Source organism: Vanessa cardui, chromosome 30 (genome assembly GCF_905220365.1).
Source record: "Vanessa cardui chromosome 30, ilVanCard2.1, whole genome shotgun sequence".
NCBI classification, from domain to species: domain Eukaryota; kingdom Metazoa; phylum Arthropoda; class Insecta; order Lepidoptera; family Nymphalidae; genus Vanessa; species Vanessa cardui.
The window spans coordinates 3,867,610-4,007,768 of record NC_061152.1 but is presented as its reverse complement, the minus strand read 5'-3'; the positions used below and the strand labels follow the sequence as shown (position 1 = coordinate 4,007,768).

The window sequence follows — 140,159 nt, the reverse complement described above, 5'->3', positions numbered from 1 at the left end:
AGACAATAAGTAAAAGGGATAACTAGATGTTTTAATTACGCAAAACGTATTACTACGTAATTATGATGTATTATAACGTATTCCTACGTAAAACAACTAAAGGCAAACATCCCAATTAGGACGTTTTCTAGTCTTCACTTTTTGCGCGTTAATAACATATCTGTTTACTACAACATCATTGGGTAATTTAGAATTTATCGTAGTGTTCTCAGTTTTGTTACATTTATTTCTATTTTTATAGAAAACAAAACTGAGATCACTACAGTCGTTTTAAGATCGTTCTGTTTTCTTTGGGCACGGATAAACTTAAAAATCACTACAAGTAAAAAAATATATAAAAATTACTTTATTTATACCAAAACATTCTCATGACTTTACAAATTATGCGAATATGTATCTTTACAAATAAAATATCTGCAAGAACTCGTTTGAGTGATATTATTCACAGTTATAGAGTTTATTTGTATTCTGTGCCTTGTAAATAAATATCTACGGTCTTATTCACAATAAAAAGCATTGTCGAAGGTATACACTATACAGCATAGACCTATATAAGTTTAAGCTCACTTTATTTTTAACTCTCAAACATTCCATAAAAATCTTTATTCGTAATCAATAAACTTATTACTACAATGCCGTTATTGTGCATGATATTGAGCTAAAACCAATACAATCAACGCAACAAATTATTGATCGGAAGTTCTCAATTTGACAGAAATTCACCATCAGCTTCTGTTCTTCTGCAAAAGATGTAGGCATAATACAGCTAGTAAGTACAATAAGTAGCAGCTTATGAAAATCCATGAAGACTCCCGTATGTCATGATTTTTTAAATATACTTATTTTAATTAAAATAATAATATTAAGTACGGTTTTCTCTGCTTAAATAATGACTTATAAATCATTTGTTGTTTCACCTTCAGGAGCAATATTAAAAACTTGAACTAAACAATTATTTTAATAAAGCATAATTCTTAATTTAGCGATTATTTCTCGATAGGTCGTCATACTGAACATGCATCGTCGATCGACCTCTTTTTCAACGTTGTCCATGAAATAAATATGCAGGAACTCGGATTTTCTGCAGATACTGGAAGAAGTGAACCAATCTGATGATGTATTTTAATGTAGACGCGAAATTATTATATTGTACATTATTTGTTTGCATGATTTCATTTGAAATCATGAATTGCATTTTCTAATATGAAATGAGGAACGAAATATTTAGACTCCTTAGTAGTCCTAGTTACGTAGGTAAGAACAGGTTTTGGTGGTTCAACCGGTTGTGGTAGATATACTTTGCCAATTGAGCAGCACATATCAACAGGTTTTTTAAATACCATAGTATGACAATATGAACACTCTATATCCATTGAACCAATGCTCACAGTGGGTTGATAAAGTCAGTCATAATCATTGTATGTGCACTAGGAATAAGGATAAGCTTATAACGCCAAGTTTCCGACTCCGCAAAGTCAATGAATCCTTCTTGGAGCAAGGTATCCGTTTCTATAATAAAATTCCGCAGACATTTTGAACTTTGCCGTTTCGTAAATTCAAATCATTGTATTAACTAACATGACTGTATTTTTTAAATGTTGAAAAAGAGTAACTACTGAGTTTCTTGCCGGTTCTTCTCGGAAAATCTACTTTCCGAACCGGTGGTAGCTTCACTTAATTGTAAAATGACGATTCAAAAGTGCTTGTAAAAGCCTACTTCAATAAAGTTTATTTTGATTTTGAATTTTTGTTATGATAACCTTTATATACATGTTATTGATATAATCGTTAGACTAAGTCTGCTTTAATCGTTGATCATGTTGGACTCGCTCGTCAGATTTTTCAGTAGCTCTTGATGAAGATGCTCTTGTTCGAAGATCTGCAATTTGATCATTACGACTAACTGTTCCGGCTCTCAAAGATGAAATTTGGATTCTATTTGCTTTTAAACGTATTTCTTGTTGGTGTTTCAATGGCTTTTTCGCTACGACGCTGCGTATTTCTCGTCGATGTTTCGATATTTTCTCTGTTACAGATTTATGATCGTCAATGTTTACATATTTAATTAAGTTTTCAACCTTGATTTAGTATAGACAAATAAATAATAAATAAATATGAGACAACATCATATACATTACTCTGATCCCAATGTAAGTAGCTAAAGCATTTGTGTCATAACACGATATTCCATAGAATATCAGAAGTAACGACGGTACCACAAACACCCAGACCCAAGACAACATAGAAAACTAATGAACTTTCTACATCGACTCAGCCGGACGAACCCGGGAACTCGGGCTGGCGTACCCATGAAAATCTGTGTACATACTTCTCGACCACGGAGGTCGTCAGCAACAAAGGACTCTATTACCATACAGAGCTGAATCGTGACTCTAAATGACTCAAAGACTAGCTTAGATATTGATATGCTCATAATATTTCTATTCTGGTGTAAAGCTTTATCAAAAGTATAACACCTCGCCTCATTGCCTCCACTGGTGACAGGAGGGCTGTTACGTTTTGCCCAGAGGATCGGAATTGCGATTCAACGCGCAAATGCTGCTAGCATTCTTGCCACCATTCCACGCGGTCAAGATTTATACAGTAACTAGTTTTAGTTCATATTTTGCATAAATTTAAGCATTTAATGTTTTCAATTCTTATGTTAATAAATTATACTTATTTTCTGTTATATATCAATAAGCTTAATAATGATATCAGGTGTTCAATAAAAATAAATAACGAAAATTTCAAATTTTATTTATTTTATAATTAACATGTGTAAGTTTCATGGATATTGAAAATAATTCTAGTTTTCATTATGGCCATAACGATGTACTGCTGAATCTGCCGTCGAAAGTTTCACCATTTGCCGAACTGTTAAAAAGAAAATCTTACAGTATTAAAAATATATATTACAAGCGACCCTACCCGACTTCGCACGGAATATGTTATGGCCTAATTACATAAAATCATTATAAATTGTAGCGTATGTGTTATTCAGATGTATAACCTATATAACTGTAAAATTTCATCCAAATCCGTTCAGTAGTTTTTCCGTGAAAGAGTAACAAACACACATACATCTTCATCATCAAACTTTTGCATTTATAATATTAGTATTTTAGGATATTCATGTATATAATACCGTTCTGTTATATAATACAATATATATATATATATATATATATATATACCGAAAGCTATAGTACGACACAACTTAGATGTGTCATCGGCAAAATTCGTAAAACCGACCACATCCAAATTAAATACGCTATCCCAAATTATCAATATTTATTTCTCATGTGAATATGATCTTTACACAAACGTAATAACTTGTAATATCATATGACTTATATTCGTCGATTTGACGTCGCTTTACACGCACTCGCTGTCTCGGGTCGAACTGACGCGGGAATCTATAGCGACGAATAGCGTCGAGTTGCGCGATAGGGAGCTGTTTCTATTGGTTGTGTCATCAGTTATCGGTTTTATTTAATTTACTGATGTTACATCTAAGTTGTGTCGTACTATACTTCCAGCCAGGTACCCCACACATCTCCCTTATCGGAGACTAAAATACCAATCCTCGTCATCCTTTAAGAATAATAATTAAAAAAATAGATTACCACAGTGTCCTTGAACTTGGATATCGGTGTTTCAACGGTCTTGTTAAACATATCTTTCACTGAAAAAACAAAACACAAATGCTTAATTACATACAATAATATTTATAATTCATCTCGTTCTCGGCAGTGAAGGAAAACATCGTGAGGAAACCTGCATGTGTCTAATTTCATCGAAATTCTGTCACATTCGCATTGTAACAGCGTGGTGGAATATGTTCCAAACCCTCTCCATAGTGGAAGAGGAGGCCTTTTCTCAGCAGTGGAAAGTTTACAGGCTGTTACTTTACTTTAATTTCTACAAGACTATTTGTGATCGTTCGTATAGGAGGGAGGGGAGGCAAATAGAAATCCTTAGAAAGGCCAGGCCTCTACAAATTTAGGTTTGGATGTGTTTACTAGTCAATTTCTGGGTGGACCAAGCTTTCTTGGATCCTTACCCACACATATCCCTACTGGGATATGCTAATATAAAAATCAAAATCAAAATATATTTTTATGAATTAGGCTTTTACAAGCACTTTTGAATCGTCATTTAATAACTATTTTAAATGAAGCTACGACCGGTTCGGAATGTCGATTCAACCGAGAAGAACCGGCAATAAAATCAGTAGTTACTCTTTATGAACATTTAAAAATACAATCATGTTAGTTAATTACAATTACATATGTATGTTATGTATCCTGCCTGGATGTCAACAGGTATATTACGTATATTCACGCTTTTTTATCATCTATAAAATCTTGTATCGAATAATATGCCTTTTTTACCAATATTTTACATATAATTTAAATTTATGATACGGCAAAGTTAAAAATGTCTGCGGAATTTTATTATAGAAACGGATACCTTGCCCCAAGAAGGATTTATTGCGAAGTTGGAAACTTGGCGTTATAAGCTATCAATGTTACTATTAATATACATAATGTTGTTGTAAATATACTGTGACGCAACAGTGAATATTCCTACTTTGTTAAAAACATCCCGAAGAGAGTCTCTAGCTAAAAAAACAGGGAACATTATTTGAGTTATCAATTAAACAAGAAAACACTTACTAGGTTCGAATACATCGTTTGCGGCCACGAAGTTTTCCGCAAAAACCAACGCGAAAATTGCCTGAAAAGAATAATTAATAACACTGAAACTACTTATTTGTGTTTATAATTCATCTCGTGCTCGGCGGTAAAGGAAAACATCGTGAGGACATCTTCATGTGACCATAGAAATTCTGCCACATGATTATTGTACCAACCCGCATTGGAACGGCGTGGTGGAATCTGTTTCAAAACCTCCTCAAAGGGAGAGGAGTTTGCCCAGCACTGGGAAATTTACAGGCTGTTGTTCTTGTTGAAGCTACTACTATCCATCAGGATTGAAACAGGCTCTTAGTTGTAAACTATATATTATTATGCATATATATTATATATGAATTTATATCGAGTTATTTATGTAATTATGAAAGATATATAGCCCCCTCTTCTGCTTCTATTGGTGACACTACTGTTCCTATTTCTCTAAGAGAATCGGAATTGAGATTAGACGGGAAAATTCTGTTTGTATTTTGGTCACCATTACACTTAATTAAGATTACTGTATTATGTTTAAATGTTCTGTTAAAATATTCAAAAAAACTATATTAAACGTTTTGTAAATAGCCAATTTGCGAAGCAGATCTTTTAGGAACAGTTGAATTAAAAAAAAAAAACAATATAAAAATTAATATAATAATATAAACAGATAACTTCAAAACATGTTCTAAATTTAAAAAAAAACGCTCCAAATTTGATAAAGATCCAAAACAATAAGTCCAAATAAAAAACTTACCAAAACAGCGAGAAAAACAATTTCGTACTTCATTGTAATAAAAATTCTCTGAGAGTTTTGCTTGTTATGAGATGTGGCGATGTGTGGCGGCTTATATACACTTGTTCGAGTGACTTGACACTCGATCATTACAATTCTATACCATATTTAATGTTTTCGGAGACAATACATCGCTTCAGGGCCGGATTTGGGATTTACTTTTCTATTTCTGCTACTTTTTTATTTTTCTATCAAGGGGCGTTTAAGAAAACTATCATAATACCGGTACGGGGCTTAGACCTCATTAAAACTGGATGTGGTGTGATCGAATTCTATCTCTTCAATGTGGTACGTGTACAAAGTGCCCTTGTATTCTATATGCCCTATAGCATTCCTGGTCTTGCAGAGGTGAGCCTCCTGCTCGTTTGCAAACTATAACATAAATAAATTTGGAAGCCAGAATCTCTTAATTATTATCATCAAAATAATGCGGCTTTCCTAATAGGTTACTGCAGTACTAATTAAAGTCTTTAAACAGACAATTTTGCAGATTTCATATATTTATACTAGTTGCTGCCCGCTAGCATATTGGAGGTTGGTTGTCATATATCAGGCAAAAAAGTAAAGTCAAGTTTGTTTCATACCAAATATCATCAAATTCGGTGCAGTGGTTTGGCAGTGAAAGAGCGTAAGACACAGTGGCGGTTTTACAAATTACCGCTAGTAGGCTAGTAGGCTATTCAATTATTGCCGCCCCTTCTGACTTTTGAAATTCAATTAGTTAGTTTAGTTCATAATCCTGTTGATTACATTTATTCTGAAATTGCAGCTTTATGATTTCTGTTCTGTCCTCATTACATCGGCTTTTTCCCGTTATTAGTATGATTATGATCTAGGTGATATGATATGATTTTTTTTATTTCTGTAAGAAAATAAAAAATTTGGGCTAAATTTGCCGCCTTAGGCTTCAGCCTACTTAGCCTATTGGTAAATCCATCACTGGACAGCGTTTCTTTAACATTTATAATATTACCATAAATTTTATTTTAACAACACATATGTTTGATTGATATACTTAATTCGTCGAAATAATGATGACCTATTTTGTGGATTAGTGACTAAATCCGGCCCTGGGCCAGTTAAAATTTTTCGTGAATTATCTTTAAGCGTAATATAATTTCAGCTATATGTTAATTTAAATGTTGGGCATTATATGACATAACACTAGTTATGTCATAAGGTTTCCTCTTGGCATTTACCAAAATTTATGAAACCAAAAAGGTTTTATTTTAATAGGATGATTACAATGTCATTATGTATCTTTGTAATATGGTAAAAGTAAAGTAAAGGGTTTTGGAACATAATCCACCACGCTGTTCCAATGCGGGTTGGTGGAATGCACATGTGGCAGAATTTCGATGAAATTAGGCACATGCAGGTTTCCTCACGATGTTTTCCTTCACCGCCGAGCAAGAGATGAATTATAAACACAAATTAAGCATATATATATATATATATATATATTTATCCCGCAAACAATTGGCCGTCCACTGAAGGCGAAAATGCATTTAAACTGGCGTCCACCTGCTTTTGGCGTCCGTATACCGGACGCCACTTTTTTAGCCGGTGGCATTGAGGTCCTATACATCCTAGCTAGCCGTAGTACAAAAATCGACGGAAGCTAAAAATCGCTCTAAATAGTTGCAATAAAATATTGAGAAGTTCTCGAAGAAATCACCGCGCAGATGAGGCGCTGCCGCAGCGCGTATATCGCACACTGTATATCGAGGGGAATTCCTGTCTACGGATTCGCTTATTTGGCGTCCAAAATTGCGACGTTGCCATCTCGCTCATTACTTACGCGTTACATAATACCTATTCGGTGCTTGATTATTGTTTGTTTTACATCAGTCATTTAATTTTTATAAATAATGAATATATGAATTCCCGGGGACTTCGTGGAAGTTTTTTTTTAAATATATTACATTAATTAATATGTATATTAATTATTCATAATAATAATATAAAGTATGTCTGTCTGTCTGTTATCTTTACACGCTTAAGCTGCTGAACCGATTTAGATGAAATTTGGTATGTAGAGAAGAACATAGGATAATTTTGTCTCCAAAATTATACCCTAACGAGATAAAAAAGGAAAGTAGAAGTTTGTACAGGGAATCTATATCCGATAAACTAATTTAAATTAAATTTGGTATGAAGATAGGATAGTTTCCATCCACGAAATCATCCTCTAAGGGGATAAAAGGGGGTGAAAGTTTGTACAACATCTGTATCAATCGTGATTGGTATCTGTACTGTTAAATCTTCTGTTATCTGTCATTGGTTATTTTTATTATTCGGGGTAAACAAACCGGCGTAAAGCTTAGTAACTTTGTACAGGCGCCAAATAGCCATATACGGACGCCCAATAGCTGTATACGGACGCCCAATAGCTGTATACGGACGCCCAATAGCTGTATACGGACGCCCAATAGCCGTATACGGACGCCCAATAGCTGTATACGGACGCCCAATAGCTGTATACGGACGCCTAATAGCTGTATACGGACGCCTAATAGCTGTATACGGACGCCCAATAGCTTTATACGGACGCCTAATAGCTGCATACGGACACTCAATCAAAAAAAAAAAACAGAAATCAAAATAAAATTTATTCAAATAGGCTTAAACAAGCACTTTTGGATCGTCATTTTACAATTAAGTGAAGCTACCACCGGTTCGGAAAGTAGATTCTACCGAGAAGAACCGGCAAAAATCTCAGTACTTACTCTTTTTCAACACTTAAAAATACAAAGTCATGTTAATTAAATACAATTATTTTTTATTTATTTTTTTAATTTATTTATCAGAAAAAAAAAACAATATTATAGTACAATGTGTTGATTAGCACTATAAAAAACCACAAAGGTTTGTCCCTAATGCTAAAATTTCACTGCGCTTTATATAAATTAGGCAAGTATGATAAATAATTATTTAAAACGATCATTCTTAAGACTGTTGCAAATTATAACGACGATTATTTATATATTTAAATTAATATATTCAGCTTGGAAGTCAACAGATACCTCCACGCTTTTTTATCATCTATAAAATTTTGTTTCGAATAATATGATTTTTTTACCAATGTATTTTTTACAAACAATTTGAATTTACGAAATGGCAAAGTTAAAAATTTCTGCCGAATTTTATTATAGAATTAGATACCTTGCCCCAAGAAGGATTTATTGACTTTGGGGAGTTGGAAACTTGGTGTTATAAGCTTATCCTTACTTCTAGTGGACAAACAATGATGATCACTGATTTTATCAAAGTGATCAATGTTACTGTGAATATACATACTATTGTTGTAAATATACTGAGACGCAACAGTGAGTATTCCTACTTTTTTTAAAAACATCCCGAAGAGAGTATCTAGCTCCAAGATTATAAATAAACCGGATTGCTCTCTTTTGTAAAATAAAGACAGATTCAATACCTGCAGCGTTACCTCAAAGTAATACGCCATATGACAAATACTGTGAAAAAAACCAAAATATAATAGACGAGCGGTATCAACCTCAGTTAGTTGTCCAACTTTTCTAAACGCGTATGTTGCAGAGCTGAGTCTTCCTGTTGGGGATGATTAATGAGGACTCCACTAAAGTTTGGAATCCATTTCTATTCTTGAGAACACCGTAGTATCAGCTACATCAAGACGGTCACCGTTTAAAGACATCTTATAATTATGCTTTCTAACATTGAGTAGGGTAAAAACTACACATTTTGTTTTTTGAGCAATCAAAACTAAATTATTTACTGTTAAACAATTGTATATCTGTGATAATGCACCGTTCACATCGTCATAGTCAGTTTTTTTTGTCAACCCTAAAAATCGTCAGCAAACAACACTGTATCACAAATACCTTTAACATAAAAAGGAAGATCATTTATATATACCAGAAATAGAAAGGGACCCAAAATTGAACCTTGTACAATAGCCGAGCGATCGTGATCTTGAAGCATACAGTACTATTTTAGGTGGTACTATGTGGCTGTATGCTACCAAGTATAAAATGAAAGCACTGTTCCCAGTAATATCATTTTATTATCGTAAATATGAAATTTGGTAGGTAGATTTTATGACATACAGGAAAAATAAAACACAGGAGATAACAAATGCAACAACAAAGTAATATGATAGAAGTCATAATTATTCCGATGAAGTTTTATGGGCAGAACCACTTGTGCTAAGAGTGAAAATGAGAGACACGATCATATTTGCGCAAACCTAATATGAATCTAATATAAAAAATTTGAAATCGCTCAAGTTTTTCGCTGATCCTCCGTGAAATCTGGATAACAGTCGTCGGCGTAATCATGGGTAGGAAGCAAAAGATTCGTATTTCCACATTATAATATATCGGACATCCGTATATGTATAAGCCTTACGAATATTGGAACAAAATAAACGTTGAACTGTTTGTACAGAACAGCGATAGGAAAAGAAAGAGACAACAAACCTAAAGCTGGCAACGTCGCATTTCCAAATACAGTCCATCCTGTGAGGACGCTAAATAATCGATGCCATAGGTAAATTATGATCAATATATCTAGGATGCCTTAAATGTATCATCATGGTTAGGGGTTCAAAAGTGTTTGGGCACGACTGAAAGACGAATATCGTGGAATTTTTTTTTATCGGAAAACAACGTATCCCAAGGACCTGGAAATCAAAAAACTAAGCAGTATTCATTAAGACATGTTAAGTAAAGTAAGAGGAACTTGGGGACGTCGTAATGATGCACCACGTGCATGACGCCAAAAAGGTTGTAGGATGTATATATATATATATATATATATATATATATATATATATATATATATATATATATAGTGGTGCTTGCCTGTATTTGAACTCGCAATCATCGGTTAAGATGCACGTATTCTAACCACTGGGCCATCTCAGCTCTGGTAAAAATACATCTTCATTATGTACTGAATGATGATAATATGTTTTTAGTGACGTAAGGTATCGAACGGTTTTTATTTGTTATCTGTCAAAAAAAATATAAAAAAAAAATACAAAGAATATTCAAAATATTTATACTTTCAACAAAAGGAGACGTAGTATTGTACATATTAAATTATTAATATTGTATCAAGTTCTTTATTTTTATAATCCTCCATACAATTTACATTAATAGCTGAGGCAACACTATAAATAAATAAATATTAAAGGACAAACACGCTACAACTATAATTACGTATATATATTTAAATGAGATTCCACTGTTCGATATTTAAAGACGTCTTCGTACAATAAGTGATTGATTTCAGTTCAAAGAAAAATGACAAACTAATTTTTTCCTAATACAAATTGTTCAAAAACATTTTCTTTTAATCTGGACGAATAACAGACGTTCAGATTATAAAACAAAAGAAACAATAATTAATTGTAATTAAAGTGACAGCTACTTTGACGCACTAACAAGAAGACGCGTCATTTTACATTACCGGTAAAGATAAAAATTTGTATTTGTCTTTGCTGCTTCGCTATATGATTACGATCGTACAGTTTTGAAATCTGAGTAAAGACGTTTTATTTTAAAACATTGCACAAGAATTGTAGACTCCAATTTATGGCACCTCAATTACAGTTTTGGTTTTAAAAAGAATGTCGGTAGTTCTATGATGTGATATAATTTAAAAAAAAAAGAAAGCATCCTACTTTTTATGGATTAAGGTTACGCTATAGGCGGCAAATGGGCAGCATTCTAATTTTACAGTGTTATTGTAATGAGTGACTTTTGCATTTCACTTATTATTAATCAATTTCTTATATATTAACGAAAACTATAAAGTTTACAACCGATCAGATTCCATCATCTAATAAAACTATAAGTAAGTAGCTGAAAAATGGACACATATATTACAGAAATTGTTTTCAACAATTTTTTAGGTACCTTGTTATATTTGTTTTTTTTTAATGACTATTCAAAATGCAGAATAATTTCAGTCGTAGTTAGGTGCAAAAAATGAAAAAAGAAATCATTATTTGACAGCAATTGACGCGATATCATTGCTCGAGCTTGATTATTGTATAAAATTCACTACGGGTTTGCGAAAAAAATGCGTTTTGAACGACACCTAAACTTTTATTATAAAAATAAATCATCATTATCAACAGCCCTTTTTCGTCCACTGCTGGACATAGGCCTCTCCAATAGCACGCCATTGTGAATTGTGATCGATCTTCGGCTACTCGCATCCAGCTCCTGCCAGCCGCCTTGCGTAAATCGTCATGAAAATAAATTGTCGAGTGTAATAGTGCTTTAATAAAAAAGAAATATTGATCATAAACTCTTAATAGTGCACAATATTATTATTAACAAATCGCATAAAATACGTAAATTTTTAGATTTATTTATTTATTTATTTTTCCTACTTATAGATTTCGACTTTGGTACGGACTTTCGGATTTTCCCACCGAAACAAAATGATAATATTCCGCCGTCGTCGACGTCAGAAAAAATAATATTTAAATGTATAATATTTAAGTGTAATCGAACTTATTCGACATAAGTCGGTAGATGACAAATATATTTCACCTCACCTCTTTCGTTATTTTTTACTTACTTCTATCGTCATCAGACTACCTTTGTATGTATACCTATGTAACTTAATATTCATATATTAAAATGATTGTATAACTTCATCGGAAGAGACGCGTCGGAGACACAGACTCGGCCTAGTTCTGGCGCTTGTAGGTACTCATAGGTTAATTGTTCGTTCAATTTGTAATATTGTTCAACAACAACAACAGCCTGTAAATTTCCACTGCTGGGCTAAAGGCCTCCTCTCCCTTTGAGGAGAAGGTTTGGAACATATTCCTCCACGCTGTTCCAATGCGGGTTGGTGGAATGCACATGTGGCAGAATTTCTATGAAATTTGTCACACGCCGGTTCCTTCACGATGTTTTCCTTCACCGCCAAGTATGAGATGAATTATAAAGACAAATTTTTCACAGGTAGTAATACATGCATGTATATTATTTGGTTGTCATTTCTTATAATAATAATATTAAAGATTCTAAAAAAAAAGTGTACCAAGGAAACTTCGGAGGTTTAGAATAGCTTAACTTGATTTTATCAATCATAACAAAATTTCCGCTCCTCCATCTTCTAAAGGAGTAAAATTTGTACATGGTACGTAAAATGCGATTATATATATTTATTTGTTTTATATAAGGCTTTACAGTTAGATCGTATAAATATTTTATTTCCCATGAATTGTTCATGAGATATGGAAATAAGAAGACTAAAAAAATAAACTAGGTGAGGTGGATCCTTATGTGTAATCAGGTTTTTCTGCATTTATTTTTTTAAGTCTGGATCACATAGAAATAATTTATTTTAGAACCAGAAGTAGGTTAACCTCTAAAACAAATTTCTTTAATTTAAAATAACAATCAATCTACCACAAAAAAGAAACATTTAGTCTACAGTACCATTAACCATCAATAATCACCATGGCCGTAGGCAGGGGGAGGGTTTTGGGGGTTCAAACAAACTGCTCTCACCCTTGTGTGGGTGCTCCCCAGTACCAGCTCCTTCCATTTGACCGTATCCAATGGAGAGCGGTTCGAATTATCGACGATCAAACCCTTTCCGACCTGCTTGTTCCTTTCGTTTTGCGTAGAAATGTTGGATCATTCTGCATCTTTTTTTCACGGGGAATGTTCGCATTAATCCCGGTTGCCGATTTTCACCTTCGGATATCTCTTCAAAATTCAAGCAGTGTCACCCGCACCATTTTGATGTCCGAAAATTCACAACAGCGCGATTTTTAAGACATTTTCTACCTCACACAACCACTCTGTGGTTTTTCCGAACCGACACTATTTGGAACCTTAAAAAAGAAGCTTATTCCTTCCTTAAAGGCCCGCCATACACCAGCAAGACCCCGGTGTTGAAGATGTCTATGGGCGGTGGTAATCACTTTCCATCAAGTGAGCCTCCTGTTCGCTTGCCCTCTATATAATAAAAAGTCGTCGGTTGCCTTTTAAATAAATTTGTATAAACTATGTAAAGTTTTGATATATTTATGCTCATTTTAAAATAAACGTGGTACTTTTATTTCTGGAGCTCGAATCTGAAAGAAATGAAATTCTGGCTACGTAATCACATTACACAGTAATAATAATAATCATAATCGCGATCAAATGTGTCAGCCTCGCCCTTTTTTTTAAGGGAAGTTGTGTGACTTGACGCAGATGTTGCTTGATTCCAACAGTATTTTTTATTAGTGATCGATAATAGTGTTTTATATTTAAGTTAACGAACTAAATAATTCACTTTTTATTGCCAGACTTAAAAAATATTTTGACAAGACCAAGAGAACCGAGTCACTTGACATCAACATTATTATTTTATTTTGTTATTTGTTACGTTGTATCAATAACTTACATTACTTTAAGTTTATTCGTTTTTCTGTTATTATTTTGCATGTGTTCTTATTATTTTTTACTTAACAACAATCCTAGTATCATATGTGTTTACAAGTTAACTTAACAAATACACAATATTAATAGTGTTTATTAAAAATGACGAAAAAGAGTGAAAATTCGCCAAAAACCAAAAAAAGAAACTTTTGCAAATATTGTAACAAAACTGTGATCGGTAGCACGTATAAGTTTAAATCACATTTATTCAAACACGACGCCGTGAAACCCAGATTCAAGTGTAAATATTGTTCTAAAGAATATTTTCGTAACGATACATACACGCGCCACTTACAGAGTCACGCAGGCGAGAAAAATAAAAAGAAATACGTTTGCGATTATTGCGATCGAGGATTCGTCAATAAGTTTAACCTAATCGCTCATCTGAAAAATATACACGACGATATGATCAATCCCAACTTTGTACGCTTCACTTGCAAAGCGTGTGGAGTTGCGTTCTGCGAAAAGAGAATTTTAGATAATCATATCAGAAAATATCATTTCAATATCGAATTGAACGATGAACCATCTCATTTTAATAAACATCTAAACGAACGATGGATTGAGAAAGTTATAAGTACGGATGCTTGTGTTGAAATGACGAAAATCAACAATAACGTCATTATTATAAAGAAGTGTACGAAAGTCGAGGAAATGCCGGAAATCAAAAAGGAGGTTCAAATGAAAAAGTCTCTATATGGATCTCAGTTCATAGACCAATATTCGAAAGCAATTTGTGATTACTGTAAGAAAGAAATGATAAAAAAAAGTTTAAGATCACATATCAGAGAGAGACATTTAAATATAAGAAAATATAGTTGCTCGGAGTGTTGTAAAACATTTAAAAGACATTATCAATTGGTCGATCACAAGTGTGGACAAGTTCAAAGGAAACGAATTAAAAAGAATTAATTTAAACGGCAAACCTTCGTTGAAATTATCCAATACATTTCTGTTTTCTGTGTTAGACGCTTTTGTAAGTGCCAACGACATATATTTACTGTAAAACAAAATTAAACAACAGTTATTTTCTTATATTTACATTAAATGCTAACATATAATAAATAGGTGCAAGTATTCAGGGACTCAGGATTCAGGGACAGGACTTTTAAAGGATGTTATATCATAGTAATATTCATTATAACATAGCATGTACATATGTTTTAATGAATATATATATTTTTTTCAATGTTATTGACTGCCTTGGTCATAGTGTATTAACATATTAAAAAAATGCAGCCTTTAGCTGTTAAATATAAATGTATAAAAAAAGAAAGAAATTTATACATAATGTTAAAAGTTGACTAAATTTTTTTACTAAGAACGAAAATGATCAAAAAGAAAACTATATTTATATGAAAAGAAATAATAAATTGTTATTTACACGATTAAAAGTTAAAATATTAAATTAAAAAAAAAATATTGGCTGTCTTTTGTACATCTTTACATAACTAAAAAAAAAGTTTAAACAAAACTAAAAAAAATATATCTATTTTTATATGACTCAAAATTTAACAGCATTATTTAAATTGTTGCTTAATTCTCGTTTCTGGTAAGATCTGCTAAAGTCTGATTTCAAGTAAAGTTGTTCAAGACCTATATAATATGACAGATGACCAAAAAGAACCTTGGTCATCATTGTTACTTATTCTTTTTTAAATGACTGTTAATAATCAGGGCCAACTGAGAACTTTAGAGCCTAAGTGTATTTACAAAAACAATTGACAAACATTATTTATAATGCCAGGTTTGCCTTAACATATAGATCTTAACCTAAACAGTTTAAAATCCACTTCAACATACTTAATTTTTTTTTAATTTTATCTTGTACATTGAAAGATGTAATTGTGCTACATGGTGGAATGGCCTTTAAACCTTCTCAATGTTACTTAATTATAACAGGATATAAGTTGTGTTTAATGCATACATATAACATATAATTGAAAACATATGTAGGCAAAGATTTTTTTTGGCTTCAATTTAGGCAAAGATAAAGTAGTGCCTTTTTCTTCTCTATTTGTCAACTGTTTTTTTTTTAAATTGTTGCCTGTGTTGTGTTATGAAAGAAGTGGTATATCCACACATGAAAGTTAAACTTAATAATAAAACAATTTTCATTTGTTTATTCTTATTATGACACATTTTTGTTTTATAAATTTTTGAATCTATAGTTACACTTCATACATATTTGAATCGGAATAGAATTAAAAGTTCTCGAATGTCTTCCAAACTGTTTGCTGATATACATATTGAATACATAGTCTAAGTATAATTGTTATGAAAGAAATATCTTTGTATTTTTCACAATATTGTTACAGAAGATAGATTTGCATGTTTTTTTTTTAAATATCTGCTGTCATTTGAATATTTTTCCCGCCTTAAAAATATATGTTATTTTCATGTAAGATCATCTAGCTATGTCAACAGTACTATGTATAGCTGTTTACCGGTGTAATATTTTATCTGTGGGTAGTATTTACCCAGATGGGCTTACACAAAACCTTATACTAAGTTTTGTTATATAAAACAGATCTGTACTTATGACGCTTACTGAAATTAGCTTGAAGTACTCCAATGATGTTATTAAAGTAACAATGACTGTTTTTGACGTTAACATATTAATGTATAGAAATATTATTCATTCTGTAATTGTTACGTAATTTAGTGTTAGGAATAGCTCAAAATGTTTTACTATAAATTACGTTTAAGACTGAAAGTGCCTTACATATGCTTAAATTACTATTAAGTTTATAGATTATTATGTAAATTATATATGTAAACACGTATACTGATTCTTTTGTTAAAAATATTACACAAACTTGATAGAATTCGCTATCCCTTTTAACTGGACGCGTAAAAAAGTTAGAGCAATATATGTTTGACTTTAGTATTCTCCAATAAAAAAGTTGAGAAAAATGTTTGACGTGATGACATTTTATTGAATCTTGAATTATTTATGATATTCACTATGGATTAACAATAAAATAGCGATTCGAATGACGGCAAAGGTTTTATCCGAAGTTTAGAATTAAACTGAATATAATTATGGCGTATTCCAATCGAAATTGGAAACAAATCTAAGATTCTGTATCTAATATGATTAAAGCGTAACAAAACAATGGGCTATTTGACACTGCGAAAAATAAATTGTGAATTATTGTAATCAGTGTATATTATGAGTTTAAAAATGGTTATTTATTAACGAAAGTTGAAAACAATAATAAATTTATTTAAAAATCCATAAATAAAAATGCATTTTTTCAAACGTTTTTCACGTGACACAAAACGCTCCTAATTGGCCGGGCTTACGATGAAGTCACTTTCTTGTAAACTTTGCTTCTCTACTATATGTACCAGATTAAAATACAGCAAAGTGACGTCACCGACAACATTGCAGCGCCATATTGTCCAAGTAGCGTTTTTGCGCGCTATTTAAATATGGAATTTTTAATATGATATTTTTCGGCTAATATGTACTAGAAATAAAAAAACACAACTTTTACTGGGTTCCTTAACTTCTACTAAATAATATAATTTGGATTTTAAAAACCAGTCAAATAGCCTATTGTGTACTACTGATTACGTTTGAATGATAAGGTATATTAATTATTATTTATAATGCAACCCACTATTAACTTGTTATTTCCACTTAAATTACAAAATTCCGATGACCATAGTGAATATAGATTAATTCAGCTATCGACCAATGACATCGCGTCAATTTACTCGTTGTTTTTGTTTTTCTTATGGTTGGAATAGATTATAGTTAAGTGTAAATATGTCGTATTATAAATTCATACACATATATAATCAAGAACTGTTTGTAAAGCCTTGAACTCGTAAATTTAAGTTTGGTTTATTCCTTGACTCTCGATTAGAATCGGCTATTTGTATAATATATATTAATGTTAAGTGCTTCTATACAAAAATTCCGGCTCTATTGACATTATACATACACGTTTTGTACACCCAATAAATGACTTACTTAAACTAGTTGGTTTATTTTACATTTAGTGTAAATTTCGTCAATGTCGAATTAAGGTAATGCGCCGTTAGTATCCAGCTTGTAATAATGTGAATTGCTTGCCCTGAATAAGCATTCGATCGGCCACTAAGTAATATAAGGTTTTTCTGTTAAGGAATTCTGTGCCAGGAGTCCAATAGTCACATTGTGTAAATGACCCACTGCTGGGCTAAGACCTTTAAGGTTTTTATTTGGACTTGCACCAGAACCCACCTCCAATTAATGTACCTACATGAATTGTTGCAGAATTTAATTGAAATTAGAAACGATGTTTGTTTCATCGCGAAGCACGAGATGGATAAACACAAAATAAGCACACTAACATTTAGTGGTGGCTTGCTAGCTTAAACCTGCAACCATCGGTTAGGACGCCTTCTAACCACTGGGACATCTCTTTTGTTTAGGAGTTAAGTGTTTTGTTGAGTCTAAAATTCTTGGCGAGCAATGATTAATAAGATATGAGATATGACAATGATCATATTATAAGGTTCACCTATATACTTACGAAACTCTAAAAAGAATAAGTCGAGAAGTTTCTAGAAAAAATAGATGGATTTTGTTCGTTAAATAAAAAAAGAACCATCGAAAATTTTATTTAATATGCGCCCGAGACCCTAAATGCGTTTGAATTGTAACAAAATAAATATTATTGTAGCCTAATTTACTCCTTATTATGTTAGTTGTCAGTGAAAGTCCCATCAAAATCGGTTCGGCCGTTCCAGAGATAAGTCGGAACTAACAGACCGACAAAAATTGTAAAAAATGTTATTTTGGTATATGTACCGTGTATACGTACATATGCTGTTGAGTAAGAAAGTGCTATTTTAATATTACAAACAGACACTCCAATTTTATTATATATATAGACTAACATCACTAACAACTAGCGCGCACTGGTAACTTTTGTCACGGTGACTGTTTCGTCACACTTGTCAAGTCCGTGAATATGTACAGATGCAGACACAAATGTCACCCAATTGTCACGTCGTAACGTGCGCGCACCTCCATACATATTCATGGACTCAACAAGAGTGACGAAACAGTCACCGTGACTAAAGTTACCAGTGCGCGCTAGTTCTAATAGTCATAATAATCACTGTCATCAACATAGTCATTTAAATATTTCTCCTGTAATTTCATACAAGGAGATTTTAATGATTCTTTATTCGCTTCAGCAATATGTGATAAATTTGCTTGCAAGTTTCCATCTTCGTTCTGTCTTTGGTCTTTGTAATGAAGGACATTATTTAACAAATGAACCGACTTTGTGACCCCTTTAAAGTTTAATGGCGTACTCTTTTTCTTGTATTCTTTTTTAGGATTGACATATTTGTCATCTCTTTTATTTTTGTTGTTTTGTAACAAATCATAGACGAATGGACCTTCGCGTTTTTTTATTTCTTTAGTCACCGGATTGAATATACCGCAATCGTCATAGCATACGAAATTCTTGTTATCACTTTTCATAGCTCTTGAATAAAACACGTTATTTGTTGAATCGATAATTCTAAACACTATCGAATCGTTGTGTATCTAAAAAAACATATTTCTTATTATTGATTCTTACTTATAGTACGACGCAACTTAGATGTATTATCGGCAAATATCGTAAAACCGACCACACCCGAACTAAGTCCCACTGCTGGTCTAAGGCATCTTCTGCCTTTGAGGATACATATGTTGCAGAATTTAATTGAAAATAGACACATGAGGTTTCCTCACGATGTTTTCATTCACCGCCGAGCACGAGATGCATTATAAACACAAATTAAGCACACGTATAATGTATATTCAATGGTATTTGCCTGCATTTGAACCCGCGGTCATTAAGATGCACGCGTTCTAACCACTGGGCCATCTCAGTTAATAGACGTGAAGAGGTTAATTTGATCATCCCTTTTATCTCATTTAAAAAATAATTATACACATCCTATACAACTCATCGAAGAAGATAATCAAACTTTATATTTACGTATAGTACGACACAACTTATATGTCGCATCGCAAGGCTAAATTCGTAAAACCGATCACATCCGAACTAAGTACGCTATCTCAAATTATCAATATTCATTTCTTATGTGAATATGATCTTTACACAAACGTAATAAGTTGTAATATCATGTGACCTAATATATTCGTCAATTTGACACGTCGATTTACACGCACTCGCTGTCTCGGGTTGAACTGACGCGTGAATCTATAGCGACGAATATCGTCGAATGGCGCGATAGGGAGATATTTCTATTGATTGTGTAAATCAACTTAGATGCTACATCTAAGTTGCGTCGAACTTTGTGATTACAAATCTGAATTCAGTCAGTTTCTTTAAACATAGATAAATACATTTAACATCACAATATTATGCTTCAAATGTAACATTAAAAATTACCAACCGAATACAATGTTGAAACTTCACAGTTTTCCCGCCCTTGACAGATGACAGTTGTGCTCCGTTCAGGAACGTTGTATGTCTTCGTGATACGCCATACTGTTTCGATAAAATCTCCGCAGGATATTCTTAAATCTCTAACGGTTATGACTGATGGACAAACATCGAATGGATTGTAGTATTGTGCGTTATTGACAATACACAATTCCCAATTTGTTTTCAATGAAAGTATTTCATATGAGCACTTTGGTGGTTTTTCTTCAATAACCTGCATAGAATATTATGTAGCATCGATAAAATGATCAAAACATTAAATTAAAATATCCAATCCATCAACTCCGTCCATAGACTTACTGCCATAAACAGAATAATTATTATCTTTTAAAGGAACACACGAGACATACACCATTCGCCACTACGGTGGGTTTGAGGTCCTTAACTCATTATATCTCATAGGTTAGGCATATGAACACGTATAAATCACTGTTCATACGTTATTCCTGCCGCTCGACATAATATCCTACGCCTAAGTTAGTGATAGTGCAGCAAAAAAAAATTGTAGGATATTTAATTTCATTAAAAAAAGATATTTTCAAAAAGTACTTTACCCAATATCCGCCACTGCGGCATTTAGGACAAGTTTCATTGACAAAACTCTCACATTTGTAACAAATTATTGAAACATTTCCTGAATTATTTTCAATCATCCGCCATGTTCTCCAGAAGAAATCTCTCTTATAAATAAATTTGGACCCGTTCATAGTTAATATGTTTCTGAACGCACCTTCCATTTCATTTTTTAAATCGAAACCATTCGCTTCAAGAGAATGCATTATGCCATCAACAAATAAGGTTTTATTAGAATTAATTTTATCGAATAATTTAATTTTCATATCTTGATCGTGGATTTGTTTTTTTCGATTAAGGAATCTTTGACGTAAATCTATTTTCTCGGTGTCTACATTGGAGTCGTAATCCAAAAACATATCGAAATTGTTCGGATTCATTTTTTCAAATGAATTTTCAATATTGATTATTATTGTTAGACAAACTATTCTAAGCTTCATTACTTGAAATTAACGTTTTAACTGCGTTTATGGAACAATGGCATTTTAAACTATGATCAAAAAGAATGTTATATGTTTATCAACAACAACGCCGGCGGTTTCTTTTTTTTTATTTCGTCTTTTTGGAATATTTTACTTAAATTTTGACCCATAACTACTGGTTTGATATATGAATCGATTAAATATATAATATAATTCGATTAAATATAAGATTTTTTCATGAAAATTTGGCATTTCGATTGAGTTTTTAATTAACCAAAACTATGATAACTCCAGTAGTTATTACAAGAATTACCAGTAAAGAAATTAAAGTATATATAAATAAGTCTGAAATGTAAATATTAAGCTCCGGCCCGTAGCCTGTTATTCCGATGGAAGTAAAAATACATACAACAAACAAATCTTTGATTTACGTCCTTCGTACGATTTGCTAAGCTGTGAACAATTATACAACACTATTGCACTTAACCACTTTTGTCTACTTTAGTTTTAATTCCAAAATCGCGAAAACAGTTTCGTAGAATTTCAAAGCACATTTGTTTTTAAATTCCTTAGTCATAGATTAATCTAGCTCTCGCCCAATTATACAGTCAAATGTTTTTTATTTGGCTTTTTTTCCTGTTATGGTTGGAATAGAGTATAAAAAAAGGTTACAGCTAACGTCAAGTTTTAACATTAGTTGAATGTAACCTTCCTATTCCTATTTCCTACATTCATACGAAAATCTTGTAATTATTATTTATTTTTACTGAATTATAAAAATAAATTGACATATTTTTTATTTACGGTAAATTTATTATTGAACTGCTACCCATGTGTAGATCTGTCAGATCGAGAATGAATGAATTGAAATCTAATGACGTTTCGGTAGTATTCTGCTCAAATCTGCAATCACTATTCGTATTCACAACTCTCTGATTCATGGAGACAGCTCCATTCATTGTTAAACGTCGGGAAACAATGGTTGACTTCCATTGTATTTTGTTATGGAAATTCCCTTGTTTATAGTGCTATTAAAAAAACGTTTTTGTGTAATGTGCAAGTGATTTATGTGCTTATGTGTAATTTTAATTTGTGACGTTCATTTATTTTGAGAGCAAACATATCGGTGAGTAATAAAATAAATATATCGTATATATAAATTGTAATACAAATAATGATGTTATCGTTCGCTTTTAGATTAAATTTTAAGTAAGAACAGATGTTTCGAAATTATCTTTATGTTATTACAGAAATTTAGTTCTCTTTTAACTGTTTTATGTTGAAAGATATTGATACAATATATCTATCATTATTATATTTATGCAAGAATGGAACGTAATTATTTATTACATACTTTTTTTTTAATGGAATGTAATGTAGTCTTTGCCTATTAAAAAAAAAAGTGAATGTAAAAAAAAACTTGAGTTATTTGACTTATTTAAATAATTCTTTATGATTCAGCAATATATTGTAGACTTAAAAAATGTCTTAGAAGATATATTGACATTGTTTATTTTATATTCTGGAATATCATGTTATGGTTAAAATAATTATATATATTAAGTAACCTCCACTTTTGCTTTCATAAACGTTGTTTTATATGTTGTTTACTGTTTCTTTATACGAATAAACAAACAATGGCCAATTTCCTTATGTAAAACGTATGTTATCAAATTTATTAAACTAAAAATATTATACCCATATACTGAGTAAAATTTTTATATTTATATCAAGACACATAATTCAAATTTGTTATTTATTGCTAGTTATAAATTAGCGCTATTCCAAAAAACCTTATCAAATACCAATATACATAATACATATATTATGAATTAATTACTTGTAATAACTTCATATCATAAAAGCTAAAAATTATGCAGTTATAAATTAACTGTAACTTAGTTTGATTATACTGGTAATAAATTATTTAATCTAATCATACCTAATGTAATTTAGATAGTTTTTGTGCTGTTACTTACCTATCAATAATCAAATCGATATGGCTGAATAATTATGATATAATAGAAAATTGAAGATGTCTTAGGGGCATCATTTTGAAAAGAAAGAGCATGTACTTACATACTCACTTGATAAAATAGTCTTCATCATAATTAAAAACTTGATATATTAACTCTTACATGGTGCATAGGGGATCCCTAATCCCCGCCCAGTGACGCTGTAAAGGCCAGTAGGGCTTTACCCAGTTCGAAAAAAAAAAAGGTTTAGCGAGACACTCATCATGTACTTTTCATGTCTAAGTATGTGCATTTAACATAATGACTCAAGTTATTTTATCATTAAGGGTTCTACAGAAAATAAATTAAAAAAAAAAAAACATTTAAAAACAATATTATGTTTTAGAAACAATAGGACTTGCGAAAGAATAAAAACTGCTGTAAAATATTAACTATTAATGATAAATTACGAAACACATCATTTATATTTGAAAGTAGTGTATCAATAGTTTTATTTTGTAATTTATGCCAAAGCCACAGATAACACATCTGTTTAGATAAAAATGGCTAATAAAAATATTATTTATAAATAATTGGGTAAAATTTGGGTACATCGGATTTTTACCTTATAAGTACATATATGTAGGGCATTATAAGTCAAGTTTTTATTTGCTTATCATAGTATATTGCACATCTAACTGCTTCAGAAATTATAGAAAGAAAGATAAATAAAAAATATTAATAAATATTGTACAACATCATTACTCTGATCCCAATGGAAGTAGCTAAAGCACTTGTGTTTGGGAAAATCAGAAGTAATGACTGTACCATAGACATTAGACACCCAGTCCCATGACAACATAGACTCAAACTCAGACCTTGCAGTATGGGTACACCACCCATGAAAACCGGTGTACACACTACTCAACCATGGAGGTCAACAAGATAATATCTTAGTTACCAAGATTGCACATTGGCGATGTAAAGAATGGGTAATATGCCTTGGAATGCTGAGGGGCTCAAGAATATATAATATATAGCTTTACAATTGCAGCTAATACATGATACTCTCAAAACTGTAATATGTATAATTTTTAAATACATTATAGTCTTTTTTACGCCTGGATGATAAGAATATCACAACAAAGTTCTTTGTTATGGCACTGTGGTCTCATATTCAGGATGAGTAATGCTTACTAATTGGGAAACATTATATTTATCATGTTTCAAATGTATTTTATTTTTATTACTTTTTTTTTACTGACAACACTAAAGCTCGGTTATATGACAGTTAACAAAAAAAAAAACATATTTGTTGAGTAATATAGGAGATAGAATTACTGATTATTGTTTTGTCTTTGTCTATATTTGTATGTATACATAATAATAACAAAATATATTAATTTTATTTATGAAACTTTTTTAATCGGGGATATTTATTGACATTTTATTTCTTTTTGGTAGTCAATGGCAACGGTCCTGGTAAGAGAGAGCTAACCCAGGCAATCACCACTGTATATATGTACTTAATTTGTGGTTATAATTCATCTCGTGCTCGGCGGTGAAGGAAAACATCGTGAGGAAACCTGCATGTGTCTGATTTCATAGAAATTCTGCCGCATGTGTATCCTCAAAGGGAGAAGAGGCTAAAGACCAGCAGTGGGAAATTTAAAGGCTATGTAATGTAAAATGTACATCAATCTTAATAATCAGCGTTGTATTTGCGGTCGCCAAGCGTCGTCGGTGCGTCTGCGTTGCGGTTATGAAACGTAACCCCTAAGTATTGCTTTGATTATCGTGCTTTTACGCCATTCTAAACCTTATTCAATGTGTATTAAGGTGTCTTTTTGGTTAATCATGGGCTTGTTTGCGGTCTTATAATTATTTTTTTTAAGATGTAGGCAGACTATGGGAACTAAGATGTTATGTGCCTTGTGCCTGTAGTTATATAATAAAACATTTTTTTATGGTATAGTTTGGCGGACCAGCATATGGGCCACCTGATGGTAAGTGGTCACTATCACCCATAGACAATGACGCTATAAGAAATATTAACTATTCTTTACATCGTCAATGTACCACCAAACTTGGGAACTAAGATGTTATGTCCCTTGTGCCTGTAGTTACACTGGCTCACTCACCCTTCAAACCGGAACACAACAATACTGCGTACTGCTATTTGGCGGAAGAATAACTGATGAGTGGGTGGTACCAACCCAGACGGACTAGCACAAAGCCCTACCACCACGTAAACATAACATTATCTTTTATATAGTTATAAATAATTATATGTAGTGTGTTTGTGTGCGTTTGAATGAAACAAAAAGTTATTGATGTAGCCTAAGTCACTCCTTATTACATCAGCTATCTTCCAGTGAAAGTCCCATAAAAATCCGACCAGCCGTTTAGTAAAAAGTGGTTATTTTAATACTACAAACAGATACTATACTGTAATATTATAAATGTGAAAGTAACTCGATCTGTATGTTCGCCGTTCTTTCACGACCAAACCGCTGGACCGAATTCGATGAAATTTGTTATGAAGCAAACTTGAACTCCAAAGATAGAAATAGGCTACTTGTTTCCCCTAACACGTGACAACCAATCCTCTAAAACTCGAGCACTGCCGCGGGTAACAGTTAGTTTTATTATATGTATGGATATAGGGTTGTATGTACCCCCTCTTTCCTCCCCTTTTCACGAATCAGTCCAATCGTACAGTGACGTTGTAAAAACATTTTTGTTAATATTTTTGTAATTGGATATCTGCCAATCATAATGGTGCCATCCGTCACGTTCGATGAACTTTATGTACTTAAATATATATATGTTATATATCCTTATCATTACACAGTATAAAACAAAGTCGCTTACCGCTGTCTGTCTATGTATGCTTAGATCTTTAATACGCAACGGATTTTGATGAAGCTTTTTTAATAGAGTGATTCGAGAGGAAGGTTTTTGTATGTAATACATGGACTATATAGTTTACGATCACTGATAATTTTAGAAGTTTCTAATGTGATGTCGTAAATAAATTATTTGGTAGTATGTTTAGCATCAGTATTGCAACCGTGCGTAGCGGGGGCGATTCGCTAGTATATGTATACATATATATGTATATGTCATCGTAATTATAAGATATGTTCTAAGTTTGGCCCCTCATGATAAGTATTATCGCCAAATATTAACCTTTAATTGGGTCATCAATGCACCCCCAAATTTGAAGACTAATGATATACAATAGTCTGTAAATTTTCTCCTCTACCTTTGAGGAGAAGATTTGGAACATATTCCAACACGCTGTTCCAATGCGTGTTAGTGGAATACACATGTGGCAGAATTTCTATGAATTTAGACACATGCAAGTTTCCTCAGGATGTTTTCCTTCACCACCGAGCACGAGATGAATCATAAACACAAATTCTATATGTATATGTATAATACATGTACATTAGACTAGAAAAACATTGATCTTTTTTAGGTTTGAAATTTAAATTATTGTCTTAAATTTTTTTGCGCTAATTTGCACATTTCACCCGTGCAAAGCCGGGGCGGGTCGCTTGTGGATTTTAAATGTGAAAGTGGCTCTGTTTATCTGTCTGTTGATTTAAGATCAATATCTTAAACGCAAGCGAAGCCACAATTTATTTTTCACATTGTCGATAGCCTATTATAGGCTATCGACAATGTGAAAAATAAATTGTGAATTATTGTAATCAGTGTATATTATGAGTTTGAAAATGGTTATTTACTAATGAAACTTGAAAATAATACTTGATTTATTCAAAAATCAATAAATTAAAATGCATTTTTTCAAACGTTTGCCACGTGACACAAAACGTTCCTGATTGGCCGGGCTTATGATGAAGTCACTTTCTAGTAAACCTTGCTTTTCTACTATATGAACCACAGATTAAAATACAGCAAAGTGACGTCACCGACCCCATTGCAGCGCCATATTGACCAAGTAGCGTTTTCGCGCGTTATTTAAATATGGAATTTTTAATATGATATTATTCGGCAAATATGAACTACAGAAAAAAAATCTACTTTTACTGTGTTCCTTAACTTCTATTAAATAATATAAAATGGATTTAAAAAACTAGTTAAATAACCTATTAGTCGTTTATATGCACGTATAACCTCTGGGCTGATTCGGCATTGTATTGTAGTAAGTAGTGGTCAGTATTTAGTAGTAATGATCTACATAGAACAGGTTCGTGGCAATGACCTTTATCGCAAAAAAAGGGGAGGTCAATGAACGGAAGAGTACGAATAGAACAATGCTGTCTCTTTCTCGCTTCTAAATTTAAATTATAGTTGAGTATTTAAAGGTAATAAAACTTTTTCGTATTCGAAAGGTAAATTGTTTTATGCATTTATACAGATAATTAATTTTTTGTTGTTTTTTTTATTAGCAGTTCACTTTTTTTTAGTCAAAGGTGGAATGGTAAAGTGATTTTGTTTATTTAAATTATAATAATAATAATAAGAACAATTGAAATTGTATCAATACAATAACACAAATTGGAAAATCCAATAGTGGGTGCGTCATAAAACGAACGTCTGAAAATAATGCAATCCCACTAATTACCATATCAGAAAGGTCAACTTTTTTTTTATAGTATAGGTTGGCGGACGAGCATATGGGCCACTTGATGTTAAGTGGTCACCATCACCCATAGACATGACGCTGTAAGAAACATTAACTATTCTTTACATCGTCAATGTGTCACCAACCTTGGGAACTAAGATGTTATGTCCCTTGTGCCTGTAGTTACACTTTCTCACCCGTCAAACCGGAACACAACAATACTGAGTACTGTTGTTTAGCGGTAGAATAACTGGTGAGTGGGTGGTACCTACCCAGACGGGCTAGCACAAAGCTCTACCTCCAAGTGAAACTTAATATATATATATATATCCTTTCTAATGTATTAAAAGTGAAAGTTTGTATGTTTTTCGCTCTAGAACGCAAAAACTACTGAATGGATTTTAATGAAACTTTACTATGATATCATTATTATTATTTAATTTACGACACTGAGCAAGAAAGTCAAATTGTTGTATAATAAAGTAAAGTAACAGCCTGTAAATTTCCCACTGCTTGGCAAACGCCTCCTCACCCAATGCGGGTTGGTGGAATGCACATGTGGCAGAATTTCGATGAAATTAGACATATGCAGATTTCCTCACGATGTTTTCCTTCACCGAACACGAGATGAATTATAAAAACAAATTAAGCACATATATATAGTGGTGCTTGGGTTTGAATCCGAAAACATCGGTTAAGATGCACGCGTTCTAACCACTGGGCCATCTCGGCTCTTATATATTCTTATTGTTGATTTGATTTTACTACAAATACAACAACAAACAACAACAACAACAGTCTGTAATCCAATTGCTCAGCTAAAATCTCTGAAATCTACTGAAAAAAATGTAATCTCAGTAGTTCGGGATGGCCAAAATAATATTATCGTTTTACAAGCAAGTTTTGCTAGAATGCCCCACGCTATAGTCCAATTGTTTTATAATGACAGCTCAATCATATTTAAAATAAGAAATAGTGTTACATGCCAGTATTAAATGCTATGCCATATAAAATAATATTAATTACAGTTTTACAAATTATTGATCAATTAATTACAATAATAATTGTCTACACTAATATTATAAAGAGGAAAACTTTGTTTGTTTGGTTGTAATGAATAGGCTCAAAAACTACTGGACCGATTTTAATAATTCTTTCACCATTCGAAAGCTCAATCAATCCCGCATAACATAGGCTAAATTTTATTTTGAAAAAAAGTAGGGTTCCGTAAGATATTTTGGGTTTTTCGGACAAAAAAGGAAAAAATCTACCAAAAAAGTTGATTTTTTGCGTATGATGCCTAAACTATAAAAGATAGAACTATAAAATGTTCTAACTCCGGTCCTTAGAGGGCATAATGGCCTCCGACCCTAAGAACCTCATCAGATTCGTGGCTGATGTTGGTCTGGCTGAGGTGTTGTGATCACGAATTTGAGGTTTATCACAATAGATCCAAGCGCCGGTTGCAGTAATTCTTCAAATGTGACCGTGCCTCAGCAGTAGGGATATTAGAAGACTTATTATGAACCGTTATTTACGCGGGCGAAGCCGCGGGCGACCGCTAGTATATAATAAAGTAAATTCAATAGCCCCTGCTATATTAATAATATGCAATAATAATGTGATATAAATTATGATATAGAATCAAATGTCATAAAACCGTATTGAAGGCTCAGGTAACTCTCGTAACAAAAGCTTCATCAAAATCCGTTGCGTATTAAAGATCTAAGCATACATAGGGACAGACAGCGGTAAGCGACTTTGTTTTATACTGTGTGATGATGAAGATTGTCTGACAATCTGTTTTATAGTTTTCTAGATTACCTAAGAAGAACTACAGACATTGTTTTATGTTTAGTCGTATCGTTCTCGTCACGATTGTGTTCTGTAATGACATTCGAGTTCGCCGTTACAGAATAGTTCTGAATTGTACAGTACGACACAACTTAGATGTCATATCGGCAAAATCCGTAAAACCGATCACATCCGAATTGAGTAAACCATCCCGAATTATCAATATTTATTTCTCATGTGAATATGATCTTTACACAAACGTAATGACTTGTAATATCATATGACCGAATATATTCGTCAATTCGACGCGTCGATTTACACGCAATCGCTGTCTCGGGTCGAACTGACGCGGGAATCTATAGCGACGAATAGCGTCGAGTGGCGCGATAGGGAGCTGTTTCTGTTGGTTGTGTGAATCGACAGTAATCGGTTTTATTGAATTTGCTATGCTACGTCTATGTCGTGTCGTACTATACGCGTTAATTGCCGTCGTATATTAATTTAGGTCAATTAAGATGTGAAGATCTTGTTATTTCCTTCACGAGTTTTCATAATATACAAGGACTGGATCGTATATCTTAATCCCAACGATATAATACTGCTAGCCACTCGCCCCCGGCTTCACACTGCTATGCTGATACTACATATATCTACTACAGAATTTGTTTTTTACGACATCACATTAGAAACTTCCAAAATTGTCAGTGTTGTCGTTTCTTAACTACATTCTCAATATGTTATATACAAAAACTCGAATCGCTCTATCTATTGAAAAAACCGCATCAAAATCCGTTGCGAAATTTCAAAGATCTAAGCATACATGGAAACAGACAGCTGTAAGCGACTTTGTTTTATACTGTGTAACGATAACGAAGACTCGTCAGATTGTACTGGCAAACAGTCGGTGTTGTGTTCCGGTTTGAAGGGTGAGCCAGTGTAACTACAGGCACAAGGGACATAACATCTTAGTTCCCAAGGTTGGTGGCGCATTGACGATGTAAGGAATGGTTAATAATTCTTACAGCGCCGTTGTCTATGGGCGGTGGTGACCACTTACCATCAGGCCCATATGCTCATCTGCCAATGTAATAAATAAGCCAATGATATGATATAAATATAATTAATACTACTACAGCACTAGCAGTGGCGGATTTACCGATAGGCTAAGTAGGCTGGAGCCTAGGGCGGCAGATATAGAGGGGCGGAAAATTTAACCCAAATTTGTTATTATCTTACAGAAATTAAAAAAAAAAACTTATAATTATATGTATACACATTACGTCCGTAATCCGTATACTCGTCACAACATAGCGGGTTGGAAAAATAATCTAGTAACTGACAGAAATATCACCTAGTAACATAATCATACTAATAACGGGAATAAACCGATGTAATGAGGACGATAGAACACATGTCATATATTTTGCAAAAAAAAGTAGGGGCGGCAGAAATTGAATAGCCTACTAGCTTAGTAGCGGCAAATTTGTACCTAAATCCGCCACTGAGCACTAAGGATAATGTAGCTTTCTTTTTTCTGACATGTTATCGTATATAAACATATTCATTCTTCATAATAAAGTTATATGTGGTGGTTTGTTTGAAAAGTTTTCACTTTTTATAGATATAGGTTTTATTGCAGATTTTTGGCGGGTGAACATTTATAATATAAGTATGTATATAGTCAAAGTCAAAAACCTTTATTCAAAATAGAAGTGTTTACACTTTCTTATTGATTGGCGAAAATCTACCACCGGTTCGGAATATAATACCTCAGACTTGTGAAGAACCGGCGAAAGAAACTCAGCGGGATCTATTTCTTTTTCTCTTTTTGTAATGTCAATTTACAATATACAATAATAAACATATTTTTTTTATTTGAAACAGCCTGGAGGCGATCATCTCATTCCCAAGGTGTGCAGTCAACTAGAAAGTCATTAGTGCAGTAATATCCTTTCATACAAAAACATATACATACCTAAATATATATGACAATATGGTTATATAACAGTGCGTCTACGATCAATTGTCTGTTCATACGAAACAATTCCAAGTTGTTGTTTCGTTTGTATTAAGCGATATGCGCACGCGCAACTAGCTTGATTGATCCCGGTCAATTGACTCACCGGATGTTGTGCTGTGAGGGCAGAATGGTATATTGACCGCGATGTGTTTATTGTGAGTTTTATGTTTGTATCTTTATTGTGAGAAGTGAGAGATGAGAATCGAGATGTCTGCGTGGTTAGAACGCAACATTGAATATTCATGTGCTTAATTTGTGTAAAGGTTAAGGAAAACATCGTGAGGGAATTTGCATGTGTCTTATTTCATAGTAATTCTGCCACATGTGTATTCCAAATCGCATTGGAACAGCCTTATGGAATATGTTCCGAATCTTATCGAAGTAAGAGGAGGCCTTTGTCCGGCTGTGGGAAATTTACAGGCTGTTGTTGTTGTTGTTTTTATGTTCTGACAAATGTTCAGCTCGATCGTTTGTGGTCACCACTTGTCATAGACACGGGTTCTGCAAGAAATATTAATCAATAGTATTGGCCTGTGGTTTCACTCGCGTTTTTCGGATGTTATTTGTCATGTGTTAGGCAAAAAAAGTATGGAATACAATAACCTTCCTCTCGAGTCACTTTATCTATTAAAAAAAACTTCTCAAAATCTCTTGCGTAATTTCAAAGATCTAAGCATACATAGGGACAGACAGCGGTGAGCAACTTTGTTTTATATTATTGTAATGATGACGATGATGATGCTTGATTGGAATAGGGTATATTTATATGCCTTCCATCTTATAAGATGTCAAGAATCCATCCAAATGAAATGAAATGAAATCAAAATAATCTTGATTCAAGTAGGCTTTTACAAGCACTTTTGAATCGTCATTTAACAATTAAGTGAAGCTACCACCGGTTCGGAAAGTCGATTCAACCGAGAGAAAACGTCAAACTCAGTAGTTACTCTTTTTCAACATTTAAAAAATACGAAGTCAAGTTAGTTAATACAATTATTTAGATTAATATATCCTGCCTGGAAGTCAACAGGTATTAACTCCACGCTCTTCTATCATCTATAAAAGCTTGTATCGAATAACAAGTCTTTTTAACAATGTATTTTTTACAAAAGATTTAAATTTACGAAAAGGCAAAGTTAAAAATGTCTGCGGATCCAATTTTTTTTTCCATAAGCTACGTCCACTGTGCGTCATCTTCAACTTTCTTCATTATCTTTCTATTCAACTTTCCCAACCAAATTTATATCTTAACGCTAAAGCTACAAGGATTATTTTGTTATATGACATTTTCTGCCTCGCACAACCACTTTGTGGAACCAGCTTTCGCCGGCGGTTTTTCCGAACCGATACGACATTGGAACCTACAAGAAAAGAGCGTACTCCATTCTTATAGGCCGGCAACGCACCTGCAAGCCCCCTGGTGTTGCAGATGTCCATGGGCGGGGGTAGTCACTTTCCATCAGGTGAGCCTCCTGCTCGTATGCCACCTATGTCATAAAACAAAAAAAAAATGACGACCTCCGTGGTCGAGTAACGTGTACACCGGTTTTATGAGTGCGCCACACCGAGGTCCCGGGTTAGATTCCCGGCCGAGTCGATGTAGAAAAATTCATTAGTTTTCTATGTTGTCTTCGGTCCATTTGTGGTTCCGTCGTTGCTTCTGACTTTCCACAACACAAGTGCTTTAGCTACATACATTGGGATCATACTATATGTGATGTTGTTCGATATTAATCTATTTATTTATTAAGAATCACTTGCGGTCGTTATCGTATATTAAAGACGCGTTTATTACGTCTAGACTATTCTTAATACCCCCAGTACTAGAGTGCCGTGACGTAATCGGTGACGTCATCAAATGTACACGCGAACGGGTAGCGCATTTGTGATATTACCGACTTATTTAATACGCAGCCGAGATGGCTCAGTGGTTAGAACGGGTATATTATTTATATATAATACGTGAACAATATAGTAAAGAAACACTGATAATTTTAGAAGTTTCTAATGTGTTGTCGTAAACAAACAAATTCTGCCAGTGGCGGAATTACAAATTTGCCGCTAGTAGGCTATAAAATTTTTGCCGCCACTGACTTTTGAAATTCGATACATTAGTTTAGTTCACAATCATGTTGATTACATTTATTCTGAAATTGCAACTTTAGCATTTGTGTTCAATCGTCCTCATTACATCGGCTTTTTCCCGTTATTGTTTCTCGATTTAATTTTTATTTCTGTATGATAATAACGAATTTGGGCTAAACTTGCAGCCCCTCTAAATCTGCCGCCCTAGGCTCCAGCCTACTTAGCCTATTGGTAAATCCGCCACTGAATTCTGTAGTTTATCGCTATTGCACCCGTGCGAAGGCAAGACGGGTCGCTAGTGTATCTATACTAATAATTGTAACTGATTCCAATCAAATCGAAAACAATATTTTTTTGATTCATTAAAAGCAGTTATGAATTAAAATAAAAGCTAACACCAGTTAAAGAAGATTCTAACGAGGATCGGCAAGAAGCTCAGTACACTTTTGCACTATTTTAATAATATACGACAACAGCCTGTAAACATCCCACTGCTGGGCTAAGGCCTCCTCTCTCTTCGAGGAAAAGGTTCGGAACATATTCAGACACGATGTTCTATTGTGGGTTGGTGAAATACACATGTGGCGGAATTTCTGTGAAATTAGACACATGCATTCCTCACGATGATTTTCCTTCACCGCCGAGCACTAGATGAATTATAAACACAAATAAGGCACATGAATATTCAGTGCTTTTTGGTTGTGAACTCGTAATCATTGGTGCATGCACGCGTTCTAACCACTGGGCCATCTCGGCTCTTTTATTAATATATCATGGATTAATTATTTTTATATATATCCAGTCTAGAAGTCAATAAATTTTAAGTCCACGTATTTTTTTTTTAATTGCCTTGTTCAAAGGAAAACTTTGTTTTACAATTTCAAGATAAAATAAGTCGGTTAAGGTAAAACGAACTCGGCTGAGTAATTATATAATGAGTTAAATAATTTATCTAATGATTATTGTAACCTTCGCGACATTGCCGTGCTGTGCCATTGAACATACAATGTAATATCGAATGTTTAATTCATTTTGTGGATAACAGATGGCGCTGTGCCGTTAAAATTCAAGCATTACATTACAATACATACTAATATGTATGTTTGCCTCGCTTCCGTCCATTGCGTCCAATAGCGGTTCGTTCATTCGGATTGACACGCTTCCCCCTCTGGTTTTGGCCCTCGGTCCGCTACTCGCGGCAAGCCCCGAGGACCGAGCTGGCGGGTTGTTAGCGTGTGATGATACCGCTACTCCGACGCTACTTACTGTTCGGGTGAACTCCTTCTGTGTTCAATTGCAAAAGCGCGTTTACCATGCCTTCGACGATACAGGCACCGCTACCGCTGCGACGTGCGACGCGCCCTCGCCCACTGCGCCGCAGGGCTTATAGCCGATCCGTCGCCGCTGCTGAGGTTGGGCTGGACGCAATAATAGCGTCTGGCGAAGCCACCTTCACCGTTCGCGGTCGCAAGAAGGTCCCGGACTCTGCGCAAGGCAGCTCCTCATCGGGTGCTGGTAAAGAATCCTTCGCAGTCAGCCCTCTCACGCTCTCCTCTGCACCCTCAACGGATATGGTCTCCCTGACCGAAAAGCGTAGTGTGACACTAAATTCTTCCACGCCGGAGCCGACGTTGTCGCTGCAGACAACATCGAAACCTGCGCGCAGCTCACACATTCCCACCCCACCACAAATCGAAGTGGAGCGTTTCTCCTCTCCTCCACGGGGATTAAAGAAACAGACGCCAGTGGTACCACCTAGCATGCCACTCCTGTCTCTAGAATCCCCAGTGGAGACGAACTCCGCCACACCCGGACTGACATACGCGGCTGCAGCGGCATCCCCGGCGAGGAACACACCCGCCATGACTACAAAAACCGCAACCACGGCGGCTACCACTGCCACCTATGCTGCTTCGACCGGCTCAAACGCGCCGAAGACATCTGGCCGCTATCCGCCGCTTATAGTGGAAGCACTGCCAGATTGGCCAACACACTTCCGGGAGCTAAAGAAGCTGCTCGGACATACACCAAACGGACGCCCGTTCGGGAAAGGCGTCAGGTTTATCCCAAAGTCGGACCAGGAGTTCCGGTTAATCCAACGGTACTTGACCCAGCTGGAGAATACAGTCGGAATCTCCTGGTTCTGCTACTCGCTCCCGGCAGAGAGGAGCATCAAGGTAGCAATCCGCGGCCTACCGGCAAACACCGAGCCAGCACTAGTCGAGGCAGAGCTCCGAGAGCTTGGTTATGTCCCGGAGTATGTGCGGACGATTCCTGCGCGACCTGGCAGACCAGGCTGCCTCCTGTTTGCGCAACTACAACGGACACCAGACCTCATCCCGGGAATATACGAAGTGAATGAACTTTTATGCATGCCCGGGATCACCATCGAAGCATGGCGTGGCCGTAAGGGGCCCGCGCAATGCCACCGCTGTCAGCAGTTCCGGCATTCATCACATAACTGCCACAGACCTATTGCCTGTGTGCGCTGTGGAGAGAACCATGCGGCCAGGGACTGTCAGCGCCCCTTGGAGGAAACCCCGACATGCGCCAACTGTGGCGGCGCGCACACGGCAAATAACTCCTCCTGCCCAATATTCCATAAGGAAGCGAAGAACCGCCGAGTTGGAACCGTTGTACGTACCACAGCTGCGCGCGCTCCCTCAGCCCCTGTCCCCTCAGCCTCCACTCCTGCAGAGGTCAACGCGCCGGGTTCGCTCATGGCAGCAGCAAACCAGCCACAACAGCAACCGAGCCAAAAGCGCCGTCGTAAGCGCGCTAAGCGCACTCGACAAGATTCACGGCCTGAGGCCGTGCCTCCTCCAGCACCCCCAACCTCAAAAGAAACAGTGACGGCAACATCAGTGTCGCCTAACATACCGTCCAAGCGCACCGTGGTCGCTGCCCCTGTTACGGGGACGAAGGCGAAGCGGGTGGCTCCTATGGACCCAAGACTGACCAATATCATCGGCACCCTTAATCAGGTTCTGGTGGCCATCCAGGAGCAGCGTGATCCGATTCCGCTGATCCTAAAATGCATAATGGAGCTCTGTCATGGATGAGCTCCGTATTGCATTCTGGAATGCCGACGGGCTTTCATCACAAAAAGCCCAGCTCTTTAAAACTATGCTTGCCCAGCGTCGAGTGGACATCGGCCTGATTAGCGAGACTCACCTTAGACCAGTAGACAAGTTGAAGGTTTCCGGATACTACGTCTACCGGGAGGACCACGCCTCGCCGACCGGAACTGCTTATCGGGGATTAGCAGTCTTGGTCCGTCGAAAAATCATTCACCAACTCCTGCCAGTACAACAACTGCAGTCGTCGTACGCACTGGGCGTGGAGATATGCATCGATCGCCAGCCCTTCCGCGTGTTCGCCTTCTACAAGCCTCCGAATAACCGACTCGCAGTAGCTGACGTCCACACTCTGTTGAACTCGCCACTGCCCACGGTAATTGCTGGAGACTTCAACGCGAAACACACGGCGTGGAATTCAAGCACAGTGAGTCCGGATGGCAGACGCCTCCTGGATGATGCAGACCGCCACGGCTATTATGTGTTAGGACCAGAGGTACCGACGCACTACCCGTACTGCGCAGCCCACATGCCAGACGTCATCGACATTGCGATCACCCGCGGATTGCCCGCCGCACCGTCGATCGATGTAATGGATGACCACCTCATTTCCGACCACCAAACAGTCCTCTTAACATTGAATACCACGCCGATGACAGCAAGACCACCTTCTCCAAAACATCGCCAGGACTGGCGACTCTTCGCCGAATACCTGACTAAGCACTCGCCGTCCTACAGAGTTGAGTCGCCAACGGACGTCGACCGACTTGCCTTAGACCTCAGCGCGACTATGTCTGATGCGCTTCGTGAATCCAGAGTTGATGCTTCAACCACATGTAGACAACCCCAGCTACCCCCCTACATCAGAGCGATGTTAGAGGAGAAAAGGAAGCTACGCAGGAACTGGCAAAACCAGCGATGTCCAGCGATGAAGACGCTACTCAATGCTCTGGCTCTCAGGATCTCGGAAGCACTGGAAACTGTTGCAAACGAGTCTTGGCAAATTACCATCGAACAAGCTGGCGAAGACTGGAACGGTATCCACCGCCTTTGCCGACGTCTCTCCAGGAAGCTACCCCCGATTAGGCCCCTAATGGCCAGTGACGGTACCCCTCGTTACCGTGCCGAGGACCGAGCTGAGATTTTTGCAGATTTCCTGGAGACGCAGTTCAAACCGAACCCGACCACAGATGTACAGCATGTTGAAGCCATCGAGCGACACGTAAAAGCATACCTCGAATCATCGATAGCACCAGTCGAAGACCCCGTCGTGTTTTCTCCTGGACAAATCCAACGGATGATTCGGCGAACAAAACTGCGTAAAGCGCCTGGCCCTGATCGAGTCACCAATGAAGCCCTGCGGCACTTACCCCCGCGAACAATAGCAACTCTAACGCGACTTTTTAATAGCATCCTTCGCATCGGGCATTTTCCATCATCGTGGAAACTCGGTCGAGTTATCCTGGTTCCCAAGCAGGGGAAGAACATAATGCTTCCCGGGAGCTACCGTCCCATCACGCTGCTGTCATCGACTTCGAAAGTCTTCGAGAAACTACTTCTACTGCACATCACGCCCCACCTCCAACCACGCGACGAACAGTTCGGTTTCCGAGCCGAACACTCCACCACGCTGCAAGTCTCAAGGGTTCTGCACCATCTCGCTGTCGCCTATAACAAACGAGAGCACTCCGTTGCAGTATTCCTGGATATGGAGAAAGCGTTCGACCGTGTCTGGCACTCCGGACTCATATACAAACTGTCCACATCTGCTACTCCCCGTCGAGTAGTTAAGACTGTGGCCAGCTTCCTCCAAGACAGGCGCTTTCAAGTGGCAGTTGAAGACGTACTGTCTACGGAACGTCCCATCCAAGCCGGAGTGCCCCAGGGAAGCTGCTTGTCACCCATCTGCTACAGCAGATACACGGATGACATTCCAGTTGCGGATGGTGCCATCTTAGCACTGTACGCTGACGACGCCGCATTTGTAACCACGTCGTTGAATGCCTCGCACGCGGCGACCAAAATGCAGCGAGCACTAGATGCACTTCCTCCCTGGCTGGAGCGTTGGAGGCTTAAGGTCAACGTTGCAAAGACCCAGGCGCTACATATAGGGCGGTCACTAGCCCCGCGACTAATGGTGTCGCTCCAGGGAGAATCGGTCGAGTGGTCTCCGTCTGCAAAGTATCTAGGCGTGACCATCGACAAGAAGCTCTCAATGCGTCACCATGTTAAGAACGTGGTAACGCAGACGCGAGCGGCTAGAACCCTCTTGCACCCCCTTCTGGCGTCTCACCTGCCGCTCCGTGTGAAGCTGTGCTTATATAAAGCGTACGTCCGCACGCGACTCACCTACGCGGCCCCAGCGTGGTTCGCACTGACCAGCGAAACAAGCCGCAAGTCTTTGCGGGCCCAACAGTCGCTAGCGCTGCGCACCATCACCGGAGCGCCCCGCTACGTGAGAAACGCAGTGATAGCCAGAGATCTGCATGTGGAGAGCCTAGATGACCACGTTCGCCGCCTGAGTTCTTGTATGTTCGCGAGGGCCAACGGAGCGCGATCCCAGCATCTCCAGGGTATTGCGCCATACCATCGGCGACCACCGGACCCAAGAGGATTACCACGCGACTTCACTCGACCATGACCGCTTCGTCGTCGTCGGCTGACGGGCGTTCGCCGGGATCCACCGACGAACTCGACCTCGCTGCGCGACGGGAGAAGCCATCACATGGACATACCACAGTGGGATCCGCCACAGGTTGCCGATTGCCAAGGCTTGATCGCCCTGTGGCGTGAACCCCACCCGGATCGAACACCATGGATTGCAATCCACCCAGTGACCCGGCTGTAGTTGCAGTCGGCGTTGCCACCACTGTAGGGGGCCATCGCCCCGACCAGTTACCCCGGGGCCTATGCGGGCCTGCGTGGATATCTCAATTCCTCGCTTTCACTAAGCTACGGGACCGATTTAAATGAAATATGTTACACGAATAGTCAAGAGCCCGAGAAACGACATATGTAGGTTATTTTTTTGGGAACAAACAGGTGAGCCTCCTAGGATCAGTGTTGCCAATATGGGAATTCCCCAAAATGCGGGGAATCTCAATTCGATCGGGAATTGTCACTGTGCGGGGAAAACGAGGGGAATTTTATATTGTACCAAAACGATCGGTAATTGATTCTTTAGCCGATATTTTGTTAGTACGAAAATTGAAATTGTAGTCGATTATTTAGTTAGCATGTTAGCAAATACTTTTTCATTATACGACACCCTTAGTTTGTGTACAGTAAAGTACTACACATAGACGAAATAGTTTCCTTAGTAGAGACGCAATATAATATAAAAAATCGACCTTAAAAAAAGGCATCAAATATCATGTTTTTCCCCTTATTTCTGTGTGGGTTATTTTTTCCCCGATTTTGGGGAATATCGTAGATTATTGGGGAATTAGGTGAATAGGCATTGGCAACCCTGCCTATATTAAAACGCGCTATATTAAGTTGATGATTGGTAGGATACCAAGTGTAAGTTGGCGTGTGGCAAAAACATGTACTAATTTTTCTTGTTCATTTATATCTTATTTGTTTTATTTACCCTTAATAAGAAAACTTACCCAAAATCTATTAAAAATGTGACGTAAAGAATTATTTTAGAATTTTTTTTAAAAAGTGGCAAGACAAATAGTGAAGCAGGTGCTGCCACAGGAACGCCAACTTATACTTGACAGTCTGTATTTTAAGTTAATTTGTAAATACATTTGTATTCTATGCGAGTAAAGCGGGTAACAGCTAGTAATAATATATGTTTAAAATCCAAACCTAACTCTATGCATGGACGTACTAGGGATGTCCTGAAGCAATCCCATCGATGTTACATCGGCGAATGCTATGTTGACATCGGCATGTTCACTAATCCAAAAATCTTAACACTATAAATATCGGTGTTGACATCCCATTTCAGATATCGCGCTGTCTTTGTCTAGCGTAACATTTTACGATATGTTAGAAAGAGATGGAACGAATATCATATCGAAATCATTTTCAAATTCGCTTCATCACTTTACAGAGATTGGTTACTTTAAAGTTACAGAGAGACTGTGTTCAAGAGTTTAATGTTATCGTACTTTGGATGCTTTGATGTATCAGAACGATGAGCCAGTGTAACTACAGGCACAAGGGACATAACATCTTAGTTCCCAAGGTTGGTGGCGCATTGACGATGCAAGGAATAGTTAATATTTCTTACAGCGTCATTGTCTATGCGTGATGATGACCACTTACCATCAGGTGACCCATATATCGTCAAATCGATAACATCTTCGATGTCCGATGTTAGATGTGTTTCGATATATCATAGTGTTTTGACGATCTCTGTGGTCGAGTGGTGTGTACGCCGGTTTTCATGGGCACGCCATTCCGAGGTCCCTGATTCGATTCCCAGCCGAGCCGATGTCGATTACCATTAGTTTTCTCTTTTGTCTTGGGTCTGGGTGTTTGTGGTGTCGTCGTTACTTCTGATTTCCATAACACAAGTGCTTCAGCTACTTACATTGGGATCAGAGTAATGTATGTGATGTTGTCTCATATTTATTTATTTATTATATTATTTGTGGCCCTTGCCTACCAAAAGGTTGCCGACCGCTGCTCTAGAGAGAGGTATCTAGACGCCGATGATGCATCACAGGAGGAGCAATTAAAACGCGCTTACCCTGAGCCCTTGATTGGGCTCCCTACATCAGGCAGAGTCTTACGGCTCACCCCACTGACAGGTGACATTAAAAAAAAAAACAAAGTGTCATAACTTAATCGATAATGAAGTTCGGATACTTGAACTAGATTAATCTTTGTTAATATTGCCTATAATGTCAAATGAAATGTCTTTTTTTCTCGGCGAAGTATTTCTTTTTTCAAAAACATTGTGTAACTACTGGGAACCTTGCAAGTTGTGACGTCATTTACTGTTATTTACATTCGTTCCAGTTTCACGCTGAAATTTAAATGTTGAATTACATTTATCTGTAATGAATTTTAATCTTATATAATCCTGTTATTTAGCAGAGGTGAGTGCTTTTATTGTGTTTGTTAACGGAAACGCGTTTTTAAATTAAATTGTGTCAGATTGTAATGATCACGGTCTTTAAAGAGTTTGAGTCTTGTGATCGGTGTAGGAAAATATCGTGGGACGGACGTCGGTGTAAGAATTAGCCCAGTCGTTGGACTTTTATTCATATGTGGGAAATCTATAGTAATATTATAAATGCGAAAGTAACTATATCTGTATTTTTGTTGCTTTTTATGTTTTTTGATACAATGAATAAAAAAAATTAAAAAAAGAATTTAACTTAACAATATTTCAAAATAAATTTATATGCAGGAAAAATTAAAAAAAAAATATTACGTATTTAAAATATTTTATAGAGTCCTAAGTAAAATGAAATGAAAATTATTAGACTACTTAAAAGTCGCTTTACGATTATATAATTCAGTTACAATTATTGCTATGTTTGGAGCCGGTGTTAGCCAAGAAATCCTCACAATATGTCAACCCTAAAATCTGTAACATATGGACAGTACATATAATAAAAAAAACAAGAAAATTCTGTAGTATATTTAGTACAAGCAATGCTCCTTTGCGAATCCGGGGCGGGTCGCTAGTTAATATACATCAATTCAAGTTATAACCTAAGTATTCTCGAGTTAGACAATATCGATATTAAATAGTTGTACTGGGATTACATTAAGTTATCACATCTGTGGGGCGGCCCGATACAAACATGTTAGATTTTTTATTGTGCTTAGTACATGGAGCCGAGATGGCCCAGTTGTTAGAATGCGTGCATCTTAACCGATGGTCGCGGGTTCAAACGCAGACAAGCACCGCTGAATGTTCATGTGCTTAATTTGTGTTAATAAGTTATCTCGTTCTCGGCGGTGAAGGAAAACATTGTGAGGAAACCTGCATGTGTCTGATTTCATAGAAATTCTGCCACATGTGTAATCTACCTACCCGCATTGGAGCAGCGTGGTGGAATATGTTCCAAACCTCCTCAAGGGGAGAGGTGGCCTAAGCCCAGCAGTTGTAAATTTAAATGCTGTTGTTGTTAGTACATGACGTCAGGATATTTTAAAAATAACTTCTTCATTACTTTATATTATTTTAAGGTTATTAGACAATCATCAAAGTTCAGAGATAGGAGTCCTCTATTAGGAGTTTCCATCACTTGTATAAACCTCACTAAAAATAATAATTAAAAAAAATATGAGACAAAATCACATACATTACTCTGATCGCAATGTAAGTAGCTAACGCACTTGCGTTATGGAAAGTCATTAGTAACGACGGTACCACAAACACCCATACCCAAGACAACATACAAAACTAATGATAATCTACATCGACTCGGCCGGGAATCGAGCCCGGGACCTCGGTGTGTACCCATGAAAACCGGTGTACACACTACTCGACCACGGAGGTCGTCGAGTCAACTCATAGTACCGTCTTATTTAGTATCAATACAATTCAAAAAAATAATTAAATATAATTATGATTATTGAAGAATTAATTAAAGCAAACTATAAATAATATAAACCTTTTTATAATATTTTAATCTATATCTATCTATCTATACATATAATAAAATTGGAGTGTCTGTTTGTAATATTAAAACAGCTCTTTTTACTCAATGTATTTGTATGTATACATATACCAAAATATTTTATTTCAATTTTTGTCTGTGTTTGATCCGGCTAATCTCTGGAACGGCTGGACCAATTTTGACGGGATTTTTACTGGCTGATAACTGATATAATAAGGAGTAACTTAGGCTACAATAATATTTTTTTTGTTAAATTCAAACGCTTACAAGGTCGTGGGCATAGCTACTAATAATTTCTTACTTAATTTGCCAAAGTTGTAAACGTAACCAAGGTCAATAACCTCTGTTATCAGCTGATAAGGCTTCCCACAAGTATCTAATTACTGTTATAACGGTCCTCAAACGTTTTATTGTGCGTGAAGATTGTTAATCAGATACCAAATTAAAATAAACTCAAAATGCTATAACTTAAGTTCGGATATGTATCTTATTGTTAACGAAATAGAGTTGATATTACGTTGGAGTGATTACGATTGTCGTTTGTTTTGACAGGGTTTTAGAATATTTCCAAATTTAGTTGTTTTTTTTGCAGTAACTATAATTCTGTAAGATAAGGTTATACGGAGCATTTAAAATACATGTTAAATTGTTATTTTGTATTAGTTTTAGGGCTTGGGTTCAAGCTTGCTTTAAAATGAATGTACAGTCGGGGGTAAGAAAAGGTTCGTCACCTTAAGATCTATTTTCGTGTGCTCAGTGTGAGCGATAATCTGCTTCACCGATCGAGAATGACGTATTGCGTCGCAATGATTCGATGTTTAGATTCAAAAGGTACTAAGAGTCTAAGACTCGATAAAGGAATGAATTTGAAAACTGACGAAGGTTTTCTTACTCTGACTGTAGGTACATAGCGGTTTGTACTGTGTAATCTATACTTCTATTTACTAATATTATAAATGTAAAAGTATCTCTGTCATCTGACGCTCTTTCACTACCAAACCGCTGAACGGAATTTGATGAAATTTGGTATGAAGCAAATTTGAACTCCTCCCTAAACACTAGACGACCAGACTTCTAAAACGCGAGCAAAGACACGGTCAACAACTAGTGTCAAAATAAGCTGTGAACGTTTGAGACATTCTGTAGTATATTTATTAACTGCATCGCAAGCGTGCGAAGACGGGGCGGGTCGTTAGTATTCATTAATTGGTAAAGATTGCGGCGAATTTTTTTTTAATCAGTTTTATCAGCTGATTTTGACAGATAAGCGAATGGCGTTACCGGAGATAGCTTCGTCTAGCTGAGAGCAATTGAATACTTCATTGTAACGCTCGTAAGCACGATTTATTCCTATTCTTAGAAAGATATAATCCCGAAACTATGAGTCGAGATGGCCCGTTTTTTAGGACGCGTACATCTTAACCGATGTTTTCGGGTTCAATTAAAAACCACTAAATTTTTATGTGCCTAACTTGTATCACCTCGAGTTCACTGATTAAAAAACATCGTGAGTAAACCCGCGGTGTTTAATTTCAATGAAATTCAGCCACATGTGAATTCACCAACCCGCATTGGAGCAGTGTGGTCGAATATGCTCCATATATCTATCTTCTCAAAGGGAGGGGATGCCTTAACCCAGCAGTGGGAAATTTACAGGCTGTTGCTATTATTATGTTTTATATTCTCAACGACAACTCAACGTTGTTATGTCCCTTGTGCCTGTAGTTACACTGGCACCCTTCAAACTGGATCACAACAATACTGAGTACTGTTATTTGGCGGTAGAATAACTGATGAGTGGGTGGTACCTACCCAGGCTGGCTTGCACAAAGCCCTACCACCGAGAAAAAGTACTGATAGATACATTATCAAAAACGGTTATAAATAGAATCTTAGTAGACGGCGTTTTATCAGCTCGGTGGTCTAAGCTCTGCGTCTAGTAATAAATTATCATTATAAGCTGATAACTAATAAAGTTATACTAATCAAATTTGCGGCCATTTTTATCTCTCATCGTTCGATTTGACGATTACAGCCTAGTGGAAAAAGGTCTTAAATATCTCGTTTTCCGCAGACATTTTTAACTTTGCCGATTCACAAATTTACATAATTCGTGAAATATACATTGGTAAAGAAGACATCTGAGACAGACCCGAGATGGCCCAGTTGTTAGAACGCGTGCATCTTAACCGATGATTGTGGGTTTAAACCCAGGCAAGCACCACTATATATGTGTGCTTAATTTTTGTTTATAATTCATCTCGTGCTCGGCGGTGAAGGAAAACATCGTGAGGAAACCTGCATGTGTCTAATTTCATAGAAATTCTGCCACATGTGCATTCCATCAACCCGCATTGTAACAGCGTGGTGAAATATGTTCCAAGCCCTCTCCTTAATGGGAGAGGAGTCCATTAGCCCAGCAGTGGGAAATTTACAGGCTGTTACATTACTTTTTACTTTAAAGAAGACATATTATTATTAAATGCAGGACTATATAGATGATAAAAAAGTCGTGCGATATATTACATGCATGTATAATTGTAATTAAAAAACATGATTGTTTTATTAAATGTTGACAAGAGTAACTGCTGAGTTTCTTGCCGGTTCTTCTCGGTAGAATCTACATTTCCTAACCGGTGGTAGCTTCACTTGATATAGTTTTTAAATGATGATTCAAAAGTGCTCGTAAAAGCGTACTTGAATAAAGTTTATTTTGGTATAAAAGTTTTCGAAAACAAATGAAATGCAGGTCATTATGCTCCATCTGGACTGAATTTCAACTCAATTTTGAGAAAATCAAAATCAAAAATTAAAATAAACTCATTAGTTACTCTTTTTTCAACACTGAGGTGATAACATCTTATGAAAGGGTTATCTGTTCCGTTACGTAACGCGTAACGACGCCGGTCTGTCTGGCTTTCTCTCACACATACAGCAGCGGTATGCTCTGTCTCCCTCACTCAAACACAGCGCTAACCGAGACGCACTCAAGTTATTATATGTATTCTTAAACATTGTCCTGTCTTCTTCTCTCCAATGTTAAGTTACAAATGTCAGAGAGAGACAAACATATGTTTATCTGTTTATTCGTAATATTAGTACGGTCATACGATTGTGTCATACGATGATAAAAAATGTATTCAATATCGATTACATATTTCAGCGATAAGATTAATCGTAATAATTAGAATAATATAAGATTCAGGGGAGGGCAAAGGAAAACATCGTGTGGAAAGGGAAAGGAGGCCTTTAGCCCAGCAGTGGGAATTTACAGGCTGTTGTTGTTGTTGTTCTTGTTGAAAGTAACTCTGTCTGCCTGCCTGTCTGCCTGTCTGTCTGTCTGTCTGTCTGTCTGTCTGTCTGTCTGTCTGTCTGTCTGTCTGTCTGTCTGTCTGTCTGTCTGTCTGTCTGTCTGTCTGTCTGTATGTCTGTCTGTCTGTCTGTCTGCCTGCCTGCCTGTCTGTCGTTCTTTCACGACCAAACCAATGAATCGAATTTGGTGAAATTTAATGTGAAGTAAACAAGAACTCCAAGGAAGCTACTTTTTGTCTATATATGATAACCAATCCCCTAAAACGTAAGCGAACCCGCGCTCGACAACTAGTAGCTGATATTACTACATTGACATTATGTGTGTATTCGTAAACGCACACATACAGGCGTGCCGTGTACGTAAACTTATTTAAGAATAATTACATAGTACAAAATAAAATTTTAACAAAAAGAAAAACCGACTTCAAACAAAACACTATTTTAAAACAATTAAAAATGCACTAAAAAGTAATAAAAATAATTGCATATTTAACATATTTTTGAGAGTCCTCCTAGGTAAAATGAAATGAAAAATATTAGACTACTTAAAAGTAGATTTACGATTATATAATGTAGTTATAATTATTGCTATATTTGGAGACGAATTTTAGAAAATTTTATTTATTTTTTGATTTTAAGTGAAGCTGATGTAGACTAACATTTTTTTCTTAATATGGATAGATTAAGCGTGCCGTTTATATGAATCAGAAACTACTTCGGGGACAATTTCAAAAGAAACTTTCGAATAAAGCAAAAATAGACTTTCGAAAATGCGGCTTTAATACGTCATGCGGCATAAACTACAAGGAATGAGCTGTAATCGACCTCAGTAAAAAAACTTTGCAAAAGAGCTATTCGTATGCTATGTCGTACATCATATGACATCACATCATATACAAAAAATTTGATTAAAGACAGTAAGAAATTCTGCCCCAAATCGCACCCTAACTGTAAGCCGTTTAGGAGTTCCGTCAATACATAGTATAAAACAAAGTCGCTTTCTCTGTCCCTATATCTTTAAAATTACGCAATGGATTTTGATGCGGTTTTTTTTAATAGATAGTGTAATTCAAGGGGAAGGTTTGTGTATATAATAAATGAACAACATAGTAAAGAAACACTGACAATTTTAGAAGTTTGCAATGTGATGTCGTAAATAAACAAATTCTTTAGTATATTTAGTATCAATTTTGCATCCGTGAGAAGTCGGGGCGGGTCGCTAGTTGATTATAATTCAATTACATGAACATAACCACGTTCCGGAAGGTGATTTAAATATCCAAGTAACCCATAAATAAAAGATTCGACCGAGTATAGCTAACGTGCTCCTCAGAATTGTTCCGTTCCCTCACGTTCCCTTAATTTGTCATGGATCCTATGCTCAGAACCTTACCAAAATTACACCAAACTACCCTTAAAGTATGTCCTTTATAATTTTAAAAGAATCATCAAAACTGTGCCAACCAATTTTGAGTTATTCACCTATTTATCGCGCACATACATAATGCAAATTTAAGACTTACGTCGTTTTCATACGGATACCATCATCGGAAAAAAAATATAAAAAAGGGACCCCACGGGAAGCACTACCTTTCAAACAAAAAAAAATTATCAAAATCGGTCCACCCAGTAAAAAGTTATGAGGTAACAAACATAAAAAAAAAAATACAGACGAATTGATAACCTCCTCCTTTTTGAAGTCGATTGAAAACAAAGTCGCTTACCGCTGTCTGTATCTATGTATGCTTGGATCTTTGAAATTACGCAACGGATTTTGATGCGGATTTTTTTAATAGATAGAGTGATTCGAGAGGTAGGTTTTTGTATATAATACATGTACAATATAGTAAAGAAACGCTGATAATTTTAGATGTTTCTAATGCGATGTCGTAATTAAACAAATTCTATAGTAGGTTTAGCATAAATAAAATATAATCAATTTACCGTTTTCAAAACTTAAAAAGATTATTAAGACTAAATTAATAAATAAATCACGTTATTCATTAAAAGAGTACTTTTTAGAAAGGAACGCCTCGAGTTAGGCTCGGGTTCCAACATAGGACACTAATTTCTGTAAATAACAGCATTATAGGTAAACTGTTTATTTGAAAGGAGCAACTATGCGAGTTTCTTGCCGTTTCTTCTCGCTAGAAGCTGCTTTCCGAAACGGTGGAAGTATTTAATTATTGACGATTCAAAAACGCTTCATTGTGAAGTTTACTTGAATAAAATTGAATTGATTTGATTTGATCAGTATTGCACCCGTGCGAAGTCGGGGCGTTTTGCTAGTATAATATTAATAATTTTAATCTAATTTGTTTCAGAATAAATAAACCAGCCAAATGCAAGACTGAATTCATTTTTTATATGTAAAACGAAGAAATGTAGTTTACTACAAGACATTCCAAAGATATTATAATATAACATGCGCCATTTTGTAAAAGCCGGCCATTTTGTGTAGTGTCAGATAGAAAAATGGCGACCTTACAGGCCGTTAGATCCGAAAAGGATATCATTGATGAAGCTCAAGAGAAACTTCTGGAGAGGAATGAAGTTGTAGTCTTGCCCGGTCAGAACGAAGAGAGGGGGTTGGTTTCTGTGAAATCGTCGAAAAAAGGTGAGAAAGTTGTACTTTTTTAGAAGCAATTGGGACATAGGTATGTTGTCACCACTGGGCAGTGGGTAGAATTTACTTTCCCAACCGGTGGCAGCTTCACTTAATTGTAAAATGACGATTCAAAAGTTCTTGTAAAAGCCTACTTGAATAAAGTTTATTTTGATTTAGATTTTTGACTAAGTTATTATGTCTCTTGTGTCTGTGGTTATACTGGCTCACTCGCCTTTCAAACCGGAACACAAAAATGAAATAAAGCTCGGTTCAATTTGATATTATTTTAAGAGATTGTAGCAGATAATACTGGCCAGTCACGACACACTTTTAAAATAAAATATATATTTTTTTATTTTATGTTTTGTCTATGAAAATAATTTGATAATTCAATATTCAGAATAACGTATAGCTTTTATTTATAAATATATATTGTATGTATTGTCCGTAACATACTGATATGTCAAGTACATATAGACATATGCTACTTTTTATGCTTAACAAATTCTTGACAATCAACTCCAAAAACGCAGGCGAAGCCAGTATATAAATATTAGTATACTATATTTTATGTAAAATAACACCCAGGAAATGTCCCAATGCTTTTTGTATTTAATTATAAAAAATCTGTGAAATAAAAACAAAAATAAATATCATATAAAATTGTATTCATTAGAAAGAGACAGAGAGATTAATAAAAGAGAAAGAATGGTTGCCTTTAGTATAACGCTTTTTCCTCACTTGACGAATTTAAATCGCCTAAAAGAACTGCGTTCAAAAATTGACATAATATACGTCATAATATTTTCAATATTAATTAGGGGTGTGCTTTTTACCCAAATTCGGGATTAAATTACTTGTCCACCCGGGTATTTCATTTTTAATTCTGGTAACCCTATTCGCAAATCCGATCGTGACGTTATTTCATTGTGGGTAGTTGAAAATAATTATGACTTAATATCATAAAGCATAGTTAGTTTGAGTGTATTGTTTTATTAAATTAATATAGTTTTTTGTGTATTTCAATTCTTTTTTAATGTCTAATAGGCATAAATATAAATCACGTAAGTGTTTTAATTGTTTTTATTACGTTTTGTTATTTAATTTCATTGTGATAAGGAATGATTTGGCTTGAATTAAAATTCACAGTTAAGACTAAGAAATATTCGTGGAAGTGCATTTGTATCTTTATGCGTTTTAAGACGTGATTCATTAAATATTGCTTTCTTTTTCATTTGAATATTGAATTTATGATGTCAGAAAGAGATGGCAATTGTGTAACTTAACAACTTTTATAATTATGTATGTAAATGTTTAACAAAAGTATTGTACCGTACGGTGCGTGAAATAATTGATATTTTTACGGTGTAATTATATTAATAATCCAATTATTAATAATAGTGTAATATAATAATAATTGTTTGAGTGAATATATTTCTTTGAACCTCGCAAATTAAACGTTAGCTATTTTAATTTGTAGTAAATAAACATTGTGAAATAAGATAAGGCGTGAAGGTGTTATCGGTTTAGAGAGTTACTTAATCAAATTAAAAAAATAGTTTTTGTCCTTGTGAGCGCTCATTGTAAAAGAAAAATCTTAAGATCACATAAAGAAATAAAAAAAAATGTTGTAACATTTTGATTTATTAATTATATTCGTGACCCCTCATTGGTTGAACTTACGTCAATTATTGCTATAAAATATATAAGATACTTTATTTGAAATAAATTTAGGCACAAATGGAGAATACCTTGTCATTGTTATTTATAAAAAAATGTAAATGTCAAATAAGTGACATCGATTTTTAATTATATTGATATTTTTTTCTAAAAAAAGTATTGAAGCATTTTTGACATTTAAAAAAAAGCTAAAAACGTGATAACTCAAAAATTTCACTTTTGGATTATGCATATGGGGGTTAAAATTATTGCAAATAGTCACCCATATCACCTCCTGTATATATAGGGGTAAAGATACCCAAAATTATGATTCCATGCACACAAAGGACATAATATTTTTTCTTTTTTTTTAAATCTGAGACAACATCACATACATTACTCAGATCTCAATGTAAGTAGCTAAAGCACTTGTGTTTTGGAAAATCAGAATTAACCACGGTACTACAATTACCCAGACACAAGACAACATAGAAAATTAATGGTAATCTACATCGACTCGGCCGGGAATCGAACCGGGACCTCGAAGTGGCGTACCCATGAAAACCGGTGTACACACCACTCGATCATGGAGGTCGTCAATATAATATATAATAATAACTCGGTTACCAAGATTGGGGGCTCATTAGAGATTTAAGGATGTAAGGAATGATTACATTTCATATTGGGCCAATGTCTATGAGCGTTGGTAGCCACTTAGCATAAGTTGGCCCATTCGTCCTGTTTCATAAGAAATTTGCCCCAATCATTGATACATCACCCAAGAGTTTCATTGTTGGTGTCAAAAAAAATGGTTCACGAATAATTAATTACAAGGTTTCTTAAAACTGGAGTCTGGGTCGTTTGGCCAGAAGCCAACGTGTCCAGAATAATTATTAATAGTCATTCCATCCACGTGGTTCGTTCAGCGTTTATTGGGGCGCGTAAGAAATGATGCCCGAAGTTTAAACTGACAGTAATTATTACGAACTATTAGTTGCTTTTTTTTTGTTACTTAGTTCATCTATATTATTATTTTTTAATGGTATTGGTTGGCGGACGAGCATATGTGCCACCTGATGGTAAGTGGTCACCATCGCCCATAGACAATGACGCTGTATGAAATATTAACTATTCCTTACATCGTCAATGTGCCACCAACCTTGGGAACTAAGATGTTATGTCCCTTGTGCCTGTAGTTACACTGTCTCATCCTACAAACCGGAACACAACAATACTGAGTACTGTTGTTTGGCGGAAGAATATCCGATGAGTGGGTGGTACCTACCCAGACGGGCTTGCACAAAGCCCTACCACCAAGTAAATAATATTATGAATGTGACAGTTCCGTCTGTTAGTCTGTCTTTCACGACCAAGCTGATGAAGCGAATTTTATGATATTTGGTATGAAGCAAAATAGAACTTCGAGAAATAACATAGGCTACTTTCTTGTCTGACACTTTTTGACGACCTCCATGGTCGAGTAGTTTGTACGGTGTTTTCACGGGTACGCTTCCCTGGTCCCGGGGCCGCGTCGATATAAAAAAATTCGTTACTTTTCTATGTTGTATTTGGTCTGGGGGTTTGTACCGTCGTTACTTCTGATTTTTCACAACACAAGTGCTTTGGCTACTTACATTGGGATCAGAGTCATGTATGTGATGTTGTCTCATATTTATTTATTTATTATTACATGACAACTAACACACTAAAACGCAAGCGAAGCGGTGGCGTTTACTAGTGTCTATATAATTTAATAGTGACGTAGTCCTACAAATATCTTGGTATGTTATACGGTCCTACGTTCAAAAGTAGTAGTAGTACAGATTCTTGATGTATAAATAATTACTATAGAGTTGAACCTTCGCGAATAGCTCACGAATCATTAGCTCGTGTTCAACAACAAAAACAACAGCCTGTAAATTTCCCACTGCTGGGCTAAGGCCTCCTCTCCCATTAGGGAGACGGTTTGGAACATATTCCACCAAGTTTCATAAGGGGTTGTCCATGGATAACTGTGGGATAATTGTCATCGTTTCTATAATAAAGTTTCGCAGACATTTTTAACTTTGCCGTTTCGTTAATTCAAATCGTTTATAAAAAATACTTTGGAAAAAAATACATTATTCGATAAAAGATTTTGTAGATGATAAAAAAGCGTAGAGTTAATACCTGTTGACTTCCAAGCAGGAATTTATATTATTGTATTAACTAACTTGACTTTGTATTTTTTTAATGTTGAAAAAGAGTAACCGCTGAGTTTTTTGCCGTTTCTTCTCTGTAGAATCTACTTTTCGAACAGGTGGTAACTTCACTTAATTGTTAATTGACGATTCAAAAGTGCTTGTAAAAGCCTACTTTGAATAAAGTTTATTTTGATTTTGGTTCATCAGTAGTAATATCTAGTTAAGTGTAATAGTGTTGTATTAAAAAAGAGATATATTAATCATAAAAATCATAGTTTCTATCAATTTATAAATAATAAATATGTTATTGATTTTGTCAGAGTTTTTTCTTTAATTTTGTTTTTCGAAATTTCAGTCAAACTACCCGAAGATGAAGGCGGCGTTGTCGGCGGTAGATTCACGATCGGACCGGCGCCGGAACGCGACTGGGAGATGGTACCACCGGACGGAAAATGGGGATGGTGTGTTCTCGTAGGTAAAAACTGTTTACATACTTTTGTCAAAGGGCGAGCGTGTTTATGCCAAGCTTGTCTTTTTTATCAGATTCGAGAGATTTTCTTGGTGGTAGGGCTTTGTGCCCATTCATCAGATATTCTACCACCAAACTCCAGTGTTCAGTAGTGTTGTGTTCACGCACTTACATAACATGTTAGTTCTCAAGGTCAAGCTTGTTTGTTGTGTAAGGAATGGTCGATGTATCTTACAGCTCTATTGTCTGTGAGCGATCTTCATCATATAAATTTTAATTGAAAATTTGACGACCTAAGGAACATCGTGAGGAAGGCCTTGAGCATGGATGTGGATGGATATAGAGGTAGAGGACGACCAAGGAAACGATGGATGGATTGTGTGAAAGACGATATGGTTAGAAAGAATGTTACTTGTGAGATGACGTCTGACAGAGGAGTATGGAAGGAGAACATGCTGCGCCGACCCCGAATAAAATTGGGATAAGGGCAGGAGGATGAGAATTTGACGACCTCCGCTTTCGATTAGTGTGTACACCGGTCTTCATGGGTACGCCACTCCGAGATCCCGAGTCGATGTAGTTTGTTAGTTTTCTATGTTGTCTCGGGTCTGGGTGTTTGTGCCGTCGTTGCTTTTGATTTTCCACACCACATGTGCTTTAGCTACTTACATTGGAATCAGTGTAATGTATGTTATGTTGTCTCATATTTATTATTTATGAAAAATGAAAAAACTAATGATAATCTACATCGTCTCAACTGGGAATCGAACCCAGGACCTCGGAGTGGCGTACCCATGATAACCGTCGTAAATACCACTCGACCATGGAGGTCGTCAAATATTTATTTATTTAAAACGGACTACGCGTTAGACGTTATTGCACGTGTGTTGCGAATCTGCGACTTACAGGCTTGACGTACTATCCAAGGCTTGGGAATATATTTCCAGTTTTTACACATTGGTATCAGAGTAATGTATGTGATGTTGTCTCATATTTATTTATTTATTATTACATGACAACTAACACAATAAAACGCAAGCGAAGCCGCGGGCGATTACTAGTGTCTATATAATTTAATAGTGACGTTGTCCTACAAATATCTTGGTACGTTATGCGGTCCTACATTCAATAGTAGTAGTACAGATCCTTGATGTTGTCCAATATTTGTGGTGATGGGTTATTTAAAGTCACTTTTGTCTGCTTCCAGGGGCAACGTTAGTGAACATCCTCATACCGGGGACTATCAAGTCGTTTGGAGTTCTCCTGGTCGAGTTTAACGATGTTTTCCACTCGAGTGCGTCAGCTTCCTCAGGGATCGTGGCCCTGTGTTACTTCCTCTACAGTAGCTTGGGTGAGTTGTGCTGTAGTTGTTCAATACAAGATAACACAGACGTTGAGTTAATACTCGGTGACTTCCAGGCAGGGTATATTACGTTTATATATAAAACTTCCCACTGCTGGGTTAAGGCCTCCTCTCCTTTTGAGGAGGTTTGGAAGATATTTCGCCACGCGGTGTTCCAATTCGTGTTGGTGGAATACACACGTGGCAGAATTGCTATGAAATTAGATTTCCTTACGATGTTTTCCTTTAACGCTGTTCCAATTCGGGTTGGTGGAATACACATGTGGCAGAATTCGTATTTAAGAAGATTTCCGTACGATGTTTTCCTTTACCAAGCACGAAATGAGTTATAAGCACAAATAAAGTACATAAATATGCAGTGGTGCTTGCCTGGATTCGAACCCGCAATCACCGGTTAAGATGCACGCGCTCTGTTTGACTGTTTTTTTTTTTTAATTTTAATTTTTATTTCTTGTACATATTTGACGAAAAATATCAAATTAAAAATTCCATATTTAAATAACTCGCGAAAACGATGCTTGGACAATGTGGCGATGCAATGGGGTCGGTGACGTCACTTGCCTGTATTATATCTGTGGTACATACAGCAGGCAAACGAGGTTAACAAGCAAGTGACGTCGCCATGAACCCGACCAATCAGGAGCATTTTGTGTCACGTGACAAACGTTTAAAAGGAAATGCATTTTTATTTATAGATTTTTGAATAAATCAATTATTTTCAACTTTATTTAATAAATTACAATAATTGACACATTATTCTTCGCATTGTCAAATAGCCTATTCATATTTATCACAATTTCTTCATATCTTTGTTATCTAAAACTAGTTATAACGGATTTGAACGTTTCAGTTTACCCGTGACCACGAACGCTGTAAAGAGCTCGAAACGTCGGGATTTCAAAAATAATTAATATACTCGATTCAAATCCGTTATAACTAGTTTTATTTAAATGTGTAATAATCGCGAAAATTTAAGACAACATTATCTTTGTTATCACCCCCCATCAGGTCCAATATCATCGATACTGTCGGTGAAGTGGTCTTATCGGACGGTGACGCTGATCGGAGGCTGTTTCGCCGCGTTCGGAATGATCATCAGCTGTTGGGCTTTTTCCATCAGCTATCTGTACTTTAGGTAAGTCATAAGTACCACAAAATATGCCCAAAACCTGCATTTTTTCCATGTTTTCCTAAACGATAAAAAACATACTTCTTAAAGTATTCTTGTGTTATTTCTTGCTAGATATACCGTAGGGTTTTCTTGGCTGACACCGACTCCAAATATAACAATAATTGTAACTACGTTATATAATCTTTGACTGACTGACTTGTGACTTTACTTGTGACTTATGACTTTTAAGTAGTCTAATGTTTTTCATTTCATTTTACTTAAGAGTATAGAAATATTTTGAATACGTAATTTTTTTTTTTACTTCTTAGTGTGTATTAATTTGTTTTGAAATAGTATTTAATTTTAAGTCGGTTTTTCTTTTTTTTTAAGTTTTTATGTATTATCTCTCTTATAAAGCCTAAAACTTGTCCTGAGAGTGATGTCAATTGGTCTTGGGGTTAGAATCAAACCTACGTTTGTTGACATCGACCTAGGCGACCACTGCACTAGTGACGTTCTATTCTATACTTCTTTACTTATTTTATAGGTTATGTTATTTGGTCTAAAGCAAACTTGAACTCCAAGAAAGGTATAGGCTATGACAACCAACACCCTAAAACGCGACTATCCTCGGGCGTTTACTAGTTCTAAATATAAAAAAGCAATGGCGTTCTTTATCACCCATATTATCTTAACTAATAATATAAATATATATGTGTGTTTGTTCGTTTGTTACGAGATCTGATCATCATGATATTGTGATGTTTCCACAGAAAAGTACACAAGGTACAGTAAGACACGACTTATATGTATCGTCAGAATCAATAAAACCGTTCACTGCCGATTCACACAACCAACAGAAACAGCTCCCTATCGCGCCACTCGACGCTATTCGTCGCTATAGATTACCGCGTCAGTTCAACCCGAGAAAGCGAGTGCGTGTAAATCGACGTGTCGAATTGACGAATATATTAGGGCATGTGATATTACAAGTTATTACGTTTGTGTAAAAATCATATACACATGAGAAATAGATATTGATAATTTGGGATAGCGTACCCAATTCGGATGTGATCGGTTTTACGAATTTTGCCGATGATACATCTAAGTTGTGTCGTACTATATCTATACCTAACAACATATCCCCCCCCCATAAAAAGCTGTCGATTAGTTTTAGACAATAATAACTATAATGAAACCTCTTTCCTCAGGACGATGTTTTTTTTTCATATTTTTTTTAAAGTTTCGGCGCGATGGTCGGTACCGGGGCCGGTCTGGCTTTCCCGCCGACTGTCTACATCGTGACGTCATACTTCGTCCGGCTGCGGGGCTTGGCCAATGGGATTTGCATGTCCGGCTCGGCGTTCGGGAGTATCATACTGCCCCCGGTCTTGCGGTACCTCTTGGAGACCTACGGGTACAAGTGAGTGTTATATAATACAAAATATCATTACACAGTATAAAACAAAGTCGCTAACCGCTGTCTGTCCCTATGTATGCTTAGATCTTTGATACACAACGGATTTTGATGGGGAATTTTTAATAGATGGAGTGATTCGAGAGGATGATTTATGTATATAATACATGGACAATATAGTAAAGAATCACTGATAATTTTAGAAGTTTCTAATGTGATGTAAATAACCAAGTTCTGTAGTATATTTAGTATCAGTATTGCACCCGTGCGAAGCCGGGGTTGTTCCCTAGTAAAACATTTAGTAAAGTAACAGCCTGTAGATTTCCCACTGCTAGGCCAAGGCCTCTCCCATTAAGGAGAGGGTTTGGAACATATTCCACCACGCTGTCCTAATGCAGGTTGGTGGAATGCACATGCGTCAGAATTTCGATGAAATTAGACACATGCAGATTTCCTCACGATGTTTTCCTTCCCGCCGAGCACGAGATGAATTTTAACAAATTAAGCACATATATGTAGTGGTGTTTGTCTGGGTTTGAACCCGAAAACATCGGTTAAGAAGCACGCGTTCTAACCACTGGGCCGCCTCAGCTTATTTATAGTGTAATACATATTAATTTATTTTTGTGACGTACTCCAATATTCCTAGTCGGCGTTATTTATTACAGTAATATTAAGGATTCGGATATATGAATATTATTCTACCGGTTTCGGATACGAATTGATATCGGATTATCCGATCGTTTCGGATAGTTTAGATAACGGATATTTAATTGTTTAGAATTTGAAAAGAAAATCTAAAATAGTGTTTCTTGTCGGTTCTTCCCGGTAGAATCTACATTCCGAACCGGTGGTAGCTTCACTTGATATAGTTGTTGAATGAAGATTCAAAAGTGCTTGTAAAAGCCTATTTGAATAAAGTATATTTTGACTATCGTTAATCAATCAATCAATCAAAATAAACTTTATTCAAGTGGGCTTATACGAGCACTTTTGAATCGTCATTTAACAATTAAGTGAAGCTACCACCGGTTCGGAAAGTAGATTCTACCGAGAAGAACCGGCAAGAAATTCAGTAGTTACTCTTTTTCAACATTAAAAAAAAATACAGTCATGTACATATTAGTTAATACAATTATGTACATGTTAGTTAATACAATTATTTAAATTAATATATCCTGCCTGGAAGTCAACAGGTATTACGTTATGTTTTTCTTCATCAGGGGGGCAGTTCTGATACTCGGTGGTATAATGCTGAACGTATGGGCGGCTGCGTTGCTGTTCCAACCGGTCGAGGAGCACATGGTCAAGAAATACAAGGAGGTGGAAGACGACGAGGACGGACCGCAGGTGAGTCGCTGTGCAGGATGTAGTGTTACGAGTCGACTCATTAGTGATGTAGAGTTACGAGTCGGGTCATGATTTATGATGTCGTTTTAAAATATTAGTATTATTTTTTTGGGTTATAATTCTGTGTCTCAGAGCTAAAAGGTCCAATGTTCATGCTACTTTTGTGAAAAATGGTCTTTATTCAATTAGGTTCATAAAAGCAAATTTGAATTGTCATGATAAGTGTTGAATTAAATGTTAATAATATAGTTTCAATTAATGGATGTAGATTATTGTATATTATTATGACTCGAAGTTTTGTGTGATATTTGTGGTATTAGTGTAATTAAGTAAAAATACATTTATGATTTTAAATATGTCTTGGAAAATGGCGAAGTGCGATTCTGTATGACGTCACTCCTTGACTCTCGTCTGACTTATTGAGAGACGCCATTTTGATGCTATCCTATATTTTTTTTATAATTATCACAGCGAATGTCGCACATAACATTCTGAACGTCACAAAAATTATATTGATATTTATTTGTACGGAATTATTTTAAGCGTACAGTTGAGTGGACAGGATTACTCGCGTCACCTTTCTCTTTCTTTCTTTTTTTGTTCTGTCTCTTTCTATTGTATGAGATTTCATATATTGTTGTCTTAAATTTGTGTTATTGTTTTGATTTTTAATACAAATTTCGTCGTTTTCATTGAATTGTTCTCAAATGCTATTGATTTATTTCATAATGAGTTATTTAGTAGATAATATAAAGTGAATGCAATCCAATGACAAATCTTGTTTTTTTTATTGTGATATTTGACTACGAAATGTACTTTTTGTGTTCTGATAATATGTATCATTTTCACATACTTTAATATAATAATAATTAAGTTTACGTGGTGGTCGAGCTTTGTGCAAGTCCGTCTAGGTAGGTACCACCCACCCATCAGTTATTCTACCGCCAAACAACAGTACTCAGTATTGTTGTGTTCCGGTTTGAAGGGTGAGTGAGCCAGTGTAACTACAGGCACAAGGGATATAACATCTTAGTTCCCAAGGTTGTTCGCAAGGAATAGTTAATATTTCTTACAGCGTCATTGTCTATGGGTGATGGTGACCGCTTACCATCATAAATACCTATACCATAAATAAATAAATAAATTTAAGGTTGGTGGTTTACAGGCGTTATAAGCAACTGTTAATAATGACGTTCGCCTGTATGTGTAACAAAAAAAAAAATGTTTTTTTTTTTAATCGAAGCGAAGGTTTGCGGTCGAAGTGTGTGTTTTTTTTTAATCCAAGCGACCCACATTATACAATTGGTGAGAGTTACAAGTAAGCTATTTCTTATCATTGTACTTTGAATGGATATACTAATATATTCTAATAATGCTTCATGTTTAAATAAGGAACCATTTTAACGGATGTTCTGTTAATTATTTTTGAATTTCGAATGCGTTCTTTTTATATCGTTGCTTAAATTTTGAATAAAGAAGTTTGTAACGTTTTTCGAAACGATAATTTGGTTGGATTATTGATTGTTTTTTAAAGTCGAAATTTGAAATTTCTCTTTATAAATTTGAGATTGAATGATTTGAATTATGAGATGGAGGAAAATATATTAGCTATTTGTAACGTAACTGCGTGAGGGGGGGGGGGCGGTTGTACTATGATATCTAAAATGTACGATTAGCTTAGATGTCCGATATGTATTTGTGTAAACGTTCCGTTAAAATGGTTTCTCTGTCGCTATCCACGTAATTATTCTGTATTAACACGATTAAAATTTTGAATTGGTGATGATAATAATAATAATGGTATCTTGTAATTATCTGACCTCCGTTGCCATTTTTAAAACGACTTCGATGACCTCGGTGGTCGAGTAGTGTGTACACCGGTTGTCATGGGTGGCTCCGATGTAGAAAATGTTCATTAGTATTCTATGTTGTCTTGGGTCTGGATGTTTGTGGTGCCGTCGTTACTTCTCATGTCCATAACACAAGTGCTTTAGCTACTTACATTGGGATCAGAGTAATGTATGTGATGTTGTCCAATAATTATTTATTTATTTAAAACGGTTAAATAAAAGTGCACGGCTGTTGTGAATTTGCACCTTACAGGCTTGACGTACTATCCAAGGCTTGGGAATATAATAGTTCCAGTTTTTAGACGATACAGAAGGTCTAGATTTGTTTGATAACCGAATAGACTTACGCCATTGTATATGTGTATATATAATTATAATAGATAAACGTGAAACTATGCCTTACTAACAGTATTGGCACAAGAGTGTCAATGATCAGTGCTGGTCTTGGGACTCCTCTACCTTCGCAAAGTTTGACATCCTAGTTCATTATAGATTTATCATTCCAAAATACCAACATACATCAATACGGAGAAAAGATCATGTCATCCTGACCGATCACAAAGCGTATTATACAGCTCAAGTGTGTGCGTGAATACGCGTGTGTGCGTGAACACGCTAGTGTGAACGATGACTCGTGTGTAAGTAAACTCGCGTGTGTGCGTAAACACATTTGTGAGCGTGAAAAAGCATGTGTGCGTGAACACGCGTGGGTGCGTAAACACGCGTGTGTGCGTGCACGTTTTATAACCTCATTCTCTTATGATGCGATCGGAAGAGTTCAGGTAAAGAACGTCTTTTGTTTTTGTCGTCGGGCTGTCACTTAGGACTTTTTGATGACCCAATATTTTTTCATCGGCTCGACTTCACGTTCGAATTTTGAACCTCGAGATCTGCCTTATCTTTACTAATTTTATAAATGTGAAAGTAACTCTGTCTGCCTGTAGCTCTGTCACGACTAAAATAATGAACGGATTTTGATGAAATTTGGGGGGAAGCAAACTTGAACTTTAAGGAAGGACATGTACTACGTTTTAGGCTAATGCATGACGATTCCCCTCAAACGCGAGCGAAGCCGGGTGACATTTAGTAACTAATAAACGAAGGCAGCAGAGATAATTGTAAGATAACTAGGATATAATGTCTATTTAAGAGCACTCGTCACCAATTCAAATCTTTATAACATTGTATAGCACGACGCAACTTAGATGTATCATCGGCAAAATTCGTAAAACCGATCACATCCGAATTAAGTACGCCATCCCGAATTATCAACTTTTATTTCTCATGTGAATATGATCTTTACACAAACGTAATAACTTGTAATATCATGGCCTAATATTTTTGTCAACTTGACGCGTTGCTTTACACGCACTCGCTGTCTCGGGTTGAACTGACGCGGGAATCCATAGCGACGAATAGCGTCGAATGGCGCGATAGGGAGCTGTTTCTATTGGTTGTGTGAATCGGCAGTGATCGGTTTTATTGGATTTACCGATGCTACATCTAAGTTGTGTCGTACTATACGTTTCAATGGCGAGAGGAGTAAAGATAAAGAATCCTTTGATTTTCGTATTCCAAACGATTAACTAATAGTTCCACTGTATTATACACTACAAACAGTTCTTGATTAATATATTTCTATTTATAATACAACACTATTACATTTAACTACTTATATCTATCACCGTTAGATTACAATCTCATGATATAGATAGTAATCTATCGAAATATTGTGAACCGTGAAATATGATTGCAATTTAACGCATTATTCTTCGCTATATTGTAATCTAACGAAGTTAAACTGTTAGATAACAATCTGTACCTCGTCAAATTGACATCTCTCGAAAGCTTCTACTGATTGGACGTTTTTCACAATTCAATTCAGTTCACAATATTTCGACAGTTTAAAATGTATCTCGTCAGATTGTAATCTAAAGAGTTTTGTAATCTTATGGTGTCATATACACTTTAATTTTGCATCGAAAGTTTTGCTATCTTCACGAATGGGGCCATCCATTTATTACGTAGGACGATTTAGAGGGGGGCGGGGCGTCAACCATGTCTTATGATGTCTTACGAGGGGGTGGGAAAGAGTTTCCACAGTTCTTATGTAAGATCCTGAAATAAAGCTCGAATTCGATATTATTTAAAAAAGCGCGAGGTCCGAGGTTCGCTCGGATGCGTACCTTTAGAACCTTTGGACTTACATATAAACATTTAAAAGAAATTGTTACTTTGTAAAATAAACTAAAAAAAAAATAAACGTGTATTCATTTTTTTTCCTTTAGATTCTCACGTAATAAATATTAAACCGGACAGGAAGGGGGGGGGGGGCGGTGTTGTTTGCTATTGTTATATTTTCTTATAATAGGAGGGGGGGGGGTCAAAAGCTAGCGTAAATAGCCTCACGTAATAAATGAATGGCCTCAATAAAATGACCGAACGCCACGGACTGTACGTCAATATCGACCAATGAAATCGCGTCATTCCAAGATCGCATTTGTCTTTACTCTTCCCTGATTGGCTGTTTCGACTAACACATGCTTTGCACGCAACTCGACGTCACAATTACTAACATTAACGTTATCACATAGTAATAATCACTTTCCGTTGTATAAGAGACACGAAAAAAGAAATACACACTTCGTAACGTATTGTATGTTATAGTTATCATATATATGATATATGATTTGATGTATATGTTTAGTGGAAGTGATTATTGTTGAATCTATATATATTGTTGTTGTTGTGGGATGATTTTGTTGTATATATGCTGTACTAATAAAGTAAGTAGGAAAGTAATGCTGTCTGCTTGTTACGCTTTTTATTAAATTACTGAATCGAATTTGATGGAATTTGTTGTGAAGTAAGCTTGAACCTCAAGGATAAAGGTTACTCTTTGTTCCTATTACTTGATGATCTCTAAACGCCAGTGAAGTTGTGTTTGTCAATTGATTAGTAAATGAAAAAGTATAAAATCGGTTAGATTTAATTGGTGGTAGGGTATGGTACCACCCACTCAATAGATATTCCACAGTGGTGGTTGGTTAAACCAGTAACAACAGGCACAAGGGACATAACATCTCAGTTCCCAAGGTTGGTGGCACATTGGCAATGTATGGGATGGTTAATATATCCTACATTGCTAATGTCTATGGACGACGGTGAACACTTACCATCTGTTGGAACATTGACCGTCCGATAAGGTCTTTGAAATCTATATTAATATTAAATGTGAAAGTAACTGTGTCTGTCTGTCTGTTGCTCTTTAACAACCAAACCAATGAACCGAATTTGATGAAATTTGCTGTTAAGCAAACTTTAAGGAAGGTCATAGGCTAGGCTTTTTGCCTAACACGACAACCAACCACTAAAAATTCGAGCGAAGGAGCGGGCAACAACTAGTAAATACAAGTGTTGAGTGATACTGATGATAGTAACCGCAAGCAAGGTGCGGAAGTACGTTTGTGTGTAGGGTAGGTTTTAGTTTTGATACGATCTTCTAGAATGTGCTATGCTTAACAGCCTGTCAATTCCCACTGCTGGGCTAAAGGCCTCCTCTCCCTTTGAGGAGAAGGTTTGGAACATATTCCACCACGCTGTTCCAATGAGGGTTGGTGGAATACACATGTGGCAGGTTTCTATGAAATTTGTCACATAAAGGTTTCCTCACGATGTTTTCCTACACCGCTGAGCACGAGATGAATTATAAAGACAAATTAAGCACATGAATCAGCGGTGCTTGCCTGAGTTTGAATCCGCAATCATCGGTTAAGATGCACGCGTTCTAACCACTGGGCCATCTTGACTCTATGCTACGCTTTACCATTATCTTTTAGACGGCATTGATCTCGCAAGTAACATTCTGTCCAGCCGTATCGTCTTCCATAATCCATCCATCGTTTCTTTGGTCGTTCCTCTATATCTATCCAAGACCATGTTTAAGATTATCCTCACAGCATGGTCCTCAATTGGCCCATACTATGACATGATAGACAAGTCTGTTTTTAAAGAAGTTTCTGTTACATTGACGTTTGAGGGTAGTGTAAACTTTCTTGCCTCGGATGACACGTAAAGCTCTCTGATCAGTGCTATCAGATCATGAATTGAAGGAAGTCCTGCTTAGTTGGTTATCTGGTATTAATAATGGCCGTAATGATGGTCGGTAAAGAGATTAATGATCGATTTGACAAAGACAACGAGTATTTTAGTCGTGTTTAATTAGTTTAATATTGATATAGTGTGTGTAGAAATCAGCACCATTAATTGCTTTATGTTTGTATATATTGCGGCTTAAAAAGTTATAATGGCAAAGGTGGTGTAATGTACAGCCAAGGAAATAAATAATAGTTTTATGTAATTAAGTAACATATTATATAAATAATATTAAATTGCTTTACGTAGATTTTTAATTTAGTATTTTTTTTTAGTAATAACAATTAACGCTAATCCAGGGTTTATAATGGTGTATTTATGTATTTTAGTTTTAATTATTTCCGTGTTCTCTGTTTGAAATTCGATTTTTTTTTTCAGGATGACATTCTATTTGAAGAGGAGGAACCGATCGAATCTTATGATATGACAAATGTTACTGATAAACAAAACGGCCTGCCTGAAGGACCGAGTAAGGAGAATTCGATCAGAAACCTCTCGCAAGCCCATATACATAACAGTCAAAATTGCATGAACTCAACGCAAAACTTACGTCAGAACGTGTCTAAGCGGAAACTGTCGTACCCTCGACCGATAACGAAGAATAACCTCAGCTCGGCGTCTATAGGACTCGACGGCGTACCAGATGGCAGGAGACTAGGGTCCCAAGAGACTTTTGGGAGGCGTCTCAGCGTAGGACCGAAACGTAATATGTCCACGTCGAGTTTTGCTTATGTTTCGACGACGATTCACGGTTCGACGCTGTCCGCTTTCGAACGACCCAACGAATTCGCTTCCCAGTTCTCGCTGAAGTCGGTCACGGAGAGCGTCGCTGATGTCGCGTACTGCTGTTTCTGCTGCAAGAAAAAGGACAAGAAAGAGAGGAACAAATTTTTCGATGTCTCTCTTCTAACGGATCCGACGTATCTCGTCATTTTGATATCGAGCAGCACGGTTGCGATATCGTGTACGAATTTCATCATTCTGTTGCCCTCGCACGCTCAGAATATCGGATTCGATAAAGCGAGAGGCGCTTATTTGCTCAGTACGGTCTCGGCGCTCGACCTGGTCGGACGTATCGGCGGGTCCGCTCTTTGTGACTTAAATTTCATGCCGAAGTCGTTTTTCTTCGTCGGCGGTTTGTTATTCTCTGGGATAAGTTTAACGATAATACCGTTTTTAGAATCTTACACAGCGATTAGTGTTGTCTGTGCGTTTTTCGGCTTAGCATCGGGCGTTAATAACAGCGTAACGACGCTAGTGATGGCGGAAATCTTAGGTGTCGATAGATTGATGTCGACTTATGGGATTAGTTTGTTCGTGAACGGTCTCTTGCAATTGGTGGGGCCGCCATTATGCGGCCTTTGGTATGAGCACGATAGAAATTTTGTCCATATGTTCGTAACGTTTGGTATTATATTCATATGTGGTGCTTCTCTATGGCTTCTGATGCCGGTTATAAATAGACACAAGAAGAAGAAATTAGAAAACGGGAGACAGGGTCAGAAAGTGTAGCACAAATAGTTGGTAAAACCGTTCAAGATAAAAAAACGGTTCCGTTTTTGTCAATTTTCGGTCCGATTTTTTTGAACGATGTTCCGACTTACATCGTTTCAAAAAACTCAAACTAAAGTTAATGATCGCAACAATATTTACTGAGATCATTATTTTTTTTATATTTTCATGTAAATTATAGTATATCTGTAATTTGGCGTCCAACGAAACGTCTACGTCAATATTACATGGACCCTGATTACATATCCTTCGATCGACAGCTGTATTTTACTATATCTTTCGTGTTTTTTTTATATTTTATCTGTCAGATCGTGCACAGTTTTAATCTTTAGAGTTAAGTAATGGCAACACAGCGGGACTTGTCAAAGTGACAGCGACTGTCAGTGTCGTTTAATGTCAAAATTGAGCATGTATTTGTGTCAAATGAATTATGTGAAAGATAGAGTCGCTTCGCCAATTGTCCCCTGTGTGTAGTCCAAGGTTTGATGGACGATGTACTGTAGCTACGAATTATAAATTAATAGTAAAATTTTACATATCATAGTTAAACAGCTTCAAGATATAAATATTGTTTAGAGGGAACATAGTTAAATAATGCCGCGTCTTCTCCTTTCAAATGTCAAACAACGTTGATAGAAAAATACACTTTTTAACTGGACACGCGCTTTGATAGCGCTGTCTCTTTCTCTCAAACGTCAAAGCAATTGTAATAGAGTGAGATAGTGTTTAATTAGACACTATCTTTAAAAAGTGCTTTATCTCTCTCGAATGTCAAATCAATGGATTGAAATAAATAAATAGTGTTTAACGACTATTCTCTTCAAATAGCGCTGTCTCTTTCTCTCGACTGAAAAACGGTAGTGATTGAAAGAGATAAATAGTATTTAACGTTTTTTCTTCAAATAGCGCTGCCTCTTTCTCTCGAATGATAAATGCACTATCATTTTTCATTCGAGAGAAAGAGGATTGAAAGAGATAAACAGTGTTTAACTAGACACCCTCCAAACAATGTTTATAACTAAGGCTGTTATAGTACAACAGTTATGTTAGAGGCCAAATAAATCAATGAATCGTTCCTGTAACCCGCCGTGATGCATATCAACTATTATTTAGGTATATCAAGCACAAAATTCGAATTTTTTTATAGATATTTTTGTATGAACACTTCCCTGTTGTATTTCCTAAAGTAGGTACTTATATTTAAATCGGGGAATCCCCAATCGTTTTGTTTCACTGGACGTTTAAATTTGGAACCATAATTCCACCACGCTCCAACGTAAATAAACATGCAAGTTTCGTTACAATGTTTTCCTTGTAAGAGAAAATTCAGTGGTGCTTGCCTAGGTTTGAACTTAAACACTGGGCTTGTATACATCAAAATTTATGGTAGAATACCACTAACAAGACAGCAGGGAGAGGATAGAGAGGCGTGACGGTATATGAGAGCGTGATTACGTGTAGTCACGCTATACAAGAAAATAGATGACTCATATAACATATATTTACTTTATATGACCTCCGTGTGACCTCGAGTAGTGTGTACACCGGTTTTCATGGGTACACTCCGAGGTCCCTGGCTTAATCCCGGCCGATTCGATGTAGAAAGAGTTAATTAGTTTTCTATGTTGTCTCGGGTCTGGGTGTTTGTGGTGCCGTCGTTACTTCTGACTTTACATAACACAAGTGCATTAGCTACTTACATTCAGATCAGAGTAATGTATGTGATGTTGTACTATTGAGATCCATAACAAACAACCCCCCCCCCCCGTCCATCTCTCAAAGCGTTTACTGGTTGGTTACCCCCCATATAAATATAAGTAAAATGTACAAAATTTTCTTCATGATTTTATTACTTGATAGAATTTATATGTCAATAGTATCTATGTTTATGGGATTTACATTATATGTTACGTATTTTATATATGTAACTTTGATTGTTACCAAAATAATATATTGTATCTTTTTTTGTAATATAAATTAATTATGTGTTTGATAAAAATTCATATCACTGGTTTTAAAATAGTAATGAATTACTAGATATATATTATATTCCAATTGAAAAAGGGCGTAAGATCAACGAGAAACCTTCGATTTACAACCTTTTAATGATTAATATATCTTTATTTATAATACAACACTATTATTTATAACTAATGTTAAACATTAAATGGCGTTAGATTATAATCTATCTTGCGTCATTGTAAACTGTCGAAAGATTGTGAACGTTAATTCAAGTTACAATAAAACATATACAATTTCTATAGTTCAAAATATTTCGGTTAGGTTAGAGTTTTTATAATTTAACTGAAATTGACTTCGATAGGTTATAAACTACCGAATATAAACGCGTTTAATTAATATTATAATTAAATAAATATTTATTATAAATAATTATTATAATTTAATCTGTTATGGTTCACAATCATTGGACAGTCCACAATCTCGCTCGAGATAGATTACATTCTCACGGTATTTAAAAATTTTTCGGTGACATATATATGCATATGAGGCTCTGAATTTAAAATCAATGATAGTTTTATTTATATTTTTTTTATATTATATTTCGGTAATTTACTCTCTAAATGTCTTTGGAACGAAGTTTGCTTACTGACCTGGCGTTCCGCCATGATGCTTTCCATCTCCTTCTAATATGCTGTCTGTCTCTTTCGAACGCGGTTTTGTATGTTTTTTTTTTTACATTTACGCGGGAATTTTAATCATTATGTTATTGTCTTTGAATTATTTTTAAACGTTGTTAGTTTTTTAATTGTCTGTTATATAAAAGCGAAAGTAACTTCGTTCCAACCGCGTGTACCACGATTCTTTTTAGTTTTTTTTTTTTTTTAATATAAATTTACCTTTTTTTAGTGAATTCGTAAATAGTAAATTTTTATAGTATGTTAAATAGGCGTAGATCTTATTTTAATAAAGACTAATATATAATATGTTATATCATAGACAAGCTGAATCGTTCGAATATCCAGAACATTCGGGGCGCTTAATAATTTTTTTTTAAATAAATCCAATTCCAATTTTGAAATAATTGTATTTCCAATGACATATAAATATATATTTGTTTTATAGATGTTCTGATTATATCGTTACTTTTCTAACTTGACGTTATTTGAGATGTTTAGTTACGAGTTGAGTAATAAATGCCATTTATAAAACAAATATACAGGCAAATGCACAATTTTTGTCCGTTAAGTCTTTTTTATTTTTGTATATTGTTAATATTAGTTGGTAGATTTTTTTTAAATTATATTCGGTTTTGTAACATGATGTTAGCCAAAAATTAAATTTACAAATTCATCGTTACCTATTTTCTATACATTAATTGTAAAAAAAATATATTTGTAAATAAAATAAACTTATTTTTATTATATGTTTTTGTTTTATTTTAATCCTAGCTAATATCAAATGGGAATGTGAGTTTGTAATGATATCATGTCTTTACTCAACGTTATCAGAGCCACAAAAAGGTGGGCAGATGATGGTATATTTAGGGTACTACAATCATTAAGAAGACTACCATCATGGTAGATAATATGAGAACAACCATACCGATCGCACTTGAGTGTTTTCTGCATGTCGGGCGTTAAGGGAGGATGCTATGTGGCAATGGCCCAGTTACTCCAGACCTTACCGTCTTATTTAGGGTGGTCTTAAATTCCATGTGGCGTAACATGGTACGCATATCGTTAGAAACAGGCCTCGATCACACTGCACAAAAAATGTACTTCACCTCAGCTGGACTGGACCGTCCAAAGCCGACCCTGAGCGGATACAAAAGGGCTGGGAATGTATGTCTAACCCCCCTGGGTTCTACACCCTTCTAGATCGTGAAGGCAGGCCTTATTTTTCTTAGATTATCAACATATATGGACACTGGTGACCTCGTATTATCAGATTGGCCAATTGCTAGTTCTATCTATGGCATTTTTTTTTATGTGCTATAAGTTGGCGGACGAGCCTATGGACCACCTGATGATAAGCGGTCATCAACGCCTATAGCCAATGTCGCCAATACGCCACCAACCTTGGGAACTAAGATGTAATGTCCCTTGTGTCTGTAGTTACACTGGCTTACGCACCCCTTATAACTGGAACAAAACAATACTGAGTACTGTTTTTTGGCCGTAGAATATCTTATAAGTGGGTGGTACCTACCCAGACGGGCTTGCACAAAACCCTACCACCAAGAATATAAATGAAATAATGTCAAAATATATGTATATGACATAATGTCAGGTGCGATTTTATGAGTGAATTGATCAAGGTCTACAACGTGTACTATATAAATCTTATTGAATGAACGCCATCGAGATATTTCGAAATTAAATCCATAAAATCAAATGACGTGACATGATCAACGGGCGGCCATGTTTGACGTTTACGAATGAGTTATACGTGTTTTATAATCAAAAATCTTATGATAAAGTTATATGTTGTATGCAAAGTAGATAATAAACCAAATATGCTTAAATCTATTTATTTTATCCGAGGAAAGCCGGGTTTTCGTGTATATGTAATAAGTAAATGTTTTTACGATTCTATTTTTCTCCCACCTTAGTCGTGATGAACAGCGTGATGTTACATACATATGATACATACATAAATATCAATCAGTCAAAAATTGAGGCTTAAGTTTAAAATCGTCGGGTGTTAAGTTTTAAAAAAAACCTTTCCTTGAGGTTCAACGTTGCTTCATATCAAATTTCATCAATTTCAGTTCCGTGGTTTGGCTGTGGAATAATTACTTTCCATCTATAACATCAACTAAAAAGTCATAAGTGTTATTGTATCCTTAAACACACAAACGCCCTTTAATTGTTGTTATAAATTTTATGAGCTTAATAAATTAATCATTAGGAATAGTATGCGTTAAAAAAATCAGTTTCAATGAAACATATAATAAGCTCTAATCGTAAGCAAATCCGTATAAAGACCTTTTCTTCAAGATGGAGAATTCGACCTTCAAGAGAGAGAAGAAATATTACAATTAAGACAAGTAAATACACAGTAACAATGCAGTCGCATACGAGTTACGAGGTCGAATTCTCTCCAAAGCTTCATTTCAAAAATAGTTTTGATGTCATTATGTGTTTTGTAGGTAGGCTAACCTGCACAAAAAGTATTGTATCTCTTACACAAGTGGACTTTATTTTATCATTGGGAAGTTTTAAATTAACAGCTATACACGATTTTGATATAGCATTTGCATACGAGCAAATTGGCCACCTGATGGTAAGTGATCTACACTGACCATAGACATTGACGCTGTAAGAAATATTAACCATTCCTTGGATCGCCAATGTATCATAAACCTTGGAAGCTAAGAAGTCTCATGTTCCTGTAGTTACACTGGCTCACTCACCTTTCAAATCAGAATGCAACAATACTGAGAGCTGCTGTTTGGCGCTTGAATATCTGATGAGTGGGTGATAGCAGACGAGTTTTCACAAAGCCCTACAACCAAGTAGATTTGAGAAGCATTTGTAACAATTCTTGCTAACAAAAGGCAGAGTTTGAAAGAAAACCTTCTGCAGTCTTATAGTTTCGCCACTAGATATAAGAGACGGCCATAAGGTCTCGTAAGAGTAATCTTTGATATTGAAAACTATTTCCAATTATCCTTCCATATCGGACTTACGTCATAAAATACAAATTAGAATGGTCAAAAGTAAGATTTACTAGACTTTTGGCCGTTGAAAGTCAGTCAGGGAGAACGTTTTTGATAGAAAAATGATGTTCTAATAATTGCATTTATTTTCCAGCTGGAACCATTTGTGGAAGAGGATCCGAATGAATTGGAAGAAACGCTACACGACGCGAACCCGAAATTGATCCTGACACCAGAAGATAACACGGAAATGGCCAAATACCACAACGGTTCCCCACCAAACTTCAAACAACGCTCGAATGCTGCTTTGGACGAGCGATTCTCGCCCAGCAAAGGAGACTTCGTCCGCTCAGCAAGCGCCGCTCTAGTCTCCCAGTTCGAAAATCCAAGGACCCGTAAAATATCCACGCCCGCGTCATCCAAACACGGCTTGCAACACATCTCGAGTAAAATATCGAACCATCTGCCCAGTAATCCTTCGCTACTCGAATCAGTTCCAGAGGGGAAAACCAGTCGAGTCAATTCAACAGAAGCGTTCAGCAAGAAATTGGTGGTACCGAAAACTCCCAAACGCAGCCCTTCAACGTCTAGCTTCCAGTACATGTCGACGCCGTTCCACGGTTCCACGCTATCTGCTTTCGAGAAACCTAGCGAATTCGCGTCACAATTCAGCTTGAAATCCGTAACAGACAGTCTGGCGCCGATAAGCTATTGCTGTGGCTGCAAGAAAGATGACGATTCGAAAAAGGAACCCAGTAAATACTTCGATGTTCAACTGTTAAAAGATCCGATATATCTTGTCATTCTTATATCAAATTGCACTTGCGCTATTTCGTATACGAATTTCATAATATTAGTGCCGTCCTATGCCCAAGAATGTGGCTTCGATAAATCCCTTGGAGCGTATTTGTTATCGATAATTTCAGCGTTGGATCTGGTCGGTAGGATAGGCGGATCCGCGCTGTCCGATGTCGTTTTGACCCCTAAGCGTTATTTTTTTATAACTGGTCTGTTATTGTCGGGAATAAGCCTCGCTTTGATACCGTTAGTTTCTACTTATTCAGCGATTAGTGCGTTCTGTTGTGTATTCGGTATCGCGTCTGGTATAAACGTAGGAGTCACAGCCCTAGTTATGACGGAGATGTTAGGTACAGAACGGCTTATGTCATCGTATGGAATAAGTTTATTCGTGAACGGTATATTGCAGCTCATTGGACCGCCTATTTGTGGTCTGTGGTTCGAACATACGAAATCATATAAATCCTTATTCGTCACACTTGGGCTTATTTTAATATTCGGAGCGAGTTTGTGGGGATTCGTGCCGTTTATTTATAGGAGGCGAAAACGCGAGCAAAATTTGAAAGATTCGAATAAGGCGTAGTGTAAAAAGGTTTTACATTGTGTTACCATTACGTATATTAACGGTATAGAATTAATTTTTAATACTTTTTTTTGACTCGGGTAAGTTAAAGTATTTCTTTTTTTATAAGCTGGGACAGAATTGAAATGAAAAAGAGCGGGAACTTTGACGTTTTGTGTCAATGTCATTTCATTAAATGCAAAGGTTTTGTTATGTTTAAAAAATATACCGAATTTATTTCGAATAATTTTAATCAATAATGGAATAGTATTTTATATTTCGAATATATATACATATATATGTCACATATTTCTTTACATTTACCATCAAAGTATGTTAGACACTTCTGTACTTACTCTGTGTTATTTATTAGTTTAATTAATATATCTTCCATTACACTCCATTTTTATCACTTTTTTGTATTTCTATTCTTATATTTAGTTTTACTGACATTATATTTCTAGATATTACAAAACAAATATTTTCTTAAATTCTTTTCTTCTTGATAAAGGCGAACTTTATACAGCCTCCAATTTTTTTACATATTTTTTTCTTAATACGTTACAATAATCATATATTAGTTTATTTGGTTAATAATTTTAAAACATTTAAATATTTTCAACGTTACTAAATAACTAAGTACATGTGTTGTGTCATTTGTATTTTTACTGAACAAAATACCACACCAACTTTTTTTTAAAACGACATCTTGCTTAACTTACTAATTATTTAACTTTACCGGTTCATAATTGTTGTAGTGCAGGATGAGGAAATCTATCTTTGTGCCTAAAAAAATATCCATCAAAATGTATGAAAAAAAAATACGAAACCTTTTTTCTGTTTCACCACTTAAATTTTATACATTTTGAAGGTCCTTTTTATACACAAAGACACGTCTGCTTACCTCTAAATTAAAGCATAGAGAAATTTTTTTTATAGTCGTTTTTCTTAGAGTGTCCTTTCCACCTAATAATAAGATGTTTTGTAAAGTCTAGAAATAATATTTTATTTACTAGTAATAATAATCATTTTAATTTTAAAGTTTCTTAGCACAATATAATTTTAAAATAATTTTTAATTATTAGGTTAAATAATATGTCAAATATGAGCTTCTGTGAATACTGTTGAAACTGTTGCGTTGCTTAAAGTATATTTAATCCTTTTTTTAATATAAATTGTGCAAATTGTAAACAATGAGCCTAAATTTATTACCAACATAAAAAAAATATTTATAGTGTAACTTCGTCCTAATACTTCAACGAGGCTCAAAGCTACCATGCGTTACCAATGTAGAGTAATCTTTAACATAAAAAAAAAATGGGTCAGTATAATGCGAGCGGTTTTTGTTTACATTTCGCGCAAGTTATAATCAAACCGATCACTAAAATTACGCTTTTAAAGTCAATTGTATTGATATATTAAAACAATGCCTTAATAATTGTTAACTAAATACTATGTATAAATATATTATTAAAATTGAAAGTGTATTAATTTATCGTATGTGAACTCTGTGTGTAGTAATTAATTTATCATTAGTCATACTCCTCACATTTTTTACCAATGGCAACCTTGTTCGTCAAACTGACATAACATTTTTTTTATACTTAAGGCAAAGTGAGATAAGTATGTAGTGCCAAATATTAAATGTTCTAATAATACTGGTTACTGATAACAAAGAAGTGTTTATAAATATTACGATTATTATTTTTTTATTCATGAAGCTTCGCTTATTAATTATTTAATAGCGCCGAGATACGACAGTTCACATGCGATATTTAATACTGTGCTTACATTTATAAATATATATGTAGGATCATTAATAAATAATTAGTTTTTTTTTAATAAAATTCAAGATGGTATCAAAATACGGACACGAAAAATTTTATGTACAATTTTCAAGTATTATTTATTTAACAAATACAGTGGTGATAATAAGTTGCTTTAAAATCAACTGCAAATATGTAAAATCAATTTTTTTCATCTACTTTATTAATTAATCAAATTTTGTAATTTTTTCTATTGGAACTTTAATAAAGAAATACATTTATAATTGAATTTAAATGTCAAAGTTACTGCAATTGCTTTTTAAATTTAAGTATCATAATAAGTAATGGCACCAATTAATATAAATACGGCCTAAGGTTAGTCTGCCTAAAATTAAATGCATTTTTAATTATCCTACATATATACTTGTAAATTGGCTTAAATTGGGGTTAATATTATATAATGTAATAAATTGTAAACATTTTATAAAATTGGTAAATAAATTTAATTTATAAGCGATTACTTTTTCAGCTTGTTTTCTAATAGTGACGTTTAAGAACTTTGTTAAACGGATTTTCCTAATCTTTAAAGAAACGTAAATGTCTTCGATACTCTGTATGATGTATGAATCTGCCTTGGGCCTATTTTTTTGGTATTAGAATATATAAAATACGGCCTCTGTCTATTCTATACACTTTTTTTATTAGTGATTATTTTGCAACTCAAGATCAAATTACAAATGCCAATTATATTTTTATATTACGATAATTGACAATTTACCAGTGATAAATAATCTGTATACATTATTGTAATTAATTAAACGATTTATTCAAGCATCTTGTTTTACTTCTATTCTATACAACAAAAAATAATCAATTAGTAGATAATAACATAAAAAATAAATAATAATTTTCTTTTTAAAGAAAGTAACATTGCGAGAATTATAACGTTTTGGCGCGAACTTTTGACATTTTAAATTAAAATGGCAGCGCTCCAATATTACATAAATTTTAACTGAAGTCAAAACAGTAATTTTATCTTCGTAGTAAAATTCAAATAGGTGAGTGAAAAATATTTATCAATTTATTTGGTTTCCGCAATTCATTATTCAAGCACCGGACTGAAAAATGTTGTTCAGATTCATTAACAAATAATAGGAGGCTTCTTAACCTCTGGAACGACCCTCACCGAGGAAAGTATACCGTAGGTTTTTATAAGTAGTGTGTATAGTGTCACAAGATCAATTTACAAGTTACATTAAGTACATATACTAGCTGTGCTCACGACCTTGTACGCGTTTGAATTTACCAAAAATAATATTATTGTAGCCTAAGTTACTCCTTATTATATAGTTATCTGCCAGGGGAAGTCAAGTCAACATCGGTCCAGTCGTTCCAGAGATGTTATTTTGGTATATGAACCGTGTGTAACATATGCATTGAGTAAAAAGGGCTATTTTAATATTAGAAACAGACAAACACTCCAATTTTATTATATGTATAGATTTATATATCCACTCGCCGTGCACACACCCGCGCCCATATCATATCTTTAATATTCCCGCGCTTTCCGCGATGTGTCATTCGAGACAGATACATAAATACACAGATAATATATATATTTTATTTAAAATCACAGAATAAATGAAATTAACTATAAAATAATTATATTTTTGCTGGGGTTAGAAATCCTAATTTTAGGTTCGAATAAACGCTAACAAAAATATAATAATCTGTACACATAAGTCAGTCAGTATACAATATATTCCAATAGTAATTATGTTATTACAATTTACAGATCTATGTACACGACAATAGGGTACTTTCTTTAACTTCGGTGAAAAGTAAATTATGAAAATTGATAAAACTTAAAGATTATATAGAAATATACTTAAAAATTCTGATTTTGAATCATAAAAGCATATTATTACTTTATTATACTAAATTAAAAACTCATAATTTTTAATCTACATGTCACGTGACCTAAAACACGAGCCGCCATGGTGTGACGTAAGAGCGGCAAATACGGTCAGTTCAGTGTTAAGTCATTAACAGCTAAACTATATCTATCAACTTCAAACTTCTAGGATTTACTTAAACATTAAAATTTAAAAAGACAAAGTAAATTTTATTTGTACGTGTTAAAATGCAAACCGGATTTGTAAAAGCAGAAGCCTGCCGGTCGTATTTATGAATATGGACTGTTATTTATACAGGTGTGACGTCACCAAAATGACTGACAGCGTTTTTCGCGGGAATAAAAAGGTTTAAATTTTAAATTCATTTTCGGACAAGAAATAGATGTTTATTTTGTCATTAAATATTTTTGTTTATTTTTATGAGGATATACAACATTTTGAAGTACTATTATAAACACCGTAAAATACCCTATTAGTATACCACGTAATAGGATTTTTTAGGAAATTGTGGGGATGGGCGTTATTGCAAAAGATAAAAAATAAAACAAAAAAGTTTCAATAACATTTAGTCATAATCAAAACCGGCGCGTCGCGGCGCCGACTGTACATAAACATTCGTGTAAAGTCTTACAAACTAAAAATGGGTAAATACGTTTCTTCAATAAAACTAATTCAATTTCGAGATCTTGATCTTATCAATGGAATGAAATGTAGACAAAGTTATCTTTTCATTATTTATCTGTTTATTACATAGATATGTTAAAACCGATCGTGTTATATCATCCACTAACCTTTATTGAAACACATCTGTCTCAAATATTATTAATATATTACAGTTATGAATTGGTATTAAAATTTAAAAAAAAAATATTCGCAACTAACTCTCCCCTCCATACGATATGTACTTATTGCGACACAATATGGCCGAAATTAGCTGCCATATATCAAACACTGCCATTACGATTAAACCTAGTCTCAACAGAGTTATATACAATGTGTAAAAGTTTCTCAAAAGTTCATTAATCTATATATAATGTATATTAAAGTGTTCATTCAGTCTGTGTGACGCAGCTGCGTCTGTCTGTCTGTCCGACCGGAGTCACGGAACGCGGCTCATCTCAGAGACAGCAAGGGTTTGCTGGCTTTGATGGCGGCCCTCATCTTCTTCACGAGCGCCGCAGGCTGGATGAGAAGCGACACTTCGAACCCGTGAGACGCCAGTCTATTCATCTCTTCCTCTCCCCCCTGGAAAAAAGAAAAAGTAAAGTAACAGCCTGTAAATCACCCAAGGCTTCCTCTACCATTAAGGAGAGGGTTTGCAACATATTCAACCACGCTTTTCCAATGCGGGTTAGTGGAATGTACATGTGGCAGAATTTCCATGAAATTAGACACATGCAGGTTTCCTCACGATGTTCTCCTTTACCGAGCACGAAATGAATTATAAACACAAATTAAGCACATGAATACTCAGTGGCGCTTGCCTGGATTTTAACCCGCTATCATCACTATGCTATCTCGGCTCACAAAAAAAAAAGAATGAAGCAATTTAGTTAGCAGTCATCATCGCTCAAAGATATTGGTAGTAGCACCTTTAAATTGAATCTTGGGTACGGAGATATTATTTCCATTATACACTGACTCACTCACCTTTCAAATCGGAACACTACAATACAGAGTATTACTGCTTTATTAGAACTGTCTAATATAAACAATTTCATAAGACATTAGGTCTTACAAAATGAAATCAAGCTATCCTTTTTACTTTTAACAAAATGTAAAAATAAACTAAAATAATCGGTCCCCGGCGCGGCACACTTTTTTCTGTTGTTTAGTATGGGTATAACATATCTGTTTATTAGAATATCATTGATGACAATAAAATCCTTTGACATTGTTACATTTTGTTTGCTTTTTAACATTAACCTATCAATAGTAGTGCATAATATAGTTGAGTTATTAGCGAAACGCATGAAATACGTTAATCTAAGTTCAACTTTTTTCCTACTTGTATTGCAATAGGTCGTACCTAGACGGGCTTGCACAACGCCTTACCACTAAGAGACTAATATTCCCTGTAGTGCACAATATAACTTGTATAAATGAAATACGTTTATCTAAGGTTTGTTTAACTTTTTTCCTACTTGTATTGAAAGGCTATATGTCGTACCTACCAAGACGCGCTTACACAGAGGCCTATCACTTATAAATGGTGATGCTGACATCAGTTTTTTTTTTATGGTATAGGTTGGCGGACGAGCATATGAGCCACCTGATGGTAAGTGGTCACCATCACCCATAGACAATGACGCTGTGAGAAATATTAACCATTCCTTACATCGTCACTGCGCCACTAACCTTGGGAACTAAGATGTTATGTCCCTTGTGCCTGTTACACTGTCTCACCCTACAAACCGGAACACAACAATACTACTGTTATTTGGCGGTAGAATAACTGATGAGTGGGTGCTACCTACCCAGAGGGGCTCGCACAAAGCCCTACCACCAAGTAAATCAGTATACATTATTTCAAATAAAGGAGTATGTATGACCTTGACGATGTCGATGGGTCGATTGTTGACCTCAGTGAGCGCCCAGCGGCCGCAGGGCAGCCCCGCGCGCCCCGCCGCCGACTGCGGCGCCACCGACACGATGCAGCACTCCTCGTCCAGCTTGATGCCTGCAAACGGAAATTGTTATAACACAATACAAATACATCTTGCATCTCGCTCATACGTGTGAGATTGATTATATGAAAAGGGACGCGTATGGTTAGCAAGAGACTGGAAATGCACTTTAATTAAAAGACACCGACACGATGCAGCACTCCTCGTCCAGCTTGATGCCTGCCAACGGAAATTGTTACAACACGATACAAATACATCTTGCATCTCGCTCATACAACCCGTGAAACTGATTATATGAAACGGGACGGACGCGTATGGTTAGCAAGAGACTGGAAATGCACTTTAATTAAAAGACACCGACACGATGCAGCACTCCTCGTCCAGCTTGATGCCTGCAAACGGAAATTATTGTAACACTATACAAATACATCTTGCATCTCGCTCATACATGTGAGATTGATTATATGAAAAGGGACAGATGCGTACGGTTAGCAAGAGAATTGGAATTTAATTAAAAGTAATCTATTTTTATTACGCACATTAAATTAAAAGTAGGGCCACTGCTGTTTTCAATATATGAAAGACTGTCAATTTAGTTGTATCATATTGGGCTACTTATTAGATGGACAGGAGGGACGCCTATCAGCATTTAGCTCCTCTTTTCAACCATAAGAGGAGGAAAGTCAAATAAACAACAATTGTCAACAAATTGACGTGATATCATTGATTGGGCTTGATTAATTAAATAAGTCACATGCAGCATTCCATTCATTCACGATATTCCAATGCGGGTTGGTTGTATATACATGTGGCAGAATTTCTATGAAATTAGACACATGCAAGTCGCCTCACGATGTTTCCCTTCACCGCAAAGAAAGCACATGAATATTCAGTGGTAATTGTCTGGGTCTGGAACCCACAATCACCCTTTAAGCTGCACATTTTCTAATCACTCTCATATATTAGTTAAATAAACTAATTTAAATATAATCATGAGAGAATAAAACTAGTTATAACGGATTTAAATCGCGTAGGTATGTTAATTATTTTTGGCATCCCGACGTTTTATTTAAATGTGTACTAATCGCGAAAATTTAAGACAACATTATCATGAGAGAAGTTACTCTTTTCACTTCTGTATATGAATAAGGCGCCACTCACCCAGGCTCTCGTCTTCCCTCCTGCTCAGAACATACATCTTGGCGAGCGGCACGCGATGGAACAACATGTCGACCTGCACACAAAAAAAATCAAAATCAAAACATTATTCAAGTAGGCTTTTATAAGCACTTTTGAATCGTCATTTTACAATTAAGTGAAGCTACCACCGGTTCGGAATGTAGATACCGAGAAGAACCGGCAAGAAACTCAGTAGTTACTCTTTTTTGACATTTAAAAAATACAACGTCGTGTTAATTAAATACAATTATTTCAATTAATGTATCCTGCTTGGAAGTCAACAGGTATGCTTGCAGTAATTGACATTCAGAAACAGTAACAGTAACAGTTAAATTAATATATCCTGCTTGGAAGTCAACAGGTATGCTTGCAGTAACAGACATTCATAAATAAATAAATAAATATGAGACAACATCACATACATTACTCTGATCCCAATGTAAGTAGCTGAAGCAATTGTGCTATGGAAATCAGAAGTAACGACGGTACCACAAACACCCAGACCCGAGACAACATAGAAAACTAATGTTAATCTACATCGACTCGGCCGGGAATCGAACCCGGGACCTCGGAGTGGCGTAACCATGAAAACCGGTGTACACACCACTCGACCACGGAGGTCGTCAATTCAGTAACAGTAACAGTAGCAGTAACAGTAACAGTAACAGTAACAGCAGCAGTAACAGTAACAGTAACAGTAACAGTAGCAGTAACAGTAACAGTAGCAGTAGCAGTAACAGTAACAGTAACAGTAGCAGTAACAGTAACAGTAGTAGTAACAGTAACAGTAGCAGTAGCAGTAACAGTAACAGTAACAGTAGCAGTAACAGTAACAGTAACAGTAGCAGTAACAGTAACAGTAACAGTAGCAGTAGCAGTAACAGTAGCAGTGGCAGTAGCGCCTCACCCGGCCGCGCGCGTGCTTGAGCAGGGCGCGCGCGTGCGCCAGCGACTGCGCCCGCGCGCCGCCCAGCGCCGCCACGCGGTCGCCCGCGCGCGCGCCGCCCGCGCCCCAGCGCGCCACCCTGCACCATCAAACACACAGCATTGCTGGGGAGAAGTCGTATACTTACTATAATCTGTGGTCAATTGTTATCGTATACGACTTAGTTCACCCGAATGTCACTATAGTAGCGGCACGCTATGACGGCCGTTTTGACGTTTGCCCGCTCATGACATTTCGTATTTAATAAATAATTACATCAAAGGAGCAAATTGTTGTTCTTTATTGTCAATAGTGACGTGCAGTTAGTCATAAAATTTATCGAATGTCATTTCTAAACTACAAATATTACGGTACCGCGAAGATAACTTTTTTTTGTGTAAACGTGTACGTCACACTCTCACAATCGACCTCGTAGTCAATTAATGTGAGTGACGATAGCAGTGAGAGTGAAAGCAGCAGTCTGGGCGACTCCGATTAATAATAGCCACTAGTGTTTTTGGTTTTTTTGCAATTGAACAAAAACTTGAATTAAATTACTTGCAAAAAAACAAAGATTTGAATTTATTATATCGATAATAAATTTACATTTCACATCACTTTTTTAATGTGTCAAAACGGCCGTCGTATCTTGCCGCTAGAATAGGTGGCGTTAGTTGACCAACCAGCGCCCGGAAACCGACCATGTTCTTTCGTTGTCTTTACACTTGATTATTTTTTTATTTATAAAATGTCACGGACACATTAATTTGTCATAACTTTAGAATTATTTTCTAAGAATTTCGACCAACTTGGTGTACAGTGAGTACATAACGCTATGAAGGAAAATGGCGGCGGTTCCCGCGCACTTTCTAGTCAACTAACGCCATCTAGTGACATTCAGATGAACTAAGTCGTATACAGTAACAATCGACCACAGATCAAAGTATACGACTACTTCTTCACAGCAATGCTGTATGTTTTACTCTCAGCACATCAATAATATTATAAATAATGTCATATCAAAATAAAATTTACATTATTCGAGGTCTCCGTTGCGTGCATTTTTAAATCATCAATGTTTGCGATTAAATGTTATGATGATGCTGATGCGGCAACGTAACATTAACTATACACTTTTTTATCATCTAAAGCTGCGGTCGGCAACACGCACATCTTCCTTGCGGCCCGTGAATATTTTGCAAAAAAGTTGACAAATATATTAAACTTACAAGAAATAGCGTCTCAAATGCAACCTCAGACATCACACTAAAATTTGTGTAAAGTCAGTTTCCTACTTAGGGCGTTTGCAGTTTTCATTTCTTTATTTTTCTCTTATTTTTCCATGCCCAAACATATAAACATAATGGAAGTATTATGTGTACAAATTAAATTTTGTATCTTTTAACAATTTTCAATTGCTTTTTTCTTTTTTCTATGGAATATTACTAATAAACATTAATTATGCGTGGGTATATTGGGCTTCTAAGGTTAATATCATGGTGGTTAATATCGCCTATGGTTTATTTGGCCACCTTGTGGCCCTTGCCTACCAAGAAGTTGCCGACCGCTGATCTAAACAATCGTTTATCGAATATAGTACGACACAACTTAAATCGGCAGTAATCGGTTTTATTAAATTTGCCGATGCTACATCTAAGTTGTGTCGTAACATAACTTAATAAAGTTTTATTATCAAACGATTTAGTGATCATCTGCACTGACCAGACTTGTCGTTCGTACTCGCAGAGGAGCGGCGCGTCCCGCGTGAGCACTGCTGCGACCACACACGCGCCGCGGCGTTGCTCAGCGCGTAATGCTGCCGCCTGACGTGCGCGCAGCGGCTGCAGCGACGGCGCCGTGGGGACCACACCTATAAACACACATCATTAACATACGTAATTACTTTGTTATAGTATACTAGAAGATATCCGGTTTTTATATAGTTCTAGTTTTTATTTCGGCATGTTTAACAATAGGGCTATTTGACTGATTTTTAAAATCAATTTTATATTATTTAGTTGAGTTTAAGGAACCCAGTAAAAGTTGATTTTTTTATTTCTAGTACATATTTGCCGAAAAATATCATATTTAAATAACGCGAGAAAACGCTACTTGGAAAATATGGCGCTGCAATGGGGTCGGTGACGTCACTTTGCTGTATTTTAATCTTTGGTACATTAGTAGAAAAGCAAGGTTTGCAACAAAGTGATTTCATCATAAGCCCGGCCAATCAGGAGCGTTTTGTGTCACGTGACAAACGTTTGAAAAAATGCATTTTTATTCATTGATTTTTGAATAAGTATTATTTTCCAGTTTCGTTAGTAAATAACCATTTTAAACTCATTTAACAATCTTTTTTTGTTAAATTTCAAGGTATTTAATTTAAAAGGACACAAAAGCCTTATTAAATGACATAAACCTTCACGGATCACTCTGTCTATTAGTAAAGACCTCACGAAAATCGGTTCAGTAGTTTTGGAGTTTATCGCAAGCATACAGACAGGCAGGGTTTTTTTGACAAATTTTGTTGTGTCTGTCTGTTTGTTCCGGCTAGTCTCTGGAACGGCAGGACCTATTTAAATAGAACTGCCACTGGCAGATAACTTATGTAACATAGAGTAACTTAGGCTAAAACAAGAACTAATCTTTAAAATCAAATGCGCACTTACAATTAGTCAAAGAGTTACTCCGACGTCTCAAGCTGTCCGCTCTCCCCACGGGACGCGATCTGTGAACGACTTTGGCGGGTGACGTCACCGGTCTGAAAATAAAAAAAAATAATTTTGACTACATCCGGCTTGAAGGACCAATAATCAGTCAGTTACAAGTGTGGTCACTCCCGTGTCTAGAACGGAAAGCACAGAAGACTGTTCGACTACATACTAACATATGCTTCATAAAACAATTAATGAACATATTTTTTAATGCTGGTATCATTACTAATGGTAATTTTGATAATTCTCAGTAATAGCCCGGAGTCTAGAAGTCGGAAACATAGTTTTTGCTGGTATCAATACTTATGTAAATTTACTTGGTGGTAGGGCTTTGTGCCCGTCTGGGTAGGTACCACCCACTCATCAGTTATTTTACCGCCAAATAACAGTACTCAGTATTGTTGGGTTCCGGTTTGAAGAGTAAGTAGTAACTACAGGCACAAGGGACATAACATCTTCTTCCCAAGGTTGGTGGCACATTGACGATGTGAGGAATAGTTAATATTTCTTACAGCGTCATTGTCTATGGGTGATGGTGACCACTTACCATCAGGTGGCCCATATGCTCGTCCGCCAACCTATACCATAGCTTTTGAACTCTTAAACTTCTTAACTCCAGTCAAGTCAGATATATACAGATATATACATACATATAATATTAATTGACGACCTCTGTGGTCGAGTTGTGTGTACACCGGTTTTCTTGGGTACGCCACTCTGGGGTCCCGGGTTCGATTCTCGGACGAGTCGATGTAGAAGGTTTATTAGTTTTGCTATGTCGTCTCGGGTCTGGGTGTTTGTACCGTCGTTACTTCTGATTTTCCACAACACAAGTGCTTTAGCTACTTACATTGGGATCAGAGTAATGTATGTGATGTTGTCCAATATTTATTTATTTATTTATTTATCATATAATTGCACACATACTAATGAACAATAATATGCCCTGCACAGTAAGCTGGTTTACTTTGCAGTTGGTTAGGACTTTATCATCATGCTTAATAATATAATCTGTGGTCACTTACTGTTCTTGCTCGTGCCTCGTCGGACTCTCTTGCCTCTTAATCTGCGCGATACCCCTCAGCCTGCTCAATAAGGACAGCTCTGTCAGACCCCTCTTCCAAATCGGCTTGGGTTGGGACATTTCTGGCTTCTCTGAAATCATTTTAGTTTTTAATCCATTATATTGTTAAAAAGAGTCGAGATGGCCCAGTGGTTAGAACGCCTGCATCTTAACCGATGATTGCGGATTCAAAACCAGGCAAGCACCACTGTTTCATGTGCTTAATTTGTCTTTATAATTCATCTCGTTCTCAGCGGTGAAGGAAAACATCGTGAGGAAACCTGCATGTGACAAATTTCATAGAAATTCTGCCACACGTGTATTCCACCAACCCGCATTGGAACAGCGTGGTGGAATATGTTCCAAAACCTTCTCCTCAAAGGGAGAGGAGGCCTTTAGCCCAGCAGTAGGAATTTACAGGCTGTTGTTGTATATTGTTAAAAATAGTTTAAATGATACGATACGAACATAATCCTGGACCAACATACATGCTTACAGGTCAAACATAGAACCTCCTTTTTTAGTCAGTTAAAGCACTAAAACCTTCTCCTGAATGTAACAAATACTTTTCTGATAACCGCAACCAAATAGCTTTAGCCAAACGCGAGATAATCGCGGACAAACATACATACTTACAAACAATCGAACTAAAAACCTCTTATCTTTTGAAGTCGATTAAAAAACACGCTAATTGCATTGTCATTGGCACTTAATATGTATGCAAAGTTTGTTATTAATTAGACTTCTGGAAATAGCTGAAAATCGCACTCAAAGATTCTTACCGTCTGGTGGCCCATTTAACAACGGTTAATAATTCTTACGACACCAATGTCTGCGAACGTTGGAGTTAGCTTTAGATGACATGTTTGCCCATTAACCTATCTACTACATACATACATACTACCTTCAAATAGGAACACAATAATACCGATTATTGCTGTTTGGCGGTAAAATATCTGATGAGTGGATGGTACCTACCCAGACGGGCTTGCACAAAGTGCTACCACCAAGTATATAAAAAAAAACATGTTTATAGGTCCAACGTTTGTGCAAACAATTGGCAAATTCATCAATTACTTATTATATGTCGGAGCGAAACCACGAATTTAAGAAAATAAGTTTCCAGAAATGTTTATTTTAATAATTTAAATCCGTTTGATTATTAAATTAGTCTGAAAAATTTTAATGTTTGTAAACAGGTGTTATGTTGAGTGAATAAGTCTACCCAACTATTTTTGTTATAAAAGATCAAGCGCCCGCCGGTATCGACAGTCTTGGTCGAGCCGTCGGGGCGATCGGACCGCCTCATATTGGAATAAATCAGAGAGGATTATTTCCTGAGTTTAATTTCTAGCCTCCGAGGATGGTTAAAGATTGAAACCCTGACACTCGTGACGTCAGCTATGATGACGTCATGTTTTTTAAAAACTGGCTCGGACATGCTGCTCCGTTATATATTAATGACACTTACCACTTTTAGGTTCTCTTTTCGGACTGCTATTCGGATCTCTCCTTGCACTTTGTCTCGGGGCTACATCGTACGCGTTCTGACTTTGAGACCGTTCAACATTCGACCTTATGACCCTCGCACCAGAGTCCAAATTCCTCGGCACATCATTCAACCTGCCATTTTGCGTTGAACTCGCACTAGTTTGACTCACAGTGTTGCCAGATTGACTAGAATTAGGGAATAAACACTCGTAGTCCGATTCGACGTGATCTAGATTAGGTAGAGACGATTTCCTGACTTTCTCCGCTCTTATCCTCCTCACCGACAGCGGCGATGCTGTCACATTCGACGTCGAAGCCATACACAGCCTCTCATAAAGGCCATCGCTACCAACTGTCACATCTCTGTCACCGTTGACAGCTGTCACGTTGACGTCTGCACTGACAGGCGGGCTGACGTCCTGTCCTGTCAAACTGACAGTTGTCGTCAAGCTTATGTGTCCGTATTCCGAGTTGGGGCTGTCGAATACGGTACCGTAGCTGTTATCGCCTGTCGCCTCCGTGTTGACGATGTTGACGAAGTTACTCTTATTCTCCTGCGGCGTTATTCTGAGGTTCTGTTTGAATTCGAAATCGAATACGTCTGTTTCGGGGCCGAGGACTGGTATCGCTGTGTGTGGGGGGCCTTTATTTGATACTTGTATCACAGTTACGTTTGACCTCTGAGGCGCACTGGAATTCAAGAAAAGTACACATATTAAAAAATACGGGTTAAAGGTTCGGGAGTTGCTTAGTCTTTTGGCAGACTATGTACATGGAATATGTTCCAAACCTTCTCCTCAAAGGGAGAGGTGGCCGAGCATTAGGAAAATTTACAGGCTGATGTTGTTGTTATATATATTTATATAGTCTGTTCGCGTTAAGAATGCAGTGAGTTGTCATTGTTTACCGGCCCCTTTGACCAATCAAATCTTTTCAAATTACAAAGTCAAGTTCACATTGAACATTGATGGTTGTGGATTTAATTAACTATTAACTGATATTTTTATAATTTAAATTAAACTTTTATTATTATTAACTGATATTAAAAAAAAATGAATACCACACTACTTTGTAAAAATAAAAGTTCGAGAAATTCTGCAACCACGTCTTACAAGAAGACTTTGAAGAATTGCCATGTGGGATTTAGATAATGTTATGGAACTCGCTGCAGAAAATTATTTTATTATAAATACTAACGACGTCAGTAATAGTGTAAGTAAAATATTAATGACTTAATTTCGACTTTTTACGTTAATGTGTACTTTTTAAATTCATTACATTTAGTCTTTAAAACAAATATAATTTGTTGGAATTTTAACACAAATATACATACACCTTTACCCTTCTTTTAAAAAGATTTGATTGGTCAAACAATGACAACTCACTGCATTCTTAACGCGAACAGACTATAGTAACATATTGGTCAAAAGGCATATTATTCAATAAAAGATTATAAAGACGATCAAATAATAATAGCACATCCTGGGCAAATTTGGACACAGCTATTTTGTTTCGAAAATGTTTACTAAAAAAAACAGACAATTTTGTTTTTTCTTTCTGATATTGTAAAAAGAATACCTATTTTTTTTCAATTCAAAATTCGAAATTCAAAAATTGCGGTGTCTTCGTAATGGACATAACATATTCTAACCACGCTGTTTCAATGTGGATTGGTGGAATACACATGTGGCAAAATTTCTATGAAATTAGACACATGCAGGTTTCCTCACCATGTTCACCTTCACCGGCGAGCACGAGATGAATTATAAACACAAATTAAGCACATGAAACAGCGGTGCTTGCCTGGGTTTGAAACCGCAATCATCGGTAAAGTTCTCGGCCATCTTGGCACTCATGAATATACATACTAATTAACAACTAACCTCTCTGCGTTGTTCAAGTGTTCACCGTTATTAACAACAACCCTTTGCTTGAAATCAAAGCTATCCGAATCATTTATCTGATCGATTTCACTGAAGAACTCTTCATCGCTGTCCGTTGCTGTCCTCTTGAACAGCGAATCGTCCAAACATATATTCTGACCGCAGATCTTTGCCACACCCTTCTTCGGTTCATTATCACGACTTGTACTTGGAAGGGAGAAGGGTTCCCAGTTGGATATATCTACTTCCGTATCCTGTGCTGAGAGATTCGTCAGTGACGTCACATTTGTCAGGCTTGAGGCGTTCGGGAATGATTGGGTTGTACTGGTCGGGATATCTTGTTGGTTTAGTGACGTTGGTGTTGATGGGATGTCTGCTACCGGTTGGATGGTTGGCTGTGTTGGTTGTTGGATGGTTGGAGTCGAGTTCTCTCGCGTGCTTTCGTTGGTTTCCAATGTTGGACGTGTTATTGGAGTTAAATCGATTCCTGGTACCCTGGAAATTGAATAAGTTTATATTATACATCTATTTACTGGATTTTGTATCATTAATTTTATGTGCTTGATTTTCTTTGAAATACAAAAATATTAAATAAAAAATCTGCCACATGTGTATTCCACCAACCCGCATTGGAACACCGTGGTGGAATATGTTCCAAGCCTTCTCCTCAAAGGGAGAGGAGGCCTTTAGCCCAGCAGTGGGAATTTACAGGCTGTTGTTGTTGTTGTTGTTTGTACCTGTCGGGTGGTACGGGTGGTGTGGGCGGTAGCGGCGACGTGGGGTCTCTAGCGGCGGCGCGTGCTGGCGGGGCGACGGGCGGGGCTCCGTACACGTTCTCCCCTCGGGACACGATTCGCAGTTCGTGGAGTTTCGCGCGAAGTATGGAAACCCAGTCTTGCATCGATTCCCTGTTGGGTTATTAACGTAACTCTTGAATCCGGCTCGAAGGACCAAGTCGTATTTTTTTACATTACACTCGGTAAACTAATACTTTTGTGTTCATTTTGAATAAAATGTATTCCTCAACTCAAACAGAATGTAACAATGATGCATTTTTTTTATAAAAAAAAAATATATTCTGGAATGAGCTACACATATAATATAGATAGTGTAGATAGTAAGATTACTATTGCCTTTAAAAAATCAAAATAAACTTTATCTAAATAGTACATAAGGTTGCAATTAGTGTGTTACTCGTATCTTAAAATATCCTTGATAGTTTATTTTACAAGAGTATTTTAAATGTAACCATAAGCTCATATTAAAAATCTCATTGAGAAGCACCAACAAGAAAAACAATTGTATCTCTGTATTACTTTGTGGTAGGGCTTTGTAAGGTCGTCTGGTTAGGTGCCACCCCACTCATCAGTTATTCTACCGCCAAATAACAGTACTCAGTATTGTTGTGTTCCAGTTTGAAACATTAGTGAGCCAGTATAACTACAGGCATAAGGGACTTAACATCTTAGTTCCCAAGGTTGCTGGCGCATTAACGATGTAAGGATTGGTAATATTTCTTACAGCGTCATTGTCCATGGGTGACGGAGACCACTTACCATCAGGTGGCCCATATGCTCATTAGCCAACCTATACCATAAAAAAACGTCTCTCAAATAAAATGGTGTATGAACTATAACAAATACTAATTCCATTATCTTTATTTTTATTATACATTTTCTTACCAATCTGGTGCCAACATCCTCACAGGACCGTGGTCTGTATCGACTAGGAAGTCGTACTCAGTTCCCACGTGGGGCTTCACGCTGGCTGTCACGTGCCTCGCAGTGCGGAGACAGGCGCGCCACGCCGGCCGGTGAGCCAGCGTCGCGGGACTGTCCGGTTCGGGGTACTGTTCCAGGAACGGGGTCCTTCCATTGTGGACACAGAATAATGTCCACATTGGTTTGAGAGGTGGCTTCTGTAATTACATTGTTTTCATAAGACACAGAGTCGAGATGGCCCAGTGGTTAGAACGCGTGCATCTTAACCGATGATTGCGGGTTCAAACCCAGGCAAGCACCACTGTTTCATGTGCTTAATTTGTCTTTATAATTCATCTCATGCTCAGCGGTGAAGGAAAACATCGTAAGGAAACCTGCATGTGACAAATTTTATAGAAATTCTGCCACATGTGCATTCCACCAACCCATATTGGAACAGTGTGGTGGAATATGTTCCAAACCTTCTCCTCAAAGGGAGAGGAGGCCTTTAGCTTGTTGTTGTTGTTGTAAGACACAGGAGTTATTACCAGACAATTAAATTTTAAAATTATGAATGCGGTAAGCATTAAAACAAACAGGCCACCTGATGGTAAAAGGTCCCCACCCTCATTATCACTCTTTGGTAAGGCATCATCAATCTTTAGATGTTATGTCTCTTGTACCAGTTAGCTGACTCTACAACCTTACTAAGTACACAACATTACTAATTATTTCTGTACCCTACTAACGAAAGGCAAAACAGTTTGTTTAATTGCTAATTTTGCTTTAGTTATCAAGTATTAGGTACTCAACTGAGCATTAAATATCTTAACCAATGATTGCGGGTTCAAACCCAAGCAAGCGCAACTGAATATTCGTGTGCTGAATGTGTTTGTTGTGTCATCTTGAGCTTGGTAGTGTTTGAAAACATAGTGAGAAGGCCTGTATTTAATTTTAATGTAATTCTGCTACATTTTTCCATAACACAAGTGCTTCAGCTACTTACATTGGGATCAGAGTAATGTATTTGATGTTGTCTCATATTTATTTATATTTATTTATTTATTATTTATATCCTCCAATTAGAGCAGCGTGGCGGAGAGAGCCTTAGCTCAACATTGGAAGATAAGTGTAATAACTTTTTTTTTTTTTTAATATTATTAATGGCATTCACATCTCTTGATTGTGAGACGTATTTGGCCAATTACGACATTTTATGAAAGTAACACGCAGGGAAATTGTTCGGTGTTTGGTTTTGAAAAATGACAGGGATTGTACAGGGGTGTAATAACTTCTATTTGGAATAAAGATTTCTAACAGTGACTTTGACACATTATTAATTTACCATTAGTCCTTATACAGACCTTGAGAATGGACCGTGATAGATGTGTAACCAGGACTCAATATATAACGCACAAAAACAAATCATCTGTCTCAAAAATAACTGAGCTTTTTATGAAACAGTTTATAACAAATTAAACTGACATCAAAATTAGACACTGCTAGTGAACTTAAGATAAAATATACGTTAATGAAACTACTAGAGCGCTTTTTATGAAACTTACACTGTTCCATAAGTCGAAGCGTATCTAACTTGTTTTTAGTTTTCGAGAAATTTGGGGACAAACATACACCTATGAATTTAAGCACACATGCTTGGAAGTCTAAGTGGATCATCATAATCAAATATAATCAAATTCTAACATTATTACATACATATATGTCAAACTAATAACCTCCTATTACAAGAAGTTGGTTAATACGTAACATGCTATCTTAAAAGTACCTTGTGTCCCAGCGGTCGGAGTTTGCTAGAGTTAATTTCATTGGGGATCCTCTTAAGGTATGCATTCTTTTGTATTTCCCTGTAATATACTGGTCCCTCGTCATAACCGGAAGACATATTGTAGGGAACATTCAGTTCACCTGTAATAATAACATATTTATCGTTAAATTATTCATAATTGATCTTGAGGGGTGATGTATACATGGTGCAGTACTTTTGACAAATTGATTTTTTTTTATATTTGGTATGGACATGATGACAACGGTTTTCATGGGTGCTCCACTCAATCCAATATTTCTCTAATCATTCTTTTTTTTTATAATAGATACAGAAAAGAGATTTTACTAAAAGAGTGATGAGCTTGAGCGTAGAGGGAAGAAGGGGAAGAGATAGCCTAAAAAAAACGTATATAAAGACATGGATGAGGCAGTTTAGGAGTGATCATGACAAATAATAGAGGAAAATGGAAGAAAAACACATGCTGCACTGAAATTAAATAGATTAAGACACTGGCTGGAAATTTGTGACAATATACACACATTAATTTATTAAAAAGTCACCAGAAAAATACAGACATAACTGTTTTCAATATTATTTTTTGTATAGTAAAATAACAACAAATTTTATAAAACTAATAATAAATTTGGCGCCAATTAGCATTATTCACTATTAATTTTATAATTTAATATTAAACTACTCAAAAACGCGACAGTCGAACTCACCTCTAGCTCCTTTGCTTTATGTATTCAATTTTTTTCGAGGTAGATATAAAAACTTTTTTATTTACTTTTTTTTTTTAATTTAAACCTAATGAAACAAACGATGAGCAAAGACCCAAATACACGAAAGCGAGTACGAAATCGTTGTTTTTTTAATGAACTGTTGTGCAAAGTTGCGTGAACAATTGTAATTAATTGTGCAGTTTAATGCCCGCATTAATTAGAGGACACTGGACATACTGTGACTCATTTCGTAAGAATGTTTAGTAAGTCCTAAATGCTACTATACGAAAGTGAAAGTATAAAAAAAAGTTCATTATGCTAAATCATATAACGTTAAATACATGTTGATTTAAATAGTTATTATATTAGAACGTGATCCAATTATTATTTCATTATTTCATGTGTAAATAAAAATATTATCCTAAAAAGAAATTATGACTTACCTGTATAAAAAACTATATTGTTATAATATTCATATGTAATTATTAATACTGCTACACGAATTGGACTTCATTATTCCGTTTTATTGCATTGTTTTGTTACTCTGTTCTTAATTAATAATTTATTAGACCGTAATTAACAATAAATGTATACCTACAATGTAAACGTAACAAAGCTTAAGCGCCATATTTTTGCTTATGACGTTTGTAATTAATGTTATCCTTTTTTGCACTTACATTAAATTATTATTTTGGTTATTAATATTGTGTAGATTTAATAAATTAAATAATCTAATTAACCTTTGATAAAAGCTCTGTATCTCAATAATTAATCATTTTAATAAAATATATATCATATCATATCAAACTTGGATAACTTTTGTTATCTATAAAGCATTTGACACAAGACTGATTGTGACTGACGTATGTGTGCAGTGTTGATGATAAGGCTGTCTCAGGTTTTAACTCGTAAGTTCTTTTAATTCTCTTGTTATGCTTATGTGTTTATTTCTAAATATTAAGCGTCTAAAACTTTATCCTAATACAAGATGGTTAATAGCAATAATATACATATTTGCAGAGATTTAGTAAAGTATTTACTTTTTATTTTTAGTACGTAATTTTACCGGCGTGGCGTTGCGATCGTAAATTATTTTGGTCACGTGATCGTTTCAACCGCCAAAATAAGTGTCATTTTTCGCCGACAGCATAAATTTCTGTTACAAAGAAACGTTAAATTGTTATTTTAATCGTGATTGTTTTTATTATTTCAACGAATTTACATCAGTTCAAGCATCTACGACGAGAGTTTTTAAATAGTCGCTTCGCAAGCGATCGATATAATGGCTAAAGTGCATATAACCAACGTCGTGGTACTGGACAATCCCAGTCCGTTTTTTAACCCTTTTCAATTCGAGTTGACTTTCGAATGCATAGAAGAACTCAAGGAGGACCTCGAATGGAAAATGATTTACGTCGGTTCCGCGGAATCGGAAGAACATGACCAGGTATTAGACACTATTTATGTTGGACCGATACCAGAAGGCAGGCACATGTTTGTCTTCCAAGCCCCACCGCCAGACGTAACACGTATACCAGAAAACGACGCACTAGGTGTCACTGTGGTGTTACTAGCGTGCTCATATAGGGGACAGGAATTTGTTAGAGTCGGTTACTACATCAACAACGAATACAATGAAAGCGAGCCGGAGTTAAGAGAGAATCCGCCAGCAAAACCACAGTTCGACAAAGTAGTTAGAAATATATTGGCATCGGAACCAAGGGTGACTAGGTTTAAGATTAACTGGGCTGAGCCAGACGCAGCTGTTGCAACGGACAGCGGTGATGGTAACTTGGAAATGTCACATGCACCGAGCAATGACTCGTACGGAGCGTCTTTCAATGCTGATAGTCAGATAAGCGGTATCGAGTTCCAGGGTAGCCTGAGTGGTTACGGAGATAATTCAAATTCAATCGCTCCGATGGAGTGTTGAGGTGAGGATTTTTGTAATTTATACTCCTTTAGCTTGTTAATTTAATGAATAAATCTGCTTGAGATTTAAGGATCAATAGCGCAATGGTTAAGGCATTGTCTAGCAAGTAAATAGTCTTAGAATTGTTCACTCCTAACAAAATCTTGAGGTAATTTGAAATATTAGTGATTCCCTGTGGGGCATTGCTACTAATCATAATAAGAAAGATCTGATATCTTGGAACCAATCTTTATAAGAGTTAGGAAATTTATGTTTTTACTGATTAAATAAGTTATTGTTATTGTACATAAATGGCTAATATGATTAAAATGAAATTTGAATTGAAGAGACTTATAAAGTTGCAAGACAAAGACAAAACATATAAGAATAAGTTATAATATAACCAATTGTTTCATCGATATATATATTAATTAGATTTTCACTCAATTATATTAAAAGGTACTTCAGTTTTTATTAATTACTCAACTATTATTATTTTACACCTATTTAGACAATAGGATCTTTATAGATAGTACACTTCTACCACTTATATTGAAGTAATTCAAAGTCAAATCTTGTTTATTTGGGTTTTACCCCCTTTTGGTCGGAATAGACAATAGAAATATATGTATGCTTGTGAAATTATATTAAAAAGGTTCTATATGAATCATGATCTGACTACCAGTGATGTATTTATTCAGATTTTAGAAATAAAGCTATCAAATAAGCCGGACTATCATAACTTGTGGTGCACTTTGTGTAAGTTTGTCCAGGTAACCAATAACAGTAACAGTAACCAATTCATAATATTTTCTCAACTCATATATGTTGCAAGGCAAGTGAGTCATTGTAACTATAGATACTAGGGATGTAACATTTCCCAAGATTATAGCCACATAGGTTTTATATGAAATGGTTAAAATTTCACACCACACCAAAGTCTTTAGCTAGAGGTGACTTTGTACCATACCACCATACTGTTGCGCCATTTGACTCTCCACTAGCCAATGTGTAATACATTACAAGCATTGGCAAAACAAACGACAAAAATTGACAAACTAAGACTAATAAATAAGTTAAGATGGTAGAAGACAGTGGGTTTGTCAATACTAAATGCACTGGATTGACTGATTTGTGTATTGATTATTAATGTAACTAAATTTTATTTCAGATTGGTGCTGAATTAATTATGGGAGAAAATAATTTGTCGGTGAACAAAACAAATGAAATTTCTATATCGACTGATAATAATGTTTAAGTAAAGTTGTGCGGAAGTTATGCGTAGAGACGAGCAAAGGACATTGTTGAAATATTATGTATATTGTAATAACAATTCAGACAGAACTTGCTTGCAAATAGGACTACATTGATATTATAATGTGCCATCCGATGGTATCTCATTTGTAACTTTTTATTTAAATGATCTGTGGACTCGTACAATCTGTGCCACGATTTCTTAATAATGATTGAATCACAAACGAAATTATGAATAAGATTGATTAGTGAAATATGTAAATATATTAAAAATGATTCTCTTTTTGAAAAAAGGAATTCGATTTGTCAGTTCAGTGTTGCCAGGGCGTAATTCAATTGCCGTGTTTGTGATCGAAAATGTGATTGTACGAAAATAGCAAAAAAAAAAAAATTAGGAATAATAATGTTTAAATTATGTTTTTGATTCGAATCTTATATATGGCAAACTGTCTACTTCTATGAACAAGCCACTAAACTCAATTTGATGATATTTAATATGCTTTTTGAGCTTGAACTCCAAAGAAGGCCATAGCTTTCTTATTCCTAACACTTGGTAAACAATTGGGCTGGTAACTATATTATGGCCATCTATTTAAAGGTATTTTCAAACTGTTTTTAAAAAAAAAACTATTATTTAACATGCCATATTATTGTCATCAAGAACAGTAATTGTTATAGCTATGGCAACATTGGCACAGAGCATTCAGTGCTAGAATACACTTAAGAGAAGGGTGGGTCGATCAATATGGAATAATTTGATTGTGTATATAGTTATAATATGAAATAAAAAATTCAAAATAGTGTTCTTTTTTAAATTAATTTAGACATTGCATACTATATGCTTGCCACCTTAAACATTAATTTTATTAAGCGTTTTACGTCTAAATTGCACCTAAAATTAACTTTAATTAGTTTACTTAAAATAAATCTATGAAAACAATAATAATAATGATTCGATTTTATTCAAACTGTTGCCTTGAGTTACAATTAAAACACTATTTTCACTCTTAAAAAAAATCTTATAGTAATCTGATTTGAGTGTTCTCGCGCAAACCGGTTTGCGCAGTTAAACGCGATGAAATGCTTTTGCGCAAAAATTCGTTTAACTGGATATGGAATCGAACGATTCAAGAATTAATGATATTTTCTTTTTTTTTTTCTTTAGTCTCTATATTTCTTTATGGTGTTGGCGACAGGCAACTAACGATCATTCAGATTAATAGATTAATTGTATTTCCATGGCAGGAGATGTAAAAATAAACATCATAGATTTACATACCATTTCCTAGCAGCTGTATTATCCACTACAATATTTATTTATGTCTACTTATAATACAACACTATTCCACTTAACTACTTATGTATACTAATATTTTTTTTTTTAAATTAGTAACACTGCTAACATTACATACAAACGACACTTATATTAGAAGGCCAAGATTGTTTTTTTTTATGCACTCTTGACATGGAAAATGTCTAATGGTTATCTTGATAAACTTAAACAATAAAAACTTCAGTTTGTTTCACCCGCTGGTAAGTGCAACACAAGTAGAATAGTTTAGGTTATGTTTTGTTTTATTAATAATTAATTTAGTATTAGTTATTTTAAATAATTGTTATGAGCTCGAAAATATCATGCCTAATTTTTTACGTTTAAAATTATGTTTAAAATATTAAACTCTGGATGGATAATGTGACATCTTTGCTTGATTTGAATTAAAAAAAAATAGTACAAAATTGCAAGCAAGTTCGAAGCAATAACATTATTATGTAACTGTTGATCTGTCAAAACTGTATTTATTTTTTTATTTATTAAGTATAATGTAACAATAATTTGTTGATAGCGGAAATATTTTTACCAAAACTGAACTAATATAGATTTAACATAAAACTCTGTTTTTTTTTTAAATTTCGGCTGTCGTTCTGGCTGTATGATCCTATCCCCATGACTATTTTAACCATTTACAGTCTATACTAATAATTATAAATGTAATAATTGAAAGTAAATTTGTCTGTTGTGCTTTCACGGGCTTATAGCTAAACTGCATTTGATGAAATTTGGTATAACGCTAGTTCGAATCCCATAGAATTACTGAATGACTCTTGGTACAAATCAACTAAAAGCGAGAATAAAAAAAATGAATGACATGCTTCTTTTGTACCTTACATCTGTTGACAAATCGCTACAAGGCGTAACGCGAAATTTTAGAGTGAAACGCCTGGAGTTAGGCTCGGGTTCCATCATAGGACACTAATTACTGTAAATTGCACATTTACAACAGCATTGTAAATCTGTTTATTCAAAAAGAGCAACTATGCGAGATTCTTGCCGTTTCTTCTCGCTAGAAGCTGCTTTCCGAAACGGTGGTAGTATTTAATTGTCGACGATTCAAAAACGCTTCATTTTGAAGTTTACTTGAATAAAATTGATTTTATTTGAAACGATAACTGGTTGTCAAAGCGAAACTGATTCTGGTGCCTCTTCTGAAATTTGGCTTGGAATAGTTTAAGTTTCCGAGAAGGACATCAGTTGGTTTTAATTGCTGTTAAATGGTAAATTCCGGTATCCCATTATATCTGTGTATACCATTGGCCAAAAACGTTCTCTGTACTGTAAGGGAACGATATATTTTATTTGATGTTTCTTGCTTATCAGAATAGTGTATCACCGTGTGTCGTAATCAACAATTCAAGATTAAGATACGCAGTTTGTTTTAAATGATAACACAATAATGAATAATAGGTTTTCAAACACAGTTTACGAGTGGATGTGACATATTTTCTATTTCTTTGACCACGCTTGAGCATTTTTTTTTATTATGTAATATGCAATATATTTACCACAGTATTATGTTCACAGTAACATTGATCGCTTTGATAAAATTAGTGATAATCATTGTATATGCACTAGGAGTAAGGATAAGCTTATAACGCCAAGTTTCCGATTTTGCAAAGTCAATTAATCTTTCTTGATTTTTAAAAAAATACATTGATTAAAAAGGCGTGGAATTAATACCTGTTAACTTCCAGGCAGGATACATTACATACATATATAATTGTATTTAACTAATATTATTGTATTTTTTAAATGTTGAAAAAGATTAACTAATGTATTTCTTGCCGGTTCTTCTCGGTAGAATCTACTTACCGAACCGGTGGTAGCTTCACGTAATTGTAAAATGACGATTCAAAAGTGCTTGTGAAGGCCCACTTGAATAAAGTTTATTTTGATTATGCGATCATGGCAATCAAGCAGGAGGTTCTCACCTGATGGAAAGTGACTACCAACGTCCATTGACACCAAAACCGGGGGCTCGCAGAAGCGTTCTCGACCTGTAAGGAAAGTGTGCGCTCTTTTCTTGAAGGTTCCCAAGTCGTTTCGAAAAAGCTGAAAGCTGAAAAGAAAGCTGGTTCCACAGAGTGGTTCTGTGAGACAGAAAATGATTTAAAAATCGCGCTGTTGTAGATTTACGGATATCTAGGTGTTAGGGATGAAATTATAAATTTTGACGCCGGGACTAATCGAAATTATAACATGTTTTTGAAATTAATTACTCAAACGGATGTTCTGTTTGAGTCATAAAATTACTTATGTATTGTACATAGGTTATCCATTGATATGATTTACTATCAAAGAAGGCTTTATCATGATCAACAGACTGTAAATTTCCCACTGCTGGGATAAGGCCTCTTCTCCCTTTGAGGAGAAGGTTTGGAACATATTCCATCACGCTGTTCCAATACGGGTTGGATACATATGTGGCAGAATTTCTATGGAATTAGTCACATGCAGATTTCCTCACGATGTATTCCTTCACCGCCAAGCACGAGATGAATTACAACACAAATTAAACAAGAAAGCTTTATAATTTATACACAACTGGGCTCAACCATTTAAGGGCTCTTGACTGTACAGGCATTCAGTAAGCTGTTAGAACAGGGCCGATATAACAATTCGTGTTTTAGAGATAGATTTTGAAACGACATTTATAAAAATTAGCCCATGTACTTAGTAGCGGCGCAAGATCGAATTTTAATGTGGGCAAGATACAGTTTTCGAGGCCCTAGCTTTTTTTTTCATTATTCTGATCCCAATGGTATGTTGTTCTTTTTCAAATTTCGGGCGCGAGGCCATGACTGTTTTTTACCAGTGGCGGCGCAAAATAGAAGAAGAATCTTAATGTGGGCAAGAGTTTTCGAGGCCCTTGTTTTTTTCAATTTCGGCAGCAAGGCCCTTTGCACCGAGAGGCCGTGGGCGGTGGCCCACACTGCCCACGCCTTACGCCGCCACTGCATGTACTTAATATGGAAAATCATCAAATATAAATCAGAAACATACAGACAGACAAAGATGGTATAGATGTTACAAAATTAGTATGGATGTTGTGGACTCAATAAACTTAAACACCGTTGAAATACCATATACGCTCCCTTCGATATTTATAAAATGACCCGAGTAATCTGACGTTTAATTATTTCGACCTTTCATTGACCTATACGACCTACCTTTGGCCTTAAGTTACATGTCAGGTCGAATAAAATTAGAAGATTAATTTTATACAATACTTTTCAGGCGTGATCTTTTCACGGTGTAGATATATATAGTAGCATTTACTGGACTAAGTCGTCCTCTATTTTCGGAGGAGAAAGCATAGAACTTAAGTGTGGAAGGTTTTCATCTGATCCAAGTTATTTCACGATGTTTTGGATTCATAAGCGCATGGCTTGTGTTGTATTGAGTACTAGCTGTGCTCGCTACTAGTACGCGTTTGAATTTAACAAAAAAAATATATTATTGTAGCCTAAGTTATTCCTTATTATATCAGTTATCTGCCAGCGAAAGTCCCGTCAAAATCGGTTCAGCCGTTCCAGAGATTAGCCGTAACAAACAGACAGACAAAAATTGTAAAAAATGTTATTTTGGTATATGTACCATGTATAAATACATATGCATTAAGTAAAAAATGGCTATTTAAATATTACCAACACACTCCAATTTTATTATATGTATAGATGTGTGCGATAAATAGACGAATAACTCAAAATCACGCCAACCAATTTTGATGATTTGGTAGTTTAATGAAAGTTTGGTTAGGTTCTGAACTTTCAACGTAACGGAACTCTTCAATTCTAAGAAACAAATTTGTGATACTCGACTGAATCATTTATAGGTTACTACCTACCCGCCCGGCTTCGCACGGGTGCAATACTGATACTAAATATACTACAGAATTTGTTTATTTACGACATCACATTAGACACTTCTAAAATTACCAGTCTTTCTTTACTATATCGTCTATGTATTATTTCCAAAAACCTTCCTCTCGAATCACTATCAACTAAAACAAAACCGCATCAAAATCCGTTGCGTAATTTTAAAGATTTAAGCATACATAGGGACAGAGAAAGCGACTTTGTTTTATACTATTTAGTGATTTGGATATTTGAGTCACCTTCTGTAACGTGGTTATGTTCAATTAATTATCATAGTCGAGTGTGATAATCTATGGAACTTCTCAACTTCGCTGCCTCATAAAAGCGGCACGCTTAATCTATCCATATTAATAATAATTAGTGTTCATCAGATTAACTTAAATTTAAATAAAATATTTTTTAGAAAAATATTTTATTTTACTCTTTTTAGTGTTATTTTCTTAAAATAGAAATTAAAAGTCCTTATGTAAGAAATGGTTATTTGTTCATTTTTCGCTGCGCTGTACCTATTTCGATAATATTTATATGGGACCACTTCTGGAGCATGATATACCAAACAATAACATAACAAAAGAAATGTTTAGTGAACCTGTATTTCTCTTCATAAAAGTTACGAAGAAGAGTATAAATCCATATATTCATGTTGAAAGAAGTATGTCCTAACTGCTAGTAATTGACCTTTCATCATCAGCTGAGTAAGCATAACATTATGATTGCCAGAAGCAAATGCCAATATAACTTTAAAAAAACATAAAATATGTAAAACACGGTACATGTGCCTATAAAATTTGAGGGTTCCCCTCGATTTCTCCAGGATCCCATCATCAGACCCTGATGTCCTCATTATGGTACCATTCTAGGGGTATCTTCTTTCTAACTAAAAAAAAATCATCAAAATCGGTTCATAAACGGCGAAGAAATCGGCGAACAAACATAAAAAAATATATACGGTCGAATAGGCTATTTGACTGGTTTTTAAAATCCATTTTATATTATATTGTAGAAGTTAAGGAACACTGTAAAAGTTGTGTTTTTTATTTCTAGTACATATTTGCTGAAAAATATCATATTAAAAATTCCATATTTAAATTGCGCGCAAAAACGCCAACGTCCAAGTAGAACAATATGGCGCTGCAGCGGGGTCGGTGACGTCACTTTGCTGTATTTTAATCTGTGGTACATATGGCCCGGCCAATCAGGAGCGTTTTGTGTCACGTGACAAACGTTTGAAAATTTTCATTTTTATTTATGGATTTTTGAATAAATTAAGTATTATTTTCAACTTTCGTTAGTAAATAACAATTTTTAAACTCATAATATACACTGATTACAATAATTCACAATTTATTTTTCGCATTGTCAAATAGCCTATTGAGAACACTCTTTTTTTTGAAGTCGCTTAAAAATGTAAACGTGAGCGACACCGCAATCGAAAACTAGTATTAAAATAAAATTAGAAATTAGTAGTAAAATACATCCTTGCAAGTTATAATACAATACAAATTAGATGTAGCATCGGCAAAATTCGTAAAACCGATTACTGCCGATTCACACAACCAATACAAATAGCTCCCTATCGCGCCATTCGACGCTATTCGTCGCTATAGATTCCCGCGTCAGTTCAACCCGAGACGGCGAGTGCGTGTAAATCGACGCGTCAAATTGACGAATATATTAGATTATACGATAATACAAGTTATTACGTTTGTGTAAAGATCGTATTCACATGAGAAATAAATATTGATAATTTGGGATAGCGTACTCAATTCGGATGTGATCGGTTTTACGAATTTTGCCGATGCTACATCTTAAGTTGTGTCGTACTATATGTAAAATGTAAAGATAAATTAAAAAAAAGTAAGATAATATAAAAGCTTCTTTGTTTAGTATTCAGAGCAATAAAAAAAAATGTATTTCGTCACGACCTACGAAATCAGTCTTGGTTACAAATCAACGTATCCTTGACTAATAAAATCAGTAGAAAATGTCCGTCAAGTGACGACGTACTGTGTTCTGTTATAATGGTTTGGAGATATATACATACTTTTTGCATCGTCCTCATTGCGTGAGTAACTTTTTTTTTAAATATTTTTGACGTATACAGTTTAAAAAATATTTTTGATACTAGAATTTGTCATGATTGGTGATGCGAACCTATTATTCCCTTACCAAAAATTGACCAACACGGCTATGAGACCTTTTATTTATTATAACATATTCTGTTATAAGAAAAACTAAGAATAGGCCCCTACCCCCTGTTTAATATTAATTATAATGCGAGAATCTAAAGGAAAAATTGGACTCAGATTTGTTATATTTTTTAGCTAGTGACTTGCCCCGGCTTCGCACGGGTGCAATGCTGATTTTTCTGATTTTGACATTGGAAGGATGAAGTCTCATGTTTATATCATCCTACTAGTTTCTGCCCGCCACTTCTTCCGCGTAACTTTTGGATTTGTGGATTTGTGACAGAATTGAGTATATCAAATAAAAATCAAAATAACCTATAAAGATACAAAATATAAAATACTAATAAATAGAAGTAAGATGATGCTGGTTGATTTTTAACACCTTCCGTCCGAAAAACCCAATTATCTCATGGAACCCTATTTTCCAAAACGAAATTTAGCCTATGTTATTCGTGAATAATGTAGCTTTTAATTGGTAAAGGATTTTATAAATGGCCCCAGTAGTTTTTAAGCCTATTAATTACAAACGAAAAAACAAAGTCTTTTTGATAATTTTAATTGAATATTAGTATAGATTTTTGATGGTATGGCTTGGTGCAAGCCCGCCTGGGTAGTACCACCCACTCATCAGATATTCTACCGCTAAACAACAGTACGCAGTATTGTTGTGTTCCGGTTTGAAGGGTGAGTAAGCCAGTGTGACTACAGGCACAAGGAACATAGCATCTTAGTTCCTAAGATCGGTGGCGCATTGGCGATGTAAGGAATATTTAATATTTCTTACAGCGTCATCGTCTATGGGTGATGATGACCAATTACCATCAGGTGGCTTATATGCTCGTCCGCCAACCTATACCATAAAAAAATACATTAAGAAGTTAAGGCATACCGCCTTTGACAGATACAATAATGATGTGATCCATCATTAAATCATAAGGAGGGCTAGGAATTCTAGCATATTATAACGGTATCTACATTCCGAACCGGTGCTTTACTTTTAATACAGTTATGTATAAAAAAACCGACTTCAAACAAAACACTATTTCAAAAAAATATATTTACGAAAAAGTAAAAAAAATGGCGTATTCTTTTGTAAATTAATATTCAACGTACTTTTTATACTCATTAAATAATTAATAATAATATGTAGTTATATGCGATCTGTGAATTAAAAAAAAATTAAAAAGTTATGAGGTAACAAACATTTAAAAAAAAAAATTTATATAACGTTAGACTCGAGTTGCAAATCTCCTCCTTTTTGTGAAATAGGTTAAAAATGCTTACACAGAATTACTTGTAAAATTCACATGAATTATCATTACACAGTATAAAACAAAGTCGCTTATCGCTTACCGTTGTCTGTCCCTATGTATGCTTAGATCTTTGAAATTACGCAACGGATTTTGATGCGGTTTTAATGGATAGAGCGATTCGAGAGGAAGGTTTTTGTATATAATACATGGACAATATAGTAAAGAAACACTGATAATTTTAGAAGATTATAATGTGATGTCGTAAATAAACATTCTGTAGTATATTTAGTATGAGTATTGTACCCGTGCGTAGCCAGGGCGGGTCGCTAATAAAGTACATTTTAATTGACAGCCTAATGTATATACCCTTACGTAACTTTCTCTATTTAATACGGTTTTACTGATATCAGAGTATTAGTCAGTTCCAACAGGGAATTATTCACCATTCAATATTTAATATTGCTAGCGGGAACCCGAGCAATATCAGTCTACCTTGGTTTTTCATTAGCTATAGCTGGTACGAGTCTTGACATCATATAGACAGTAATTCGGCCAAATGTCAGTAGTCGAATGACAAGCAATTGTCCAATAGATGACTAGGATCGTTTGATGGACCAATCGCGTGTAACCACTGCGCCCTTATTCGACCAATCGCGTGCATGCTTGACGCCGTCAGTTTGGCACTCACGACTTATACCACTCACTATAAAGGCCATAAAAATTGACATAATTTGGATTAAATATCGGCGTTGACATTCGATAATTCGATTCTGGATGTCGCCCTGTCTCTGTTTAACTTTACATTGTACGGTATGTAAGAAAGAGATGAAACGAATGAAATCAGTTTCACACAGGTCAGTTATATATATTTATTTATAATACAGCTACTACAAAAAGTGATCAATGTTACTGTGAATATACATAATATTGTTGTAAATATATTGCGACGAAACAGTGAGTATTCCCACTTTGTTAAAAACATCCCGAAGAGAGTCTCTAGCTCCAAGATTATAAATAAACCGGATTGCTCTCTTTTGTAAAATTAAAACAGATTCAATATCTGCAGCGTTAGCCCAAAGTAATATGCCATATGACATAATACTGTGAAAATAACCAAAATAAACTAAACGAGCGGTATCAATATCAGTTAGTTGTCTAACTTTTCTAACCGCGTATGTTGCGGAGCTGAGTCTTCCTGTTAGGGATGATAAATGAGAAGTCCACTGAAGTTTGGAATTCAATTCTATTCCTAAGAACACCGTAGTATCAGCTACTTCGAGACGGTCATCGTTTAAAGACATATTATAATTTTGCCTTCTAACATTGGGTAGGGTAAAAACTACACATTTTGTTTTTTGAGCATTCAAAACTAAATTATTTACTGTAAACCAATTGTGTGTCTGTGATAATGCACCGTTCACATCGTCATAGTCAGTTTTTTTCCTGTCAACCTTAAAAATCAGCGAAATATCGTCAGCAAACAACGCTATATCACAAATACCTTTAACGTAGAAAGGAAGATCATTTATATATACTAGGAATAGAAAGAGACCCAAAATTGAACCTTGTGTAACTCCCCTCTTTTAACGGTGATCCAGAATACTTTATTCCATTAATGAAAACTTGCTGGATTCTTTGACTTAAATATGAAGCAATGAGATCAAGAGCTTTACCCTTAACTTCGTAATATTTAAGCTTATAAAGAAGCGTTTCTTGTTCTACACAATCGAATGCTTTAGATAAATCACAGAATACTCCAATAGCGTTCTGTGATTTCTCCCAAGCATCGTAAATATGTTGGAGAAGCGCAATCCCCGCATCAGTTGTCAAGCGACCTCTTCCAAAACCGAATTGCTCGCCATGAAAAATAGCATTTGTACCGAAATGGATGAGAAGTTGATATAAATTTTTTTTTTCGAAAATTTTACTTAACGATTGAAATAGGCCTGTAATTACCGGGATCGCTTCTGTTTCCAGTCCTAAAAAGTGGTAAAACTTTACTACATTTTAACAAGTTAGGAAATGAACGCGTGTCCAAACTCTTGTTAAAAATTACTGCTATATACGGAGCAATATCGTATATGATGTTATTAATAAATTTTACCGAAATGCCCCATATGTCGTTAGGTTTTTTAATATTTACAGTTTTAAATACTTTTATGACATCTATTGCAGAAACCGTTACAAATGAAAAATCAATAACGCATTTAGAAACACTATTATTTAATAACCTAGCTGCATTTGATGTAGATGATTTTAAATGAAATGTTACGGGCTACTTTATCAAAAAATGTTTCAAATAAATTAGCAACCACTAATTCAGAACTCGTGTATCTACTACCTGTGTTCAATTCTATTGGTATCATTTCCTTTTTGGGGTTTCCACTAACACTACTAATAACATCCCATGTGGCTTTAATTCTATTACCAGAATTCAGGACTTTTTTCTTTAAATATAAGGACTTAGCAGAAATGCATACTGTTTTAAAAATTTTGGAATATTTATTGATGTATTCTAAAAAGGCTACGCTTCGAATCCACCGCCTCATATCATATAAGTCGTATAATTTATTTCTACTTTTATAAATACCAACAGTAGCTCAGTCACTAAACTTTAATTTTGTGTTACTATAACATGATTTTATTTTAAATATATTGTTACATTCTTTTAATATTACTTCAAAAAATGAATTATAAAGCTCATTTGGATCCTGTGTTGTAAGATCTAGATTAGACAATTTATACGCCACAATATCTTTAAAACAATGTAATTTGTTTGCCGTTATTGGCCTGTATGTTATTTTTATAAATGTTTTATTTATTTGTGTTTTAATGAAAACTTCTGACCACAATGGTCAGAAGTTAAATTATTTATAATTGATACTTCATATATTTCACAGTCACAAAACACATTGTCAATACACGTAGAAGTATCGTCGGTTATTTGCGTCGGTTCATTAACTCTATGGGTTAAATTAAATGACATAAACAAGGCGACCAACCGAACACTTAACGTAGTTTCTTTAAGCAAGTCGATGTTAAAGTCCCCACATACAATTATATATTTATTAGTTTTACATAGCTTTTTAAGAATGTCCTCCATAGTGGTTTCAAACAAATAAAAATCTCCCGATGGGGGCCGGTACACGCAGCCTATAATGTACTGTGGAAATTCCACGCAGGATAGTTCGATAGTAAGTTCGATAGAGAGGGCCACAATACGAGGGTCGATTTCGTCATTTTTTTTCTTGAGATAACATTGTTTTTTTTCTTTCAGATTGACAGCTGTCATCGATGGTTTTAAATTAGAGGAATATCGATCTACCTCAAACAATTGTAAGTTATTTGAAATCATACCTTTTAAGTCAGTTCACTGGCATTCATCTTCCGTTGATATATTTCACCTTTTGTTAGCGTTTATTACAAACAGATTTAAGTTTTCTGATGCTGGCAGTTATTATAAATATGTTTTGTAAACTTTTACGCTTGAATAAAAAAAATAAGGATTTTAGTGTATTTGCGAAAAAATCTGTGCACTCTCGGCCAATGATATTCTAATAAACAGATTTGTTATATCTATACTAAACAACAGAAAAAAGTGTGCTGCGCCGGAGACCGTTTATTTTACATTTCGTTACAAGTAATAAGGCTAGCTTGATAAAAACAATAAGTAAAAGGGATAATTACAACAATTAAAAACGTATTAACTACGTAATTATGATGTATTGTAACGTATTACTACGTAAAACGACTAAAGGCAAACGTCCCAATTAAGACGTTTTCTAGTCTTCACTTTTTGCGCGTTAATAACATATCTGTTTACTACAACATCATTGAATCTCGGCACAAAGAAAAGTCAAAATAAAAATAATCAAACGTATTATAGTGAAGCGAAATGTTCAAAAAAAAACATGTAATAATTGTAAAATATCTTTCACTGACGGAAAGTTTGTGTAAAAAATTATACGACTTTTTTCATTTTATTTTAAATAATTTTTTCGTTTTTTTTCTAGCAAAGATGTCGCTACAACGCTTGACAGCGCTGAGAGCGCTGATGGCGAGCCAGCCGACTGCGCTGGCCGCGTACATTGTTCCTACCGCTGATGCCCACAACGTAAGTGACGACAGCACTCAAAATTTAAATTTGGAACTATTGAAGATGATCATTTTCAAAATTTAAAAAGTTTTTTAGGTCTGAATAGGCTATTTGACAATGCGAAAAATAAATTGTGAATTATTGTAATCAGTGTATATTATGAGTTTAAAAATGGTTATTTACTAACGAATCTTGAAAATAATACTTAATTTATTCAAAAATCAATAAATAAAAATGCATTTTTTCAAACGTTTGTCACGTGACACAAAACGCTCTTGATTGGCCGGGCTTATGATGAAGTCACTTTCTTTTAAACCTTACTTTTCTACTATATGTACCACAGATTAAAATACAGCAAAGTGACGTCACCGACCCCATTACAGCGCCATATTGTCCAAGTAGCGTCTTCGCGCGTTATTTAAACATGGAATTTTTAATATGATATTTTTCGGCAAATATGTACTAGAAATAAAAAAATCAACTTTTACTGGGTTCCTTAACCTCTACTAAATAATATAAAATGGATTTTAAAAACCAGTCAAATAGCCTATTAATAAATAAGTTCATTTTACGCCTGGATGGATGGATTTACGCTCGGGTTCCATCACAGGACAGTAATTATTGTAAAGAACAGCATTGTAAATCTGTTTATTCGCAAAATCAAAATCAACTTGATTCAAGTGGGCTTTTACAAGCATTTTTGAATCGTCATTTTACAATTAAGTGAAGGTACCACCGGTTCCGAAAGTAGATTCTACCGAGAAGAAACTCAGTACTTTTACAACATTTAAAAAATACAAAGTCATGTTAGTTAATACAATTATTTAAATTAATATATCCTGCTTGGAAGTCAACAGGTATTATGTCCACGCTTTTTTATCATCTAGATCAACTATGCGAGTTTCTTATCGTTTCTTCTCGCTAGAAGCTGCTTTCCGAAACGGTGGTAGTATGTAATTATCGAAGATTCAAAAACGCTTCATTGTGAAGTTTACTTGAATTAAATTGATTTGATTTGATGATTTTAAGTTTTGAAAAAGAGCCACTACTTAGTTTCTTGCCGGTTCTCCTCGGTATGATCTACATTCCGAACCGGTGGTAGCTTCATTTAATTGTTAAATGACGATTCAAAAGTATTTGAAAAAGCCCACTTGAATAAAGTATGTTTTAATTTTCATTTTAATCTCCTGAATGATTTCTATCACCCAGGACAATCTTAAGAGAAACCAAACAACTACGTACGACATATATAGACTATAGCACTGGAAGAAATATTAGGCTTTTCAACTAAGATGTTTTGTCCCTTGAGTGTACACTGGCTCACTCACAATTAATAGTAATAGGCTATTTGACGATTGCGAAAAAATAAATTGTGAATTATTGTAATCAGTGTATATTATGACTTTTAAAACGGTTATTTACTAACGAAACTTGAAATTAATACTTAATTTATTCAAAATCCATAAAAAAATGCATTTGATCTAACGTTTGTCACGTGACATAAAACGCTCCTGATTGGTTGGGCTTATGATGAAGTCACTTTCTTGTTAACCTTGCTTTTCTACTATATGTACCAGAGATTAAAATACAGCAAAGTGACGTCACCGACCCCATTGCAGCGCCATATTGTCCAAGTAGCGTTTTCGTGCGCTATTTAAATATGGAATTTTAAGTTTGATATTTTTCGGCAAATATGTACTAGAAATAAAAAATACAACTTTTACAGGGTTCCTTAACCTCTACTAAATAATATAAAATGGATTTTAGAAACCAGTCAAATAGCCTATTGTGTTGAAATTTGTGATAGAAACCTAGCCGTACCATAAAGTCAAAATTTGACGACCGTGCTCGATTAGTGTGTACACCAGTTTTCACGGCTACACAAATCCGAGGTCCCGAAAAGTTCATTAGTTCTCTATGTTGTCTTAGGTCTGGGTGTTTGTACCGTCGTTTCTGATTTTCCATAACACAAGTGCTTCAGCTACTTACAGGACGACAGCAAATGCTGAGTGATTTTCCTTTTTGTGGCATCGTACTGCTGTGTAGGCAGCATTTTGTTTTTATTTATTTATGCCTCTTTTTATAATCTTTCTTAGATATTATTTAATAGTATTGTTATTTTAAGTTTTTGTTTTTTTTTTTTGTTGTTTTGTTTATGTCACTGATGTCTCAAAACGATGCTTACAAATAAAATTCTTTCTTTCATTCTTTCTTTCTTTCTTACATTGGGCTCAGAGTAATGTATGTGATGTTGTCTCATATTTATTATTTGTTTCAGTCGGAGTACATAGCCCCGGTGGACGCAAGGCGGGAATGGTTGTCAGGCTTTACTGGTTCCGCGGGTATTGCCATCGTGACGGCAGCGAAGGCTCTCGTCTGGACGGATGGAAGATACTACACTCAGTTCCAGAACGAGGTCGATATGGGCGTATGGACTCTTATGAAACAATGTAAGTGATCATGTCTGGTGTGTCGAGATGGCCCAGTGGTTAGAACGCGTGCATCTTAACCGATGATTGCGGGTTCAAACGCAGGCAAGCACCGCTGTTTCATGTGCTTAATTTGTCTTTATAATTCATCTCGTGCTCAGCGGTGAAGGAAAACATCGTGGGGAAACCTGCATGTGACAAATTTCATAGATATTCTGCCACATGTGTATTCCACTAAACCGCATTGGAACAGCGTGGTGGAATATGTTCCAAATCTTCTCCTCAAAGGGAGAGGAGGACTTTAGCCCAGCAGTGGGTATTTACAGGCTGTTGTTGTTTGTTGTATGTCTGGTGAAACCAGTGCCAATACCTCCAACTCCACTGGGTTCTTGACTAACTTAGCCATTTCGACCGGAGACATTTGAGAGACGAATATCAAGGGTTCTGTAAATTGCCTTCCTGGAAACAGATTCGATTTTAATAAGTTTACAATACACAGACAGCCGAGCCCAGTGGTTAGAACGTGTGCATCTTAACTGTTGGTTACGGGTTCAATCCAGTCAAGTACACAAGTACAAGCAAACAAATGTAAATATAGCTTAACGGCTGATGATGGATGGCATTAGAAATTCTATTGCCAAATCTCTTAGTATTGTTGTATTGAGGTTTTAAGGGTAAGTGAGCCAGTGTAACTGGAAGCACCCAGGCTCTCAAGGTCGGTGGCTGTTATGTCTTACAGCGACAGTATATTTAATAGCGGTGGTGAGGGTATCACAACCGAGATATATTAGGTTGGGGAAAAAGTCTTTTCGCATATAGTATGTATGAACTTGTAATAAAATCTCTTTGGCTATACCATTTGTATCTGGCTGGTTTTGGTATCATTAAAAAGTTTTAATTTTAAAGAAGGCACTTCCAAATTCAAATTAGGAATTTGTGTGATTTTCATTTGTTTTTGTTGTTGTTAAAATGAGTGAATCTAAAGAAGAAATTCGATACATTTTAAAATTTTACTATAAAAAAGGTAGAAATGCAACTCAATCCGCGAAAAAAATTTGTGATGTTTATGGACCTAATGCAGTATCTGTGAGAGTAGCGCAAGTTTGGTTTAAGCGTTTTCAAGCCGGAAATTTTGATATCAAAGATGCATCTCGCTCTGGTCGCCCTGTTACGGACAAAATTGATGCCATTTTTGTAAAAGTGGAGCAAGATCGGCATATTAGTAGTTACGATGTAGCTGAAGAACTGGCAATTGACCACAAAACAGTTTTGACTCATTTGAATAAAGCTGGGTACACAAAAAAGCTCGATATATGGGTGCCTCATGAACTCACTGAAAGAAATCTAATGAACCGTGTACTCATTTGTGATTCTTTATTACGACGTAATGAAACCGAACCATTTTTGAAGAAGCTGATAACTGGTGATGAAAAGTGGATCACATACGACAAGAACGTGCGAAAAAGATTGTGGTCAAAGGCCGGTCAAGCTTCACAGACTGTGGCAAAACCCGGATTAACTCGCAACAAGGTAATGCTGTGTGTATGGTGGGATTGGAAGGGCATCATTCATTATGAGCTGTTACCGCCCGGCAGGACCATCGATTCTGAACTGTATTGCGAACAATTGATGAGATTGAAGCAAGAAATTGAGAGAAAGCGGCCAGAATTGATCAACAGAAGGGGTGTGGTTTTTCACCATGACAACGCTAGACCTCACACATCTTTAGCCACTCAACAAAAATTACGAGAGTTTGGCTGGGAGGTATTAATGCATCCGCCGTATAGTCCTGACCTTGCACCTTCAGATTTTCATCTGTTTCGGTCTCTGCAGAATTCCTTAGGCAGTGTCAGGTTAACATCACGAGAGGACTGCCAAAACCACTTGTCGCAGTTTTTCGATCAGAAGCCCCAAAATTTTTACAGCAATGGGATCATGTTACTACCAACAAGATGGCAAAAAGTTACGGAACAAAATGGCACCTACATACTTTAGTCAAATGTAAATAAACTATAAAAAAAACTTTTTGAATTTTCATATAAAATACGAAGAAACTTTTTCCCCAACCTATTATGAGACAACATCACGTACATTACTCTGATCCCAATGTAAGTAGCTGAAGCACTTGTGTTATGGAAAGTCAGAAGTAACGACGGTACCACAAACACCCAGACCCAAGACAACATAGAAAACTAATGGTAATCTACATCGACTCGGCCGGGAATCGAACCCGGGACCTCAGAGTGGCGTACCCATGAAAACCGGTGTACACACCACTCGACCATGTAGGTCGTCGAGATATCTGTATAATATGTCCCCAAACGAAACGATCTTGCCAGCTCTCCATAATATATATATTAGTATAGAATAAGTAAGTAATTTATTGTGTGTATCTCCAGCACTACCTGATACGCCCTCAATGGACAAGTGGTTGACGAGTAATCTCGTATCCGGTTCCGTAGTGGGTGTGGACCCTCACACCATGACTAGGGAGGAGTGGACGCCTCTACAGGTATGTTATATAGTCTGTGTCAATTTCAAAAGGAATAAAAAATTTATTAAGCTGAGATGGCGCCGTGGTTAGAACCTATGATTAACAGATGATTTCGTGTTCAAATCCAGGCAAGCACCACTATATAAATGTGCTTAATTTGTGTTTATAATTCATCTCGTGCTCGGCGGTGAAGGAAAAAATCGTGAGGAAACCTGCATGTGTCTAATTTCATCGAAATTCTGCCGCATGTGTATTCCACCAAACAGCATTGGAACAGCGTGGTGGAATGTGTTCCAAAATATCTCCTTAATGGGGTCTTAGCCCACAATTTACAGGCTGTTACTTACTTTAAATGATTTATAGAAAATCAAACCAACTTAAAAATGGGAAACAGCTATCGAAATAAAAGTATATGTCTTTGAAACTCCTAGACCGATTTTAATGAAACCGTTCCTTAAGTTGAAGTGTATTTAACTTAGATTTAAAATGATTATCTCAATAAGACTTAGTTTTTTGTGGTATAGGTTGGCGGCGAGCATATGCGCCACCTGATAGTAAGTGGTCACCATCACCCATAGACAATGACGCTGTAAGAAATATTAACTATTCCTTACATCGCCAATGCGCCACCAACCTTGGGAACTAAGATGTTATGTCCCTTGTGCCTGTAGTTACACTGTCTCACCCTTCAAACCGGAACACAACAATACTGAGTACTGTTATTTGGCGGTAGAATAACTGGTGAGAGGGTGGTACCTACCCAGACGGGTTTGCCCGCCCTACCACCAAGGCTTATAGTTTTGGACAAACATACGAACATAAATGGATCATTATACCCAAAAATACACTTACCAAAATATGGCTCAACAAAATAAATCGAAATATATTTTTACTTTTTTTTCTCAGACGGCGTTATCGAAGGCGAAGATGCAGTTACTGGCTGTGGATAAGAATCTAGTCGATTTGGCGAGGTTCCAGCTCAACGACCTACCACCAGAGCGGCCTTCCAAAGACATCATGCACCTTGCCATCGAGTATACAGGTACAGTACGACACACCTTAGATGTCGCATCGGCAAAATTCGTAAAACCGATCACATCCGAATTGAGTACGCTATCCCAAAGTATCAATATCTATTTCTCATGCGAATATGATCTTTGCGCAAACGTAATAACTCGTAATATCGTATGAGCTAATATATTCGTCAATTCGACGCGTCGCTTTACACGCACTCGCTGTCTCGGGTCGAACTGACGTGGGAATCTATAGCGACGAATAGCGTCGAATGGCGCGACAGGGAGCTATTTTTATTGGTTATGTAAATCGGCAGTAATCGGTTTTATTTTTATTCCATTGTATTTTCCGATGCTACATCTAATTTGTTTCTTACTATACAGTACGACACAACTCCGACCGATTTGGTTAATAATGTGTGTGAAAGAGAAAAATATGACGTTTAAAGTGCATTATTTGATTTGGGTGGTACCACCATCTAAAGTACCTCGACTATTGATTTGGTCGATAAAGTGTGTGAAAGAGAAAAAAACTATAGGAATGCTTTAAGTACATTATTTGATGAGTAGGTGGTACCACCATCTAAAGTACTCCGACCATTGATTTGTTCGATAAAGTGTGTGAAAGAGATAAAATATGGTGACGTTTAAAGTACATTATTTGGTGTGGGTGGTACCACCATCTAAAGTACCCCGACTATTGATTCGGTCGATAAAGTCTGTAAAAGAGAGGAAAATATAGGAACGCTTTAAGTATATTATTAGATGTGTGGGTGGTACCACCATAAAGTACTGTGACCATTGATAATATCATTAGTTTTTTATTAACAGGAAAAACAGCCGGACAGAAGATAAAGGAGCTCAGGGACAAAATGGCGGAGAAGAACGTCTCAGCTCTTGTTATAACAGCGTTAGATGAAGTCGCATGTGAGTATCATTCACTTGACAATACATTCAATCGTTCATTCATTCTTTGAATGACGGAATAGCCTATTGATTATATAATTGAGTGAAATATATTTACAGTTTAACTTGAAATATGAATTTAGTTTAAGACCTCTTTGTATACAAAATTGGTGTGTATTCCACACCCTAAGGGGTACAATATTCAGAATATAAATATAGTACAACACAACTTAGATGTCGCATCGGCAAGATTCGTAAAACCGATCACATCCGAATTAAGTACGCTGTCCCAAATTATCAATATTTATTTCTCACGCGAAAATGATCTTTGCACAAACGTAATAACCTTTAATATCATGTGACCTAACATATTCGTCAATTTGACGCGTCGATTTACATGCACTTGCTTTCTCTGACGCGTGAATCTATAGCGACGAAGAGCGTCGAATGGCGCGATAGGCAGCTATTTCTATTGGTTGTATAAATCGGCAGTAATCGGTTTTAATTTCATTCCATTGCATTTTCCGATGCTACATCTAATTTGTGTCGTACTATACTTATTTTTAAACAATATTCCAAAAATAAAGGTTCATTTTTCTAAATTATAAAATGAAGGACTCCCATAGAAACTAATATATATTATTTAAATTAAGATATAATTCAATACAAATTGTGAACTCAGTATGAATTGATTTTTTATATATTTAACTGGCGACCCTCTCACGTCTAAAACTAACAGTTTCTATACTATATCATACATATAAATCTTCCACTTGAAACACTCTATCTTATAAAAGAAACCGCATCAAAATCCGTTGCGTAATTTCAAAGATTTATAGTAGCGGCACGCTATGATGGCCGTTTTGACGTTTGCCCGCTCATGAAGTTTCGTATTTAATAAATAATTACATCAAAGGAGCAAATTGTTGTTCTCTATTGTCAATAGTGAATTAGTTATAAAATTTATCGAATGTGATTTCTAAACTACAAATATTAGGGTACCGCGAAGATAACTTTTTTTTACGACTCCGATTAAATATAGCCACTAGTGTTTATGGTTTCTTTTTTGTATCAATTTATTTCTTGTATGTAATGTGTTTATAAAGTTATTCATTCATTCCAATTTTTGATTTAAATTGATTTCGTTCGAATGTATTACTTAAACTTATTTCATATTTTTTTTATTAAACCTTTTTAATCAGATACTACTTGCGACAAAAACTTGAATTAAATTACTTGCAAAAAAACAAAGATTTGAATATATTATATCGATAATAACTTTACATTTCACATCACTTTTTTAATGTGTCAAAACGGCCATCGTATCTTGCCGCTAGTATAAGCATACATAGAGACATACAGTAAGCGACTTTGTTATATACTGTGTGATATCATCAATATTCTTTCAGATACACTAAATCTTCGGGGTAGCGACATCAACTACAATCCGGTATTCTTCTCCTACCTCGTGATCACTCCATCCTCGGTGGTACTGTTCTGGCGTGATGGCAAGATACCACAGGATATAAGGCAGATCTTGCTGGAAGAAGGTGTCGATTTGGAGGGGAGGCCGTACGATGATACCACTAGAGAGTTGAAAAAATTAGCCGTAAGTAACTCTGAGTAAAAGTAACAGCCTGTAAATTTCCCACTGCTGGGATAAGGCCTCCTCTTCCATTTAGGAGAGGGTCTGGAACATATTCCACCACGCTGTTCCAATGCGGGGTTGGTGGAATGCACATGTGGCAGCATTTCGATGAAATTAGACACATGCAGGTTTCCTCACGATGTTTTCCTTCACCGAGCACGAGATGAATTATAAACACAAATTAAGCACATATATATAGTGGTGCTTGCCTGGGTTTGAACCCGCAATCATCGGTTAAGATGCACGCGTTCTATCCACTGGGCCATCTCAGCTCTCCTCTGTTCGATTGCTGAACTGATTTTGATGAAACTTTCTATAAAGTAAAGTTTGAACTCCTAGGAAGGGCTACGTCTAACATCTGATGTAAAACTTTTAAACATGAGCGAAGTGGGGGTGACTTTTGGTATATACGTGATAGTTCCTCTGTCTGTTACGATTTTACTGCTGAACTACTGAACCGAAATTGATGTAAACGGAGCTTGAATCCCAAAACGTCATAAGCTTTTTTACATCTACTAGCACTGAAGAAACTAAAGTACAATAAACCGTACCCCCATTTCTTAAGGGCGCCCCCTTACAAGCGCAATTGATTTGGTTTATGATGATTTAACAAACGCGTTGACATATAATACCTCGCTACCCTTCTGTCCAAAAATCCAAAGTAGCACGATTTTTAAGACATTCTCTGGTTACAAACACTCTGCGGAACCAGCTTTCGCTAGCGGTTTTTCTGAATCGACTAGGGAACCTTTAAAAGATAACGTACTCGTTTCTTAAATGCCAGTGATGCAAGACACTGGTGTTGTAGATTTCAATGGGCGATGGTGGTCACTTACCATGGTGTGTGCTCCTTTGCCACCTATAACGTGAAAGTTCAAAATTCAAACTCAAATAACTTTATTCAATATAGCAGCCTTACACTTACTTATTGATGGTCAGATTAAACACCACCGGTTCGGAAAAAGAAACACCCCGACCGGAAAAGAACCGGCGAAAGAAACTCAGCGGGTCTTTTTTGTCTAATTTGTTATATACATATACTGTATATGAATAGAAACAGCCAAAAGGCGATCATTTCATTCCCAAGGTGTGCTATTAATCATAAGCTCACTAATTGTATCGTAACCTTTCGCACACAAGCGTTCCTTAACAATTTTGAATTTGAGAACAGCATTTTGAACGCTTTCTGGGATCGTATGTCGTATGTCGTTGTAGAACCGTATACATTGTCCCACAAAGGAGTTACTGACTCTATGCAGTCGAAAGGAAATCCAGTACCTCCTGCCTACCAGGGGGGAGGGGTACCTCTATACGTAACCGCGGATGAAGTAGTAGTATATATATTTTTTATATTTATTTATAGAGAGAGTTGTCAGAAAATGGCGATGGGGAGCATTCGATCTGGTTGTCCAGTGAAGCGAGCGAGGCTATACATCGGGCTGCGTCTGGGGTGAGTAAAACTAAGAGATAAGGCCTCCTCTTCCTTTGAAAGGGCCTTGAAACATTCCACCACGCTGTTCCAATGTGGATGGTGGAATACACATGTGGCAGAATTTCTATGAAATTAGACACATGCAGGTTTCCTCAAGATGTTTACCTTCATCGAACACGAGATGAATTATAAACACAAATTAAGCACGTGAATATTTATTGGTGCTTGCCTGGGTTTGAACTCGCACTCATCGGTTAAGATGCACGCGTTTAAACCACGCGGGCATCTTATTAAAAACGAATCTGCTTCCAGGAAGGTGATTTGAAGAAACCCCTGAATCTGGTCTCCGAAATATCCCCTGTCGCTCTGGCTAAGTTAGTCAAGAACCCAGTGGAATTGGAGGTATGTATATGTTATAAGAGCTCGGCAACAAACAGTAATGGTAAGGCATTGTGCAAGCCCATATAGATACCACACATTTAGGATATTCAAACAGCAAACAGTAATGGTGAGTATTTTTGTGGACCAGCTTGAGTGAGGCAGTATAACTACAGGTACTTAAATCTAGTGCTAATGTACATGGGTGGTGGTGACCATTTACCATCAGAATCCACTTGTCGGTCTGCCTTTCAAAGCGCAGATTCGGTGCTCTCTTCCACCAAAAAATTTGAATCGATCATTACAGCACTTATAATGCGATAATATCGATTATGGTTAAGGTTTTGCCATTTGGCAGTAGAAACTGTTACGAGCTGGACTTGATTCAGCGTTTGAGAAGCTTTGGACCCTGGTAGAAATTGTAGGCGACGTGGATGGCTGACTTTATGATATGCGTAGGGCACAGTGGTGATGGTATGCGGCATGGAAGGTAGGAGACTCTAGACCTCGATGTAACCCCAATTTACCTCTCTAGACTGTCACCCGATCACCCCCCCTCCCCCTATCTACTGAAACAGTCATACAACAACAGCCTATAAATTCCCACTGCTGGGCTAAAAGCCACCTCTCCCTTTGAGGAGAAGGTTTTGGAACATTTTCCACCATGCTGTTCCAATGCGGGTTGGTGGAATACACATGTGGCAGAATTTCTATGAAATTTGTCACATGCAGGTTTCCTCACGATTTCCTTCACCGCTGAGCATGAGATGAATTATGAAGACAAATTAAGCACATGAATCAGCGGTGCTTGCCTGGGTTTGAATCCGCAATCATCGATTAAATGCACGCGTTCTAACCACTGGGCCATCTCGACTCAAAACAGAAACAGTCATAAAACCCTATTAAGTTAGCAACCAGCACCATTAATGATTTCATGGATTTATTTGACCGTCATTTTAAGGGTTTTCGTCAATGTCATATAAGAGATGGCATAGCGGTGGTACGTTTCTTCAAGTGGCTGCACGATCAGATCGACGGTGGTACCACCGTCACCGAGGTGCAGGCTGCGGATAAGCTGCTTGAATTCAGAACGTAAGTACATCAATCTATACTAATAATAGGCTATTTGACAATGCGAAAAATAAATTGTGAATTATTGTAATCAGTGTATATTATGAGTTTAAAAATGGTTATTTACTAAAGAAACTTGAAAATAATACTTGATTTATTCAAAAATCCATGAATAAAAATGCATTTTTTCAAACGTTTGTCACGTGATACAAAACGCCCCCGATTGGCCGGGCTTAACTTGACTTGACAAACGTTTGAAAAAATGCATTTTTATTTATTGTTTCGTTATTAATAACCATTTATAAATAAATATACATTATATATTATAAATCGTAATATACACTGATTACAATAATTCACAATTTATTTTTCGCATTGTCAAATAGCCTATTCCACAGATATTTTTAACTTTGCCGTTTCATAAATTCGTGCATTGACATCATTTGTTTCAAATACTTTGGTTTACATCACGACACAACATATTCCACCACTCTGCTCCATTTCGGATTGGAGGATACATATGTAGCTTGTAAGTAATTGTAATTGTATGTAATTTGGTTGAAATCAGTCACATGCAGATCTCCTCACAGTGTTTCTCTTCGAGATGGTTTATAAACACAAATTAAGCACATGAATATTCAGCGGTGCTTGACTGAGTTTGAACCCTTAGCTTTAACAAAATGTCTCTGATAATGTCTGATATCTGTTTGTTCCGGCGAATCTCTGGAAAGGCTGGACCGATTTTGATGGGACTCTCACTGGTTGATAGTTTTGACGTGACAACGTCTTGTAAATTGGTTTGCCGGGTGACATTTCAAGAAACTGCGTTACGCTCCGCTCACGATATGCGCTCACAATGAGAGCGAGTGAGAGGCACGCGTGCCTTCCACTCGGGCATGGTTAGCCCGCCTAAGAGCGAGAGAGACAAACATAAAAAGTGAAAGGCACGCGTCCCTTCCACTCGAGCACAGTTAGCCCGCCTAAGAGCGAGAGAGACAGAGCGAGAGAGAGTGAGAGAGATAGGCATACACACCGGTTCATGTCTTGCGCTTCTATTTCGCTTAGGCGCCTGCATACAAGTTTACACGTTGCCAGTTAATTGTAAAACAATAGTGTAGTGATAATGTGAAGGTTGAATGTTTTAAATTGTTACTATTATTTCATCCTTCTTCCTACTATACGAATGAATATTCACATTAAAATTATTTTACCACTCAAAGTCGTTGTCACGTAAAACTTTCGCCCGTATACCGACTTTACAGGCAACCAATATTTTTTTAATAATTGACATTACATTTACAGAGAGGAGAAGTACTTCATGGGTCCCTCGTTCGAGACGATCCCGGGTGCGGGTGAAAACGGCGCCATAATACACTACAGCCCCTCCCGCGACGGACCTCAGAGGGAGATTCGAGCCACCGACATGTTCTTACTCGACTCCGGTGGACAATACATGTAAGGGCTCATTTGTTTATATATAATCTGGTTTTAAAACAAACCGATTACTGCCGATTCACACAACCAATAGAAACAGCTCCCTATCGCGCCACTCGACGCTATTCGTCGCTATAGATTCCCGCGTCAGTTCGACCCGAGACAGCGAGTGCGTGTAAAGCGACGCGTCGAATCGACGAATATATTCGGTCATACGATATTAGAAGTTAATACGTTTGTGTAAAGATCATATTCGCGTGAGAAATAAATATTGATAGTTTGGGATGGCGTACTCAATTCGGATGTGATCGGTTTTACGAATTTTGCCGATGTGACGTCTAAGTTATGTCGTACTATAACTGGTCGGGCTTTTGCGTTCGTAATGCTTCAGTTGTCAAACTAAAAAGACTGTTAAGGAACGCTTGTATGGGAAAGGTTATACAATTAGTGAGTTTATGATTGATAGCACACCTTGGGAATGAAACGATCGCCTCCTGGCTGTTTCTATTCATATACAATATATGTATATTTAACTAGTTGGACAAAAAAAAAGACCCTCTGATTTTCTTTCGCCGGTTCTTCTCAGGTCAGAGTGTTCCTTTTTCCGAACCGGTGGTAGTGTTTAATTTGACCATCAATAAGCATTGGCGTAAATAGGGCGGTGCCTCCGGTGCCCAGGCACAGGGCGTAGACTCTGGTTGTCGCAAGAATAGACAGACTGGACAGGACTATTGTTTTTTCGTTTTGCTCTTGTTAAGATTCCGCTGAGCCCCTAGTACTCGATTCCAATACAAACGTACTTACATGCTAGTATCGTTAATAACATACATCGCGCTCATTATTTGGGCAGCGCACGAGCGCATTTGTGTTTAGTGTTTATCGTTAATGGGCAACGCATTTGCAGTAGTGAACCTGCGTTTAAGTTTTAGTGAGTGAGACAGTAAAATAGGCAAAGGGTCTGTTTAAATAGGGCGCAGTTATAGAAGCCCGCACAGGGCGAAAGGGCTATTTACGGCACTGTCAATAAGTAAGTGTAATGCTTACATATTGAATAAAGGAGTTTGAGTTTATTTGAGTCGCTATTAATGTTGGTAAAGATTAGTTTACTTCGAAACATAATTGGAATAGTCTTGTATTATAAACAGTTTTATATGTTTTAATGGTATACGCATATATAATAAGATATCGGAAAAATAAAATCAATTTACCATTCACAAAATTTGAAAAGTTTATTATGACTAAATTAATAAATAAATCTTATTATAAATTGAAAGAGTACTTTTAAGAAAAAAACGCTTCGAGTTAGCCTTGGTTTTCATCACAAAAAACCGCATCAAAATCATTTAAACCATTTATTTTGCTACACACATACATTACATAGATTATACAGGAAAAAAATATTAAATTTAAAGAACACAGTGTAGGTAGCAAGGGGTTAATCTCAGTATAAGCTGTGCTAATGCAAAGCACTGATTTTCAGATGGCCCCTGACTATTGGGTAAACATACACACATGCGCGCATACGAAAATAAATAAATGAAATTATAAGAACAAAAACTAAAAACTAAAAAGCCCTTATACTAAAAAACAAGAAACATATCACACAAAAAGAAAAACATCACAAGGAACTTAGAGATAAGATAGACAGACAGACAGACTTAGACATAAGACATTAAAATTGAATATGATTAATACTAAGTCTATTAGGTAGTATGAATAACACTATATTTGGAGTTTGTTAATCCATTGCGTAGTTTCAAAGATCTAAGCATACATAGGGACAGACAGCGGTAAGCGACTTTTTTATACTGTGTTATGATGGCAGGGATGGCACAACCGATATTACACGCACGAGACACATGGGGGAACCGACGTTAGCCCAAAAGGATGCCTTCACGCGCGTACTCAAGGGACAGATCGGTGTCGGATCGGCGCTGTTCCCTAAAGGGGTCAAGGTAAGACATGGTCTTTAACACGTATTAACTAGCTTCACTTCTGTGCTAACTATGTTCTTGGTGGTAGGACTTAGGATTTTGTGCAAGCTCGTCTGGATAGGCACCACCCACTCATCAGTCATTCTACCCCCAAATAACAGTAATCAGTATTGTTGTGTTACGGTTTGAAGGGTGAACCAGTGTAACAGGCACAAGGGACGTAACATCTTAGTTCCCAAGGTTGGTGACGCATTGACGATGTAAGGAATGGTTAATACTTCTAACAGCGTCATTGTCTATGGGTGATGGTGACCACTTAACATCAGGTGGCCCAAATGCTCGTCCGCTGCTTACATCGTCAATGCGCCACCAACCTTGGGAACTAAGATGTAATGTCCCTTGTGCCTGTAGTTACACTGGCTCACTCACCCTTCAGACCGGAACACAACAATACTGCGTACTGTTATTTGGCGGTGCTTTGTAACCCGCAATCATCGGTTACGATGCACGCGTTTTATCAACTAGGCCATCTTGCCTCACTCTTATAATCCGTTGGAGGGCAAAATCCAACACAATCAGAAAGAGCTCAGCGCAAGAACTATACGTGCTTACCGGGCGGTTACTGAGAATATTTCGATGGAAAATACATTAATATTTTTATCGGCCCGAACTGGACTTTGAACCCAGGCCTTTATACAGCATGTCAGTAGACCAACGTAGCAGTCTTTATGCATATGAGTCGTGGTGACCACAAACCATCACTTAAGCCATAAGGTATAGCGCGTCAAGTGTAAGTTGGCGTGTGGCAAAAACATGTACTAATTTTTCTTGTTCATTTATATCTTATTTGTTTTATTTACCCTTATTTAGAAAACTTACCAAAAATCTATTAAAAATGTGACGTAGAGAATTATTCTCTAGGGAGATATTGGTAATGTGTAATGTAATGTAATGTAACAGCCTGTACATTTCCCACTGCTGGAATAAGGCCTCCTCTGCCATTAAGGAGAGGGTTTGGAACATATTCCACGACGCTGTTCCAATGCGGCTTGGTGGAATGCACATGTGGCAGACTTTGAAATTATACACATGTAGGTTTCCTCACGGTGTTTTCTTTCCCCTCCGAGCTCGAGACGAATTATAAACACAAATTAAGCACATATATATAGCGGTGCTTGCCTGGGTTTGAACCCGCAATCATCGGTTAAGATGCACGCGTTCTAACCACTGGGCCATCTCAGCTCGATATTGGTAAAGACAAGACAAATGGTGTAGCGGGTGCTGCCACAGGAACGCCATCTTATACTTGACAGTCTGTAGTATGTACATCTCCCATTCCAGGGTAATGTACTGGACACTCTCGCTCGTAAGTCTCTCTGGGACACCGGCCTGGACTACGCTCATGGAACGGGACACGGCGTCGGACACTTCCTCAACGTACACGAGGGTCCCGCAGGCGTGTCCTGGAGGCCCTACCCCCATGATCCCGGTCTAGCGCCCGGTCAGATACTCAGTAATGGTGAGTCGAAATATACTTCATTCAAGCAGGCTTTTATAAGCACTTTTGAATCACCGGTTCGGAATGTAGATTCTGCCAAGAACCGGCGATAAACTCAGTAGTTACTCTTTTTCAACATTTGAAAATACAGTCATGTTAGTTAAATACAATTATATATGCATGTAATATATCCAGCCTGGCAGTCAACAAGTATTAATTTCACGCTTTTTTATCGTCTGAATAATCTTGTATCGAATAATATGCCTTCTTTACCAATGTATTTTTTAGAAATTATTTGAATTTGTGAAACGGCAAAGTTAAAAATGTCTGTGGAGTTTTGTTATATAAACGGATATCTTGTTTCTACCGGATTTTGACGACGTCATTGATTTAGTATGTGGTAAAACTTCTCGTCTAAATAAGAGACTCATTGAAATACATTATATATATTGTAGAATTTTATGGCAATGACGTAATTATTATTAAAAATACCGTGTTAAGAGTGTTGCCATTTGAAAAACTATGCAATGCAGATACTTAATATATTACAGAACGTCTTACAACGTTCATTTTTCAGTCATTAGACAATACAAACCGCTACATCTTATGACATCATAAAGAAACCAAAATTATCAGTTTTTCTCTACTATATTATATATGTATTGTACAGTCGGGGTAAGAAAAGGTTCGTCGCCTTAAGATCTATTTCCGTGTGTTCAGTATGAGCGATCTGCTTTACCGATCGAGAATGACATATTGCGTCGCAATGATTCGACGTTTAGATTCAAAAGGTACTAAGAGTTTAAGACTTGACAAAGGAATGAAGTTGAAAACTGACGAAGGTTTTCTTACCCTGACTGTACATATAAACCGTCCCCTTGAATCTACCTATCTATTTAAAAAAACCGCATCAAAATCCGTTGCGTATTAAAGATCTAAGCATACATAGGGATAGACAGCGGTAAGCGACTTTGTTTTATACTATGTAGTGATAATACAGTATACGAGGTGATTAGGTCAGTGAAATAATTATTTTTTGTAATTTAAAGTAAATAGACTGAATAATACACCATCTCGTCGTAATTTCCTTTTTTTTATTAAGGTATGCGAACAAGCAAATGAGCCACTGAATGGTAAGTGGCCACCATCGCCCATAGGCAATGGCGCTGTAAGAAACATTGACCATTCCTTACATCGCCAATGTTCTTATATATATTTTTTTTACAGAACCCGGTTACTACAAGGTCGGTGAGTTCGGTATAAGGCACGAGGATTTGGTGGAGATCGTATCTGTGACCAACAGCAGTGACCACCCCAGGGTGAGTGTACAGAGTAACTTACCATCAGCTTAAGTTCTGTGATAGTAACAGCCTGTAAATTTCCCACTGCTGGGCTAATGGCCTCCTCTCCCATGAAGGAGAGGGTTTGGAACATATTCCACCACGCTGTTCCAATGCGGGTTGGTGGAATTCACATGTGGCAGAATTTCGATGAAATTAGATGCAGGTTTCCTCACGATGTTTTCCTTCACCGCTGAGCACGAGATGAGTTATAAACACAAATTAAGTATATATATATATATATATATATATATATATATATATATGTATAGTGATGCTTGCCTGGGTTTGAACCCGAAATAATCGGTTAAGATGCATGTGTTCTAACCACTGGGCCATGTCAGCTTCTTTCTGTGATATATTACGGGCAATTCGATAAGTCTGGATAATGACCGGTCTGTATTCATAATGCGCGACCCAATTGGACAATTTGATTAAAACAGCAAACAACAACAGCCTGTAAATTTCCCACTGCTGGGATAAGGCCTTGTCTTTTTGGGTTGGGTTGGAAGGTTTGGAACAATTTCCATCACTTGAGATGAATTATAAACACAAAATTAAGCATAGAAATTGGGCGGTGTTCTTAAAATATTCTTGTGCTTAATTTGTCTTTAAAATTCATCTCGTGCTCGGCGGTGAAGGGAAACATCGTGAGGAAACTTGCATGTGTCTAATTTCATCGAAATTCTGCCACATGTGTATTCAATCATGGAACAGTGTTGTGGAATATGTTCCAAATCTTCTCTTCAAAGCCTTAGCCCAGCAGTGGGAAATTTACAGTTGAGTTGAGCCCTGCGATCACGTGAAATACTTAATTCAATCCACAGGCATCGAAGCTTCTCGGCGATTTCGACGGTCGTGGGGTTTTGGGATTCAACACGCTGACTCTGGTGCCGAACCAACGGAAGTGCTTGAAGCTCGATCTGTTGGACGACTTTGAGGTACGTTTTTGTAGGCATTTACTCCTTTTGAGTTTTTCTTTTTTTCATAAAATTGGAATGCAACTGTCAAATTGATTATCTGAGGGTAAATTGTCACCACTGTTTATAAATATTAAATAAATTTTGGTCAACATCACGTACATTACTCTGATCCCAATGTAAGTAGCTAAAGCACTTGTGTTATGGAAAATCAGACGTAACGAAGGTACCACCAACACCCAGACCCGAGACAACATAGAAAACTAATGAATTTTCTATATCGACTTGGCCGGGAATAGGAACGCGGAACCTCGGAGTGGCGTACCCATGATGCCTTTGGTTACTAAATGTTGTCGATGATGATGATGAAGGCGATGACGCACAGTAGAGCACAGGATTAATTTTGGGTGGATGAAACGGCGGCAGGTTACGGGAACAATTTGTGACCCCCAACAACAACAACAACAACAGCCTGTAAATTCCCACTGCTGGGCTAAATGCCTCCTCTCCCCTTTTGAGGAGAAGGTTTGGAACATATTCCACCACGCTGTTCCAATGCGGGTTGGTGGAATACACATGTGGCAGAATTTCTATGAAATTTGTCACATGCAGGTTTCCTCACGATGTTTTCCCTCACCGCTGAGCACGAGATGAATTATAATGACAAATTAAGCAGATGAATCAGCGGTGCTTGCCTGGGTTTGAACCCGCAACCATCGGTTTAGATGCGCGCGTTCTTACCATTCGGCCATCTCTGCTCATTTGTGACCCCTGTTTTCCCCTTAAACTTAAGGGGAAAATCTCTCAAGACCGTGATCAGACCTGCTGTTCTTTCTGGATCAGAATGTTGGGCCACAAAAGGGATGACTGAAAGAATTGCATGTTGCGGAGATGAGAATGCTGAGAGGAATGTGAGGTGTTACGCGAATGGATAGAGTAAGGAGTGAGTACGTAAGAGGGAGTTTGAAAGTGACACCGATAGCCGAGAAGTTATGTGGAAGGCCGCTGTCATGGTATGGGCGTGTAATGCGGAGGAATGAGGAACATATTGTGAGGAAGGTCTTGAGCACGATTAATGAGCACGAGATGAATTATAAACACAAATTAAGCACATATATATAGTGTTGCTTGGCTGTGAACCCACAATCATGGGTAAGGATGCACGCGTTCTGACCACGCGGTCATCTCAACTCTCGAGGGTTGAAAGCTATACTAAATACTGCTGTCAACTCTAGGCATGTTATCTGGACCTCTGCTGACTAGATGCGGAACCAGAATCTCCCAGGATATCACTACACAGATACGAAAATTATATTTTTTTTTTGTTCACAGATAGAGTATATAAACGCTTACCACGCTCGGGTTTTCAAAGTTCTTGGCGAGATTTTGAAGAGTCGTGGCTTGGAAGAAGATTACAAGTGGCTGGATAATGAGTGCCAACCCATAACGAGGTGAGATTTTGCCAGGAAACCTACCTAATGGCTGATAGAATTACGATACACAATATTTAGATGAACTCATCATCATCATGACCTCTGGTCACGGTCTATGGTCATGGTCTGTGGTCGTGATCTGTGGTCATGGTATTTGGTCATGGGTTTTGTCATGGTCTTTGGTCATGGTCTTTGGTCATGGTCTTTGGTCATGGTCTTTGGTCATGGTCTTTGGTCATGGTCTTTGGTCGTGGTCCATTGTAATAGCCCATGATCATAGTCTATGATAGTAATGTTCTATGGTCAATTGTATGGTCTATTTCAAAATTCCAAATAATTTTAAATTAATCAAACGAAATTATATAAAGACATAATCAAAGAATCGTGACAGAAAAACATACCTCATCCATATATGCGGGGAACTCCCGTCTGATGACAGCGTCGCTAATTCGAGCATATAACACGTTCAATACCGAACGAGGTCTAAAATGCCTCGTATGTGTCTCCCTTGCGCTGCTGCTGGGAGAGCATAGATGTATCTGTCGTGCGGAGGCCGTAACGTCTATTTAATATATTGTAGGAAATTGTATGATATATATAACGGAGCATGCATGTCCGAGCCCGTTTTAAAAACATGACGATCTTTAACCATCTTCGGTGGTATGAAATAAAACTCAGGAAATAATCCTCTCTGATTTATTCCAATATGAGGCGGTCCGATCTCTCCGACGGCTCGACCAAGTCTGTCGATACCGGCGGGCGCTTGGCCTTTTTATGTAGGTAACAAAAATAGGCAGATAGACTTATTCACTCAACATAACAGCTGTATACAAACACTAAAATATTTCAGACTAATTTAACATTTCATAATTCACTAAAAATTATTAATTTAACAATCAAACAGTTTTAAATTATTAAAATAATAATTTCAGGACACGTGTTTTTCTTAAATCCGTGGTTTCCGACATATTTATATATATATATATATATATATATATATATATATATATATATATATATATATGATGCCTATTGAATATATAATGCTATGTTGTACCAACTTAATACGGGGTCTCTTTGACCTTGTATCACACTGGAAAAATAATATTCGATCACATCACATCGAGTTTTAGCTTCTTAAGCGTTACAGGCCCTAATGGGCGTACGAGTATTATGATAATTTTCATACGAGGTCTTACACGCCCCGTACCGCAGCTAACTTGTTAAGTTTTACTTGGTGGTAGGGCTTTGTGCAAGGCCGTCTGGGTAGGTACCGCCCACTCATCAGTTATTCTACCGCCAAATAACAGTACTCAGTATTGTTGTGTTCCGGTTTGAAGAGTGAGTGAGCGGTAACTACAGGCACAAGGGACATAGCATCTTAGTTACCAAGGTTGGTGGCGCAATGACGATGTAAGGAATAGTTAATATTTCCTACAGCGTCATTGTCTATGGGTGATGGTGACCACTTACCATCAGGTGGCACATATGCTCGTTCGCCAACCTATACCATAAAAAAGCCAGCCATTATTTCCTTATGACATCGTCATAACGGTCACAGCTTTCTTTTGTGTGTTTGTATTAAACTGTATTTTCTTTTCAGGTCTTGAAAATGGCTCCCGGATATTGCTTTTAACAAAACTTGTTAATATTTATTGATCGTATTTTAATCATTTCATAAATTATTTAACTGGCTCCGTTGTTTTATTTCAAACCTTTATCACAAAGTATTATACGTATATTTATACTAAGCCAAGACGGCCGCGTGGTTAGAACGCGTGCATCTTAACCGATGATTGCGAGTTCAATCCCAGGCAAGAATCACTATATATAAGTGTTTAATTTGTGTTTATGATTCATCTCGTGCTCGGCGAAGGAAAACATCGTTAGGAAACCTGCATGTGTCTAATTTCATCAAAATTCTGCCACATTTGCATTCAATCAACCCGCATTGGAACAGTGTTGTGGAATATATTCCAAAACCTTTTCTGTAAAGGGAGAGGAGACCTTAGCCCAGCGTATTTATGATATTACAAAGGAGGCTTGATACAAGGACGTAGACATTTATATCTTTGCCGTTTCATAAATTTGAATCATTTTCATAACAAACATTGGTAGATAAGGCATATTATTCTATATTATACTGATATTTATTTATACTAAATTTTTTGCCAGTTCCTCTCGGAAGAATCGACTTTTCGAACACTTTGATTTGATTTTAAGTTTCAAACTGCCATCTCGGGTCTGTAAAAGTAATTGGATTTCTATGTCCCACGAATCTTAGTTGGAGCTTGAAGACTGGCATTTGGAAGTTCACTCCCTTGCCTAAAGCACGTCGGTTCAGTGCCTGAAATATTCCCGATCGTACGGCATTTACCTATATAGCATAACTGTTGCTAACATTTGTTGCGGATTGATAAATGTTGCTCTATGCGTTGTGGAATATACTCCAAACCTCCTCAAAATGGGAGAAGATGCCACAGCCCAGCAGTGGGATAATTATGGGCTGTTGATGATGTTATACTGAAAACAACCTAAGAATCCATACTGTACACATTGTCTTATACGCGGGCAAAGCTGCGGGCAAACGCTAGTTCCAATATAAAGCACGTTTAGAACGTATCCTCAATATAATTTACAAATTTTATTATATAATTCATTTATATTAAGAAAAGATAAGCATTTTTTAAGGAAATAAAGATTAAGACCTCTAATCTGATATCATTTATATATTTGCCTATTAAGTATATTTATCAGATATGTTATAGATATGTTGTATATATTAATAATATATCGATTTTGGTAAAAAAATCAAGAGTTTGATGTCAAAATCAAAATATACTTAATTCAAGTAGAAGTTATGTGGAAGGCGGCTGCCATGGTATGGGCGTGTAATGCGGAGGAATGAGGAACATACTGTGAGGAAGGCCTTGAGCATGGATGTGGATGGATATAGAGGTAGAGGACGACCAAGGAAACGATGGATGGATTGTGTGAAAGACGATATGGTTAGAAAGAATGTTACTTGTGAGATGACGTATGACAGAGAAGTATGGAGGGAGAAGACATGCTGCGCCGACCTCAAATAAAATTGGGAAAAGGGTCGGAGGATGATGATGACTTTCAAGTAGGCTTTTAGAAGCACTTTTGAAACGTCATTTAACAACTATATTAAGTGAAGCTACCGTCGATTCGTAAAGTTGATTCTAAAAGAAAAACCGACAAGAAACTCCGTACTTAATATTCAACATTTAAAGATACAAAGCTATGTTCAATTTATTATATTTTATTAACATGAGAATTAATAACTTTAAATGCTCAGATACATACAAATATTAATTAAAAATATAAATTGTATAAATCTTGACCGCGTGTAATGGCGGCAAGAATGCTAGCGTCATTTCCCCGTTGAATCGCAATTCCGATCCTCTGGGCAAAACGAACCAGCCCCTTGTCACCAGTGGAGGCAATGAGGCGAAGTGTTATACTTTTGATGAAGCTTTTTGCACTACTCCAAGGGCCAAGCGTTTCCACAGCTATATATTATTCAAATAGGCTTTTACAACAACTTTTGAATCGTCATTTAACCATTATATTAAGTGGACCATCGTAAAGTAGATACGAAGATGAACCGGTAAGAAACTCAGTAGTTAAATTGTATCAACATTTAAAAAATACAAAGTCATGTTAGTTAAATACAATTATGTATGTAAATAAAACATCCTTCAGAAGTCAACAGGTATTAGCTCCAGGCTTTTGAAATCAAGTTTGTATGCATACATTTATTTTATTTATTTATTTAACCCATTACAACTTGCTTAGCGCTAATATTAATAAATACATATAACATTTTTTTACATAGAAAATTAACAAGTAACAAGTAAGTAATTAAAATATACTGTAAATTAAATAAAGCAATGCTAAGCAAATCAAGTTCGATGGACTAGGTTCCTTACTAGGTGAGCTGCATAGTATAAGCAAAAGTTACATGCTGCTTCCATAATATTGTTCTAATTATACAGAGCACTTATTTTCATTTTAATAAATTTTAGTATCACAGGATATATACATACAAAGCAAGATGAGACTACCTGTAAATAGTAGAAATTTAACATAGTATAAAGTTAAGCTTTTAATGTCTGTACGCTTGGAACTTTTAAACTACGCAACGCATTTTGACGCGGTTTCCAACAATGTAAAAAGCGATTCAAGAGAAAAGTTTATATGTACAACACATGTATATTATAGTAGAGAAAAGCCGTTAATTTCAAATATCACTACCGGAAAAAACAAGACTTGTTTTTATGTTTAATGTTCAGTTTGAAAGTTATATAGGCCCTATTTTTATGGCCACGTGGTGGTATGTGGCCCATAGACAATGGTGCTATAAGAAACATTAACCGTTCCATTCATCGTCAGTGTCAATCTTGGGAACTAAGATGTTATGTCCCTTGTACCTGTAGTTACACTACTTTGACTGTAGAATATATGATTGTTAGAACATTATGAAAATGAAGAAATTACAAGAAAATCTGATAATAGAGCATCCAGCTCGAAGAGGGCCAACTTGGTTTAACTTACTATGACTATAAACCTGTGTATTTTCGTTTCCAAGGTTGGTGTCCAGTTCCCAATATATGAAGGGAATGCGTTGGAGACCAACTTTTAGTTGGCCAATTGGCAATTGACCCAATAAATCTCGCGAGCGTGGTTTCCGTGAGATGTTGGCGATATCTCTTCTTCCAACAATGTTAACAATCTATCGATTGGAAATATCAGCCCTTAGGGGCCCCTATTACGTAACACAATTTGAGGGAGGGGGTGATTTGTAAAGGGTAACGAGGCGTTACAGGGGCGGGAGGGGGTCTTAACCACGTAATTATTTAGCATCGTTTTCTTTTGAAAAAAATATCTGCAAACAACGTTAGAAGGGTAAGGATGGGGATTCGAAAATCTTCAAAAAATGCGTTACCTAATACTTGAACACTCCCTTATCCAAACCGTAAACCATAAAACTAAGAACGGTAATCGTCCGCCTAACTTTGCCATTATAATATTGACGATTGGATCGACCGACACTTCGGTTTCATTCAAGAGATTATTAAATATTTCGAATGCTTTTTCAGGTTTTTTTTTCTGTTTCACTTTCTTTGTAAACTGACAGTATCTGTTCGAACGATTGACGTTTGTTTTTTTTTTTTATACAGCCAAAGCGCCGCTTTTAATCTCTTCGGTAATTTTTATTTCATCTGCTCTCTAAAATTAATTATTTGTAAAATCAGTCAGCAATCAAGAATCATCTACAATTTTCTTCAAATATAGGCTTAAGCTCATTACCGTCTTTACTATAGGACACACGAGCCACGTGAACAGGGCCCCCATCCTGAGAGGGCCCCGAAGAACCAAAAATTTCATCCTTCAGTTTACTGTTATGTATATTTTCGAAATGGCCATATTTTTAAAAGTAACTAACATATTTATCAAAAGGCTAGTGACGATAGTCGATATTAAAAGCAGAAGGCTATGCTTTATAACATACTATAGCCATAAATTTATGTAACTAATCAGATTCCTACGAATTTACGAAAATTACTGCACTCTTTTGACAATACTTATAGCTTGGCTATAAGCAAATCATTTGTACATTGTAAATATATTCCAAAGGGGCCCCAAATTCATGAATGCCGAAGGGTACCAATTAGCTTGAGACAACTCTGCTTAAGCTATTCAAAATAAGGGTATAACAGATTTTGTATGGACAGCTATCGTCCCATAAATATAATCAGTAGAACAAAATATATTTCTCCAAAATATTAACTTCCAATAAAACAAACGGACGTTTTTTTATTTATTTATTAATGATATCTGTCAAATTAATCATTATCTAATCAATAAAACTATAGATATTGATAAAATAATGTCGCTATACAAATTAATGCCTTTACCAAAATGGCGGGCGGACGGAGCGTTTTTTTGTTATTGTTTATACTGTAAGTAATATTCTAATATTTAATAATTATTGAAACTGTTTAAGTTATTATTTAAATTGATTTTTTTATTATCTAATTATTTTAAGTAATTCCTCCCTTCGTTAATATATAAATATTGTTAATATATTAATACTTTGCTTGTATTACTTTATTGCTTTGATAAAGAGCGTGACTTTCGCATACATATAGTATAAAAAGATTTCAAGAATTCGATTCGATTTTTAAAATCTACAATGACAGACAACATTTTTCTTCTTTTTTTTTTCTTAAAAACGGCAAAGTACTATCTCTGACATATTATTAAAAATTTTCAGTTGTGGAACAAATTTAGTGATCGGAAATGTCCCAGCTAGCTACGAATATGCTGAAGCCAATGGTCCCGTATACGGCAAGTACACCTGTATTTATTTAATCTGTAATTATGTCAAGAAATCAAAAAATGTTTCCATATTTCATGCGTTAGAATTTAAAGGACATAGGCAATGATATTGTAGTAAACAGATATGTTATTAACGCGCAAAAAGTGAAGACTAGAAAACGTCCTAATTGGGACGTTTGCCTTTAGTCGTTTTACGTAGTAATACGTTATAATACATCATAATTACGTAGTAATACGTTTTGCCTAATTAAAACATCTAGTTATTCCTTTTACTTATTGTTCTTATCAAGCTATCCTTTTTACTTTTAACGAAATGTAAAAATAAACGGTCCCCGGCGCGGCACACTTTTTTCTGTTTTTTAGTATGAGTATAACATATCTGTTTATTAGAATATCATTGGACATAGGCTTCTATTTTATGCTTATCAGTTGACGAGCAATCTCAAAAACGCAAGTGTAACCGTGAAAGGCAATTAATGTAAGTCAAGTGAAACATAAATTATCACGACACAGTATAAAAAAAAAATACAGACGAATTGATAACCTCCTCCTTTTTGAAGTTGGTTGAAAACAAAGTCGCTTACTACGCTATAGTCTGTCCCTATGTATGCTTAGATCTTTAATACGCAACGTAGAAAACATTTATTAACATACAAATTAATAACATTAAATGCTTAAATATAAACAAATATAAACTAAAACTAGTTACCTACTGCATAAATCTTGACCGCGTGGAATGGTTGAATGCTAGCAGCATTGACCGTTGAATCGCTTTACTTGGTGGTAAGGCTTTGTGCAAGCCTGTCTGGGTAGGTACCACACACTCATCAGATATTCTACCGCTAAACAACAGTACTCAGTATTGTTGTGTTCCGGTTTGAAAGGTGAGTGATCCGTAACTACAGACACAAGGGGCATAACATCTTAGTTCCCAAGGTTGGTGGCACATTGACGATGTAAGGAATAGTTAATATTTCTTACAACGTCATTGTCTATGATAGTGACCACTTACCATCAGGTGGCCCATATGCGTTAGCTGGCCATATAAGTTAAATGATAAGTTAGTCTAATTAAAACATTTTTTCCTATTTCAGCTGGACCATCCAGCTTTGTGGACAGACAACTCAGCTTACAAAGGGTACAAGCAGTTCGCGAAGTTATGAGAGAAAATAACATCGATGCTTTTATCGTACCCACCGCAGACGCTCATAATGTAAGTTTTGAAGTTATTTATCAGCGTTTTTTGTAATTTATTCAATCAGACTTTTACAAGCACTTTTGCATCGTCATTTAACAACTATATTAAGTGAAGCTACCATCGATTCGGAAAGTAGATTCTACCGAGAAGAACCGGAGATTACCAGTAGTTACTCTTTTCAAACATTTAATAATACAGCCAGGTTAGTTAATTACAATTATATATGTATGTTATATAGGATATATTGTCAAAAGTCCTGGAAGGCAACAAGTATTAATTCCAAGCTTTTTTATCGACTGTATAATCTTGTCTTGAATAATATGCCTTTCTTACCAATTAATTTTTTGCAAATGATTTGACTTTAAGGAAATAAGTTATTAAGATTTTTTTCTCCTTCCTCAGTCCCAATACATAGCACCTTGCGACGCTCGTCGTGAATGGCTATCTGGTCTCTCCGGCTCGTCTGGAACTGCCTTGGTGACGGAAAACCACGCTCTGGTCTGGACGGATGGAAGATATTTTACTCAGTTTGAACTCCAAGTGGACATGACTGTGTGGACGCTGATGAGACAAGGTATCTTGAGTTTATTCGGATATTTACTTTGTTTTTTTTAGGACAATAAAAAGTAAAAAGTAAAGTAACAGCCTGTAAATTTCACACTCCTGGGTTAATGGCCTCCTCTCCTATTAAGGAGACGGCATGGAACATATTCCACCACGCTGTTCCAATGCGGGTTGGTGGATTGCACATGTGGCAGAATTTCAATGAAACTAGACACATGCAGGTTTCCTCATGTACAACCTACACTTAGACCCAAGACAACATGAAAAAGTAATAAAGTTTTTCTACATTGATCCGGCCTTGAATTGAACCCGGTACCTCGGAGTGGCGTACCCATAAAATTGGTGTACATACTACTCGACTACCGAGGTTGTCACAACTAATAGTAGATAAAATATTTCATCAAAATAAAAAGGTAACACTTCAAACTTATCTTAGCAAATGTTTTTTTGAAATTGAAAATTCTGCTATTTATAGGTAGTCTAAAATATCGCGAGAAAACCTCTATATTTTCAATTTCATAGAAATTCTGCCTCATATGCATTCCACCAACCCGCATTGGAACAGCGTGTAATATGATCCAAAACCTTCTCCTTAAAGGGAGAGGCACCCGGCAGTAGGAAATTTACAGGCTGTTACTGTACTGTATATATACATGTAACATATCCTACCTTGGAAGTCAACAAGTATCAATTCCAACCTTTTAATCGTCTGTACAATCTTGTATTGTATAATATCATTAAGATAAGTAGTTTTGACCGTGATAAGTAAAACTAACATTACTTCCAACAGGCATCGACCTGCCCATACAAGATTGGCTCGTCACGAACTTGACCAGTCAAAACAGAGTGGGAATCGACCCTACTACTTACACTCGTGCGTCGTGGAACGCATTGGAGGTAACATTATTTATATAATATAGGGAAACTATGTCGATTTTAGGATATCTTTGTAAACCACAAAATGTACTAGTTCTGACGGATCAGACAGGAGATTTAATAAAGTTATTGATTTCGAGATATTTACCATGTTTTTTTATTTTCGTTCGGTAGAGCTCGATATTTCATTATCTACAAATGTCTTGTTCACGAGACTGAAGTTTGCGGGTAGATGTTGATAATGTTAGTAGTCCGTATCGAACTACCTCCTTTCTAGTACGCTTGCTGCATAAGCACCGGTCACCACTACTATTGTCACTTTCACCACATTTTGCAAAACACGGGATCGAGTTTTAAGTGTACATAAAATAAATATAACTAGTGATGGTAGGGGTAGTAGCTCCACCGAACAAAAATAAAAAACATGGTAAATATCCCATGGTAAATTCAAAATCTTAAATAAGACATTTAATGTTATTTATGTTTAGTTATAATAAAATAAGACTATATTTTTTGTCATTAACTACATACATATAACTGATACTGAAATACTCATATTCATTAGTATGCCTTTCTTTATTCAAGTAGGCTTTTATAAGCACTTTTGAGTCGTTTAAAAACTGTATTAAGTGAAGCTACCACCGGTTTGGAAAGTAGATTCCACCGATAAGAAACGGCAGAATCTTAGTAGTTAAAAATACAATGAATTATTGACATTTTCTTTATTACAGGCAGCCCTCACACCTGCGAATATACAACTCGTTCCGGTATATAACAATATCGTGGACGAGGCAAGAAGACGGATCCAAGATCCCCCCCCAGACAGACCGAACGAACCGCTTCTGGCACTACCCTCAAATTACACAGGTATCTAGTGTAGTGTTGCCCAAACTCAGTCTTGGTCTTGCAGTCTTGGTCTTGTTCTTGCGTTTTTGCAAGACCAAGACCAAGAACAAGACCGCATATTTTTAGCAAGACCAAGACCAAGACTGACCGTGCAAGACTTGAGCAAGAACAAGACTTAACCTGCAAGACTCTTGCGTCTTGCAGCTAGGACTTAGCGCTATTTCACGGAGTAGTTAGGTGTAACAGTTCGGTGTATAGGTACGCTTAGGAATTCTATAAGACGCAAAAAACTGTATCAAAGAATATGAAAAACTGGACCTATGCGCATTATGACTAATACATAGCGAATAAAAAAATATCCATTAAAATCAAACTGAGTGCATGCATAGTTATGTTTTAATCATCGGCACTTTGATAATGCGGCATCAAAGGTTTTGTACTTATTTCTCAAAGAAATTTGCCGTTTTTCGGAAGTACATGGTTATGATACACGCGCCGGCGGCTTCTTTTGAAATCATACACAACTGTCGTTGCCGCCGCGCCGAAATCACAACATTTGACACTATTTTATGGCCGCCACAGGGCGTAGGTATACTCATGCAAAATAATATCGAATTTTAAGAGTACCCACAGGTGTTCCAAAGAATAAATAAGTTTCAGAGTGCTTAGAATGAAAATGAATACATTATAATGATCACGCAAGTAGTATTATGATTACGATAAAATGGTAAGGATAGATAGTAGATGTCATAATAATTTATTCTTGTAAGTATATATTATAATATTGATTATATGGTTTTAAAATAATTACTTAGGAACTATTATTGTACATTCAGTCATTATATTTCTTAAGTTTTTAAACGACATATAGGTCAGTCGATTTTTCAAATTTCTTATCAAATCTTCAGTAATTTATTAATCTGCTTGATCTTTACTATGGCTATGTTAATTGAAGCTCACAATGTTCCAATTCTAATACGTTTTTCTAAGATTTAAAATAAACTTTAATAAATAGTAATAGACTTATAGGTAATTGCAAGACTTGCAAGACTCTTGCTGCAAGACCAAGACCAAGACCAAGACTGGGAGTGCAAGACCAAGACCAAGACCAAGACCAGGTGTATTGGCGCAAGACCAAGACCAAGACTGGCTAAGTCTCGTCTTGGTCTTGCATTTGGGCAACACTAATCTAGTGAATGA

General features: G+C 36.0%; 6 protein-coding genes across 8 annotated transcripts in view; 4 read left to right on the top strand and 2 right to left on the bottom strand.

Annotated features, from left to right (window-relative positions):
• Positions 1 to 18,981: 18,981 nt before the first annotated feature.
• LOC124542307 lies at positions 18,982 to 21,956 on the bottom strand. Its single transcript, XM_047120274.1, has 3 exons — positions 20,953 to 21,956; positions 20,349 to 20,612; positions 18,982 to 19,488 (listed from the first exon to the last, which is right to left on the bottom strand). Exons 1-3 carry the CDS (start codon positions 21,409 to 21,411, stop codon positions 19,033 to 19,035), a joined length of 1,179 nt encoding a protein of 392 aa, XP_046976230.1. The 5' UTR covers positions 21,412 to 21,956; the 3' UTR covers positions 18,982 to 19,032.
• A 324-nt stretch (positions 21,957 to 22,280) lies between these two features.
• Positions 22,281 to 74,033, top strand: LOC124542360 (monocarboxylate transporter 13). Of its 2 annotated transcripts, XM_047120334.1 has the most exons (9): positions 22,281 to 22,519; positions 49,151 to 49,443; positions 53,632 to 53,751; positions 54,953 to 55,096; positions 56,117 to 56,243; positions 57,463 to 57,642; positions 58,860 to 58,986; positions 65,370 to 66,443; positions 72,281 to 74,033. In XM_047120334.1, the coding sequence occupies exons 2-9, from the start codon at positions 49,302 to 49,304 to the stop codon at positions 73,505 to 73,507; spliced, it is 3,141 nt and encodes a 1,046-aa protein (XP_046976290.1). In that variant the 5' UTR covers positions 22,281 to 22,519; positions 49,151 to 49,301; the 3' UTR covers positions 73,508 to 74,033. The 2 variants fall into 2 exon arrangements, with proteins under 2 accessions (XP_046976290.1, XP_046976289.1); XM_047120333.1 differs by lacking the exon at positions 65,370 to 66,443 and having other exon boundaries at positions 72,281 to 74,030.
• Positions 74,034 to 77,717: 3,684 nt separating this feature from the next.
• LOC124542148 lies at positions 77,718 to 93,932 on the bottom strand. 2 transcript variants are annotated; one of them, XM_047120083.1, is made up of 13 exons: positions 93,702 to 93,932; positions 92,537 to 92,676; positions 90,733 to 90,968; positions 89,788 to 89,958; positions 89,051 to 89,545; positions 87,148 to 87,857; positions 85,639 to 85,768; positions 84,569 to 84,660; positions 83,622 to 83,769; positions 81,882 to 81,999; positions 80,957 to 81,029; positions 79,721 to 79,848; positions 77,718 to 78,413 (listed from the first exon to the last, which is right to left on the bottom strand). In XM_047120083.1, exons 2-13 carry the CDS (start codon positions 92,651 to 92,653, stop codon positions 78,282 to 78,284), a joined length of 2,550 nt encoding a protein of 849 aa, XP_046976039.1. In that variant the 5' UTR covers positions 92,654 to 92,676; positions 93,702 to 93,932; the 3' UTR covers positions 77,718 to 78,281. The 2 variants fall into 2 exon arrangements, with proteins under 2 accessions (XP_046976039.1, XP_046976040.1); XM_047120084.1 differs by lacking the exons at positions 77,718 to 78,413; positions 79,721 to 79,848 and adding an exon at positions 80,134 to 80,187 and having other exon boundaries at positions 93,702 to 93,931.
• Positions 93,933 to 94,096: 164 nt separating this feature from the next.
• LOC124542149 (histone chaperone asf1) lies at positions 94,097 to 97,225 on the top strand. The gene is made up of 2 exons (XM_047120085.1): positions 94,097 to 95,192; positions 96,342 to 97,225. The coding sequence occupies exon 1, from the start codon at positions 94,541 to 94,543 to the stop codon at positions 95,189 to 95,191; it is 651 nt and encodes a 216-aa protein (XP_046976041.1). The 5' UTR covers positions 94,097 to 94,540; the 3' UTR covers position 95,192; positions 96,342 to 97,225.
• Positions 97,226 to 108,362: 11,137 nt separating this feature from the next.
• Positions 108,363 to 129,128, top strand: LOC124542275 (xaa-Pro aminopeptidase ApepP-like). Its single transcript, XM_047120233.1, has 16 exons — positions 108,363 to 108,416; positions 109,094 to 109,194; positions 111,455 to 111,626; positions 114,005 to 114,117; positions 115,006 to 115,141; positions 115,944 to 116,039; positions 117,428 to 117,627; positions 119,030 to 119,116; positions 119,411 to 119,500; positions 120,438 to 120,568; positions 121,850 to 122,002; positions 123,807 to 123,936; positions 125,257 to 125,434; positions 126,641 to 126,732; positions 127,581 to 127,694; positions 129,006 to 129,128. Exons 2-16 carry the CDS (start codon positions 109,099 to 109,101, stop codon positions 129,126 to 129,128), a joined length of 1,911 nt encoding a protein of 636 aa, XP_046976189.1. The 5' UTR covers positions 108,363 to 108,416; positions 109,094 to 109,098.
• Positions 129,129 to 135,055: 5,927 nt separating this feature from the next.
• Positions 135,056 to 140,159, top strand: part of LOC124542126 (xaa-Pro aminopeptidase ApepP-like) — an 18,102-nt gene continuing 12,998 nt past the window's right edge. Inside the window, exons 1-6 of the mRNA XM_047120059.1 lie at positions 135,056 to 135,096; positions 135,378 to 135,484; positions 136,570 to 136,688; positions 137,076 to 137,247; positions 138,028 to 138,134; positions 138,845 to 138,980. Coding sequence (XP_046976015.1) covers positions 135,056 to 135,096; positions 135,378 to 135,484; positions 136,570 to 136,688; positions 137,076 to 137,247; positions 138,028 to 138,134; positions 138,845 to 138,980 — 682 coding nt within the window. The remainder of the gene's footprint in view (positions 135,097 to 135,377; positions 135,485 to 136,569; positions 136,689 to 137,075; positions 137,248 to 138,027; positions 138,135 to 138,844; positions 138,981 to 140,159) is intronic.

What these genes read in the sequence shown, in the direction of transcription:
- LOC124542148 (XM_047120083.1), bottom strand. Translation starts at nt 92,653, where the DNA reads ATGTCTTCCGGTTATGACGAGGGACCAGTATATTACAGGGAAATACAA. An exon ending in CACTTGAACAACGCAGAGAG is followed by an intron (nt 87,858 to 89,050) that starts GTTAGTTGTTAA and finishes CTTGAATTCCAG; the next exon opens with TGCGCCTCAGAGGTCAAACG. An exon ending in ACGAGGCACGAGCAAGAACA is followed by an intron (nt 84,661 to 85,638) that starts GTAAGTGACCAC and finishes TTTTATTTTCAG; the next exon opens with ACCGGTGACGTCACCCGCCA.
- LOC124542149 (XM_047120085.1), top strand. Translation starts at nt 94,541, where the DNA reads ATGGCTAAAGTGCATATAACCAACGTCGTGGTACTGGACAATCCCAGT.
- LOC124542275 (XM_047120233.1), top strand. Translation starts at nt 109,099, where the DNA reads ATGTCGCTACAACGCTTGACAGCGCTGAGAGCGCTGATGGCGAGCCAG. An exon ending in AGGAGTGGACGCCTCTACAG is followed by an intron (nt 114,118 to 115,005) that starts GTATGTTATATA and finishes TTTTTTTCTCAG; the next exon opens with ACGGCGTTATCGAAGGCGAA. An exon ending in AGAACCCAGTGGAATTGGAG is followed by an intron (nt 119,501 to 120,437) that starts GTATGTATATGT and finishes CGTCATTTTAAG; the next exon opens with GGTTTTCGTCAATGTCATAT.
- LOC124542360 (XM_047120334.1), top strand. Translation starts at nt 49,302, where the DNA reads ATGGCGACCTTACAGGCCGTTAGATCCGAAAAGGATATCATTGATGAA. An exon ending in TGTGAAATCGTCGAAAAAAG is followed by an intron (nt 49,444 to 53,631) that starts GTGAGAAAGTTG and finishes TCGAAATTTCAG; the next exon opens with TCAAACTACCCGAAGATGAA. An exon ending in CTTCCTCTACAGTAGCTTGG is followed by an intron (nt 55,097 to 56,116) that starts GTGAGTTGTGCT and finishes ACCCCCCATCAG; the next exon opens with GTCCAATATCATCGATACTG.
- LOC124542307 (XM_047120274.1), bottom strand. Translation starts at nt 21,411, where the DNA reads ATGAAGCTTAGAATAGTTTGTCTAACAATAATAATCAATATTGAAAAT. An exon ending in GCCGCAGTGGCGGATATTGG is followed by an intron (nt 20,613 to 20,952) that starts GTAAAGTACTTT and finishes TATTCTATGCAG; the next exon opens with GTTATTGAAGAAAAACCACC. An exon ending in AAGTTTCAACATTGTATTCG is followed by an intron (nt 19,489 to 20,348) that starts GTTGGTAATTTT and finishes ATGTTTTTTTAG; the next exon opens with ATACACAACGATTCGATAGT.